This window comes from Mytilus edulis, chromosome 13 (genome assembly GCF_963676685.1).
Source record: "Mytilus edulis chromosome 13, xbMytEdul2.2, whole genome shotgun sequence".
Taxonomy (NCBI): Eukaryota; Metazoa; Mollusca; class Bivalvia; order Mytilida; family Mytilidae; genus Mytilus; species Mytilus edulis.
The window spans coordinates 1,292,176-1,436,354 of NC_092356.1; the positions used below are offsets into that span (position 1 = coordinate 1,292,176).

The 144,179-nt window shown below is 32.1% G+C and overlaps 6 protein-coding genes and 1 long non-coding RNA gene across 10 annotated transcripts; 6 read left to right on the forward strand and 1 right to left on the reverse strand.

The window, feature by feature from the left end:
- The first annotated feature begins 3,857 nt into the window (after positions 1-3,857).
- On the forward strand, positions 3,858-4,523 carry LOC139501902 (slit homolog 2 protein-like). Its single transcript, XM_071291203.1, has one exon. It carries the CDS (start codon positions 3,858-3,860, stop codon positions 4,521-4,523), a length of 666 nt encoding a protein of 221 aa, XP_071147304.1.
- Positions 4,524-20,238: 15,715 nt separating this feature from the next.
- On the forward strand, positions 20,239-28,792 carry LOC139502331 (uncharacterized). 2 transcript variants are annotated; one of them, XR_011658792.1, is made up of 6 exons: positions 20,239-20,964; positions 21,529-22,219; positions 23,978-24,054; positions 24,873-25,959; positions 26,517-27,318; positions 27,368-28,792. XR_011658792.1 is itself a non-coding variant. In XM_071291778.1 (5 exons), exons 3-5 carry the CDS (start codon positions 24,022-24,024, stop codon positions 27,257-27,259), a joined length of 1,863 nt encoding a protein of 620 aa, XP_071147879.1. In that variant the 5' UTR covers positions 20,239-20,964; positions 21,529-22,219; positions 23,978-24,021; the 3' UTR covers positions 27,260-27,883. The 2 variants fall into 2 exon arrangements, 1 of the variants encoding a protein (XP_071147879.1); XM_071291778.1 differs by having other exon boundaries at positions 26,517-27,883.
- On the reverse strand, positions 27,835-31,373 carry LOC139502332 (putative ATP-dependent DNA helicase Q1). The gene is made up of 3 exons (XM_071291780.1): positions 30,301-31,373; positions 29,559-29,700; positions 27,835-28,427 (listed from the first exon to the last, which is right to left on the reverse strand). Exons 1-3 carry the CDS (start codon positions 31,234-31,236, stop codon positions 27,853-27,855), a joined length of 1,653 nt encoding a protein of 550 aa, XP_071147881.1. The 5' UTR covers positions 31,237-31,373; the 3' UTR covers positions 27,835-27,852.
- Positions 31,374-57,175: 25,802 nt separating this feature from the next.
- On the forward strand, positions 57,176-84,340 carry LOC139502333 (uncharacterized). Of its 3 annotated transcripts, none has more exons than XR_011658795.1 (5): positions 57,176-57,288; positions 66,607-66,675; positions 70,765-70,947; positions 83,659-83,766; positions 84,202-84,340. It is a non-coding gene; the product is annotated as an uncharacterized lncRNA (long non-coding RNA). The 3 variants fall into 3 exon arrangements; XR_011658793.1 differs by having other exon boundaries at positions 57,177-57,288; positions 66,607-66,688; XR_011658794.1 differs by lacking the exon at positions 66,607-66,675 and having other exon boundaries at positions 57,179-57,288.
- On the forward strand, positions 76,049-79,546 carry LOC139500891 (uncharacterized). Its single transcript, XM_071289782.1, has one exon. It carries the CDS (start codon positions 76,049-76,051, stop codon positions 79,544-79,546), a length of 3,498 nt encoding a protein of 1,165 aa, XP_071145883.1.
- Positions 84,341-91,151: 6,811 nt separating the features above from the next.
- LOC139501903 (uncharacterized) lies at positions 91,152-93,714 on the forward strand. Its single transcript, XM_071291204.1, has 3 exons — positions 91,152-91,331; positions 91,923-92,110; positions 92,909-93,714. Exons 1-3 carry the CDS (start codon positions 91,204-91,206, stop codon positions 93,712-93,714), a joined length of 1,122 nt encoding a protein of 373 aa, XP_071147305.1. The 5' UTR covers positions 91,152-91,203.
- Positions 93,715-109,528: 15,814 nt separating this feature from the next.
- On the forward strand, positions 109,529-110,002 carry LOC139501904 (toll-like receptor 4). The gene has a single exon (XM_071291205.1). The coding sequence runs from the start codon at positions 109,529-109,531 to the stop codon at positions 110,000-110,002; it is 474 nt and encodes a 157-aa protein (XP_071147306.1).
- The last annotated feature ends 34,177 nt before the right edge of the window (positions 110,003-144,179 follow it).

Genomic DNA, 144,179 nt, shown 5'->3' on the forward strand with positions numbered 1-144,179 from the left:
CAAATTCAAAACCGCAAACACATTAAACATATGGTTATTAATTGTCATATTCCTGAGTTGGTACAGATATTTTCTTATGTAGAAAATGGTGGATTAAAACTAGTTTTATAACATCCTAAATTTGTCACTTTTATGAAAGTTGCACTAAATGACAATATATTGTGAACGATGTGTGTACAAAATATAAGCTGAAAATGTCAGAAATAGGGGAACATCAGTCAACATTATGTTATAATCTGTATTACTGTAAGAACAAACAAACATGTCATCAAAGAAACACAAAAAGGCATATAGGTAAAGCACATCAGCAACAATGAAAAATAAGAATACAAAAATTTACCATAGCACAACGACATCGAATAACACAATGACGGGTAGTATAAGTATCAAACCACCTTACATGGATATTTCTAAAAATAGACTAAACAGTTAAAGTGATATTCACAAATACAAATAAGAGGTGATAACAATGTCAGTATCTAGAATGTATAATTCGAAACCATCGTGTATTATTCAACATGTTCAAAACTCATGAATTTGAAAGAAACAACAATGCAATGACAAAACTGAAAAATCGACACAAACCCCTTCAAAAACTTGATTTTTCTCAGAGTAAGGCCGTGTTCACATTGACCTACACTCGGTGTTGTGTTAGTGTAACTCACAGGTAAACAAAACACAATTACGTTCCCATTGATAAAACTCAATTTTTACATGTAGTGTAAATCAATTTTTGTCTACATGCAGTCGATACTCAATGTAGGCCTTGTGTAGGTTAAATGTACACAAAACAAGGCATTAAAATACTTATTCACCATGTATATGTATAAAAGAAACGATTTTTGATTAAAATTGATATTTATAATAGTAATAATGTATGATAGTAGAACTTAAAAATAAAATTAAATTAAAATGTTTACCTGTCATCCTCTTAGCCTGATTGGTCTAGAACGTGAATTTTCGTAAAATTTGCTTTCTTTCCAATTAAAATAACTTGTACATAAAACACGTACGAAGTATTTTACATTTAAAAATCTTACTTAATTCAACATGGTTGAAATGATAACTAATATTTGATAAGAAATTGTGTACACATGTGGCAAGCTAGATAGTAAAATTATCTAGGGTATGTTTGTTTTACTTCATGTGTTTACATAGACAGCAGTATGTTACAATTTGTATCACATTGTGAATAAGGGTTTCTCTTAGTCTGTTATGGGATTTGATATGAAATCACCACTTCCGTTGTTTAACTTTCATTTTCATTTAAAAGAGGGAGGAAAGATACCAAAGGGACAGTCAAACTCATAAATCTAAGTGATAATGTTAAACGTAGGTACATATATGTGGTCTTAGGGAGGGACAAATGGAACTTTTTAAAACATCGCTTCGTAAATATTCTCTAAAATAAGAAAAACGACAAGAATTTGCAAAAATGTTCAATTTGAAAATTAATGTCTCGTCTGGGCTTCTCACTTTAAAATATCTAATGTTACTAAGTTTGCAAATATTAAAGATTTAAAAGTGCTAAACTCATTAGATAAAGAAGATAAAACTCATCTTTCAAAAAAACAGACCGAATATGGAGTCCAGGTAGTTTTAAAATCATTTATATAATATGTAGCCTTTTGTTAGTCTTGTATGCTTTTAAATTTTAGTTCATTTATATGTTTTTGAGTATAATATGAGGCCTATTTTCACTGAAATAGTACATCTTTTTAATTAGGGGTAAGTTGAAGCCCGACTATAGGTGTTGGGTTGTCTTGCTGTTTTGAAGACCTAATGGTGGTCACTGGCTGTTTTCTGCTTTTTTGTCTCTTAAACATTTTTCCCATTTCCGTTCTAAATTAAATTTTACTTAATCATAAACATGATAAAGGATTGGGGTAAATGAGGCCCTATGTTTGGTCCACAAATCAAACAGTGCAATTTCATATCTTATATTTCTCACTTTAGGACTAAAATGTGCATGCTAGACATAGTCGTTTATTCAACGCAACAACAATTCGACATTCAATTATCTATCAAGGTCTATTTTCTTCTTAAAAAATATTGGCATCCCCCTTCGATCAAAAAAGTTGATAACAAAAACAAATCGTATAAAAGGTCAAATGCGCATCCAAACTAAAAATAACGGTGGTCCATTTTCAAACACTTAAAATGGAGCAAGTATTGACGAAAAAATTGTCAGTTATTTTTTAAGTATTTGAAATATACGTTTACGTGTTTATGAACCGATAATTTTATCCTAAAGGAAAATTACTGTCGATCTTAAGACAGTAGTATACTTATGTGAAAGGGGGCCAAAAGATACCAAAATTACATTTAAACTAGATAGAAAATAAACTGACACTGGCATACCTAAACAAGGATATACAGACACATAGTAGTAAACAGGACACAACATAGAAAACTAATTACTAAGCAAACCAAACCCCTTGCAAATTTGGGGTAATCTCATGTGCTCTAGGAGGGTAAGCAGATCCTGCTCCATATGTGGCTACCGTCGTGTTGCTTATGTTATTACAAACCCTGTAAATAGTATAATTCGGTAAATCACATTTGTGAAAGTGAACGGAATTGCAGTTTCGACATAAGAACATATCCGATATCATCTGTCAATCTGTGAATCTACTCTCATCAATCATCATACACATGCTTACTTGATCATGCCTTTTCCAATCGATTGACTGATTTATTGTTGATAATCTTACATCAATTTTTAACAATCTTATAAATGCCTGTGTTCTGAAGGGGAACGTAAATTGTTGCAATTCCTAGTAAAAATTACACAAACACAATAAACAGTTAGAAAAGAGGGACGAAAGATACCAAAGGTATAGTCAAACTCATAAATCTAAAATAAACTGACAACGCCATGGCTAAAATAAAAAAGACAAACAGACAATCAATAGTACACATGACACAACATAGAAAACTAAAGAATAAATAACACGAACCCCACCAAAAACTAGGGGTGATCTCAGGTGCTCTGGAAGGGTAAACAGATCCTGCTCCACACGTGGCACCCGTCGTGTTGCTTATGTGATGACAATTAAAAAATAGACATGACAATCGCAAACAAAACATGTAACACATTCCTTATCATATGTGTGGTAAATAGGTCATTCAAAGAAAAAGGTAGCGTTATAATTTTTACTGGAGTTCTAAATCATGACCTGAGTAATAAAGACATTAATATATGTATACAACTGTTCACTGATTTGGATATTACACATACAAAAATCAAACCGCGACGTGTTCAATAATATAACTATCAGTTTCAGATCTATGTACTAAATTGTTCTTTTCCAAATATTAAAAAAATCATAATGTGTATATACTGTTTTATATGAATTATTCTATTTGAGGATTACCAAACATGTTTTACTAATAAGGTTTATATTTCAATATGCGTGTTATTAAATTTATTCACAACCTCTGCATACTCTCATTCAACTCATTCATTTCCATTTTGTTCAATATGTTATTACATATTAAATAGATTGTAGGAACATGTACGTCCTGTTGGATAGTCTCATTTGCAATCAAAATATTCATTTGCGATTTTTTTCAATTCCTTTTTGAGACGACCCTCTCATTTCTCATCTGTTCTTGTTGTTCTGCACTGTAGGTGTAGATAATTGTTGAAAAGGTAAGATACAAGTCATTTGTCGTTTTGTTATCAAGGCCGGTATCGACAGGAAGTATTACATATTTATTTTTCGTAGCCTTAAATTTTGTGCACTGTAAATAAGTAGCTTGGGAAATCGTAATTGCATGACTCGTTATATTTTGGTTTAAATACAACTTTGCACTTTTGAAATAACATTATTATTTTTATATTCTTTTGCAAAATGTTGTTTTATCAGCTTTTATTGTTTATTTGGATCATTGTTGTCAGTTCTGATGTGTTACCAAATCACTGTGATATTTCATTAACTAAAAAGGAAGTAAGATGTGACTGCAGCTCAAAGAATTTAACACATATACCAACAGATTGTCCATCTAACACAACACATTTATATTTGTCTAATAATAATCTGGACATTATATCAAGGAAAGCTTTCACTAAATATTCACAGCTTAGATATCTGGATTTAAGTGATTGTTATGTGACATCAATCGATCAATCAGCGTTTGATAATTTAACACATTTAAAAGAATTAAGTTTATTCAATAATCCAATGAAAACTTTCGTAGGGAATGTATTTGCACTAGATGAACTGCAAGTACTTCATATATCACATGACTTACTGTCAACGTATCCAAGTGAATCGTGGTCGGATGTTTTACTTTTAACAAACGTGTTTACTTATGGTGGACCGTCAAATGGATCATTTGCGGGGATATTTTCTGTCATGAAAATTCTAGAGTACTTATATTGTGAGATTACACTTCATGTTGTACGCAACTATTCGTTTGATGCCTTTGCAAAAACTCCATTAAAATATCTAGAGATCAAAGGCAAATTAATGACGATAGAAAAAGATTATTTTTTCATCGTTAGGATTTCTGTCTAGTCTTGTTATTCCAAATGCATGTCGGATAACAACAATCAATGTAATCAAAATAAAGTTAAGAGAGATGGAATAAAATATACACTTGATAATACTGATCTATTTGGTAACAAATCCTTTACCATTGTTCCCTCGTATTATCCTCCAGATATTGTATTATGGTTTTTTCGACACTTAATCCTGCATATATCTTGTATCAACGTAGCAGGTAATCCTAAATATATCTTGTATCGACGTAGTAGATAATCCTGAATATATCTTATATCAACGTAGTAAGGAATCCTGAATATATCTTGTATCAACGTAATAGGGAATCCTGAATATATCTTGTATCAACGTAGTAGGTAATCCTGAATATTTTGTATCAACGTAGTAAAGAATCCTGAATATATATTGTATCAACGTAGTAGGGAATCCTGAATATATCTTGTATTAACGTAGTAGGGAATCCTGAATATATCTTGTATCAACGTAGTAAGGAATCCTGAATATATCTTGTATCAACGTAGCAGGGAACCCAATCAACAGCCTTACATTGAAAGGAATTAAAGACCTGCAAATAATTGATTTAGCATACTCTTCATTGTTTGACTGTAATTACACAATAAATGGTCTTTAAAACGTGGTAATACTTAAAATTTCACATTTCAAATGTGGAATTCTAAATAAAAACTCTTTAATCTGCCGTGAATTTGGAACAGTTGATAATAGAAAGCTCATCACTAAGTATTGGTCTTAAATATGATCACCACAGTAAATTCCTCCATGGACTCAAATGTTTGCGGTATATAGACTTTTCAAAGAATGCATTTGAAGACCGATTCAGAATTTCAACATTTAAAAGTCAATTAGACAGTTTACAAACTTTAATATTTGAAGGAAATTTATTCACAAGTATTCCACTACGTCTAGACGACTTTAATCGAAAAGTTTCCTTAACAACAGAAACAACAATATAGCCTATTTGACAATAAAAGAAATTGACACCATTAAAGTGCTATTTAGAAACTCAAATAGGACAATGACAGTCTTATTAGAGGGAAATCCTCTTCTTTGTACTTATGCTTCTTTAGATTTTGTAGAGTGGTTATCTATCACAAAAGTGAAACTTGACAGCAATGGTAGTTATTCGTGTGTCATCAACGATAGAAATATTACAACGTTTGCGCCAGAGAATAGCAAGTATCAGACCTTACAAATGATACACAGCTACTTTTGCATATGTACTATTTCTTTACATAAAATCTGTACTACTGGAAATCTACTTTTAATTTCAGTTCTTTTTTGTTACTTAGTACCTATGCAAAAGTAGCAGTGTAGAAAAGTTCTAATACTTTGATACATTTTATATCGAGATCTATTTACAAAACAGATTCTTTTCTTGCATTGACAATTACAGTTTTCGTTTTTCTTTTCAAGTTGGTCAATACGATTGAACGGACTGTTGAATTCCTTCGATGAATACGCTTTGCTTTCATTTTGTTTTGTCTAGAAAAAGATATCTATAACCTAAAATATGAAATATGAAATAAGAGCGAATGATAGATAGATATATCGATTTTTTTCTGTTCCTATTACATGTTTTAATTAAACCTTTGTAAAAATAATGTGCTAATGTATTTTCATTTTTCAGCAGCTATTTCATGTTCAATAAAATAAAGGAGCGAAAGGCATTTGTATACCTTATCAGCAACATGCATATCTTTAGCATATTCTCACTAATGTGGTATTGTCTAGTATATATAGTGTAGGTACAAAACTACACAAACATCAGTTTGACAGATCAACAAATGCACAAATAAATAAGTCAATTCAAAGACAAAAGTTTCCATGCGGTAAAATAGTGAGATTCACCGTCGGATAATTTGACAGATTGTAAAAATGCTTGCCGTGCAGATTCCTTGTCGCCATGTAATTCTAAAGCAATCCCTAATGTGTAGGCATCTTCTGTATTCCAATTTGGTATCAAATAACTTTCTGACAAGTTCTAGACCTTCTAAGGAATCCCGACACTGTCTAACATTATCGAGATGATGATGACAAAGAAAACTAAGGAAGTATGTATAAGCTGTGGATTGAACAAAAAATGAGTTATATTCCTTCCCTCCATTCAAAGTTCGTCTGGTGTTAAAGTTGAATCTACCGTTAATCGTATAGAACCTAAGAACATAAATTTCAGCAGATAAGCAATACTCTTCATAACAAATGTTTGCCGTTTTTGTGATTGGTAATGGATATCTGACAGAGTTATTCCTTTATACAGTTTGTCGGGAGTACATTTCGATATAGAATACCTGATTATGTTTAAAGTCTTACTGTATTGTTTTATCTTGTAAAAGGGCGACTCAATAGTTAGCCATCCAGATACAGCATCATGATAGACATTTGTTACCAGAATTCTAAGACAGGATTTAATATGATTGTATTGGTGTTTAGTATTAATGATTACACTATCCAGGGGTAAACACTGGGACTGTTAATGACTCATCATTGACGTGTAATATTCATATAAGTGCTTTTGTGAAGATTGCTGACACGATATTATCTGTATGAGTCTGTATATATTTAACATACTTAACTCAGTAGAATATTTAAAAGTTAAATTTGCAGGAAACATCATCCTGGAGATTAATATTTTCACAACCTCTTTAACATATAATGTAAATGGTTCGATAGCAAAATTCAACATCGACACAACAAAGTTAATTTAAATATTTGATCTTAAAATAATATGCATCGCTAACCATAGCTGTGAAATGTATTTAATTTTTGTAACAGAACGTATATAATTAGCAGGTTTCGATACAGATAGCGGTAGTTATTCAGATATCCAGAAAATAATTGTTTTCAGGAAATAAGAACAGAGTAAATCTTTACATTCAGACAAATTTGCTACAACATCTTTCAAAATAATTTTCAAGAGAACATAGCATAGTAATTGTGTGTGCGTAAAGGTATTGATTAGAAGTTTTTTAGCCACTGACAAAGATACTCGCCGTTCTAAATCTTCTTTAGGCGATCGGTGAACTCCGATCGGTACAAAAAGTACTCCGTGTTTTATAATACTTTGTTTTACATTAAGATTCGGCCATGAGTTACTTGATCTTGTTATCCAATGTACTGAAGGAGATATTCACGTTTTACAATGTAGAGAGAATGCGAATCAAACGTTTTTTTTGTCGTCAGTTATACACGGTTTACAGATGGGTGCAGTCCTAACCTGTACAGCAAGTTAACTTGATAACCAGTCATTTGGACTGGTCAACGTTAACCTGTGACCGGATTTAGGACTGCTCTGACCAGTCCTAGGACCAAAATGTAGTTAACTTGAAAAGCTAGGACTGTTTTTATGTCTGCCAAAACGTTAACTTCGAAACAGGTCCGCTATTGATTAAAATTAACTTCGAACCAGTCCTGCTGTAAAGTTAACATAAGTTAACTTCGAAACCAGTCCTGCCATAAAGTTAACATAAGTTAACTTTTGCTTTGACAAATCCGATCGAAACCATACCTGTTCCCAAGTTAACTTTTGAGTGGTCTGCTCAACACTAAGTTAACTTGTAACCAGGACCGCTCTACATCGATTTAAAAAAATATTTCTTAATATCTTTATTTCGTAGTATAAACATCGAAAATAAAGTAAAATGAATACTCCCGTTATATAAACAAGATTTTATACAAATATTTGAAAATAAAGTACACATAAAATGTTGCTTGTAACACAAATTAACTGTGATCTGCCAATATATAGATTAAAAAACGATCTTGGTTACAATGATAACGGGCACTGAATTATACTCCAATACCTATCAAATTCAACCATATTTGCACTTTATTTATATGTATATCTATGAAAGGACGTATTTTAGATGTTAGTTATATGTATGTCCTTGTTAGTTATATGTTCTTGATCTAAGTAGCCACAATCAGCAATGTTTTAAATTCAGGATAGAATTTGCTATACAAAATGAAAGCATCATTTTAACCATGTTAACACATGACTACGAATTTTTGTTCGCATACATTTAGGGTGCCCGCATGTCCTCCTTTTATTCAAAATGTACGTAACAAAATTTCAGTAGTTTTGATACATCATGCTGACTTGTACAACAAAATTATTTGACCGCATTGACCAAAACTGACCATATGTGCACTTTAACTTTTAAGTCTATATACCGTCATAGTAAATCAGCCATTTTTTTATGTCAGGATTCAATGTATAATACAATGGACAGCAATATTGCAATACAATAACACCATTTTTTTGTTCGCATACATTTAGGGTGCCAGCATGTCCTCCTTTTATTCCAAATTTTGACACGTAACAAAATGTCAGTAGTTTTGATAGCTCATGCTGACATGTACAACACAATTATTTGAAAGCGTTGACCAAAACTGACCATATGTGCACTTTTATTTGTAAATCTATATACCCTCATAGTACATTTGTAATACAGCCTTATTTTTTATGTCAGGATTCAATGTATAATACAATGGACAGCAATTTTGCAATACAATAACAACAAATTTTTGTTCTTATTAATAAAGGGTGCCAGCATGTCCTTATTTTATTCAAAATATTTATACGTAACAAAATTTCAGTAGTTTTAATACCTCATGCTGACATGTACAACACAATTATTTGACCGTGTCCACCAAAACTGACCATATGTGCAACTTAATTTGTAAATCTATATACCATCATAGTATATCAGCCATATTTTTTTTAAGGTCAGAATTCAACATTTGTTCAATGTATAATACAATAGACAGCAATTTTGCAATACAATAACAACAAATTTTTGTTTGCATAAATTTAGAGTTCAAGCATGTACTCCTCTTATTCAAAATATTGATACCTAACAAAATTTCAGTAGTTTGAATATCTCATGCTGACTTGTACAACAAAATTACTTGACTAGTCCACCAAAACTGACCACATGTGTACTTTAATTTGTAAATTTATAAACCCGCATAGGAAATCAGCTATATTTTTTTATGTCAGGACTCAATGTATGATACAATGGAAAGCAATATTGCAATACAATAACAACATTTTTTTGTTCGCATTAATTAAGGGTGCCAGCATGTCCTCCTTTTATTTAAAATATTGATACGTAACAAAGTTTCAGTAGTTTTCATACCTCATGTTGACTTGTACAACAAAATGATTTGACCGCATTGACCAAAACTGACCATATGTGCACTTTAATTTGTTAATCTATATACCATGTATACCCATAAAGTAAAACAGCCATATTTTTGTGTTAGAATTCAATGTACAATACAATGGACAGCAATGTTGCAATACAATAACAACAAATGTTTGTTTGCATAAATTTAGGGTGCCAGCATGTCCTCTTTTTATTCAAAATATTGATACGTAACAAAATTTCAGTAGTTTTGATACCTCAGGCTGACTTGTACAACAAAATATTTTGATCGCATTGACCAAAACTGACCATATGTGCACTTTAATTTGTTAATCTATATACCATGTATACCCGCATAGTAAATCAGCCATATGTTTGTGTTAGAATTCAATGTACAATACAATGGACAGCAATATTGCAATACAATAACAACAAATTTTTGTTCACATAAATTGAGGGTGCCAGCATGTCCTCCTTTTATTCAAAATGTTGATCCGTAACAAAATTTCAGTAGTTTTGATACCTCATGCTGACTTGTACAACAAAATTATTTGACCGCATTGACCAAAACTGACCATATGTGCACTTTAATTTGTTAATCTATATACCATGTATACCCATAAAGTAAATCAGCCATATTTTTGTGTTAGAATTCAATGTACAATACAATGGACAGCAATGTTGCAATACAATAACAACAAATTTTTGTTCGCATAAATTTAGGGTGCCAGCATGTCCTCCTTTTATTCAAAATATTGATACGTAACAACATTTCAGTAGTTTTTATACCTCAGGCTGACTTGTACAACAAAATCATTTTACTGCATTGACCAAAACTGACCATATGTGCACTTTAATTTGTTTATATATATACCATGTATACTAATAAAGTAAATCAGCCATATTTATATGTCAGGATTCAATATATAATACAATTTACATTAATATTGCAATATAATAACAACAAATTTTTGTTCGCATTAATTTAGGATGTCAGCATGTCCTCCTTTTATTCAAAATATTGATACGTAACAAAATTTCAGTAGTTTTGATACCTCATGCTGACTTATATAACAAAATTATTTGACCGCATCGACCAAAAACTTACCTGCATATGTGCACTTTAATTTAAAAATCTATATATATCCGCATAGTAAATCAGCCATATTTTTTATTTCTTGATTCAATGTATAAAATATATGACCACTGTTGTGATGGCGCCTTTATGTCTTCTCCTGGCACTCCTGTGAACATGTTAGTCGGACGGCAAATGTAAGCAATAAGGAAAATATTTTTTTTCCCCGCATCAAATTGAGAATGTCAGCGTTTCATCTCTGTATTCATAATATTAAACAGTCACTACCCTTACTGAAATAAAGACCTCCCTGCAAACATTTGCCGCAAGCTTGCAGCGTATTTGCAGCTAGCTTGCCGCAAACATTTTTTATAAAAATAAGGAGTTTGCAGCAGGTCTGCGGCATATATGCCATAACATGAATAAAATAGATAAATAAACACTTGAGTGAACAAAATCATTACTGGACTATAAACAAAAATCACTATTTCAGCACACTTGGTAAATATTGATACTACAGTCCTATGTTAAATAAATATAATCCAATGCAAAAGAGGATATTTTTAAATGAGATATGAATATTGTGGAAATCATTGATATACAGAAGAATTTCATGTTAAGAAATCACAAGACAAAAAAATATATTTTCATATATCATTTGCAATTACAAAAAAATTGAAATCAGATACTTTCATTTTTTAAACAATACTGCAATGTACATTTTTTTTTTAATTGAAAAGGTTTAACAATTAAGATAAACACGAGGTATAATTGACATAAATTAATAACTTGAAATTATTAAGGCAACTTTAATTTCAAGTATGAAGATGATGATGGTGGCATAGTTTCAGTTTGTCTAGGAAGTGAGTCAAGTACAGACAATGGGGATGAAATGAAAGGTACATACATGTATATATATCAAAATGTGGTTCTTTAAAATAAGTCTTTGTAGGTCCATTTTATAACGTTATCAACTGGCTGATTCTGTGTTGGTCCTGACATAGGGCCAATACAGCTGATCGATAATCTATAACAGGGCCAATACAGAATCAGCTAGTTCATAACACTTTTATTAAATGATTTTAAGAAAATTGAAAACCAGACATGAACGTCCCGTATTAGCATGATTAGCCCATGAACAAATACAGCTTTTTCCATTTTCATGATATTGGCCCTTTTTTTTCTGTCTCAACACATTAAGACGTTACAAAACATTGTACATATATTGTATATATATTTTAAAACCTATTTGTGACAACATGACCAGTCAGGGGCATTATTTTAGACAAGTAACTATTAAAATTACCTATTCAAGTAATGTTGAAAATGTGGCCATTTCAAATACTACTTACATAAGTAACTGTTCTGAATATCATTTTTATAGGTTTCCGATAATACATATTTTACTACATGCAACTTAAACAAATTTTCACAGTCATCGATCTGGTTATTTTTCTAATTTAATATAAAATCTAATCCTACTGAAACACTTATTTTTCTGACACACTTATCTTTCATACTGACGCTTCTGAGTAAAAATTTGTCTCTTGAGACTATAGAATTATCATTTTCATCCAAAATTTTGAATGTAGACTGATATAAATAGATTTGTACTTGTAAATTAGGTCAGAGTTGAAGTTTTTTATTTTAGTATTTGTTATCTAAAAAATTACAGATGTTCCTTAAATAATTGTGATTTCTAGTTCTTTCAAATAAAAATGAAAATTCATAATCATGATAATTTTGTCATTATTTCCAAAGTAACCCTCGTCAATCTCTATACTCCTATCACATCAAATAAGTACTTAATTTTATGATATTAAATGATGAAAAAATTCACGAAAACTACATTTAGTCCATGCTTCTATTTAAATTTAAAGTAACTCTAGAAATAAGTAATTTTATTATTTTTAAAATAAAAAAATACCTATATAAGTAATTAAACAAATTACTTGTTTAAGTAACACCCCTGACCGATGACGGGTACATTTATTTGGTAAATTTTGTATATGCCCCTGTTTGGGTTATGACGAGGGCAAGTCTGCGACTATTACATGTACATGTAAGCAAAACCAATTTGTATGTAACAAATATGTTATAAATATGTTTATAGAGATAAGAAGATGTGGTATGATTAGGAGTGCCAATGAGACGACTCATCAAGGGCCCCAAAAATTACAAGTGTAAAACCATTTAAACACAAAAACCAAAGGTCTTAAATATAAAAAGAAATGTAAACAATTTAAATTCTGTGACTTTCTATACATTTTACATGATTTATGTTGTCATGTTTATAATTCCCTTAATATACCATGTATACCAAAAGGACAATCATGCTCAAACATAAATTGACGAAGCCATAACAAAAAACAAAAGAGTAAAACTACACTGTTGATACACAACATAAAAAAACTAAAGACAGACACAACCCATCAAAAACCTAGGGATGATGTCACTTGCTATTGAAGTGTGAGCAGCTGAGTCATGTTCATTATTTGGATATTATCAAGACTTCCACAGTGAATAAGGTTTAGTACATGTACAGATTGGTGCGGTCCTAACCTTGACAAAAGTTAACTTAGAGTTAACTTGTTGACTGCTTTTTAAGTTAACTTGAGAATTTTTAAGCAGACCAGCAAGTTAACTTCGTCTACGGTGGACCAGACCTACGGTCCGCTTTTTTATGACTGCTGCAGACCTATCGACGGGTCTGTTCCAGACCAGACCTATGGACAAGTCTGCTTTTGACCAGTCCTGAGGACAGGTCTGCCCCAGACCAGACCTGTGGACAGGTCTGCTCCTGACCAGAGCTGTGGACAGGTCTGCTCCTGACCAGACCTGTGGACAGGTCTGCTTCTGACCAGACCTGTGGACAAGTCTGTTATTGACCAGACCTGGGGACATGTCTGCGTATGAAATGTTATCGTTTTTGCGACTTTTCATATCAGACTTGAGCTTTATTAAAATATGTATAAACAACATTCGCATTGTTCTTCCCAAGAAGAGAGAGATTTGTGCACATGAATGAAATAGTTGTCACTTGACGTTTAACTACAAACAAAATCAATCAACCGACATAATAGATTAACAGTGTACTATTACCAGAAGAGAACCTCAAATACAATTTTTATTAAAAATCACAAATGAATTCAGACATGTCAGTGTTAGTACATGTACTTGGATGATGCGGCCTAATAGTTTCGTTTTACACACCCTAGTGACTGTTCAATATTATGAATACAGAGATGAAACACTGACATTCTCAATGAATGCGGGAAAAAAATTGCATTAATTGTTTTCCTTATTGCTTACATTTGCCGTCCTACTAACATGTTCACAGGAGTGCCAGGAGAAGACATAATTAGGCGCCATCCCAACAGCGGTCATTTATTTTAAACATTGAATCCAGACATCAAAAATATGGCTGATTTACTATGCGAATATACATGTATATAGATTTTTAAATTAAAGTGCACATATGCAGGTCAGTTTTTGGTCGATGCAGTCAAATAATTTTGTTGTATAAGTCAGCATGAGGTATCAAATCTACTGAAATTTTGTTACGTATCAATATTTTGAATAAAAGGAGGACATGCTGGCACCCTAAATTTAAACGAACACAAATTTGTTGTTATTGTATTGCAATACTGCTGTCCATTGTATCATACATTGAATCCTGGCATAAAACATATGGCTTATTTACTATGCGGGTATACATGGTATATAGATTTACAAATTAAAGTGCACATATGGTCAGTTTTTGTCAATGCGGTCAAATCATTTTGTTGTACAAGTCAGCATGAGGTATCAAAACTACTGAAATTTTGTTACGTATCAATATTTTGAATAAAAGGAGGACATGCTGGCACCCTAAATTTATGCGATCAAAAATTTGTTGTTTATGTTGTTATTGTATTGCAATATAGCTGTCCGTTGTATTATACATTGAATCGTGACATAAAAAACATGGCTGATTTATTATGCTGGCATATAGATTTACAAATTAGAGTGCACGTATGGTCAGTTTTGGTCTTGGTCAATGCGGTCAAATTATTTCATTGTACAAGTCAGCATGAGGTATCAAAACTATTGAAATTTTGTTACGTATCAATATTTTGAATATAAGGAGGACATCCTGGCACCCTAAATTTAAGCGAAACAAAAAATTGTTGTTATCAGCTGGTTATTGTATTGCCCTATTACAATCCATTGTATTATACATTGAATCCTGACATAAAAAAATATGGCTGAATTACTATGCGGGTATATATGGTATATAGATTTTCAAATTTAAGTGAACATATGGTCAGTTTTGGTGGAAGCGCTCAAAATACTTTGTTGTACAAGTCAGCATGAGGTATCAAAACACTGTAATTTTGATACGTATCAATATTTTGAATAAAAGGAGGACAGTCTAGCACCCTAAATGTATGTGAACACAAATTTGTTGTTATTGTATTGCAATATTGCTGTCCATTGTATTGTACATTGAATCCTAACACAAAAATATGGCTGATTTACTATACAGGTATATAACTTTACAAATTAAAGTGTACATATGGTCAGTTTTAGTTGATGCGGTCAAATAATTTTGTTGTGCAAGTCAGCATGGTCAGCATGAGGTATCAAAACTACTGAAATTTTGTTACGTATCAATATTTTGAATTAAAGGAGGACATGCTGGCACCTTAAATTTATACGAACACAAATTTGTTGTTATTGTATTGCAATATTGCTGTCCATTGTATTATACATTGAATCCTGACATAAAAAAATATGGCTGATTTACTATGCGGGTATATAGATTTACAAATTAAAGTGCACATATGGTCAGTTTAAGTTGATGCGGTCAAATAATTTTGTCGGACAAGTCAGCATGAGGTATCAAAACTACTGTAATTTTGTTATGTATTAATATTTTGAATAAAAGGATGACATGCTGTCACCCTTAATTTATGCGAACAAAAATTTGTTGTTATTGTATTACCATATTGCTGTCCATTGTATTATACATTGAATCCTGACATAAAAATTATGGCTGAATAACTATGCTGGTATATAGATTTAGAAATTAAAGTGCACAAATTGTCAGTTTTAGTTGATGCAGTCAAATAATTTTTTTGTACAAGTCAGCATGAGGTATCAAAACTACTGAAATTTTGTTACGTATCAAAATTTTGAATAAAAGGAGGACATGAAGGCACCCTAAATTTATGCAAACAAAAATTTGAAAAAATTTGCTGATTTAGTATGCTGGTATATAGATTTATGATTAAAAGTGCTCACATGGTCAGTTTTGGTCAACACGGTCAAATAATTTTGTTGCACAAGTCAGCAAGAGGTATCAAAACTACTGAAATTTTGTTACGTATCAATATTTTGAATAAAAGGAGGACATATGCTGGCACCCTAAATTTATGCAAACAAAAAATTGTTGTTATTGTACAGCAATATTGTTGTCCATTGTAATATACAATGTACATTAAATCCTGACATAACAAATATGGCTGATTTACTATGCTGGTATATAGATTTACAAATTAAAGTGCACATATGGTCAGTTTTAGTTGATGCAGTCAAATAATTTTGTTGTACATATAAATATGAGGTATCAAAACTACTGAAATTTTGTTACGTATCAAAGTTTTGAATAAAAGGAGGACATGCTTGCACCCTATTTTTATGCGAACAAAAATTTGAAAAAATATGGCTGATTTACTATGCGGGTATATAGATTTATAAAAATAAGTGCACACATGGTCAGTTTTGGTCAACACGGTCAAATAATTTTGTTGCACAAGTCAGCAAGAGGTATCAAAACTACTGAAATTTTGTTACGTATCAATATTTTGAATAAAAGGAGGACATATGCTGGCACCCTAAATTGATGCAAACAAAAAATTGTTGTTATTGTATAGCAATATTGCTGTCCATTGTAATATACATTGAATCCTGACCTAACAAATATGGCTGATTTACTATGCTGGTATATAGATTTACAAATTAAAGTGCACATATGGTCAGTTTTAGTTGATGCAGTCAAATAATTTTGTTGTACAAGCCAGTATGAGGTATCAAAACTACTGAAATTTTGTTACGTATCAAAATTTTGAATAAAAGGAGGACATGCTGGTACCCTAAATTTATGCCAACAGAAATTTGAAAAAATATGGCTGATTTACTATGCGGGTATATAGATTTATAAAAAAAAGTGCACACATGGTCAGTTTTGGTCAACACGGTCAAATAATTTTGTTGCACAAGTCAGCAAGAGGTATCAAAACTACTGAAATTTTGTTACGTATCAATATTTTGAATAAAAGGAGGACATATGCTGGCACCCTAAATTGATGCAAACAAAAAATTGTTGTTATTGTATAGCAATATTGCTGTACATTGTAATATACATTGAATGCTGACATAACAAATATGGCTGATTTACTTTGCTGGTATATGAATTTACAAATTAAAGTGCACATATGGTCAGTTTTAGTTGATGCAGTCAAATAATTTTGTTGTACAAGTCAGTATGAGGTATCAAAACTACTGAAATTTTTTTACGTATCAAAATTTTGAATAAAAGGAGGACATGCTGGTACCCTAAATTTATGCGAACAAAAATTTGAAAAAATATGGCTGATTTACTATGCAGGTATATAGATTTATAAATAAAAGTGCACATATGGTCAGTTTTGGTCAACGCGGTCAAATAATTGTGTTGTACAAGTCAGCATGAGGTATCTAAATGTAAATAAATTTTTTTATGCATCAATATTTTGAATAAAAGGAGGACATGCTGGCACCCTAAATTTATGCGAAAAAAAATTTGTAGTCATGTGATGCTTTCCTCTAAAATACGTCCTTTCATAGATATACATATAAATAAAGTGCAAATATGGTTGAATTTGATAGGTATTGGAATATATATTCAGTGCCCGTTATCATTGTAAATCAGCCATATTTTTTATGTCAGGATTCAATGTATGATACAATGCATAGCAATATTGCAATATCATAAGAACAAATTCTTGTTCGCATAAATTTAGAGTGCCAGCATGTTCTCTTTTTACTCAAAATACTGATACGTTACAAAATTTCAGTAGTTTTGATACCTCAAGCTTACTTGTACAACAAAATTATTTGATCGCATTGACCAAAACTGACCATATGTGCACTTTAATTTGTAAATCTATATACCCGCATAGTAAATCAGCCATATTTTTTATGTCAGGATTCAATGAATAATACAATGAACAGCAATATTCCAATATAATAAGAACAACTTTTTGTTCACATAAATTTGGGGTGCCAGCATGTCCTCTTTTTACTCAAAATACTGATACGTAACAAATTTTCAGTAGTTTTCATACCTCAAGCTTACTTGTACAACAAAATTATTTGACCGCATTGACCAAAACTGACCATATGTGCACTTTAATTTGTAAATCTATATACCCGCATAGTAAATCAGCCATATTTTTTATGTCAGGATTCAATGTGTAATACAATGGACAGCAATATTCCAATATAATAAGAACAAATTTTTGTTCACATAAATTTAGGGTGCCAGCATGTCCTCTTTTTACTAAAAATACTGATACGTAACAAAATTTCAGTAGTTTTGATACCTCATGCTGACTTGTACAACAACATTTTTTGACCGCATTGTCCAAATGTGCACTTTAATTTGTAAATCTATATACCGTCATAGTAAATCAGCCATATTTTTTATGTCAGGATTCAATGTGTAATACAATGGACAGCAATATTCCAATATAATAAGAACAAATTTTTGTTCACATAAATTTAGGGTGCCAGCATGTCCTCTTTTTACTCAAAATACTGATACGTAACAAAATTTCAGTAGTTTTCATACCTCAAGCTTACTTGAACAACAAAATTATTTGACCGCATTGACCAAAACTGACCATATGTGCACTTTAATTTGTAAATCTATATACCCGCATAGTAAATCAGCCATATTTTTTATGTCAGGATTCAATGAATAATACAATGAACAGCAATATTCCAATATAATAAGAACAACTTTTTGTTCACATAAATTTGGGGTGCCAGCATGTCCTCTTTTTACTCAAAATACTGATACGTAACAAATTTTCAGTAGTTTTCATACCTCAAGCTTACTTGTACAACAAAATTATTTGACCGCATTGACCAAAACTGACCATATGTGCACTTTAATTTGTAATTCTATATACCCGCATAGTAAATCAGCCATATTTTTTATGTCAGGATTCAATGTGTAATACAATGGACAGCAATATTCCAATATAATAAGAACAAATTTTTGTTCACATAAATTTAGGGTGCCAGCATGTCCTCTTTTTACTCAAAATACTGATACGTAACAAAATTTCAGTAGTTTTGATACCTCATGCTGACTTGTACAACAACATTTTTTGACCGCATTGACCAAATGTGCACTTTAATTTGTAATTCTATATACCCGCATAGTAAATCAGCCATATTTTGTATGTCAGGATTCAATGTATAATACAATGAACAGCAATATTCCAATATAATAAGAACAAATTTTTGTTCGCATAAATTTAGGGTGAGGTGCCAGCATGTCAACTTTTTACTCAAAATAAAAATACTGACACGTAACAAATTTTCAGTAGTTTCCATACCTCAAGCTTACTTGTACAACAAAATTATTTGACCGCATTGACCAAAACTGACCATATGTGCACTTTAATTTGTAAATCTATATACCCACATAGTAAATCAGCCATATTTTTTTATGTCAGGAATCAATGTATAATACAATGAACAGCAATATTCCAATATAATAAGAACAACTTTTTGTTCACATAAATTTGGGGTGCCAGCATGTCCTCTTTTTACTCAAAATACTGATACATAACAAATTTTCAGTAGTTTTCATACCTCAAGCTTACTTGTACAACAAAATTATTTGACCGCATTGACCAAAACTGAACATATGTGCACTTTAATTTGTAAATCTATATACCCGCATAGTAAATCAGCCATATTTTTTATGTCAGGATTCAACAGTCAGAGCTCAGACACAAATAAGTCTGAATCTGCTTTTGACTTATAGAGGTCTAGATTTGTAAGTTTTAGGATTTGTCTCCCTTTAATGTAAGACAAAATACGACTTGAATAAGTCCAATATTGTTAAAGAAGAAATAATTGACCAGAATCAAAAAGTTGCAAATATTGACTCCTACAAGTCGATGAGTGATCAAAATTGGTTAACTTCAAGACCCACGCATATTTATAAGGAGGTCATGCATCTAAATCAAATAATGACAACATTGAAAGCCAATGCTTTGTCTTCTAAAGAAAAATATGAATGAGAGTCTAAAAAATCGGAGATAATGTTAATTAATCTTACAATGCAACCACCTGGAATCACACTTAATGAGGTAAAACATCTGTGTTTAGTATGGATGTTCAATTAGATAATTAAATATAGATAGCTCAAGTCCTTGTGTTGACTGGACCCCTGCTGTTGTTTTAATCTTATCTACACAGACAACAGGTCAGCGCTAATATAAGACAGCCACGATTAAGGCTGTACCGTTATCTCTCGTTAATTGCGAGAGTTGATAGTTATAAACATTGAAAATGGCGCCGAACAAGTAATAATGACTCCTCGTAAAATTGGAAAGAATATATGTACTGTATGCAAGATTGTTGATTTACCAAATGGATCGACTTGGAGACACCTAAATTCTGATGCTGGTCTTAAGAAAAATTTGTCAACATTGCTTCTTAAATACGGCGAAATAGATGTTTTAGAAGGTGTCGTTTGTAGAAACTGTGAAAGAAAGCTACTGAGTATAGACAAACAAGTTTCAGAATTTCGTGCAAAATGTAATGAAAAGTTAGATCTAGTAGGTGGTAAACGTTGCATGTCAGAACATTTATCTAAGGCCACAAAAAGACGGAGTGAGTCAATAGAAGTTAGAGCGAAAACTGAACTTTTCCCAAATACTTCAGATAGTGGAACATGCAGCATAAGTACAGAGGATAAAGAAAATGACAGTTATGTGCTGAATGTTATCCCAACAACTCCTAGGCTGAGTTTTTCTAACTCTTCAGATTCTGGATACGTTACATTATTAACTCCTATTCTTCCAAAACCAAGTTTCCAGAGTTATAGTACAACCCCTGACACCATAGCAGACATCAACAAAAGTACAAAATGTACAGTGCAAAGTAAATGGTAAGTTCAATTCTTTAATATTACAGTTTTGCATCTATATTATCCCTCATAAGAAAAGGGGACTGTCCTGCCCCTCAAACTTTAAACCCTTGAATTTCCTGTTCATTTAAATTGGTGCCCTTTTAATCAATGTTTAAAAGTCACCAATACAATGTACACTATGTGTTAATATTAAAGTTCTGAGTCTTATTCCGTCAGTACAAGTGTTATTGGAATAATAATGGTGTAATTCAGTCATTCATGTTAACTTTATACAATGTACATGTAGCTTGCTGTTCGGTGTGAGCAAATTTTTTTAAGGCTCCTCTGTTTTCTGGTACTTATAATTGCTAACTTTTAATACATTGCGTCTTGGATGGAGAGTTGTGTCATTGTTACTCATACCACATTGCATTATTTATGTTATTTGTACCTAATACAGAAAATATTTTTTTTATATACATGTACATTTTTTTAATAACTGCATGACCTGTCATGTCTGAATCATGTGTGTACATGTATCTGAATATTTTAAATTGATATTGTACCTTATTATTTATATGTATTTTTTAATTTAAATTACAGTATAACATCAACTCCAAAACCAGAAAACAGAGGTTCAGAGTTAATTTTAAGCAAAAAACATGATGATGAGTTGCCACTTCAAGAGCACAACTATGCAAGCAGTGCTTCAGAGAAATTCAACAGAAAGAAAGCATGTTCCAGAAAGAAAAAAAAACCTTCTGAATCATCATTGAAAACAACAGAAAATAACGATTTAATACACAAGAAATTATTTCAACAACCAGAAATTTGTGACATTTTGTCTTCTGAGGAATTCTCAACTGTTATTTCTGTTTTGCCTACAAGATCACGGAAAACTTTGGTCAACACCATATTACAATTTGCTGAAATTAAAACTCTTGTGAAAGAAGAACTGTTATCCGAGTTGTCAAAAGAACACAAAATATTGAAAAACAGAAAGCATGGAAAAATAAGCACATTAATGACAAAGGATTTTAAAGACTTAAAACAGTTTACTTGGGACAGTATTGTAAATGAGGCAGTGACAGAATTCCCTCTTCTTGTTGATGTTTTGCTGGCATTTTTAGTCCCTGACAGTTTGGAACAAAAGACTAAAGTAGAACGAGTTGCATCTCTAACTCCAAGAATTGGATTTTTGTATTCCGTTCTTGCACAGGGCAGAAATCATGAACTGAGTAAGGTGCAGAGAGTTATAAGCATCAACCTGTTTGACAACCTGTGTGATCAAAAGGTAATTTTTTTGCTATATACATGATGTATATATAGCTTGTTGATTTTAATTGAATGGTTAAAAAAAAATGTTTGTTTAACAACTCAGTGACTTACATGTACCAAATTCATGTATATATATATGCACAAATGACATGTTCTCAAGTACATTGTACATGTACATTAACATGCAGCAGTCTGACATACTCATGTACATGTATATAATGTGTGATGACTACTCTATTTCAGTAACACACATACATGTATAAAATATCAATCTTACACGAAATCAAAATTCAATAATATTCGAACAAAGTGAGCATGTTGAGTTCTGAAATTTTGAAATACAATTTCTTTCTTTTGTCAAGTCAAAATTGTATGTACATGTAATTTGGACATTAGGTTGGGTAAAAAGCTGATAAACAAACCTTTTTTTCAGTTTTTTTTATATAGTTTTGTATGTGAACCTGCTTGAAAATTTAACCCATTCCCTTTTGAAATGTTTTAACTCTCCTAATTAATAATTTTTATCAGAGGATTACATTCATATATATGTAAAATACATGTATATGTACGTATACATGTATGCTCAACAGTAAGTACTAGTCATGACAGAAAATTAGAATTATCATTTTAAAAATGTACCTACGTACACGTACAAATATATGATGAAGAAAAATAGACAGAAAAAGCTCAATTTTATTTTTAAAAAAATTTCATATAAATAATATTTTTCTTTCTCCCCTTTGGAAAAATGTTTGCATAGTATTCGTGAGTACCTGTGAAAGAAGCAAAATTTCTAATACTACATAATTGTAAACAAGGTTTATAGTTATCATGGTTATGTTATCTAACACATGTAACAGTTTATCTGTTAAGTAATTTATTCATGTATGGCATATATATTTAAAACAAATATCATGTTCCGACACATGTACATGATGTAGCTTGATTCAGGTAACGTTAATTAAAAGACAGCATGAGATCACACCTGGTTTTTGTATGTCTGTCCTTGGCTTAAGACTGATGACTGACACAATGTCTCTTAAAGTTATCAATCTCAGTATCATGAGTATGTACATTTACATGTATGTTATGGCAATATTAAAACATAAGAAGATGTGGTATATGATTGCCAATGCAACAACATTCCTTCAAAGACCTAAGCTAAAGTAGTAAACAATTTAAAATATACAGTCATAAATTGTGGTTTTGGCATTTCAAGGACCAAATTCATTTTTCTCCACATTTTTCTCAAGATTGTATTACAAAATTCACAAAAATCAACAAGACAGAAAGATTTTCACATGCTAGAGGCTGGTGGTCTAATGCTTAATTCGAAGACTTAATATAAAAGCTAAAGCAATTACAGGTCAAGCTATGAAAGGCTCTATTAAAAATTACTATTGTAAAAAATGATATCATATGATATATAAAACTGTAAATTCAGAAATAATTAGGTTTCCTGATAAGAAATTAAATATTACAATGCAGAATAAAAGGTCCAACTTGAAAGCATACATATATTTGTTTTCCCTTCATGTACATCATGTGACATGTTCATGTTGTATCTGACTTTTGAGAGTTCATTTATGTTTGCCAATATTTGTTTGCTTGCACAAATATGTGGAAAGCAGATAACACACAACACAAGCACAAGATTATTTGGTTTGAACCATCGTGCTTACACATTTTTAATAATTTTTCCCGTTGATTTGCACATTAACCATTGTTAACAGCATTGCATGTAACATTCTCCAGTATGCTGATTATTTTTCAGGAACTGAATGCATGTATGAAAATTGAAGTTTTATTCATTCAAGCATGAATCGAAGAAATGCAACAGCAGTCGAAGAAGTATGTATTTTTGTAAATTGAATGCAGTAAAATATTATTTTAGCAATAATTCAAGGTCATGTAGCCATCATTTTTGGGTATATTGTACATAATAGGAGGCATTTTTATGCTGTTTTTTTTATTTACACTAACTAAATGAAACAAGTTGGCAACCATGAATTATATTTTTATTCTGATAGGACAATAAATGTCAAAGGTAATTTGAGTATGTCAATTATTTTTAACTGAAGCTTTACAAACAAAATACATGTAATGTACATCATGTACATAATGGAATTAAACATGTTTTAAAAATGACTATTGTTTTAATGTGGAATGGGTGAACACAAGATTTATACACTGTAATACAGAAGTACATGTAGGTTATGGAAAATAAGAAAAGAGGTGCAACGTATATGACATACAAAGAAACGGTTAAATTGCATTGATATAAAGAGTCAGGCACGGATTCAGGGGGGAGGGGTCTGGAGGTTGGACCCCCCCTTTTTTTCTGGAAAATCAATCTATTTGAATGGGGACATGTAGTTGGAACCCACCCTTTGTCCTGGGTTAGGTTCCCCCTTTTTTAAATGGCTGGATATGCCCCCGAGAGTAAGAAGACTTTGAATAAGTTAAAATAAGTTTAAATATGAAGGAATATTTTCAAATAAAAAATAGTAGACACAAAAAATAAAAACGGGGGAGGTACACTCCACAAGCGCCTGTTGTTAAAACAGCCTATTCACCTGTGCAAATAGAATGAATATAAAAAATGTTGTCAAGTTTAGTTGTTTTCATTGGTACAAAATCATTTTAACTAGTGAATTTCTCATCAACAGGTATTTGACAGATTGCAACCTATAGGTGTCTGTTTGAGCTATGGTCATGGTTTGACCATATTGGACAAATTTTCTGGAAATTTCAACTCCGCTGTCATTGATGCTCTGAAAGATGAGAAAAGGATTCGCTTGGTAGGAGACAACATTAATTGGAAGACAAATGTTCACGACGAGAGGCAAGACAACCATGGTAAAATGCATCATGCTTTTGGATCCGCTGTGATTGTTCAGACCCTATCTTTTGAAAATATAAGCAGAATTAAACCTCAAAAACTTTTCTATGAAGTAGACCATCAGCTTTTTCTTCCTTCGTCGGATGAATGGAAGCATATCAAGGAGGAATATGCCATACATATGCTTCATGTTGCCTTCAAACATATTCCCTACTTTAAGATTTTTGAAAAATTAATTACAAAACAGATTGTTGGTCAATATAGTGAGCAGTTGAAGAAGAAAAACAAGGTTGTTCCTTTACCCGTGCTCCATTTGAATAAACAGAAATATGATGATGTTGTTCAGATTATGGACTATTATGAAAATTTCCTAAGTGACACCTATGAAAAAGCTGGATTGGATTTTAACAACAATACGCACGTTCATTGTGGGGGTGACCAGTTGACGCGTGAGCGGTATTCTGGAGCAAAAAGATTAAGATCAGGAGCTGCCACACCATCCAATAGATTTGAACATCTTTCTCCAATAACTTTTGAATTATTTCATATGCAAATGAACTATGTAAAACTGATCTTCAAACGTTTGTACAGTGAGGAAGGACTGCAGGAACAAGGCACACTAAAATGTGAAGCAAATAGGGTTCTAAGAACCAATTTGAACCCAAATGTGAATGATCATTTTGATGCAGATAAGGACTTTATTGTGTCATTCACAGATGCATATATTGTTGAGGCCATTACACATTTTTTTGATATGGAAAGTCTGTTTTCTGCACCAAGAAAAAATGCATTACCTGACAATGTTTGTACAGAGAACCAAAAGAAGGAATGGGTGATGGATATGTTCCAACAAATTGTTGAAATCTATGTGTGGGATAAAGAGAACAAACAAAACCAAGAGGATAATGTTGAAGGTATGTTAAATCATTAATATACATAAAAAGTTTACAGAAATCGAGAAATTGAGTTTGTTTCCATACTTCTTAATTTGAGCATTTAAGGTTTTATTTGAAATCAATGGTACATTATAAATTTTGTAGCTTCTTATAGTGAAATTCTGATATAATTTTAATATTTAATCACATTAATTTATCAGTCAACAAAATGGGCTAAAGGTTAACATGGTTATCAGAAACAAATATTTTGAGAAATAAAAAAAAATAATTAAATGTTGAATAAAAAGTTAAACAATATTCTGAATAGGAATTATGATTATTTAAAATCAATTTATCATGTTTATTCTCATTCAATTGCAATGTTGTGAAGATAAAAAAAAACTCAGAATAGGAAGAGAAAAACAAAATTCAATGTAAATTGATTATTTTACACTTTTTTTTATAATTTGGATAAATGTTTAACATTGTGTATTATGATTGTTAAAAATCTTATATGATAATTTGTGTCAAATAGGTGAACATGCCCCTTTAATAAATTTCACAAATGTATTTTACAAATAATTTTATCATTTCAGTTGATGGTGTTGTCATTCCAATTCAACTGAGTAATGGAAAGAGACGGTCCTATGTGATTAAAAAGGCACAGAAATCACAAACACCACAAGAAGACAAAGTGAAAAATTATGGACATTTATGTCTTGAACTTGGGTTACAGTTCAAGGCAATACTGGATCTTTGTAAACTGCCAGATAGGGAACGTGGTCTAAGACTATTGAAAGTTTGCATGATACATTTCAAGGCAAACAACAACTTGTCCAAGTATGCATATGAAATTTTAAGATTATTGGTGCATCAGTTGTGCATATTGTCAGAGCAGGAGGCACATGAAGAGTTTTATGGACTCTTCGTTAACACTAAAGGGAAAATAGACAGCCATATACCATGTGATTTACAAATGGAGTACATTGTGAAGTCCGTAAAACGCAACATCAAACACATGTTTTCAAATAAGACCGATAAAAACATAACGACAAGAACAAGTGCTCTTCCAGCAATAAAAGATATTGCTGAAAATTTTGACAAAACTTCAGGAGTAATCATTCGTTGTAAAAAACATTCCAGCATTGATTCCATCAAGGATGAATTGGACATAATATTCGACCTGCAAAATGTAAATCCTTTCACTTTTACAGCAGGCAGATCTCATGACTCATTTAAAACAATATCTAGTAGAATGGACAAGCTTTTGGATGTGCATCATTTTCATTCTTGGATAGAAAGCAATGTATACAAACATGCTACTGAACTCGGAAATTAATTCTCTACTCATCATGCTAACTTTAATATTTTTTAATTTGTTATCAATATGCATGTAATGTACATAGTTGGGTTGATGTTTAGACGAGTTGTATATAAATGTATATAGATATATAGATATAACGATATAAAGAATCGATCTACATGTTTTTTTAAATGTGATAAAATTTCTTTTGTTTATCCAAGATTCTCTCTTTTTCAAATCATTTTTTTCTAAAAAGTTATCTAAATAAATAAGGTTTATTCCTCAGTGTGGGGTTCAGAGTCACGTTTCCGCACTGCAGCTACTGTACATATATATGCTATAGTTTCAATTACAATATTCTTTTTGGTCCCTATAGTTGTATTGGTTGACTTTGTATATTTTGGTTTGGTCGATGACTCTTTGACACATTCCCCAGTTCTATTCTTTATACTATGACTTGACATTTCTTTATTCAATGCAGAAAAAAAACTTTTGATCACCTTAACATTTTTCCGCCCAGCATTAGTGCATGAATTGAAAAGAGATACAAATCAAATTGATTAAGCCTAAAACCATATCTGGTGGTCTGCAAAGAACAATAATATATTTAATGATGATTAATTAAGATTTTAATAATTTGAATTGTTTAGCACAATACTTTGAATAATGATTGAAATATTTTCTACAATTTCTGGACCAATTTTAGGATATTGTTCTAGTATTATGGTACCAGAAAGGTAGGCTTGATAGTTCTCAGATATCCAATTTGCAAGCTCTTTGGTGAGACCTGTATAAATTGCTGCATTTGGCATGTTAAGACATTCGTTTTCGGATTCAAAATAGTCGATAACAGTTGCTAATATTGAACTTTTTAAACCATCATCAGTAGCAGATTGTGGCACATCAATGGTATTGTCTGTTTGTTCCATTTCACTTGGAATTTCACTTTTTGTTTCAGAACACTGATTACATGTGCATTCCATTTCACATAAATCACAACATTCATGCTTGAAATTCATTTCACTGAATTCACAACCAAAATGTTCACATAAATAGGCACGTCGACAAGTTTTTGAATTGCAATAGTCTCGCATTCCATCTGTCATACCAGGAACAGCTTGTGAAATATCAGACTTGTTATAATACAAAATAGCTGTTGATGATTTACCATCTCTTCCAGCTCTACCTATTTCTTGTATGTATACTGAAATGAAAATAAATTAACATGTTTATTGTTTATATCTATCATTGTTTATGTTTGCATACATGTAAAAACATATGTATAACACACATGAACATATATAAAGGTTAATTTCAATTAAGAACATTCCAAATTTTGAAAAGTTAACAAGGGTTTTTACTGGTAGATTTTTGTACAAAACATACAAAATTTGATAAATGGACATTCCAATACTGTATTACAGTATTTAATTTATTTTTTTTGTGTGTATAAATTGATGAATTTAATTGTACATATGTATAGACATTGTATATATATATTTGTTTATTATTTATTGTTTTTTTTTTATACCACTGAATTATGATGTTTTGAAATACATTCATGTATATATATATATATATATTTTGATAAATAAAAAGTCCTTGGTACAGAAACTATAATTTAAAAGTAAAAAACACAAAAAATCACATCATAAATCGAACATTGTTTCTGTTAGCGCTTTCACCGCATCTCCAGCGGTTCATCAGACAGAATTGTCCGTAAGATATATACAACTACCGCATGACGTTACTATAACGTAACGTCACAAGTCGTTACTATAACGTAACGTCACAAGTCGTTACTATTAACGATAACAATTCTGTCTGATGAACCGCTGGAGATGCGGTGAAAGCGCTAACAGAAACAATGTTCGATTTTTGATGTGATTTTTTGTGTTTTTTACTTTTAAATTATATATATATATATATATTAAAAAACTATAATATGCAAGTTACTTGTCTGTTTGTTTTCATTTTTATTGAAGTGTACAGGTCAAAAATGAGGCTTTTTTTGGTTCGGTATGATATCTGAAAGCAATATAGTAAAAGGACAAAATCCAATTTTCAATGAATATACAAAAGAAGATGTAGTATGATTGCCAATGAGACAACTATCCACAAAAGACCAAAATGACATAGACATTAACAACTATAGGTCACAGTACAGCCTTCAACAATGAGCAAAGCCCATACCGCATAGTCAGCTATAAAAGGCCCCGATAAGACAATGTAAAACAATTCAAACGAGAAAACGAACGGCCTCATCCTCAAGTGATCAGTGAAATTTTATATCTTATTATAGACTACTTAATTTGCAATTGTATTTGAAACATACTTTCTAGTGTTTTTGGAACTCCAGCATGAATAACCCTTCTAACATATGGTGAATCTGTTCCCATACTAAAGGCTTCGGTTGCAAAAAGCAGTTTAAGGTCACTTCCAGGACTTGCCATGTCGCTCAAAACTTTGCTCTTCATCTAGAAAATTGAAAAAATAGAAATATTTGAAAATTTATCATATTACAATAACACCAAAAAAAATTATGGGTACATGTACATTGTCAGACCGATGCAATATTATATACCTGTATTTTTATATACCTGTATTTACAATATAAAAACAAAAAAAATAGTATGATTGCTGAAGTGACAACTCTTAATCTCAGACTAAATGAGTAACAGTACAGTTACATGTTTGTTGTAAATGATCTGGTTCAGTTTCAAAATTGTTGATGGTGTGGTACAAAAATGTACACCATACAGACAGGCTTGACAGAGCTGCCGTTCATTTTAAATCTCACAATGTACATGAAACTATAGCCATATAGAATTATACTTTTACGGGTCAGCCTTGAAAGTAATTTTGATTTGTCATATTTGATTTAAAATCTTGTTTTAAAATTAATGGTGTGATACATTGGATGACTGGACAGACCCTGAACATACATGTACATGCATAAATGGAACCTGGAAAAGAAATATATTTTAGCAATTTAAATGTTTTATAACTTCTTATTTCTTATTTTGATGATATGGGACAAAAGAAATTGACACCAAAGAAACGTATAAGACATTTACCTCTGATGTACATGGGCTGTGAAACTGGGCAACACATTTCTCAATATTGTCCTCTTTGTCTCCATTTTTCAACGGCCTGACCACTTCTTCATAACCATAGCCACACCAATTTATTTTTGAATAAACTATTGTCCTTTCAAAACTTGACTTGTCTGCCCGTAGTTCATCAACTAATGGTTGATAGATAAAATCATAAGATTCCTGGACAGTGTTTTTTCCACCACATCCAGCTGGTCTTTTGACTAATGACAATTTTATATTTGGTCGGTTCATTGATGATTGGACAGTCAATGCGCTCTTCATTCCAAGCTGTTTTCTTATTTCATTTTGCATTTTGGTTGTAGCAGTTGCAGTCAAAGCCAAAATTTTTGCATTTGGAAACATTGACCTCAGTTTTACAAGTTCAGTGAATTTTTCCCTGAATCCATGACCCCATTGAACTACACAGTGTGCTTCATCCACAACTATATGAGAGATTTTACTCTGCCATTTCTCTGACTTAAAAAGTCCAAACACAGCTTTGTCAATAAACTGTTCTGGGTGACCCAAGATGTAAGAAAAACTGCAACTTTTCAATTTTTCAATGTCAGCTTGACAAGTCTCAGATAATACACCAGTTTTTAAGCAACGTACAATATCTGAGTTCAAATGTACAGCCTTATCTCCATAGCGAACTAACTGTTCCTCTATGATAGAATTCAGCGGCGAAATTACCAGAATAGATGAATTTCTGAAATACGGCAGTGTCTCAAATATTAATGATTTTCCATATCCTGTTGGTAGAACGGCTAATGTGTCCCGAATCAACGCTTCCCTGATACACAGAAACTGAGCTGGTTTCAAAATTCTAAATTCAGTACCCCTTAATTTGTTAATGGTTGCCAAAACTAACTTTATTTCATTCACGAGTCTAATTTTCTTTTCAAAGTCAGCCATGTTTATCTAGGACGCTACGTATCGGAATATCTCTAGAGTCACTGAAAAATCAATTGACCAATGCGATGGTCTAATCAGCCGATATCAATTTACCACTGACCCGTTGTTTGTGTCGAAGTATCAATCAGCGGGTGGCCAGTTAAGTCCTTGTGAACTCTCATACAGGCTTTTTCTGTCATAGGTGGTGTAGTTTGGCCACAAAGTAACATTAAGTTTTTTCACCAACATAAATAGACCTAAACAAGTCTGTCATTTTCTGACTTAGATAAGTCTAAAATTGAAACTACATTTTTATATAAATACATGTTTCGACTTATTAAAGTCAAAAACAATAATCGACTTGTTTATGTCTGAGCTCTGACTGTTCAATGTGATATACAATGGACAGCAATATTCCAATGTAATAAGAACAAATTTTTGTTCACATAAATTTAGGGTGCCAGCATGTCCTCTTTTTACATGTTTTACTCAAAATACTGATACGTAACAAAATTTCAGTAGTTTTGATACCTCATGCTGACTTGTACAACAACATTTTTTGACCGCATTGTCCAAATGTGCACTTTAATTTGTAAATCTATATACTCGCATAGTAAATCAGCCATATTTTTTATGTCAGGATTCAATGTGTAATACAATGGACAGCAATATTCCATTATAATAAGAACAATTTTTTGTTCACATAAATTTAGGGTGCCAGCATGTCCTCTTTTTACTCAAAATACTGATACGTAACAAAATTTCAGTAGTTTTGATACCTCATGCTGACTTGTACAACAACATTTTTTGACCGCATTGACCAAATGTGCACTTTAATTTGTAAATCTATATACCCGCATAGTAAATCAGCCATATTTTTTATGTCATGATTCAATGTATAATACAATGAACAGCAATATTCCAATATAATAAGAACAAATTTTTGTTCGCATAAATTTAGGGTGAGGTGCCAGCATGTCATCTTTTTACTCAAAATAAAAATACTGACACGTAACAAATTTTCAGTAGTTTCCATACCTCAAGCTTACTTGTACAACAAAATTATTTGACCGCATTGACAAAAACTGACCATATGTGCACTTTAATTTGTAAATCTATATACCCGCATAGTAAATCAGCCATATTTTTTATGTCAGGAATCAATGTATAATACAATGAACAGCAATATTCCAATATAATAAGAAAAAAAATTTATTCGCATAAATTTAGGGTGCCATGTCCTCTTTTTACTCAAAATACTGATACGTAACAAATTTTCAGTAGTTTTCATACCTCAAGCTTACTTGTACAACAAAATTATTTGACCGCATTGACCAAAACTGACCATATGTGAACTTTAAATTGTAAATCTATATACCAGCATAGTTAATCAGCCATATTTTTAATGTTGGGATTCAATGTATAATTATAATCAACAGCAATATTGCAATATAATAACAACAAAGTTTTGTTCGCATAAATTTAAGATACCAGCATGTCCTCCTTTTACTCAAAATATTGAAATATGTTACAAAATTTCAGTAGTTTTGATACCTCCATGCTGATTTAAAACAAAAGTATTTGACTGCATCGACCAAAACTGACCATATGTGAACTTTAAATTGTAAATCTATATACCTGCATAGTTGATCAGCAATGTTTTTGATATCAGGAGTTTTTAGTAGGACCATAAATGTACATGTAATCAATAATATTGGTAAACTATATAAATCCAACAAAAATTCTGCATAACATGAGAAAGTCAGCATTTCATCTCTTTATTCAAAATAACAGTCACTACATATATATTAGTTCATGATGGTGTGTAAAACAAAACTATTATGCCGCATCATCAAAGTACCAACACTGACATGTCTGATTATTGTCCAAATAATTATGACGTCTGGCAAGGCTATTTTTATTTTTTTCTTGGACGCCTTCCTACGTTGAATCATACAACAATCACTTTTCAATTGTGGCGTCAGATATTTTGTTTGATGACATCCAAATTTTACGGGAACCTGTGTGATATCCAGCAATGGCGGACAAATAGCAATATTAAGGTGTATTCATTTGTAAATACTACCCTATAGCTAGTTATAATTACAATGATTTAATAAAAAAAAAGGTTCTCTTCTGGGAATAGTATACTGTTTATCTATTATGTCGGTTGATTGATTTTGCTTATAGTCAAACCTCAAGTGGCAACTATTTCATTAAAGTGTGTATTGAGTATAATTCTGGGACGTCCCATATCTCAATTAATCGGCAAAGACAAATCTCTTGATCAATCTGACGAATTTGACGAGATTGTTGATAGTTTTTAATACCACACCGTATGCTTACGGACACTCTACAATTTCTGTTAGAATATTCTGCGGAAAATAGAATAGTTAATCCAATGCAAACAAGTTGAATAACAATGAAATATCCATGCATGTACAAATTTATGCATAAAGTAAAATTAAGGAAGGGACAGGTAAAATACGGGGAACGAAGCAACGTCGACAATGTTGTTGATATCCCGTGAATATTGCTCCGAAGCGTTGGACAACCTTTCTATCCGCCTTCTAATAAAAAAAACCACTCTATGTGATTGTATAGGCATTTTTTTCTATTCATTTAAGAATACATGTATATCAAATAAAAAAAAGAGAATTTGTATAATATCTAGTAAAGTCTAGCGAGTAAATAATAAATGATATCTGTGGAAAAACAATGCGAATGTTGTTTACGTATTTTAATTAAAGTTCAAGTCTGATATGAAAACTCTTATAACGATAAACTGTCATAAGCAGACCTGTCCTCAGGTCTGGTCAATAGCAGACTTGTCCACAGGTCTGGTCAAAAGCAGACCTGTCCCCAGGTCTGGCCAGGAGCAGACCTGTCCACAGGTCTGGTCTGAGGTAGACCTGTTCTCAGGACTAGTCAAAAGCAGACTTGTCCACAGGTCTGGTCTGGGGCAGACCTATCCTCAGGACTGGTCAAAAGCAGACTTGTCCACAGGTCTGGTTTGGAGCAGACTTGTCGATAGGTCTGCAGCAGTCCTAAAAAAGCAGACCGTAGGTCTGGTCCACCTACGACGAAGTTAACTTGCTTGACTGCTTAAAAATTCTCAAGTTAACTTAGAAAGCAGTCAACAAGTTAACTCTAAGTTAAATTTTGTCAAGGTTAGGACCGCACCCATCTGTAGATGACTACATTTTATATCTCAGTGTAGTATGATGGTACACAGAGTAGTTGACTGTACATTTTATATCTCAGTGTGGTATGAGGGTAAACAGATTAGATGACTACATTTTATGTCTCAGTGTGGTATGAGGGTAAACAGATGAGATGACTACATTTTATATCACGTGTAGTATGAGTGTAAACAGAGTAGATGACTACATTTTATATCTCAGTGTAGTATGATGGTACACAGAGTAGTTGACTGTACATTTTATATCTCAGTGTGGTATGAGGGTAAACAGATTAGATGACTACATTTTATATCTCAGTGTGGTATTAGGGTAAACAGAGCAGATGACTACATTTTATATATCAGTGTAGTATGAGGGTAAACAAAGTAGATGACTGTACATTTTATATCTCAGTGTAGTATGAGGGTAAACAGAGCAGATGACTACATTTTATATCTCAGTGTAGTATGAGTGTAAATAGAGTAGTTGACTACATTTTATATATCAGTGTGGTATGAGGGTAAACAGAGTAGATGACTGAACATTTTATATCGCAGTGTGGTATGAGGGTAAACAGAGTAGATGACTGTACATTTTATATCTCAGTGTAGTATGAGGGTAAACAAAGTAGATGACTGTACATTTTATATCTCAGTGTAGTATGAGGGTAAACAGAGTAGATGACTACATTTTATATCTCAGTGTAGTATGAGTGTAAACAGAGTAGATGACTGTACATTTTATATCTCAGTGTAGTATGAGGGTAAACAGAGTAGATGACTACATTTTATATCTCAGTGTAGTATGAGGGTAAACAGAGTAGTTGACTGTACATTTTATATTGCAGTGTGGTATGAGGGTAAACAGAGTAGATGACTGTACATTTTATATCTCAGTGTAGTATGAGGGTAAACAGAGTAGATGACTGTACATTTTATATCTCAGTGTAGTATGAGGGTAAACAGAGTAGATGACTGTACATTTTATATCTCATTGTAGTATGAGGGTAAACAGAGTAGTTGACTGTACATTTTATATCGCAGTGTGGTATGAGGGTAAATAGAGTAGATGATTGTGCATTTTATATCTCAGTGTGGTATTAGGGTAAACAGAGTAGATGATTGTACATTTTATATCTCAGTGTGGTATTAGGGTAAACAGAGTAGATGATTGTATATTTTATATCTCAGTGTGGTATGAGGGTAAATAGAGTAGATTACTACATTCTATATCTCAGTGTAGTATTAGGGTAAACAGAGTAGTTGACTGTACATTTTATATCTCAGTGTAGTATGAGGGTCTGGATGGGGCTCCTTCATTTCTGTATAATTTAATTTTTTAGGGCAGTTTTCTGTATTCCTCATACCTTTATATGTCCATTATTCTCTATTCTTTACATTTTTTTGTCCCTTATTCTCTAATTGAAAACCTCCATTCACACCTTCTTGTATCGACAACAGACAAACAGAATGCATAATTCCATCGTAAACGATTACAACTGCAAGTCTGTCTTTAGTCAAAGTTAGAGTCACATGGGAATAACCATTTCGTGTTGGGGGGGGAAAGTCGTAATACAAAGTTGATGTTAGAATGGTACCAGAATTAACGGAACTGTGAAGAAACAATCCACTTAGTTGACCATGCAGAGAGGAAGGCAATGCAATAAATCGTATAAAGAGAATTAAACATACAGAGATAGGAACTGACAAATCGGTTTACACTGCAGTGTTAAAGGAAACCCGAATGTTAAAACACTTCTGAAGAAGCGGTAAAAGTCATTACCCTGGGACAGAATATTACAAAAGAAGACAATTGCAGATAAAAAACGGCTCTTTTAGAGTATAAAAAAAATTAAAAAAAAGAATCTAATGTTGAAATAAAAATATATAATCACGAAAGAAGGGGAGTTTATTTTTTCCTTTCCTCTTCTTAAAGTTTGCGCTCATGTTAATTTGTCTTCAGAAAATTAGTAAAACTTACGTAGTACGTGCAAGGACATTTGCGTTATTTTTCGTAAATTGTGTGGGTATTAAATTTTTTGTTGTTCACTTAACACCCCCCCCCCCCCCCAAAAAAAAAAAAACACTATTGAAGCAGGTGCGTTGGTGCGTCTCTAGAAAATTGGTTCTTCCATTATTAAGAAAACACCACAAAAAAGTGTCATAGAAGATTTTCTAAAACAAGAGCTTTAATATGCATGAAGTATTTGCCACGGGACGTTAATCCGAAAACAATACAAATCGACTCTCTAGATTTGATCCAAAGAAAATCTGGTACTGCTATCAGAGTTAAATGATAAAACTTTTTTTATCAGCCATTTTGAGCACACGGAAAATTAAGTGCAGCATAAATAAAAGGAGATATGAGGCATATGTCAATGAGACAGAAACCCAACTACAAAAATAGCAATGTCAATGAGACAGAAATCTAACAACAAAAATAACAATGTCAATGAGACAGAAATCTAACAACAAAAATAACAATGTCAATGAGACAGAACGACAACTACAAAAATAACAATGTCAATGAGACAGAAATCTAAAAACAAAAATAACAATGTCAATGAGACAGAAATCTAAAAACAAAAATAACAATGTCAATGAGACAGAAATCTAACAACAAAAATAACAATGTCAATGAGACAGAAATCTAACAACAAAAATAAAAATGTCAATCGGACAGAAATGTAACAACAAAAATAACAATGTCAATGAGACAGAAATCTAACAACAAAAATAACAATGTCAATGAGACAGATATCTAACAACAAAAATAAAAATGTCAATCGGACAGAAATCTAACAACAAAAATAGCAATGTCAATGAGACAGAAATCTAACAACAAAAATAACAATGTCAATGAGACAGAAATACAACTTCAAAAATAACAATGTCAATGAGACAGAAATCTAAAAACAAAAATAACAATGTCAATGAGACAGAAATCTAACAACAAAAATAACAATGTCAATGAGACAGAAATCTAAAAACAAAAATAAAAATGTCAATCGGACAGAAATGTAACAACAAAAATAACAATTTCAATGAGACAGAAATCTAACAACAAAAATAACAAAGTCCATGAGACAAAAATCCAACTTCAAAAATAACAATGTGAATGAGACAGAAATCCAACTACAAAAATAACAATGTCAATGAGACAGAAATCCAACTACAAAAATAACAATGTCAATGAGACAGAAATCCAACTACAAAAATAACAAAGTCCATGAGACAAAAATCCAACTTCAAAAATAACAATGTGAATGAGACAGAAATCCAACTACAAAAATAAAAATGTCAATGAGACAGAAATGTAACAACAAAAATAACAATGTCAATGAGACAGAAATCTAACAACAAAAATAAAAATGTCAATCGGACAGAAATGTAACAACAAAAATAACAATGTCAATGAGACAGAAATCTAACAACAAAAATAACAATGTCAATAAGACAGAAATCCAACTACAAAAATAACAAAGTCCATGAGACGAAAATCCAACTTCAAAAATAACAATGTGAATGAGACAGAAATCCAACTACAAAAATTAAAATGTCAATGAGACAGAAATCTAACAACAAAAATAACAATGTCAATGAGACAGAAATCTAACAACAAAAATAAAAATGTCAATCGGACAGAAATGTAACAACAAAAATAACAATGTCAATGAGACAGAAATGTAAAATAAAAAAAAATCCCTACCTATCCTATTTTTTCAAAGATGTAATAGCTGAATAGCATGAACACAGATATTATTTTATTTGACCTAATTACAAAAAAAAGAAATTGAAAAAAATCTTTCTATATTTTTTTCTAAAGGTTGTAATTACAATTAAGTTGAATTATAAATACAAAGAGTGCTTGGCAGTGGCAGATCCAAGGGGTCCGGGGGTTGGAACCCCCCCCCTTTTTTTTTGGCCGATCAATGCATTTGAATTGGGACATATAGTTGGACCCCCCCCCTGTTTTTAAAATGGCTGGATCTGCCCCTGCTGGGTGTCTTTCAAACAACCAACTAATCATGCTAATGATGGATGGTTAAATAATTGCCATAAAAGCAGTTAAAACAATATAAAACATCTAACATTTAACCTTATTTGCAATGCTTGAGCAAAAATGACTGTAGTCTATGTATATATTGTACAAGGCTGAATTAAAATTACCTCATACCAGGTTTCACCAATGGCAATAGACCTGACTGTTGTCTAATATACTTGATTGTTGATCATTCTGATTATCTGTCCAAGTACAAAACTATGCTAACAAGAAATTGCACATGAGCATATAGAAAGTACCTGAAAAGTTTCAGATTGTTTAATGTCTGAAGTAGTTTCTACTGTTCAATGAGGATCATAAGTGGCAGGGGGAAGGAAACACTCTTATCATGTTTTAATCACAACAACCAATGCAATAGTCACATGGTGTTCCTTCGTCCCTTATACATTTTGTACCCGCCCTTTAATATATTAAAGCCCTTAGAATGTATATGTTAAAGTAGTCTCAGAATCAATGTATGTAGAATAATGCCGGTAACATTAAAATGTTATCATACATTTATCCTCCTTTGGTGTGGAATAAGAGCAAATTACCTGCTAAGCTTCTATTTTATTGTGGGACTATGGGAAGAAAGGGGTACTATTTAAAGTATTTTTAGGCAAGACAGAAAATTAAAGTACAGGGCCTTTTGCTGTAGGTCTATTGTTAACGATGAAATTGGAAAGAGGATACCAATTACATTAATTTGTAACAAAAAATACAATCAAACGAGATAAGACAGAGAATAAAAGATAAAAATATCAATATTTAAAGTCCCTTTAAACTTACCATTACACATAAACTGACTGATCCAGAATAAACTGACTGATCCAGAAATTTGTATAAAGGGATGGGGGGGGGGGGCACTGACTGTTAAAAAAACAGGCCCCACTAGTCATGCCATGTCCTAGCGAACAGTTCGGAACTTCCCGTGGCTTCTCAAAATTTGGCAACCTACATCTCAATTGCAAATTTAGTAAGTACAATTTTGACTTGATTCGACATATTGACAAACATGATAACATAAGTGACACACTGACGACATTAAAAGATCAATGTAGGATAAAAAAAATTAAATCAAATAGTTTAGGGGTGTGGTGGATGGGTAAACACTGCTGCAAGTTTTGCTTATCTCACATCAATTTTACATGTATATTCAATCATTTTTTTCCAAAATTAAGTAAAGAAGGTGGGGGGGGGGGCAGTGAAAAAACTATGTTAATTAAGTTTTGTTTATTCCACATTGAACTTTTGATGTCGTCCACAAGATCTTGTGAGCTTAACGTTGAATATAGGAGGAGAATTATAAAACAAAATATATTGTCAAGTCCAAAATTTAGCCATTTCAAGGATCTATCAGGCTGATAATGTAGCACTGGCTATTATTAGAATCTTAATTGTATCGAGTAAATCAAGGAGACAGTAGGAAAACTTATAAGATGTTTCCTAATAATCATGATTACAAAAGAGCTTGACACGAATTTTTAACTGAAGGTCTGTCCGATTGGTAAAATTTTGATTGCACTTAAATGAATACATAAGTGACCACCTCTTCCTCCCCCGCCCATAATAAGTGTCCAAGACATTAATTCTTCTCTGATTTAAGCTAGGATGTGTATAGTAAGTAAGTCAGTAATTTTTATTGGTTTGAAATCCAAAATCATAGGATTGATACCTAGACAATACACATTGGTTATACACAAACATGATAAACATACAGACATATATATCATACCAAATTCATAAAGATTGTACTATATATATATACACAGCCATGTATCACCATCATTGCTGGTGATCCGATGGATAAATCTGTTGTAGAGTTGTCACTGACTTAGACGTTCTTATACATATAATAATTTCTGTGACTGTATCTTGCATTAATTTGTACTGAACAATAACATCTCCATGGCTTATATATCATGTAATGTAGTACGACGCTAGATTAAAACTGACGAGGAAAGGTAACACACGGCCACCGAAAACTTTATTCATTGTGAGGCCCAGGTGGTCGTGTGGTCTAGCCGGCGGGACGGCTACAAAAAGGGGGGGTAGGGGGGGGGGGGGGGGGTTCTAACTATGTCCCCCTGCAAATACATTGATCGTCCCAAAAAGGGGGGTCCAACCCCCCTGGATCCGCCACTGATGTATGATAATGTCATGTAGGCCTATGTCTCCGATTCATTTCTTCATAGTTTTATATAAAGCGGCCGTGACTGATTTGTAGACAAATCCTTGTTTATAACAGAGGCCTATTTTAAAATACTCAGTGTACCACTTCTGAACTTTTTTGTATTTATTTTCAAAACTTAAATCCCCATTCTTGATTCCAGACCGGGTTCCGGACTAACTCTCAATCATATACGTAAATGATCGTAAAGTGTATTCTCGAAAGCAAATGGCAGTTAGGTCCGCTGCTGTATGCCCTGAGGTAATCGGTGCCCTCAGGTAATCGTGGCAATAGTGCCCATATGCGTAGTAATAACATGATCTAAAAATAGAATAAACTAAAAATACATCATTGTACTTTCTATTTCGACTGACAGTATATGTGCGAAAAATAGGAGAAAACAGGAACACATACAATTTTTTACAATAAGTTACGACAAATAATTCACGAAAAAAATCCAAATATTTGGTTTATTTGTGATCATTGCAACGTGAAACGTAAATGACTTAAAATAATTAAATAGAAAACACTTTTTGAATGGCGATTTAAACTTTTATAATAATAGTTGTCAAAAACTGGTTTCATAGAGATTTATGTAAATAAATGTATAAATGTATATACAATTATTTAAACTAACTATTAAAGAATAAAAGTTATCCACACATGCCTAAGGCAGCAAACATTTGATTTTCGGGGGGTGGGGGGGGGGGGCATGGATTTTCCTTCGGCGAAAGACAATATTTTTTGGAGACAGGTCGAAAACATTTCTTTTCTTTCATTTCAATTTTAGCATTACATATAGTGGCAGAACAATTAGAAACAAACTTTAAAAAAAACAACCATAGCCCCCCCCCCCCCCCCCCCCCCCTGAAAATGAAATGATTGCTGCCTAAGTTTCGTGAATGTCCTGTTGAAACTTTGACTATCATTGTGTTTGGTAATATATGACACTTACATATGGACAGATTACGCATATATTGATTTTGGTTACTTCTTTTAAAGTAACATAAGTAGAAAATGATAACATTTAATAGATAGGTTATTAAAATCAGTCCATCTTGTTCGACTGCATGACGGGCAATGGCGGATCCATTCATTTTTTTTAAAAATGGGGGAGTCCCCAATCCAGGACACAAGGAGGGGGTTCCAACTATATATTCCCATTCAAATGCATTGATCTCCAAAAAAAAAGGGTTCCTATCCTCAGAACACCCCTGGACCCACCACTGAGCTGTTACAAAAAATATCGCTATAAACTGTCACGGCATTATTTGAATTTAAGTGTACTGCATGCATCTTGCACTGTAAGATTAGCATTAACACTAATGCAAAATTGTTAAATAATTACCACTTTCGTTGGTTTTTTCTTATCTTTATTTGAAATGTATTTTATTTAAAGCTTCTTTGTGTACCATTCTTTGTTTATTCGAAAGGGGTAGTAGATATATATATATATATACAATTAAAATAGAAGAACCTAGATAACGATATGTATGCGTTCAATAATGATACATATAAAAAAGAAGCTGTGGTATAAATCCCAATGAGACAACATGTCCACCAAAGGACACAGAAATTAACAACTGTAGGTCACCGTACGGCCTTCAACAATGAGCAAAGTCCATATCGCATTGTCATCTATAAAAGGTTCAGAAATAACAATGAAATCCAATTCAAACGAGAAAACTAACGGCCTTAATTATATAAAACAAATGAACAAAAACAAATATGCAGCACATACTAGTAAACAAACGACAACCACTAAATTACAGGCTCCTGACTTGGGGCAGGCACATACGTTTTTTTTTTCTTATAAAAGTTGTACAAACAATCGATATGTGAAAAGTATTACATCAATTATATCAAAGTATAAATAATCATAAATCTTTATCATTTAAGCAAAGCATACATTTATAGATCCGTATTTTACTCGATTGGCTTTAAAATAGTTAATAATATATAACACTAACATATGGACAGATTACGCATATATTGATTTTGGTTACTTCTTTTAAAGTAACATAAGTAGAAAATGATAACATTTAATAGATAGGTTATTGAAAATTAGTCCATCTTGTCCGACTGCATGAGGGGCAATGGCGGATCCACCCATTTCAAAAAGGGGGGTTCCCAATCCAGGACACAAGGAGGGGGTTCCAACTATATGTTTCCATTCAAATGCATTGATCTCCAAAAAAAGGGTTCCTATACCCAGAACACCTCTGGACCCGCCACTGTCCATTGTTCAACTACTAAATTGTCTGTTTTACTTACTACACAATGTAGTACACTTGTTACAATAAAAAACCTGATAATAAATTGTTCAAATAAGGCCTTTGAAAATAGTGGAATTAATTACTTTTGGAGTGTCAAAAACTCGTTGGAAGTACTTGATAAATTGCATGCATAAATTGGTGATTTTAAATCTGTTCAACGTTTTGATTTTTCTACCCTATATACCACTTTGCCTCATATTCTTATTAAGAAAGAATTCACATCCCTAATTAACTGGGCATTTAAAAAGTCGGAATGCGAGTTCATATGTTCAAACTCTTTGCGATCATTTTTTAGTAGCAATAAACAAAAGAACTATGTCAATTGGACATGCTTTGATACTATTTATGCGCTTGAATTTTTATTTGATAACATTTTTGTTCGCTTTAGAGATTCCGTATATCGTCAAGTTATTGGAATTCCAATGGGGACTAACTGTGAACCAATTATTGCGGACCTGTTTTTGTATTGTTATGAGTTACAATTTATGACTTAAATTAGCTAAGACCCATCAAAACAATATTTGATACAAAAATTTAACAATACTTTTAGATATTTGGATGATGTATTGGCTCTCAATAATAACGACTTCCGTATGTATACTAAAGAAATTTATCCTGTAGAACTTACTTTAATTAAAGCTAATGATAACAATGACCACTGCCCTTTCCTCGATCTTGATATCTATATCATAAACGGGAAGATTAATACAAAAATTGTTGATAGGAGAGATGTTTTTTTCATTTCCTATTGTTAATTATCCATTTGTAGATGGTGACGTTCCCTTGTCATCATCTTATGGTGTTTTTATATCTCAACTTGTACGATTCTCTCGTGTATGTAACAACGTATTAGATTTTAGCGAGAGAAATTTATGTATTACTAAAAACTTATTACACCAGGGTTTTCGATATCACAAACTGGTCAAAACATTTACTAAATTTTATCATCGGTATAAGGAAATAATTCGTAAATATAACTCAACATGCAGACATCTTATACGTTCAGGTATTTCACATCCAATTTTTTATGGAAGTATTCTATATAAAGAACAAAAATGTCAGTATTCTCCTCAAAAACTAACAAAACCTTTAAATAGACTTATTAAAAAGGGATATAGTTACGAAACTGTTGTCAGGTCATTAAAGATTGCATATTTTGGCTTTAATATTGATTCACTGATAGAATCTTCGAATCGGAACTAAACACATCTATTTCTAAAAAACAGTTGTTGGCATGACACGGGTTATGTTCTTCTCATATATTTTATGATAGTATGATACTAAACCCCTAACGGGAGGGATTGTGCCTGATATTCATATGATGAACACATAATCTTTCAATCAGTTTAATTGAGGTCTGGAACTGGCATGCAAGTTAACTGCTAGTAGTCTGTTGTTATTTATGTACTTTTGTCATTTTATTTATTTTCTTTTGTTACATCTTTTGACATCGGACTCGGACTTCTCTTGAACTGAATTATAATGTGCGTATTGTTATGCTTTTACTTTTCTACACTGGCTAGATGTATAGGGGGAGGGTTGAGATCTCATAAACATGTTTAACCCCGCCGCAATTTTGCGCATGTCCCAAGTCAGGAGCCTCTGGCCTTTGTTAGGCTTGTATGATTTTAAATTTTAGTTTCTTGTGTATAATTCGGAGTTTAGTATGACGTCCATTATCACTGAACTATTATGCATATTTTTAGGGGCCAGCTGAAGGACACACACAACTGCGGGAATTCTCGCTACATTGGAGACCCTTTGGTTGCCTTCGGCTGTTGTCTGCTCTATGGTCGGGGGGTTGTCGCTTTGACATATTCACCATTTCCTTTCTCAATTTCAATAACTATGTTTCTGATCTAATTTTGTATTCTATAAACGGCATCTATATATTTACACTACAAATCTACAACTCTCAGTCTATGGCTACACGTGCTGATCTTATCTATATTCATGCATAATATTCATTAGCTGTGTATGAGTATCAAAATCGTATCATACGCGATGATGACCAGCCAGTACACACTGTAAGGATTTTATTCACCAGTATTAAAAAAGAGAAACATTGCAGTACGAACAGTAATCTATTTTTTTTCCATTTGACATTACTTTGAAAGTAACGTAGTTACAAGCACGCTTTTTTAAAATGTTAATTGTCTTAATCAATCTTATTTGAGAGATGTTGGATATTTTCAAGGAAAAACCTCACTTCTCCAGTGGACTTTTGTACATGTTCTGATAACCTTAGGTCATCTCTAAATTACTGTGTATTTCCTGTATCTCAGATCATATCTATGATTGCTCACATGGTGAGGTTACCTCAGGTCACCTCTGTATGATTGAACATTGTGAGTTACCTAATATTACCTCTGTATTGCTGTACATGGTGAGGTTACTCTGTATTACTGCACATACTCGTATTACCACACTTTGTATAAACTTTACAAAACACTATTTTTTAGTTTTCCTCAGGGCACTTCTGCATTTCTATACATGGCCAAGTGCACATGTTAACTAATGTCATTTCTTAACTACTGTATATAAATATGTAACCTCAGAATACCTCTGTATGTTAGAATATGGTGAGGTTACCTAAGGTCACAACTTCATGGTCATTGTACCAGCTGCATGTTACCACAGATAAACTTTGCAAAACGCTAATTTTCTACAAACCTCAGGTTACCACAATTGAATGTTCATAACTCCCTTCGTCAGCTTAGTCAGTACAGATTACATCTATGTTCTTTTTTTCTCACGGACAGGCTACCTCAGGTCATCTGTAAATTACTGTACATGACCAGATTACCTCAGGTCATCTGTAAATTACTGTACATGACAAGGTTACCTCAGGTCATATGTAAATTACTATACATGACCAGGTTACCTCAGGGAACCATTGTACTACTGTGCATGGTAAAGTTACCTCAGGGAACCATGGTACTACTGTGCATGATCGGGTTACTTCAAGGAACCATTGTTCTACTGTGCATGGTCTGGTTACCTCAGGGATCCATTGTACTACTGTGCATGGTCAGGTTACCGAGGGAACCATTGCACTACTGTGCATGGTCAGGTTACCTCAGGGAACCACTGGACTACTGTGCATGGTCAGGTTACCTCAGGGAACCATTGTACTACTGTGCATTGTCATGTTACCTCAGGGAACCTTTGTACTACTGTGCATGATCAGGTTTCCTCAGGGAACCATTGTACTATTGACATGGTCAGGTTACTTCAGGGAACCATTGTACTACTGTGCATTTCTAGGTTACCTCAGGGAACCATTGTACTTCTGTGCATTGTCATGTCTCCTCAGGGAACCACTCTACTACTGTACATGGTCAGGTTACCTCAGGGAACCATTCTACTACTGTGCATGGTAAGTTACCTCAGGGAATCATTGTACTACTCTGCATTGTCAGGTTTCCTCAGGAAACCATTGTTCTACTGTGCATGGTTATTTCACCTCAGGGAACTATTGTACTACTGTGCATTGTCATGTAACCTCAGGGAACCATTGTACAACTGTGCATGGTTAGGTTACCTCAGGAAACCATTGTAATACTATGCATTGTCAGGTTACTCAGGGAACCACTGTTCAACTATGCATTGTCAGGTTACTCAGGGAACCACTGTTCAACTATGCATGGTCAGGTTACCTCAGGAATAAATTGTACTACTGTGCAATGCTAGGTTACCTCAGGGAACCATTGTACTACTGTGCATGGTAAGTTTATCTCAGGGAACCATTGTACTACTGTGCATGGTCAGGTTACCTCAGGGAACCATTTTACTACTGTGCATGGTCAGGTTACCTCAGGGAACCATTGTACTTCTATGTATGGCCATGTTACCTTAGGAAATCATTGTACTACTGTGCATGGTCATGTTACTACAAGGAACCACTGTACTACTGTGCATGATCATGTTACCTCAAGGAAACACTGTACAACTGGGCATGGTCAGAAAACCTCAGGAAAGCATTGTACTACTGTGCAGGGAACCTTTGTACTATTGTGCATGGTCAAGTCTCCTCAGTGAATCATTGTTCTACTGTGCATGGTCATGGTCCCTCAGGGAATCATTGTACTGCTGTGTATTTTAAGGTTACCTAAGGGAACCATTGAGCTACTGTGCATGATCAGGTTACCTCAGGGAACCATTGTACTACTGTGCATGGTCAGGTTACCTCAGGGAACCATTGTACTACTGTGCATGGTCATGTTACCCCAGGGAACCACTGTACAACTGGGCATGGTCAGGTAACCCCAGGGAACCGTTATACTAATATGCAGGGAACCATTGTACTGTGTATGGTCAGGTTACTTAAGTGAACCATTGTACTACTGTGCATGGTAGGTAACCTCAGGGAATCATTGTACTACTGTGCATGGTCATGTTACAACAGGTAACCACTATACAACTGGGCATTGTCAGGTAACCTCAGGGAACCATTGTACTATTGTGCATGTTCAAGTCTCCTCAGGGAAACGTTGTTCTACTGTTGTATATTGTGAGTTTACCTCAAGGAATCATTATACTACTGTGCATGGTAGGTAACCTCAGGGAATCATTGTACTTCTCTGCATGGTCAGGTTACTTCAGGGAACAATTGTACTACTGTGCATGGTAAGTAATTAGGGAATCATTGCACTACCGTGCATGGTCAGGTTACTTCAGAGAACCCTTGTACTACTGTGCATGATCAGGTTACTTCAGGGAACCATTGAACTACTGTACATGGTCATGTTACCTCAGGGAATCATTGTACTACTGTGCATGGTCAGTTTATCTAAGGGAACCATTGTACTACTGTGCATGGTCAGGTTACCGATGGAACCATTGTGCTTCTGTGCATGGTCAGGTTTCCTCAGGGAACTATTGTACTACTGTACATGGTCATGTTACCTCAGGGAACCATTTTACTACTGTGCATGGTCAGTTTATCTCAGGGAACCATTGTACTACTGTGCATGGTCAGGTTACCGATGGAACCATTGTGCTTCTGTGCATGGTCAGGTTACTTCAGGGAACCATTGTGCTTCTGTGCATTGTCAGGTTTCCTCAGGGAACCATTGTACTACTGTACATGGTCATGTTACCTCAGGGAACCACAGTACTTCTGTGCATGGTCAGGTTACCTCAGGGAACCATTGTACTACTGTGCATTGTCATGTTACCTCAGGTGACCATTGTACTACTGTGCATGGTCAGGTTTCCCAAGGGAATCATTGTACTTCTGTACATGGTCAGGTTACTGCAGGGAACCATTGTACTTCTGTGCATTGCCAGGTTACCTCAGGGAACCAATGTACTACTGTGCATGGTAAGTTTATCTCAGGGAACCATTGTACTACTGTCATGGTCGGATTACCTCAGGGAACCATTGTACTACTGTGCATTGTCAGGTTTCCTCAGGGAACCATTGCACTGCTGTACATGGTCATGTTACCTCAGGGAACCACTGTACTACTGTGCATGGCCAGGTTACCTCAGGGAACCATTGTGATACTGTGCATTGTCATGTTACCTCAGGGAACCATTGTACTACTGTGCATGGTCAGGTTTCCCCAGGGAACCATTGTACTACTGTACATGGTCAGATTACTTCAGGGAACCATTGTACTTCTGTGCATGGTCAAGTTTCCTCAGGGAACCATTGTACTTCTGTGCATGGTCAGGTTACCTCAGGAAACAATTGCACTACTGTGCCTGGTCAGATTACTTCAGGAACCATTGTACTACTGTGCATGGTAGGTTTCCTCAGGGAACCATTGTACTAATGTGCATGGTCAGGTTACCTTAGGGAACCACTGTACAACTGTGCATGGTCAGGTTACCTCAGGGAAACATTGTACTCGTGTGCATGGTCAGGTTACCTCAGTGAACCACTGTACAACTATGCATGGTCAGGTTATTCATAAAGATAGACAAGAATGAGATTTACAGATAATTTAGTAGACTGAATTTTTTTCTGAACTCATTTTTTTCTGTTTGTTTATAGGTTTATGGTGAATGGAAACATAAATATAGACTTAAAAAAAAATCTTGCATCTTTTGGGGATATCATTCCAGGAAAGTGGAAGGATATCATGTTTACTTGAAGTGGTGATGTCTAGTAAAAATAGCAAACAGAAAGTAGAAAAAAATGAGTTGATTTCAGGATTGCGTAACGTTTTATTTTTCGTGGCAAGACCCCCTTTTTTCAATTAAATCACCATTTCGCTTTGGTACATCCATGATATGAACATGATTTTTTTTTCTAAGATCAGCTGTTTTGCATGTAAGCCTATGGAGCAGTCAATAACAAGACTGCAACATTATGTTAATTTGATTTGAATCGATTATATTTGTTGTTATTTTTTGGGTTACCTGAGGTAATCCTGTTATGAAAGAATACTTCGTAGATACTTTGCTGGTATATGCATTTATGCTGTAATTACACAATTTCTTAATTTGAAATGTAGGACTTCATAGATTTGTATTGTTTATGCGATTATATGTAAATGTTAAACGAGTTCACCTGAGTTAAATGGGTTGTATTTGGTGTTATAGTTGGGGTTACATGAGGTAACCCTGTCATGAATGAATACTTCGTAGATACTTTGCTAGTCTTAACATTAACTGTAATAAACCAACTTATTCATTTTGAATGTAGGACGTCATTGAAGTTATATTGTTTATGGGATATATATGTAAAGGTGATCTCAAATAACTTCAGTTAAGTGGGTTATATTTGCAATTATATTTGGGGTTACCTCAGGTACCCCTGTTATGCAAGAATGCTTATTAGATAGTTTGTTAGTGTAAACATTTATGTCGTAATGAAACAATTTCTTTATTTTACATGTAGGACTTCACAGATGTAAATTGCTTACGCGATATTTAGAAAATGCAATCTGTCTTAACTCGATTTAAATGGATTATACTTGTAGCTATTTTATGGGTTACCTGAGGTAACCCTGTCATGACAGAATACTTAGTAGATACTTTATTAGTATATGTATTTATGGTCTAATAAACCAACTTCTTCATTTTCAATGTAGGAATTCATTGAAGTTATATTGTTTATGTGATGTAAATGTAAAGGTGATCTGAATTAACTTGAGTTAAATTGGTTGTAATTGCTGTTATTGCTTGGGTTACCTCAGGTAACCCTGTTATGAAAAAAATATTAGTAGATACTATGCTAGTGTATACATTTGTATTTTAATCACACAATTTCTTAATTTAAAAATGTAGGGCTTCATAGATTTGTATTTTTTATTTGATGTTATTGTTATGGTTACCCGAGGTTATCCTGTCATGTAAGAATACTTTGTAGATAGTTTTCCAGAATATACATTTAAGTTGTAATAAACGATTTACTTTTTTATAAATTTGAACTTCATAGATGTGTATTGTTTATATGATATATAGGAAAGGCGACTTAAGTTAACTTGATATGAATGGATAATACTTGTTACTATTTTATGGGTTACCTGAGGTAACCCTGTTATGACAGAATACTTAGTAGATACTTTATTAGTATATGTATTTATGGTCTAATAAACCAACTTCTTCATTTTCAATGTAGGAATTCATTAAAGTTATATTGTTTATGTGATGTATATGTAAAGGTGATATGATTTTACTTGAGTTAAATAGGTTGTTTTTGTTGTTATTGTATTGGTTACCTCAGGTAACCCTGCTATGAAAGAATTCTTAGTAGATACTTTGCTAGTGTATACATTTGTATTGTAATTCCACAATTTTTTAGTTTGAAATGTAGGACTTCATAGATTTGTATTGTTTATGTGATGCATATATATTAAAAGGTGACCTCAGTGAACTTGAGTTAGATGGGTTATCTTTGTTGTTATTGTTATGGTTACCCGAGGTAACCCTGTAATGAATGAATCCTTCGTAGAAACTTTGCTAGTGTTTACATTAATTGTAATAAACAAACTTCTTTATTTTAAATGTAGGACTTCATGAAAGTTATATTGTTTATGTGATGCACATGTAAAGGTGACCTCGGTTAACTTCAGTTAGGTGGGTAATATTTGTAATTATGTCTGGGGTTACATCAGGTACCCATGTTATGAAGAATGCTTTTGAGATAGTTTGCTAGTGTAAACATTTATGTTGTAATCGGACAATTTCTTTATTTTAAATGTAGGACTTCATAGATGTGTATTGTTTATGTGATATTTCTGAAAGGCGACTTAAGTTAACCTGATGTGAATTGATAATACTTGTTTCTATTTCATGGGTTATCTAAGGCAACCCTGTCATGACAGAATAATTAGTAGATACTTTGCTAGTATATCGATTTATGGTGTAATAAATCATCTTCTTTATTTTTAATTTAGGAATTCATTAAAGTTATATTGTTTATGTCATGTATATGTAAAGGTGATCTAAATTAACTTGAGTTAAATAGTTTGTTTTTGTTGTTTTTGTATTGGTTACCTCAGGTAACCCTGCTATGAAAGAATTCTTAGTATATACTTTGTAAGTGTATACATTTATATTCTAATTACACAATTTCTTAATTTAAAAATGTAGGACTTCATAGATTTGTATTGTTTATGTGATACATATATTTTTTTAAAGGTGATACCTGAGTTAACTTGAGTTATATGGGTTGTATTTGTTGTTATTATTGGGTTACCTGAAGTAACCCTGTAATGAATGAATTCTCTGTAGATACTTTGCTATTGTTTACATTAATTGTAATAAACAAACTTCTTTACTTCAAATGTTGGACTTCATGAAACTTGTATTGTTATGTGATGCACATGTTAAGGTGACCTCAATTAACTTCAGTTAGGTGGGTTATATTTGTAATTATGTCTGGGGTTACCTCAGGTACCCATGTTATGAAGAATGCTTTAGAGATAGTTTGCTAGTGTAAACATTTATGTTGTAATCGGACAATTTCTTTATTTTAAATGTAGGACTTCATAGATGTGTATTGTTTATGTGATATTTCTGAAAGGCGACTTAAGTTAACTTGATATGAATGAATAATATGTTTCTATTTCATGGGTTACCTGAGGTAACCCTGTCATGACCGAATATTTAGTAGATACTTTGCTAGTATATCCATTTATGGTGTAAAAAAACCAACTTCTTCTTTTTAAATGTAGGAATTCATTAAAGTTATATTGTTTATGTGATGTATATGTAAATGTGATTTGAATTAACTTGAGTTAAATAGGTTGTATTGTTGTTATTGTATTGGTTACCTCAGGTAACCCTGCTATGAAAGAATTCTTAGTAGATACTTTGCTAGTGTATACCTTTGTATTGTAACTCCACAATTGTTTAATTTGAAATGTAGGACTTCATAGATTTGTATTGTTTATGTGATGTATATATATTAAAAGGTGACCTCAGTGAACTTGAGTTAGATGGGTTATCTTTGTTGTTATTGTTATGGTTACCCGAGGTAACCCTGTAATGAATGAATCCTTCGTAGAAACTTTGCTAGTGTTTACATTAATTGTAATAAACAAACTTCTTTATTTTAAATGTAGTACTTCATGAAAGTTGTATTGTTTATGTGATGCACATGTAAAGGTGACCTCAGTTTACTTCAGTTAAGTGGGTTATATTTGTAATTATGTCTGGGATTACCTGAGGTACCCATGTTATGAAGAATGCTTTTGAGATAGTTTGCTAGTGTAAACATTTATGTTGTAATCGGACAATTTCTTTATTTTAAATGTAGGACTGCATAGATGTGTATTGTTTATGTGATATTTCTGAAAGGCGACTTAAGTTAACTTGATATGAATGGATAATACTTGTTTATATTTCATGGGTTTCCTGAGGTAACCTGTCATGACAGAATATTTAGTAGATACTTTGCTAGTATATCCATTTATGGTGTAATAAATCAACTTCTTCATTTTTAATGTAGGAATTCATTAAAGTTATATTGTTTATGTGATGTATATGTAAAGGTGATCTGAATTAACTTGAGTTAAATAGGTTGTTTTTTGTTGTTTTGTATTGGTTACCTCAGGTAACCCTGCTATGAAAGAATTCTTAGTATATACTTTGTAAGTGTATACATTTATATTTTAATTACAAAATTTCTTAATTCAAAAATGTAGGACTTCATAGATTTGTATGGTTTATGTGATGCATATATATTTAAAGGTGATACCCGAGTTTACTTGAGTTATATGGGTTGTATTTGTTGTTATTGTTACGGTTACCTGAGGTAACCCTGTAATGAATGAATTCTTTATAGATACTTTGCTATTGTTTACATTAATTGTAATAAACAAACTTCTTTATTTCAAATGTAGGACTTCATGAAAGTTGTATTGTTTATGTGATGTATATATATAAAGGTGACCTCAGTTAACTTGAGTTAGATGGGTTATCTTTGCTATTATTGTTATGGTTACCTGAGGTAACCCTGTAATGAATGAATCCTTCGTAGACACTTTGCTAGTGTTGACATTAATTGTTATAAACAAACTTCTTTATTTTAAATGTAGGACTTGATGAAAGTTGTATTGTTTATGTGATGCACATGTGAAGGTGACCTCAGTTAACTTCAGTTATGTGGGTTATACTTGTAATTATGTCTGGGGTTACCTCAGGTACCCATGTTATAAAGAATGCTTTTTAGATAGTTTGCTAGTGTAAACATTTATGTTGTAATCAAACAATTTCTTTATTTTAAATGAAGGACTTCATAGATGGGTATTGTTTATGTGATATATTGGAAAGGCGACTTAAGTTAACTTGATATGAATGGATAATACTTGTTTCTATTTTATGAGTTACCTGAGGTAACCGTGCATGACAGAATATTTAGTAGATACTTTGCTAGTATATGCATTTATGGTGTAATAAACCAACCTCTTAATTTTGAATGTAGGAATTCTTTGAAGTTATATTGTTTATGTGATGTATATGTAAAGGTGATCTGAATTAACTTGAGTTAAAAAGGTTGTATTTGCTGTTATTGTTTTGGTTACCTCAGGTAACCCAGCTATGAAAGAACTCTTAGTTGATACTTTGCTAGTGTATACATTCATATTGGTATGCCACAATTTTTTAATTTGAAATGTAGGACTTCATAGATTTGTATTGTTTATGTGATGTATATATATTTAAAGGTAACCTGAGTGAACTTGAGTTAGATGGGTTATCTTTGTTGTGATTGTTTTGGTTATCTGAGGTAACCCTGTCACGTAAAAATACGTCGTAGATAGTTTTCCAGAGTATACATTTAACTTCTAATAAACCATTTACTTTATCATTTTGGACTTCATAGATAAGTATTGTTTATATGATATTCAGGAAAGGCGACTTTAGTTAACTTAATTTGAATGGATTATATTTGTTGTTATTTTTGAAATAACATGAGGTATCTCTGTTATGAAAGAATACTTCGTAGATAATTTGTTGGTATATGCATTTATGCTGTAATGACAAAATTTCTTAATCTAAAATGTAGGACTTCATAGATTTGTATTGTGTATGCGAGGTCTATATAAATGTAACCTGAGTTAACTTGGGTTGAATGGGTTGTATTTATTGTAATTATTGGGGTTACCTCATGTAACCCTGTCGTGAATGAATACTTCGTAATACTTTGGTAGTGTTTACATTTATTGTAATAAACAAACTTCTTTATTTCAAATGTAGGACTTCATGAAAGTTGCATTGTTTATTTGATTTACATGTAAAGGTTATCTCAGTTTACTTCAGTTAAGTTAAGTGGGTTTTAATTGTAATTATGTCTGGGGTGTACCTCAGGTACCCATGTTATACAGAATCTTATTAGATGGTTTGCGAGCGAAAACATTTATGTTGTAATCAAACAATTTCTTTATTTTACATGTACGCCTCATAGATGTGTATTGTTAATGTGATATATCGGAAAAGCGACTTTAGTTAATTTGATATCAATGGATAATACTTGTTGCTATTTTATGGGTTACCTGAGGTAACCCTGTCATAACAAAATACTTAGTAGATACTTTGTTAGTATATGCATTAATGCTGTAATAAACCACTTTCTTCTTTTGTTATGTAGGAATTCATTGAAATTATATTGTTTATGTGATGTATATGTAAAGGTGATCTGAATTAACTTGAGTTAAATAGGTTGTATTTGCTGTTATTGTTTGGGTTACCGCAGGTTACCCTGTTATGAAAGAATTTTTAGTACATACTTTGCTAGTGTATACATTTATATTTTAATTACACAATTTCTTAATTTTATAATAGAATGTAGGACTTCATAGATTTGTATTGTTTATGTGATGTATATATAAAGTTACCTCAGTTGACTTGAGTTTAATGGTTGTATTTGTTGTTATAATTGGGGTTACCTCAGGTAACCCTGTCATGAATGAATACTTCAGATCATTAATTGAACTTTTATAAAAATTTTACCAGCCATCCCCACCCTACACGTACATACGAAATGAATGATCGGTGAAAACAAATAATAAAATCATTTGGGAAGTTTGTTGACATCTTTGGTATTTGGTCACATTAAAATTTGGTATAAAGATCTATCTAAATAAGAACTATATTTTCGTGCGTATTTAATCAATGACGCATTACCACGATTACCTCAGGGCACCGATTACCTCAGGGCATACAGCAGCGGACCTAACTGCCACCTGCTTCTCGAAAGCTTGACAAATGGAATACGAAAACCCGGAAAAATGGGTACACGACAACTCGTACTTTCGGCAAGTCGTACTCAACCAACTCGTACCCTATTTTTGCCAACTCGTAACCATGTTTTATTTGATATTATTTATCCAGTTTATATGCATAGTTATTGTAACTTTCTTTCGTATATCATTATATAGCAAAATACAAATAAAAAAACAACTTTCATTGTTAATAAAATTCAATCATAATTGTTTTAAATAAGCTTATAAAATGCTAATCGTTATAATCATTAGTATTCCTTAGAATTGATTGTTTGAAATTGTTTCGGCACGGCAATTTATTTGATATGCACATTAAAATAATTATGAGTACACAATATGCTAATCAGTGGTCATTAGTGGATAACATACCTACAAAAATAGAATGGATTTGTTAAAAGTAGAATAAACAGAGAGAAGTAAATGAAAACAAAAAATCGGTATAAGTGCGGCACTATGATCATCAAAGGCCGTTGAGTTATACTTAAACAATCACCATCCTCACCGAAAAGAAAATGTATGGCTTAAACGTTGTAAAAACCAAGCTTAGAGAAAAAATATATAAACTATGGTGAAATGTATGATCATCTTCAATTGCAATCATGGTTCGTCCACGTTGTAATGTATGCAAGACGATATATAAATTGTGTATCTCAATAATATTTTCCCCTAATCCTGTTATTTGGTCCATGTTTGGGGCCAATAAGAGTATATATTTCAAAAAGCTGTATTTGTAGGACCCTTATTACTATTATTAATAGCAACAAAGCGTTGTAAAAATGTCTTACAATGTGTGTGTAAATAATAGTGATACTAGTGTTTTTTTTTAATACGCCTCTCGTAATTCTTCTAATATTGGCTTAATTTTTATTTTAAGTTACTTTTATCATAATTGAGGTCAATACGTATATAAATGATAGTAGTATTGTGATGAAATATACATTTTAAAATATAGTGCAAACGTACATGCAGAAAGATTAGATCAGGTGTGAAGTTGTTTTGATAACGGTTAAATAATTAATGGCACGCTTCGTGTGTGAATAAGGGCCGATTAACTGGTAATCGACATACTTCAGGTGTGAAGCAATGATCAATCAATTAATCACCGGCACGCGAACTGCAATAAATAATTTGTGTAATAAAATATGAAGCATTATAATGTTAAAAATATTTTCTACTAACACGAAAAAACTAAGACATGTTCAACGCAATGTTCAGTAAAAAATATCCTTTTCATATTCTATGGATCTACCTCAGGGTGCACTGGGATACTTCAGGGAGTTAAAATATCCATATCTACTGATATAAACGTAGAAAACTTATATTATAATGCTAAAAAAATATTGGGTACGACTTAGTAGAAGTACGAGTTGGTAGAAGTACGAGTTGCCGAAAGTACGAGTTGGCAAGTCGTACTCAACCAATCACCGTTGCCGTTTTTTACACTATGACGCAACTCATCCATGGACGCTCGTCGGCTGCTGAATTCATGTTTTACAGTTAAAAAGAATGGAAAGATGTATACTAGTCTGATAGATAATACGAGGACCTCTGTTTTTTCAAAACTGTTGGATCAACAAGTTATTATAAACAGATAAATTGAAATGGTTTGCTTGTCGACTCGATTAACTTGAAGAAACCGGGTTTTAAACAAGAAAGTTGTGTGTCTTTTTGATGGATTATTTACATACCCGCTATTTTGTACTTGGAAAGCGCACCGAAAGGTAAATATTATCATGCAAATATTTAAGAAGATGCTAGTGGTATACTTTTCACGAAAAAACATTTGAATTTATAAATTTCATCGCATGCAAACCCGAAAATCAGTCTGACAAAGATCAGAAGATTGGCAAGAACGGACGCAAGTCAACTCGACCCACTGCCAAAACGGCCTACTTTTTAAACAACACGTCTCCCTTTCTAAAAATGTCCTACTCTTGTTAAGGGAGCTACCATGTGAGTTTTATTGGAGGTGGGGGGGGGTCACCATGTCACAGGCACTTGTCTCAGAAAAAAAATTCCCTATATACCTTAATATACATGTAATACATATTTAATACATATATATAGGATTTTTTTTTCTGAGACAAGTGCCTGTGTGGGGGGTGCTTGGATGTTATTTGAAAAATATGCGGAACTGGAGTTCTGTCAACTTTAAAAAAAAATGCAGGATAACATTTTTATCGTAGCCCCCACCCCATAAAAGTCAAGTGGTGGCTTCCTTACCAACTCGTCCTGCTTTAAAAAAAAATTGCCCTACTTTATATAAAAATGGTTAAAATCTGTAAAATATACTCCTGCAAAGAATGGCCATGCCCAACTTGCATGACTTGGGTAAAATCCAAATGAATATAATTAATATTTAATTTATGGAAGTACACCACTAATTCATGGTCCCATTGCTTTCTATGTTAAATTCCTCCGTTTCAAGCAGGCACACCTCTTTTATTTTAAGTTCAAATAAAGTGGCAATCATTGCATTTCAAAGCAACACTTTATGGTGTCTTGTACTGAAAAAATCAACATACCTTACATTGCATATAAGAAAGAACTGGTTCCCGGAACTTCAGATGTACCAAAACAGGTACAGTACATTTTAAGTCTTGCTCCTATATATGTCCCAATGAGACAAGAAGACAGACAAGTCGGACATCCGCCGGACTGTAATTACCCCTGCATTGATGTACCTGTGTAATACCTTGTTGGAAGGTCGTAAATTAATCTGTAGCTGTGATTGATAAATTTGTAATCTTACCTGTACATTTTATAGATTAATGAACGATAGCATCATGTAACATATTTCACCGTTTTAATGAATGAAATTACGGATAAAAAATATTTCAGTTTTTACTTATTAGCTAAAATATGAACATTGAAATTGTTTATTTCAGCTTAGTTAGATATTTCATCATGCTAGATATAAGTCATGTACAAAACAATTGTTATTCACTGAAAACTTTGGAAATTAATCAGTTTTAAACTATAAACTAATTTTTCTTCCGATTTCATATTCCCCGTAAGAGCCTCTGCGTTTATTTTCTCAAGTCAATCACTGGAATTTGACCTAGATCAGCGGAACCATTTTATGAAAGAATTTACGGCTGAATAAACAGAAAAGGATAATTATTTTTTGTGAATGCATAAAAAATTTCTAAAAAAGAATCATTTTAAATACACATCCAAATTGTTCAATCCTACTAACTGAATCATTTTTCAAAATCGGGGAAATAAATAAGTTGTAAAAAAAATTAATTCCCACATCTCCATACCCGTAAGAGCCTTATCATTTTAGTTTTTCATCAATCAATACACTTATTTGACCCTGGCAATCGGACCCATTGATATAACTAGTGTTTACCGTTAAGTATTTTACCGCCAATATTAGCTCGTGCTGTCGGCAGGATTTTGTAAATTGTTGTCAGCTAGAAAACATCTTTTATAAAATGAATGAGGTCAAGTTCATTTTATGAATTAATAATTATTACTGATTAATTTAATTTAATTATATAATTACGAATTTGTTTGCATCGTGTCAAAAAATTTACGTTTCCGACAATCAAACATTAGATTGTAATGCATGATTAAATTTTGATTTGCACCTGATAAGCCGTAATTCACGGACTTGTTATAGAATACTTATTATATGAAATGTTATTTAATGACAAGAAATAATATTGATTGTATGTTGTCATGTTTATATATGAGTTGTATAAAATTAACAAAATAATTTAAAACTGACAAACGTTATTTAAAATAAAATATTTATCAAATAAACGGCGTTTGTGGAGATTCACAAAATATATTTGTATTTTGAATATGCTTTTTGCATTCATATATTTTGTCAAAAACTTATTGGTGAAAGAGTTTATATGACAATAAATATTTGAATCGAATCAATTGGGTGTGTTCATTAGTCATCCATTTAAAAAAGAATTTATTAGCTATAAAAAATATATTACATCACACTTTTAGCCAAAATTTGTATATTTTATAAAATTAGCCATACATGAGAGAAGTTAACAAGAAGAGAGGTGGAGTAGAGCTAAATTGGTTTTTATTGATTGATGTACAACATTCAGACTCTTTTTGAAAATTTTGTGTAGCCCTTAAAAGGACTGTTTTGTATAGCAATAAAACGTCTTCTTTATTTCAACTTTAAACTTGCAATCTTAACTTGGTATTCTGGTGTCTGGAGTTTTCTGTTGAAATACTGTAGGGACTTGCCACTCGATCTTTCTGGAAAAATTTTCCGGGGTAAATCTCCTGTAGCTCTTCCACCTGTTACAACTGCTACTGGTAGAACCTTATAGATGTGATCAATGAAGTTGTTGCAGATTGGAATTGTTAGATCTTCTCTCCAGAAAGAATTAATGCCGTTGATGAGGTCTTCTTTTGTTTTCGGTTCTTTCTTGGTTAATCTGGATTTCAACATGGACCAAACCATTTCAATGGGGTTGAAATCTGGACTTTCCGCAGGCCAAACATTCCACCAGTTGATATTCTGTTCAGTCATGAATGCTTTAGTTGCATTTGCTGTGTGTTTCGGGTCGTTGTCTTGCTGAAGACGATGACTAGAAGGATATACACGGTTTATGAAAGGTATCAGACCCGATGTCAGTATGGGGTTGATGTAAAACGCTGCAGTCATGATATTTTCGAAGATTAATATTCGTGTTGTACCTTTTCGACTGATACCCGCCCACACATGAACCTTCAGTGGATGTTTAGGTTTTGGTAAAACCGGTGCTACAGAGTCTTTCTCTCGGTAGATAACTATCTTGTTGTTATGCAACTGCACGGAGCACTCGTCTGTAAAAATGACATTGTTAAAATGATCGTCGTTTGAAATGACCTCTCTGGCAAATTGGACCCGTTTCTCCTTGTTAACGTCTCTAACCATTTGACCGTATCTGGGTTTAGAAGCTGTGAATCCGGCTGCATCAATGACTTTTCTCACAGTTGACTTACTGGTGTGAGTGCCTTTGTCTGCTAAGATATGTTTAATATCGGTAGCTGTTCTTGTTGGATTCTCAGTCAGTGCTGTCTTCACAAAGTTGATGTCTTGATCTGTTATGTACTGAAATTTCGGTAGATTTTGGTCTTTATGATTGAAGTTTTCATACCCAATCTTTCCGTATTGGTATCGTTTGATGACATTCTTCACCGTACCCCAGGTTACATCTATACCTATTTCAGCTAACCTCCTAACAATGGCATGAACGGGCCAACTCTGTCTGTAAAGGGCAATAATTTCCAAGTTGTCTCGGTGTGAAAGTTTAAACTTAGGCATGGTTGTTTATTATCGCAATATTGAACTTTACTGATGCAAACATTTTTAGGAGCTTTTTATAAAGTCATTCTAAAATGACATGTTAATTGTAAGGGGTACATGTATGTACTGTAGAAGGGTTAATATCGTGGTCCCACATTTGTATTTTTGAATACACATGTCGACATCACAACTGACAATTGCCTATGGGAGTTTACCTGACACATATAAAATATGTATAATAAAGAAAATAATAATCTTATTGATTTGAATTTACCTTTCATTTATCTATTTTAATTGACTTTAAAAAAAATATTTGGCGTTCATTTATAATTTCATAGTATAACTTTATTATTTTTATTTTCCATTAAATAAACAAATTTATTTTATTGAAATTTACATGCAGAAAAATAACCACACAATATTGTAATTACTATTTTCTTAATTTACTTTTTGTTGAATAAATTAGATAATTACGTATTTTTCTTAAAAAGACAAAAAATTAATAGTAAAAAATATTAAATTTTGAATGAAATATAATTTATGTGGTAATTAATTCAATCAAATTATGTATAACCAATTAAGGAAGAAGCCAGGTTTAATCAAAATCAATGTTTAATCCGTTAATACCATTGTTTGCCCTATTATTTTTTTTTATTCCGAATATCAACTGGTTTAAGCGTAATCACACAAGCTGGGTACATTGTTAAAAATAAATTCAGTTGAAAAGCTGTTTTGATCAATCTTATCTTCAAAGAATGTTGTTTTAACACATGAGTTGATATCATAAATTATCATTTAAGTATAAATATGACCGCTCAAACAATCAGCAGTATTAGTTTAACAATGTCATCCAGAGCCGCTACACGAGAGTATTCTCACTTCTTAGTAAAATATGATGATGGTATTCGTTATACCTGTCCAAGAATTAAGATTATGACCGAAGGTCGTGTAAGAGTAGGCAGTAGATACCCAGTGATGTACGGGAACAGTACCAGTTCCCCTGAATCTGCAGAAGTTATAGATACTGGTGACTATCTCCAGATGAAAACCAGAGAGACAGAAAACTCAGAAGTAACTTCTCCAACTTCTTCATCGCCGCAATCACCAGTAGCATCACCAGTAGCATCACCAGTAGCGTCACCATACGTTATACGCAAAAGAAAAAAAATGCCTAAAACCACTACATCAAAGAAACCCAGACAAGAGGCCGTTTTACTCAGTATGGAAGAAGGCATTCACGATCCATATGCCTATCGTTCACCCTCCATCTCTCCACAACTGCCGTTGCACCTAGAAGCGCCGTCACCAACTTCACCAATTGTACCAACACCTACTCCAACTTCACCAATTGTACCAACACCTACTCCAACAGAAGCAGAACCAACTGCATTTACTATACAGAAAACTCTGGCCGCTATTTATAAACAGTTGGAAATATACAACGCAAGGCAGACAGAGATGGAACGTATTATTCTTTCGCAAAATCAGAAAATCGACTACCTGGTGGCCATGCAAAGACAGCAATCATTCCGTTTGACTGCACCTCCTACTCCAACTACGCCAAGAACTCCAACTTTCCACCAACGCCAGCTCCCAGACTTTGATACTCCTACTAGAGATGAAAGGCCAGATACACCAGTTACTCCTTCTATTCCACCAGTCATGCCTTTATTTCTTGCTACAACTCCAACAGCACCCACAACAGTAAGATCCGTACCCATGCACCTATTCGCGGACATTCCAGAGGGAGTTCGTCTGTCAGAAAATGACCTAAACCAAGCAGCAAGCAGCTCGACCACACCTGGAGCTTTTGCCGTTTCGTTATTAAAGTATTTGTTTCAAGAACTCTTTACTGCAGACAACCTTAGGGTGTATTTTTCCTATAGAGGCGGTGGAAAGTTGAACAAAAGACCACTAGACGACACCAGAAAACAATATCTACGACGATATGTAACTGCATTCTATCCAAGTGTGACTTTAGATTCAGCATACACCGCTATGGTGATTGAGAAAATCAACCAGTTTCTACGTCGTCCCATCCAACAGAAGAAGTAAATGACATTTGTGTATTAATGACAATTGATGATTTTTTATTGTGTTATCTTAATATTTTAATATTGTTGATTAAATATTTGAATTTTTGAGATAAAATAAATTATGATACAACCATACATCGTATTAATCTAGTTGATAAAATATAGACTTTGTTAAATGATAGATGATTGTTTGACGTCCAGTGGCAAGTTTTGTATATTCAGGACAAGTTTTAATCTCTTTAATGTTGGTGTTGACAATTACGGTTTTTCCGTTGGTTTTGATTACGAATTTTGGTGCCCGAAAAAATCATATTCTCATCCATACTCTTACCATTCTACATTTTGAATCAATTGAAACGAAAACCAAAATAAAATTATTCACACAACCTTGTAATTCCGAGAAGAAGAAAAAAAATACAAAAAAGACCAATTAAATTCTGCTTTTTAATCTACAAAGAAAACGATACAAAACATGTACAACTTATCAATATAACTATTATTTTGATCAGAAGCATAATTCCAAAACATTACCGGTACACATTGTATGAAAATAAATTGACCTATTTATTATAGGATTACAATACTACGATGTTTCTGTTCTACATCCGGTCATAAAATTAATTGTGTGGGAATCGACAACTTGAGTCAATTGAACACCTTGGTTTTATTATAATATAAGCATGGTATGCAATCGTAAAATTCAAGGACCAGCAAAAGATTTATAGACAACGAAAGTAATGTTTTTAAATCGTCTTTTTAATTGACATAAATATGTCGAATTCTTAATATATTTATTGCCGTAATTTTCCCACGGTTATAGTTAATAGAGTGTGGCTTATTCATGAATAATAGACTTCATGGACATAATTTATTGTGTTCTTTCCAAAATATTAATAGGCAAAACAAAATCGACTTTATTATTGGTATAAAACGTAAAAAGACATTAAGTACATTTAGTTCATGAAGTTAAAAAGTACAAATTATATATAAAAAAAATCAAGATGGAAAACAATTAAAAGTGTTACCAACAGAAAAAAAGAAAAACAAATTATCTCACACGACAAAACTAAAATATATTGTAATAAAGTTACATTGTACAATACATCTATATCATTTTCCGTCAATTACATCAGAATTAACATAATCATCATGTTTAAAAACCATTACCTGGTTTACACAGGTAGATAAAAAGCGTTCAACCGTAACAGATCGATTAACACGTGCTGGTCTTTAGTGTCGGTTAAGGATGAAAGGGGTCATGTAGGTAGCTGTACCTGACAAATAATTGATTTATGACTGTCGGACATATGTCCGAAATGTCCGAGATGAGATGACGGACATGTAAGAAGTCCGACTATCGTCGTAGTAAGTCTCTAAATGTACTGTACTTCAGATCTGACAAACAGACAAAATGTACCCTCTTTTTAAAATTTGGTGCAGTTTTTTTACTATTCAAAATTAAAAGTCCAAAAGTGTTCTACAATGATCACCAGTCCTTCAGCTTTCATTTGATACCAAAAATACCTAAATATTCTACATATTTTGAAAGTTACACTCATGCGTAGGAACTATTTTGTGTTAAATATGTACTACTTTCTGGTATGTGCTTTCTGGCCGGGCCTGAATTAGTGGTGTTACACCTATAACAGAACCAAACTTGCTATATTGACTTGAGCATTACTTTATTTCATTCTATGATCTATTTCAAGCAATAAAAAACATATAAAGCCTTAGTCCAAATACTATTTTATTAATTTAAAGCTCAAATTGGACTGGTAGTAACATATGGGTTATTCAAAGAAAACTGCATATGTATATTACCATTGGCCAATGTATTTTTTTTATTCTCAATATCATTGTTTTATTTATTAATTTCTATTAGAAAAGCTATGTGCTTACTAATAGTCATATTTTTATCAGAGGTTCTTCATTAAATAACAATACATTAGTCCAAACTTAAGACATAAATGAGAAATTATCCCCCCTTTTTTCTTGAAATTGAAAAAAGGCTTTTTTTTTGCATGAAATATAATTCTGTGGTAAAACATAGATTAATAAGAGCAATTTATATATCCCTCAGCTAGATAACTTGCTAAACTGGTCCAAAATTACATGTACAGTGAGATTTAAGAATTCTTATATGAGTATATACCATTTGCCTAGATTGTAAAAGGCTACCATAAGAAAAACAAAAAAACTTGAAAAATCATGAGATTATTTTGACCAAGAGCTATTTTGTTCCATAAACAAGTCATAAAATACATGTTTTATTGATTTGAATCAGAAAAAATGCAAAAATGAGAACTTGGAGTCAAGTCTTAACTGCATGCATGTTGTATGACCATAAAAGGCTAACATATTTGAGTATGCCAATTTAAGAGCTTAAATTTCCCATAAGCAGGACGGTTGACCCAAAAAAGATGATTAGACATGATTACTAACATCCTATTTGACTTATTTTCATTGGAATAGGTACAACTTCTAAAAATTGGATTTCTGGTGATTCTCTGTAATAGGAAGTACACCACTAATTCATGGTCCCATTGCTTTCTATGTTAAATTCCTCCGTTTCAAGCAGGCACACCTCTTTTATTTTAAGTTCAAATAAAGTGGCAATCATTGCATTTCAAAGCAACACTTTATGGTGTCTTGTACTGAAAAAATCAACATACCTTACATTGCATATAAGAAAGAACTGGTTCCCGGAACTTCAGATGTACCAAAACAGGTACTTCAGATCTGACAAACAGACAAAATGTACCCTCTTTTTAAAATTTGGTGCAGTTTTTTTACTATTCAAAATTAAAAGTCCAAAAGTGTTCTACAATGATCACCAGTCCTTCAGCTTTCATTTGATACCAAAAATACCTAAATATTCTACATATTTTGAAAGTTACACTCATGCGTAGGAACTATTTTGTGTTAAATATGTACTACTTTCTGGTATGTGCTTTCTGGCCGGGCCTGAATTAGTGGTGTTACACCTTATATAAAAAATAAAAGTCTGCAAATTTGCCCTTATTTACATAAATTTGTACTTATCTAGACTACCTAGTTCAAATAATTATGACTTCTTGAAAGGCTATTACATTTTTTTTATTTGACGCCTTACTGTACATTAGAGTAAAGCGTCCAAAAAATAATATTATAATAGCCTTTCAAGACGTCATAATAATTTGGACTACTAGACTACCCAGAAATTAGAAAACACTGATATAAAAATTTAATATATACATAAAATTGATAATGGAAATGGGGAATGTGTCATAGAGACAACAACCCGACCATAAAGCAGACAACAACATAAGGTCACCAACATGTCTTCAATGCAGCAAGAAATTCCGGAGGCGTCCATCAGCTGGCCCCTAAACAAATATATATACTAGTTCAGTGATAATGAACGCCATACATTTTACTAAACATGCTAAACTCCAAATTGTACACAAGAAACTAAAATTAAAAATAGTACAAGACTAACAAAGGCCAGAGGCTCCTGACTTGGGACAGGCGCAAAATTCAAGCGGGGTTAAACATGTTTATGAGATCTTAACCCTCCCCCTATACATGTACAAATGTACCTCTAGCCAATGCAGATGTATGATATCTATTGATTTAAATTGATGTGTCATTTCTGAAACCATGATTGTGGATTCATATTTATTATTAAATTATTATGTGCATGTAATTTATGTATTTATTTAGTGTATCATAATCTATTTGAACTTTTTTTTTAGCTTACTCAAAATCAAGCTGTTTGGGCCTCCTCTTGTACATGGAAAGTGGACTCCTTGAGAAGGTGAAAGGTCTGCTTTACATGTACGTAATGTTAATATAAAAATACAAAAAATGTGGTGATCATGGTGATAGTGAATGAGAAAATAGAGGAATTTTTAAAAGTGTAAATTCACTTTTTTCCACTTATAAATCTGTCATATTGTAATTATGATAATAATGTTTAAATTACATAATTAGGGAGCTACCATTTGATTTTTAGGGGGGGGGGGGGGGGGGGCTAGGATGAAAAATGTTGTCCTGCATTTTTTTTCAGTTGTAATTTCTGTCCTGCCTTTTTATTTTTCACTCTATTCGGTCCTGCATTTTTTTTATTAGTTTATTCCGACTTTTTTTTTACCTAAATTGTCATCCTGCATTTTTTTTGCAAAGTGTCTCATCCTGCCTTTTTTTTACACTCAAAACTCCTGTCCTGCCTATTTTTTTCAAATTTCATCCTAGCCCCCCCCCCCATAAAAATCAAATGGTAGCTCCCTTATTTTCAAAATAAAATATTGTTTAGGTTGCTATAAACAGTTTCGTATAAAAACTAGGGGTTATTCCCCAACTAAAAATAGACATGGAGGGAAGTCCCTTTTTATCAACATAATTGGTGAAAAAGTATCATGTTTTTTGTATTTGGTTGTAAAGATATATTAATTAACTTTAATTAAAGCAGGTTGAATGATTAAAATAATTAAAAAAATTAGATTAAATATACATGTTTTGAGGGGAGACAACACTGTAAACAGTCTGTTTTTTTTGGCAGTGAAAATTGAAAACTTATTTGCAGACACTGTAGCTCTTTTAAAATGGAGCAGGCAAACGTACCCTGAAGCATGAATTTTTTGAAAACCAGGTAAAAATCTATGAAATTCATACAACTTTGATTATGAAAAATGTGCAGGTATCATGTCTTGAGGGGTGTGCACATGACCTGATTTCAGGTTTTTGTGGAGCCTGCAACTTTTGTTGCAGAAAGCTCGACATAGGGATAGTGATCTGGCGGCGGCGGTGTTAGCTCACTTCTTAAAAGCTTTATATTTTAGAAGGTGGAAGACCTGGATGCTTCATACTTTGTATATAGATGCCTCATGTTACGAAGTTTCCGTCAGTCACATGTCCAATGTCCTTGACCTCATTTTCATGGTTCAGTGACCACTTGAAAAAAAGTTTGTATTTTTCGTAATGTTGAATTCTCTCTTATTATAAGTAATAGGATAACTATATTTGATATGTGCGTACCTTGAAAGGTCCTCATGTCTGTCAGACAGGTTTCACTTGACCTCGACCTCATTTCATGGATCAGTGAACAAGGTTAAGTTTTGGTGGTCAAGTCCATATCTCAGATACTACAAGCAATAGGGCTAGTATATTCGGTGTATGGAAGGACTGTAAGGTGTACATGTCCAACTGGCAGGTGTCATCTGACCTTGACCTCATTTTCATGGTTCAGTGGTTATAGTTAATTTTTTAGCTCACCTGACCTGAAAGGTCAAGTGAGCTTTTCTCATCACTTGGCGTCCGTCGTCCGTCGTCCTGCGTCCGTCGTCCGTCGTCTGTAAACTTTTACAAAAATCTTCTCCTCTGAAACTACTGGGCCAAATTCTACCAAACTTGGCCACAATCATCCTTGGGGTATCTAGTTTAAAAAATGTGTGGCGTGACCAGTCAAACCAACCAAGATGGCCGCCATGGCTAAAAATAGAACATAGGGGTAAAATGCAGTTTTTGGCTTATAACTCAAAAACCAAAGCATTTAGAGCAAATCTGACATGGGGTAAAATTGTTTATCAGGTCAAGATCTATCTGCCCTGAAATTTTCAGATGAATCGGACACCCATTGTCGGGTTGCTGCCCCTGAATTGGTAATTTTAGGAAAATTTTGCTGTTTTTGGTTATTATCTTGAATATTATTATAGATAGAGATAAACTGTAAACAGCAATAATGTTCAGCAAGGTAAGACCTACAAATAAGTCAACATGACCAAAATTGTCAGTTGACCCCTTAAGGAGTTATTGCCCTTTATAGTAAATTTTTAACAACTTTTCGTCATTTTTTGTAACTTTTCTAAAAATCTTCTTCTCTAAAACTACTTTGCCAAATTTAACCAAACTTGGCCACAATTATCATTGTGGTTTATAGTTTAAAAAATGTGTCCGATGACCCAGCCTACTAAACAAAATGGCCGACATGGCTAAAATTAGAACATAGTGGTAAAATGCAGTTTTTGCTTTATATCTTTGAAACTGAGACATTTAGGGCAAATCTTTCAACATTTAAATGTCCATCAGAATAAGATATATCCCCTCACAAATTTTGAGTTGAATTGGACAACCGGTTGTTGGGTTGCTGCCCTAAAATTTGTGATTTTAAGGATATTTTGCAGTTTTTGGTTATTATCTTGAATACTATTATAGATAGAGATAAACTGTAAACAGCAATAATGTTCAGCAAAGTAAGATCTACAAAAAAGTCAGCATGATCAAAATTGTTAGAGGACCCCTTAAGGAGTTATTGCCCTTTATAGTCAATATTGAACAACTTTTCGTCATTTTTGTAACTTGTATAAAAATCTTTTCTAAAACGACTTGTCCAAATTTAACCAAACTTCGCTACATTTATAATACATTGTACTAGGGTATCTATTTAAAAAAAAAGTGTCTAATGACCCCGCTTACCAACGAAGATGGCCGACATCAGTAAACACATTAACAGGTGAGCGACACAGGCTCTTGAGAGCCTCTAGTTGTGTTTTGGTCTGTTTTTCTCATACTATATGCAATAGGTCTACTTTATTTGTTGTATGGAATGATTGTAAGGTGTACCTATCTAGCAGGCAGATGTCATGTGACCTTGACCTCATTTTCATGGTTCAGTGGTCAAAGTTAAGTTTTTGAGTTTTGGTCTTTTTATCTAATACTATATGCCATAGGTCATCTATATTTGGTGTATGGAAATATTTTATGATCTTTATGTCAGTCGCGCAGGTTTTATTTGACCGTGACCTCATTTTCACAGTTCATTGCACAGTGTTAAGTTTTTGTGTTTTGGTCTATTTTTCTTAAACAATAAGTAATAGGTCAACTATACATGTTGTATAGAAGCATTGTTAGCTGTACATGTCTGCCTGGCATGGTTCATCTGACCTTGACCTCATTTTTAAGGTTCATTGGTCTTTGTTTAGTTATGTTGGTTAATGTTAAGTTTATGTGACAGTTGTATTAAAGCTTAGCTTTATACTTAGGACTATCAACATAATATCAATGATTAGTATAGAAGGCGAGACATTTCAGCGTGTGCACTCTTGTTTAAGCTTAAATTAGGCAATGTTTTTCCCAGTTTCTCTGGATAAAACTTTTTTATACTATTAAAAGTACACTTTTTTTTATTCCATTATAAACTAGAGAACATTCTGATTCCAGTGATATCTAGTTTTATACAAGTATCTTTATTAATCAGTCCACCACTAAGGGTCACTTATACATGGTCCCTCAAAATATGACGTCATAGAAAAAAACTGTTGATTGCACCCTTAACAAGAAAAGAAAACTCTCCACCAGAAATCAAGTGACATCGAAGTTAACTGTTAACATGTACAACAATAGGTCACTTTACATCCTTCAACAATGACTATGAGCAAAGCCAATACTGCATGTTCAGTTTTTAAGGACCCTATATGAGAATCACAAATTTGTAAATCAATTCAAACAAGAAAACTAAGAGACTGATTTATACAATGTAAAATATAAAAAACAGAAAAAAAAAAAATATGATAAACAGCAAGATAAGACAAATTGAACCACTAAATTACACTTATTTAGTTAGAAATATGTGTCGGATAACTAACATGCCAACATGACTAAAAATAGAACATAGGGGTAAAATGCAGTTTTTGGCTTATACATGTATCTCTGAAAGCAGAAACTAAAGCATTCAGAGCAAATTTGACCTGGAGTTAAAATGTTTACCAGGTTAAGAAGAGCTATCCTTTTTTTTCAGGGAAAGTTTGTTGGTCTAGTTTAAAAGATCAAAACTAAGCCAATTTTGCAAGATCAAATATTAAATGCAATTTTGGCAGATATTATAACTTCATTTCATTAAACATTATTTCTTTTAGCATTTTCAAAGAATGTACAAGTACAAGTACTTTGAGAAGTAGGAGAAGATAAGCAACAGAACAGAATTCATTTGGGTCATTGCTGTCTAGATTATATAGTGGATTCATAGATTGTCATTATATTGATTTATGTGCATATGAGCACAGAGGAGCAGTAGTCAATGAATAATTTTGTGATGAGAGGTATGTTTATATTAAAATGATGCCTAGTTTATTTGATAATTTTGCTCTCTTGTCAAACTCGGTAAATCATGGACATGTAGTTTCCAAGATTTATTTTAAAATTTGAGGTCATATATATAGAGTTCCAAGTTTTGATTCTTGTTGTGGGCAAGTTTGAAAATTATCCATGTTAACAGTTAGAAGTGACAAATTATTTTTTTTACAAAACCATAAACAATTTAACTAAGATTTAACCCTTTCCTCCATGGAATTTTTTTTTACAAACTTGATTCGCATAGGATTTTTTCAATAAAAAAAAAATCATCAGGTTTAAAGTATTAATGCATTGTAAAAACGAACATTTCATCAATGAAATTCAAGTCGGATATTCTCCTGAATATTCTTTTCATATTGGATACAATTTTTTTAAAGTCTTTTTTAATATGCAGACATTTTGTAGTCAATGCGTTTCAACTGAGGTACTACACAGGCGTCAAAAGGCGTCATTATGGAGTAAAGGGGTGGGGTCAAAAAGCGTCATTATGGAGGAAACGGTGAACCTCAAACTAATTAAAACAGAAAATGTTTTAGTTATAATCTATAGCGTTATGCCCTTTATATACACAGAAAAAAGTCCCATAAAATCTAACTTGAGGAAAACTCAAAAGTGGCATTTTATATTTCCTTTGGAAATTAACATTGGAAGGGGAGATAACTCCGCAAAAATGAGTCCTTTTTTGGTCAGTTTTTGGTTGATTTTCTTGAAATTTATGTAAAGGCTTAAGCACGATACTTTTATGGAGTTATACGTTTGTATTTGACTAAATTATATAATCATGATAATCTCCTGCTCATGAAATGTACAAAACCGAAGTGTTACAGGTATTATTTTTTTTTGGTGCATTTTTCATTAAAGAAATTGCAAATTTGAAGCTTTGAGACCATTTTGAAAAAATAATGTGAATATTTGGTATTGTTTATATCTGTATATTATATTCTTTCAGCATCTTACTTGTCTAAAGAAACTTTAAACCACAAAATGAAGAATACGTGCTTAATTATTTTTATCAAATTTGAGATTCTTAATTACCTTGACACCAAGCAATAGGTATGGGCTTTGCTCATTGTTGAAGGCCATACAGTGACCTATAGTTGTTAATGTCTGTGTCATTTTGGTCTTTTGTGGATAGTTGTCTCATTGGCAATCATACCACATCTTCTTTTTTATAATAACTTATGGTAAAGTGATTAATATTGTGCAATTGTAGTTATAATATAGGGATATTGCATGAATATTGTCATGAGTAAAATTTATATTGCACGAGCTTCGAGTGCAATTTTTGTTCTACAAGGGACAATATTTCCCAATATTCATGCAATAATTTTGAAGATGTATTGCACTGGTGCAATATTATAGGGTTATTGCATGAATATTGGGGAATATTGTCCTGAGTTGAATTTTATATTGCATAAGCTTGCGAGTGCAATATATGTTCTACGAGGGACAATATACCCCAATATTCATGCAATAACCCTTTTATTGTATAGCAATATAATATTTGAAAGTAAAAATTGGTTTAAACTAAGAGTTTGTCATTGATAACGTCATGATTTTTTGAAGATTTTTGCACTTGTGCAATATTATCAGATTATTACATGGCATTTTTCATATCGCATACATGTATTATCAGCCCTAGGTTCAATATCAGCCCAAGAGCCGCATGGCTCAAGGGCTGATATTGACCGAGGGCTGATAATACATGCGATATGAAAAATGACATGTTATGATCTTTTTATCATATGCTTCAACAGTAGAGAAAAATAACAGATTCATATATTGATCCTTCTACGTGGTTCCCGAAAAGATCTTGAAAGAGTAAAAATTTCACGGACGTCGGACCCCAAATTTGATACATTCAATAAGAAATCTTTCTATCACATGCCTCAACAGAGAGGAAAAAAAAACCAACATTTTAATATGGACGAATCGACAAAAAAATAATTCAACAATATACATGATGAAAATTGTTTGGAAAAGTCAACTTTTTTTAAAGTAACTTTCTAAATTATGTTTCAGAAAAACTTGAAAAATGCATTTATTTAATATTTTTTTTTAATTTAATTTAATTATTTTACACAATATACTTTCCAGTATTCATATAATTGTTTTGTACACTACTTTGTAATGTTTTTCACTGAAAACGTAGCATTAAGGTGTATTTTCCGGAATTTGCCGAGTATCACCGGAATGCCATGTGATAACGTTACGGAAAGGCATGTGATAACAATCGAAGCATGTGATAAACTTTTCATATCAGCCCGCTAAGCACCAATTCGAAAAATATAGAAAAGACTTTAATTTAATGCTATTATCATACGGTAAAAATCATATGTTATTAAGTCTAAGTATATGATAATAGAATTTATTGCACGCTAACTTTTAGTTATTTTCTGTGGGAAATATTATATTGCTATGCAATAATAGAATTTATTGCACACTAACTTTTGGTTACTTTCTGTAGGAAATATTATATTGCTACATGTATGCAAAAATTCTTATAATTAGTGCTTCACTTAAATGTTGACAAGTTTCTTACTCCTTGATACAGGTCCTAATTTGGATTGTAAATAAATATTTGACATATTATATGTTTCTGAATAAATGTAGTCAAAGAACTTGAAATTGGTTACACAGCTACTTATGCATCTATGTACTATTTCTGAACCAAAAAATATGTAGTACTGTAGCTTCGGAGGCGACGGCATCAACAATGTATTAGTTTGTGATTAGGTCTAGTTTATGGTGAACCACATGTGATAGGATAATCATATTTGGTATGCAGTTGTATAAGCATTGGCACATCTCATTTCCATGGAGATTATTTGGCCCTGCCTTCTCAGTCATGGTCTATTGACTTCGAAACTTTTGCTCATACATGTATTAGTTTGTGATTAGGTCAGTTTTTGGGGAACCACAAGTGGTAAGTCAATGATATTTGGTATGCAGTTGTATAAGCATTGGTATATCTCATTTCCATGGATAGAGATGCCAGTTTAGCGTTATTTGGCCGCCATTTTGTTTTCCGGTGACTGATTTCACTGGAAAATGACCATTGCTGTTGTCAGATTTCCCCCTTTTACTAATCTTTTATCTTTCTATGTACCATTTCATTTTGTAATAAATTATTTGCCTTTCTATTACTATCTTTGTTTTTACTGAACATAGTTTCGTTTTTATTTAATCGAGTCGGAAGAAAACCTACGTAACGGACTTTTGAACTACGCGGCACGGTTTTTTTTCTGGGGATGTCTTGTTTGGAATCAAAAATAAATATGTTCCTGACGTCATACATTTATATAATTATTATCCAATGAAAGCGGAGATTCCCATCTACTGCGAAATCGAGGTCGCCTTCCGGTTCCTGTTTACGCTCACCAGCAAAAACATTTGACAAATCTTCAAAGATAATTTTCAAGTAGAAATATTGATATTTTTTTTAAACGACTACGATTTTTAAATTCCTCGATGGTATTTTAGTCTACTTAAAGTTATTTTAAAACGATTTATGACCAGGAACATATTTATTTTCAGGCATTTTTAACTACCCCTCACCATGACAGAGCAGCGTCAACAGACATCTTTCGAAATCAGCAATCGTGTAAATATCGGTTAGTATAAATATTATTACCGTATATCGGGGATTATTTTAATTGAAATTTTTGCTTATTTTAAATGTTTTCAGTGTTTCTCTTGCATACAATTGTAGATGTACATGAGATTCATGAATTGTAAGAACCCCCACACTTACAAGTTTTATAAACACCCTTTTATTTTATAAAAGCAGGTCAAAATTGTCATAGACTACATAAATAAGAAATAGTAAATGTGGCCCAATTGTTGCCGTTGTATGTACAGATTTGAAACATAAATATCAACTTCTTTTAAAGACTGTTTTAATTTTAATTTAGGATCCCCATCTCCTGTGCCTGTGGCCCAACTTATAGAAGAGACTGATGTTTGGAAGTACCTATCCTGCATGGGAGTTGACAGACAGATGATACATTCTCTTCTCATCAATTGCATGTATACCGGTTAGTATTTTATATAGTAAGATAAGCTGCATTTCATTATAAAAATTAAATATTTTTTCATAATTTTGTAATCAGATTTATTAGTTGGTAAACATAAATGACAGCATTTTACTGAAAACATTATCGGCTTCAAATATATTAATTAAATAAGTTTTTGTATTTATAACCAATCACTTTTTTCACGTGTTTGCACCACGAAAAACATTTTTATATATATGTATGCAAAATTTAACTCCATAAAAAATAAGTAAAGACTGTTTTTATGAAAAGACAAGAGAAATAAATGCTGTACTTTTCAACATCTTTTTAATTTTTAGTATTTTCCAGTATTTAGTAATAGGTAGATTCATTACGTCATATATAAATGTGTAAATATATATACACAACATTTCAACATGTAAACTAGAACTGTTTCTTTGTGGTCCCTCTGTTTTTTTTTCAGTATATGATCTATGCACATTGCTGGTCAGTGGTGAGATGAATTGAAGACATCGCTGGACGATTGTGGTCTCTATGGAACAATACTTTGATGCCTAATCCTACATGTTTATGGTGTTTAAAAATAAAACAAGTAACTTTCATTTTAAGTTTTATCTTGACAACTATAAAGGCATTTTAAAAATAAGTGTAAACTAATCTGTGACTCTTGGGATTGTTGCATATAATGATATGTAATTTAAAAAACTTTATCAGAAATGCAATAAACTCAAAGGTCCCTAGTTATTTGTTATTTTAAAAATGTTGCTGGTCAACATTTCAAACAATTAATAGCATGACTAAGAAGCACACCAATATTACATTTGTACATTTGAAACTCATGAAATGTTGGTGCTTTTTTTTTTTAGATGATTGGAGTTTAGACAAGTTAAAGCAGAATGTATGGCAAGAATATCTGTTTTGGCATTGTGTGATAGCGGTAGTTGAAGATAGTGTAGAACTCTCTTTTAAGGAAAACATACCTATTATTTTAGAAAACCTTAATTATAGTAGTGTAAATGTGTCTGTATTTGTAAGGAAAATTCGAAACAAAATGAAATCGGTTTTTAAGAAAAAAGATATTTCTGTTGGTAAAGAGCAAGCCATAGGGATTGCTTTTAAAGATGTTGGTCCCATATGTGAAAAAGAGGGTATCAGTTTGGATTGGTTGAAAAATCCATCTCCGATACCATATAAAATCAATGTTACAAATGGTCTTATTGTTGAATTGAGAAAAGTAAGAATGCAACATAGCATATTACTCAAAACAGTTGCATTGTGGGTTCAATTTATATGTCACTTAAATTACACCCCTGACTCTGATGGGTTAAAACGCAATATTGAGTTGGTTTATAAAAAATTGTCAAAGATTTCTTTACGTGATAGGCAAAATGTCAGTGGCTTCTTGACACAACAATATACCCCCCCTCAGAAAAGAAATACCTTGTGTAATCTAGACTCAAATGAAAAAAGGACTAGCTCAGAAAAGGTTGAAAATAAAAGGTTTCAAGACTACATCACTAACGCTTCTCATAAGTTTGCCGAACAAAAAAATATTATTATTGACCTGGAAAAAAAACTGGAAAAAACAAGACAACAGAAATGTAGTGCAAACTTGAAATTATTTAAAATCAGAAAAGAACATAAAAAAGTAACAGCTAAATACACTGATAGTCTATCAAAAATGTCTGAATTATCTACAAGAAATGTAAACAAAAGACTGAAACGTAAGCAAACACGTATTTCACAACTAACATCTGAAAAAAACAAACATGAAAAAGAAATGAAATATTTAAGACAAAGAAATAAGAACATAAAAAGAAAGTATAAAGGACAATCAGCACTTCTGAGATATTACCGGAACAAAAACCTCAAAAAAGAAAATAGGAATGAAACTGTTGACTCAATAAAAAAATCCGACTCAGATATAGTAAACAGAATGAAATATTTGGAAAATGAAAACGAAATATTAAAAGAAGACATTGAAAACTTGATGAAATCACAAATAGTACAAACATTTCATGGGGGGAAATATAATGACACCATAAGGGAGGTATATGCTTCACTTCTGTCCATGAATGTTGGAGTATGTAACGTTGAAAAAATTGTTCGTACTGTATTAGAAAAAATGGGGGGGTTAAAGGTTGATCGATTACCAAAAAAAACATTTGCAGAAACTATGCTTATAGAAGCCAAAATCCTAGCACAATTGCAGGCAACAGAAGCAATGCTTAGTAGCAACAATAACACTTTACATACAGATGGCACAAAAAGGGATGGTCGTGAATTTGGGGGGCTGCAAATAGGGACTGATAGTGGTCAGTACAGCATCGGTTTAGTTGAAATGTTGCGTGGGGATACAGAAAATTTCTTACAAATTATTGACTTAGTTATAACAGATATGGCAAAACTTTTACAGGAAAATTACACTGAAAAAAAAAAGGAATTATTGTTGTCAATAAAAAATACAATGACAGACAGACACATAGTAAATACATGTCTTAAAACATCACTCGAAAAAATAAAACTAGAATGTATACCACACAGCTCAGACAATTCTGAAGAAATTTGTAAAAAAATATCAAAATTAAATGGCTTTAAATGTAACCTGCACATTCTAGTGAATTTAGCCTCACAGGCAGAATCAGGGTTAAAGTTATGGGAACAAAGTGTACTTGAATCTGAAAGTTTTCATCAATTTACATACAACCAAAACACATCTGATTTCATTCGTGCTAGTACAAAACTGTGTGTGCCAGGTGCTGACGAAAAATCTGGGTACGGTCAGCTTTTTTTAACCTTTTTAAAACAGCTTGATATTCCAGTTGATTTAAAAATGAGTACTTTTCACGGTCACAGAATAAATTTATTATTTTCCATGGGAGCAGCAGTTTTTTTTCATAGAGAACACATCAAAGAATTTATTGATTCATTTTTCAGCATAACAGAAAGGAATTCATTAATAACTTCAGTCTATCACTATGTAGATAATCCAGTCTATCTTGCTGGTTGTAGGGCATTTGGAATAGTTGATAAAATTTTAACCGGTCCTATTTGGCGTATTATTGAAAGCACCTCGCATATTTTAGATTTGAATAAAGTTTGGTTTGATTTTAAAAAGATTTTAGAAAAATACTCAGTAGATGCAACAGAACTGGTTGAAGGGAAAGTCTTATATCCTGAATATACTGTTCAGGATAAAGTTTTTGAAAGTTTATTTTTAATTGATAATGAAGAATTAAATATTTTAACTACCGAAGCTTTACAAATTGTTTTGTTAAATTTTTGTATTATAATAGAAAGACAATTGTTTGATAATTTGCCAGGTGGCATTTTAAATGAAGAAACAGAAGGGGTTAATGGCAAAGAACTTAGAGATGAATCGACAACTGTAAAACCAACAAATATAGTTTCAGAGCGTGATTTCGCAAATTTAGACAGATTAAAAAGGGAAAAACCCAATGCTAACATAATAGCATTGGAAGGTTTAATTTTATTTACCAACAACAAAACATTACATTGGCTTGATCAAATGGAGACAGAAAAGAAAACACAAATTTTTAAAATAGCAAGAGAAAGGGCACCTGCAATGTTAAAACAATTTAAACTAAGAAAAGAACATATTAAAAATCAACACATTTTATTATTGAAAAACAAAAGAGAGGAAAAACTCAGAAAAGAAAATTCAAAGCAACAAGAACTTCAATCTTTAACCAAGGACATTGAAAAAATAGGAGGTTTATGGGTAACTTCACAAGACATAAATAAAAACATAAAAAAACTTAATGAAACTGAAAAAATGGAAGCAGTAAAATTACAGTTAAAATTTAGAAAAAAAGTATTAAAATGCAATCCAGAAGACAAATTTTTATTGCAATTTTCTGCCAATGGTATTCAGTTTCCCTTGCATGAACTTGTTTCCCATCTTAAAGTTGTATTGGCAGCTGACTATACACAAACAGTCCCCTCTAACAGTATTGTGTCTTTTGTTATCAAATCCAAAAATGAAAGAGATGAAATTATGCAAAAACAGAGGGAAATTGTATTGAAAAAAATAGAAAATATTAAATTAAAAAAATGTACTGAAGCTAACAAAGTTTTCAAAGAACCTGTTCCTAAAAGGAAGAAAACTGTGTCTGTAGTTGAAAACGCTTCATTGAATACTGTTGAAAATAACTCTGAGTCTGATATTATTATGAATGTTGAAAGTTCTTCTCAGTCTTTTGATCATGATATGATAATAACTGGATTGAATGAATGTCCAGTTGGTAAAAATGTTGTTGTGGCCTATATGGATACATGGTATCCTGGACAAGTTATAGCCCAGGAAAACAATATTTTTAAAGTAAAATTTTTGCATCCTGCAAAAGCTGTACAGAATCTTTTCAAATGGCCTGAAAAAGAGGATATTAGTGAAATTGATGAAATGTTTATTTTTTATTTAGATTTTGAAATTTTATCAAAGGACTCTGGTGGTAGAACTTGGTATTTAACCAATTATCACAAAATTCAATATGAGTACGAACAATACTGTAGAAAATATTTTGACTAATTACTAAATAAATTAGTCTAAAAGCAGCATAGCAGCATTTAACAATGCATGTATAAACATCTAAATCTTCACTTGGCATTCGTCGTTTCGTGCAAGAATAAGTTATCCAGACCAAGAATCAACCAGACTTTTCAAGTTCATATTTTATTAAATATTGGTAAAAATGTTCGCATGAACATGTGCTTTACAAATTGAAATTAAAAAAAAAGATGCTCATAATTTGTATAAATCTTTAATGATGTCCTCTATAAATTTCATAACTCTGTAGCTGAGCGATACAAATAATGCTTTTTGCATGGTGTTTTTTTGTGGTGATCGTACCCATAACTTCATATCTACTTGTTGCACTTTCTATGTGGTGATGGTACTCATTTGCATTTACTTGCTATATGTTTTTTGTGGTGATGGTACTCATAACTTTTTATTTTATTGTTGCAGTTTTATGTGGTATGGTACTCATAACTTTGTATTTACTTGTTTTATGTGGTTGTATGGTACTCATAACTTTGTATTTACTTGTTGCATGTTTTATGAGGTGAAGGTACTCATAACTTTGGATTTGCTTGGTATTATTATGTGGTGGTATGGTACTCGTAACTTTTTATTTACTTGTTGTATGGTTTATGTGGTGATGATACTCATAACTTTGTATTTACTTGTTTTATGTGGTTGTATGATACTCATAACTTTGTATTTACTTGTTTTATGTGGTTGTATGATACTCATAACTTTGTATTTACTTGTTTTATGTGGTTGTATGGTACTCTTAACCTTGTATTTACTTGTTGCATGTTTTATGTGTTGATGGTACTCATAACTTTGGATTTGCTTGGTTTTTTTTATGTGGTGGTATGGTACTAGAAGCTTTGTATTTTCTTGTTGCATGATTTGTGGTGATGGTACTCATGACTTTGTATCTATTTGTTGCAAGTTTTATGTGGTAATTGTACTCTACTTTGTATATAATGTGGTTGCATGTTATGAAGTACATGTATTGTGTAAAGGTCTTACTTGGTGATAGTTTCTTGTTAATAAAAATATGAAGCAAGATTCAGGAATTAGTTTTATTTTTTGTTTATTTGTGAATACAAATATTCACAAATAAGGTGTCTGTCTTGGAAGTCTCATTGATTGTGCTTATCACAAATGCAAGAGGTCTTTGGTTGTATCAAAAAGACAGTAAAATCTTAGACTTGAAAATTGGTATTAGTTTTTCTACAATAAGATTTATTTTCGAACACTGTATTGAATATTAAGAACAAAGGATTTTTGAGCCAGTCAGATACTGATGTACTGTCAGAGAAGAGTGTTTAAAAGTTGTGTGAAGTGTTATCTTGTGAATTAACATATTAATAAGATCAGGTTATTATGTCTTGGTACAACATATACTCATATCGCAACAAAATGATCTATTTCAACAAATGTACCCGAAAAATTTAAATACACTGCTGTAAATCACTATCCTTGCTACAAATAAATCAGAAAGAGCTGTAAACTTACAGAATACAATAAATAAAATAAAAGGTGGCTACAAGACAAACATTTTGGTACCAAGATTTGAAAAATCGGTTGAGAAATGAGCGAGCAGTGAGTGAAAATGTGATTTTACGAGGAAAAAAATGTCAAAATGTCGGCCATTTTAATTCAAAATGGCGGCCATTTTCCCTATTATACATATACATTTATCAAAATCATATCTAGTGATATTTCACAATGTTGTATCTCAATTTTCAATTGGATACCTTGCACAATTTCAAAGAAATAACAGATTTTGTTGTTTTTTGGTACAAAAAAAGCTAATTCAGGTCTTAGTTAATTGGTGCCATTCAGATTTATTAGCAAAAATTAGTGCGACAGCATATTTAGAGACCAAGACATTGATTTTTTTTCTACTTTGTTATACCAAGATTTCAGATTTAAACAGACCAGGCAAAATAATATAGTGAATTTAGTACAATTCTGTAATTGTGTGGGTCATTTAGTAGAAAATTATGCTTCAACATGGCTACCAATACCTTTCAGTTATATCAGAATGGACGATTCAAGGTTGTTTGACGCTGATAAAAAATCTTTTAAAAACATATGTTGCTGAATATTAATGGTTTTCCCTAAAGAGTGAAGTGTGTTCTGCTAGATTAGAGTATTTCAGGGCACAGTGCTTGTTACTTGCTTCAAAATATGCCTATAAAATCTCAAATCAACACAATTTTAGTGGCGGCCATCTTGGAGAAAAAAGGGGGACCGAAAGCCAACCTTAAATCGTTCATAACTTCGTAACCCTACATTGGATTTTAAAAAACAAGGGCTTAAAATGTTCGTCTTGACAAGATCTTTCAACAAAATGCAAATAATACAATATATTCCCTATAATAATATAGGCCTGGCATCTCTACCATGGAGATAATTTGGCTCCGCACCCTTAGTCATGGTCTATTGACTTTGAAATTTTTTCTAAGTTATCATGTATTAGTTTGTGATTAGGTCAGTTCAAGGGGAACCATTAGTGGTTGGGCAATGTTAATTGGTATTCAGTTGTATAAGCATTGGCACATCTCATTTCCATGGAGAATATTTGGCCTCGCCCCCTCAGTCACAGTCTTATGACTTTGAAACTTATCTTAGTTTACATGTATTAGTTTGTGATTAGATCAGTTTAAGATAAACTGCTTATGTTTAGTCAATAATATTTGGTATGCAAATTTATTGGCATTTGCATGTATTGTTTCCATGGAGATTATATAGCCCCACCCCCTCATCATGGTTCATTGACTGTGAAACTTTTACATAGTTTACACATTAATGTTTGTAATTAGGTTTGGGAACGACTTATACATGTACCGTACCTAAATGTTACAATAATTTTTAAGTAAAGAAAGTTATGATACTAAATATCAAAAGTAAATGTCCAGTACTACAGATTTTAAATACAGAAATATTACCTATGCAAAAGTAGCAGTTTATATGAATTCAAGAATTGAATCTACATGTATATTCAATTAAAGATTTCTTGCTGTTGTGCAATACACTGGGCTGTTGCGCAATAATTGGTTAATCTGTTGTCAGACTGCAAACAAACAATAATTTCTCAATGTCACATGTATATCAGAAATTTATAAAAAGAAAACTAAAAGGAGGTTTTCTTAATAGCTATAAATCGGTTATCAAAGTTTAACGAAATTTTAAGGATACATGTATTTCCAAAAACTTGAAAGTCACCCCTTTTCTTATGACATGTATGAAGAAAATCTTATAACTCAGAAACTGACAAACTTAAATTTATAAAAATCAAATGGGAGCTTACAACAAAAAATATGAACAATTTAACTAAGTTTCATGATATTCAGCATTTTTATGTCCCACTCAACGAAGTTTTGGGGGTATAATGTTTTTGACCTGTCTGTCTGACGTCAAGTCCTGTTTCTTGTCATCACAACTGTTCTCAAACCACACAACAGAATTTCATGAAATCTTTTTAGATAATAAGGACATACAATGTAGATGTGCATATCGACAGGAAATTAAGATTCAATTTTTTTTTTTAGGAGTTAAGCCCCTTTGAACTTATTTGCTTTAATGCACTACTTCAACAGTTTGTTATTGCAACTCTCCTGAATCCACACAACAGAATTTCATGAAACTTTGTAGATAATAAGGACATACTATGTAGATGTGCATATCAACAGGAAATTACAATTCATTTTTTTTCTAGGAGTTATGCCCCTTTGAACTTATTTGCTTTATTACTACTTCAACAGTTTGTCATTGCAACTCCTCTGAATCCACACAACAGAATTTCATGAAACTTAGTAGATAATAAGGACATACTATGTAGATGTGCATATTGACAGGAAATTATGATTCAATTGAAGTTTATCAATTGCCAAGGTACATTGAAAGGTTGTTCTTTTATTAAAATCTGCACATACATGTATATAGGATTTTTTTATAAGCTTAAACTTGATCTTCCTTCTGTTGTTAGCTTACATTTTGTTTCAATTTACTTAAAAGTAAAAGTATATAGGAAAGGTATAAATTAGTGAGCATCGGTTCATACTACATATAGTTTTTGTCTGGACTTCTTGATTAATTTATATATATATATACAATTTTAGCTTGTTACCAAATGAAAGGAAAGGACATTATTGGCAAGGATTGATATTACTGGTGAACATGTATGTCATGTAGGTGTGAATGCCCTGCAAAACAGACCTGATATCAAAGTAAGTTCATCTGTAGAATTGCAGTTCATTTAAATAATTTTATGTTATCTACCTAAAACTGTTTCAAGTTTAATTGTACATGTACAGTGTTGCTTATTTTTCTCACTTTCTGATTCAATGCATGCATTAAGCCTTACTCTGCTCGCCTCCTTCTGCTCCATACACACACACTTGAGATGTCAGAAATTCAGACTATCATAGCATTTACATTACAAACTTACCTAGTCAGACTGGCCAATATTATGTTTTGATAAGTTAACGTTGTTATTTAGAAAACATAAAATATTTGCCACTGGACATTCAAATAAGCAAAAAAAAAAAAAAACGACCAGTTAATGATTTTGCATTAACAGAATGAATTTGCAAACATATAACAATTAGCTTATGTAATTCATGGAAGTTAGATTTATATTCTTTATGAATATTTTATTTCAGTTACCATCACAGTGAACATGGTGAAGAATAACCAATACCATGAATACAGGACACAGAAGACTACCTCACAAACTTGGGAATTTTACAAAAAATAGAACGTTTAAATTTACAAAGAAGACATTAATTTTGACATTCATAGACTTGGAAAGTAGAGAAATTATAATGTGAATATAAATCCTTGGAAATAAAATTTTGAACTTTGAAGAAGATTATGTTTGTTCTAAGAAAGTTTGAAGAAAAAGGATACATTCAAAACTGTAAAAAGGAAACATTACAGTATTCTCAATTTATACTCTTGAGATCAATTACTCTTGATATATAATTAAAAGGACTTATAAAAGTAAGGACATTTGGTTGAATTGCCAATGAGAAAAATATCCACCAGAGTTCACATGATGTGATATTGAGCTATTATAGGTATCCATATGTCCTCCAACAATGAAACAAATGAACTATATAGTGTGTTGTGAAAGGGTTTGGACATGACAAATAGAGAAAACTAAGAGCCTTATTTTATCAAGTTAATACATGAAAGCAAAATATGAACCAAAGACCACCACTGAAATACTTCTGATTATTGTTGATTTACTCTTGAAATATCATGTAAAATGTTTAAAAAGATATCATCAATATTCAACTTGTTAAACAACAAGTCACTGTATGACAGAAAGTTCTTTGACAAAATCCTTGTATGTGTATTGCATCAGAATATTTTTTTTAGATAGAACACTAGGAGACTATATACATGATATAAGGAAATGCAAATAAAAAGTATCATCACCTTAAAAAAAAGTATAGCATTTTATCATTGACAGTTCCATCAAAAGTTTCAGCAATACAATGCAACTGTTACATAAAAATCAAACTATACTATACACTATAATAAGTGTGTTATATATACTACAATAAGTGTGTTATATACTATAATATATATATATATTATAATGCATAATTATAATAGACGTTATACGTCCGTGGTACAAAACATCCGTATTACGTCCGTGGTACTAAACGTCCGTAATACGGACGTGGTACTAAATATCCGTAATACGGACGTGGTACTAAATGTCCGTATTACGGACGTTTTACGGATGGGAAGCAACGGACGTTTTACGTCCGTGGTACTATTCGTCCGTAGACGTGCCGTATAATACGGACGTTTTACGGATTTTTTACGGACGTTTTACGTCCGTAGCTATTTTACCTGTTTCACGGCCGTGGTAATAAACGTCCGTAAAACATCCGTAATACGGATGTATTACGGATGAAACGGTTACGTCCGTAAAACGTCTGTAAAAATACATCCGTAAAACGTACGTGTAAAGACTGACGTAAAACGGATTGTCCGTTTCACGGACGTATCGTAAACATACGTATTACGGACGTTTCTACAACATCCGTATTACGGCTGTATCATATTCAAAGATGTAAAAGTACCATGCATGATATACGCACGACTGCTTATACATGTATAAAGTAAAATTCTTAACTTGCTTTCAACATTCTGCATGCCAGACATACATATGTATAGTGAATCTCTGCTTCAAGGCTATAACTTTAAATATTTGCATAATATGAGTAAATAAATGACATACATGTACTAATATAATTTTTTATTATTAAAATAATTAACTTTTGTTCATTATGAACATCCATTCGCAACTACCCTATATTTTAAGCCTAGAAATAGCGTACCAATTATCAATAAGCACTGTTAATGTCAGAATTTCTCTCCCATCAGCCCAAAGAGTCAATGAAAAATATGTAAAATGTAAAATGTCAATGAGACAGAAATCTAACAACAAAAATAACAATGTCAATGAGACAGAAATCTAACAACAAAAATAACAATGTCAATGAGACAGAAATCTAACAACAAAAATAAAAATGTCAATCGGACAGAAATGTAACAACAAAAATAACAATGTCAATGAGACAGAAATCTAACAACAAAAATAACAATGTCAATAAGACAGAAATCCAACTACAGAAATAACAAAGTCCATGAGACAAAAATCCAACTTCAAAAATAACAATGTGAATGAGACACAAATCCAACTACAAAAATAAAAATGTCAATGAGACAGAAATCTAACAACAAAAATAACAATGTCAATAAGACAGAAATCTAACAACAAAAATAACAATGTCAATGAGACAGAAATCTAACAACAAAAATAACAATGTCAATGAGACAGAAATACAACTACAAAAATAACAATGTCAATAAGACAGAAATCTAACAACAAAAATAAAAATGTCAATCGGACAGAAATCTAACAACAAAAATAACAATGTCAATAAGACAGAAATCCAACTACAAAAATAAAAATGTCAATCGGACAGAAATGTAACAACAAAAATAACAATGTCAATGGCACAGAAATCTAACAACAAAAATAACAATGTCAATGAGACAGAAATCTAACAACAAAAATAAAAATGTCAATCGGACAGAAATGTAACAACAAAAATAACAATGTCAATGAGACAGAAATCTAACAACAAAAATAACAATGTCAATCAGACAATGAGACAGAAATCCAACTACAAAAATTAAAATGTCAATGAGACAGAAATCTAACAACAAAAATAACAATGTCAATGAGACAGAAATCTAACAACAAAAATAACAATGTCAATGAGACAGAAATCTAACAACAAAAATAAAAATGTCAATCGGACAGAAATGTAACAACAAAAATAACAATGTCAATGAGACAGAAATCTAACAACAAAAATAACAATGTCAATAAGACAGAAATCCAACTACAAAAATAACAAAGTCCATGAGACAAAAATCCAACTTCAAAAATAACAATGTGAATGAGACACAAATCCAACTACAAAAATAAAAATGTCAATGAGACAGAAATGTAACAACAAAAATAACAATGTCAATGAGACAGAAATCTAACAACAAAAATAACAATGTCAATAAGACAGAAATCCAACTACAAAAATAACAAAGTCCATGAGACAAAAATCCAACTTCAAAAATAACAATGTGAATGAGACAGAAATCCAACTACAAAAAAAAATGTCAATGAGACAGAAATCTAACAACAAAAATAACAATGTCAATGAGACAGAAATCTAACAACAAAAATAAAAATGTCAATCGGACAGAAATGTAACAACAAAAATAACAATGTCAATGAGACAGAAATCTAACAACAAAAATAACAATGTCAATGAGACAGAAATCTAACTACAAAAATAACAATGTGAATGAGACACAAATCCAACTACAAAAATAAAAATGTCAATGAGACAGAAATCTAACAACAAAAATAACAATGTCAATAAGACAGAAATCTAACAACAAAAATAACAATGTCAATGAGACAGAAATCTAACAACAAAAATAACAATGTCAATGAGACAGAAATACAACTACAAAAATAACAATGTCAATGGCACAGAAATCTAAAAACAAAAATAACAATGTCAATGAGACAGAAATCTAACAACAAAAATAACAATGTCAATGAGACAGAAATCTAACAACAAAAACAAAAATGTCAATCGGACAGAAATGTAACAACAAAAATAACAATGTCAATGAGACAGAAATCTTACTACAAAAATAACAATGTGAATGAGACACAAATCCAACTACAAAAATAAAAATGTCAATGAGACAGAAATCTAACAACAAAAATAACAATGTCAATAAGACAGAAATCTAACAACAAAAATAACAATGTCAATGAGACAGAAATCTAACAACAAAAATAACAATGTCAATGAGACAGAAATACAACTACAAAAATAACAATGTCAATGGCACAGAAATCTAAAAACAAAAATAACAATGTCAATGAGACAGAAATCTAACAACAAAAATAACAATGTCAATGAGACAGAAATCTAACAACAAAAACAAAAATGTCAATCGGACAGAAATGTAACAACAAAAATAACAATGTCAATGAGACAGAAATCTAACAACAAAAATAACAATGTCAATGAGACAGAAATCTAACAACAAAAACAAAAATGTCAATCGGACAGAAATGTAACAACAAAAATAACAATGTCAATGAGACAGAAATCTAACAACAAAAATAACAATGTCAATAAGACAGAAATCCAACTACAAAAATAACAAAGTCCATGAGACAAAAATCCAACTTCAAAAATAACAATGTGAGTGAGACACAAATCCAACTACAAAAATAAAAATGTCAATGAGACAGAAATCTAGCAACAAAAATAACAATGTCAATAAGACAGAAATCTAACAACAAAAATAAAAATGTCAATCGGACAGAAATGTAACAACAAAAATAACAATGTCAATGAGACAGAAATCTAACAACAAAAATAACAATGTCAATAAGACAGAAATCTAACAACAAAAATAAAAATGTCAATCGGACAGAAATGTAACAACAAAAATAACAATGTCAATGAGACAGAAATGTAACAACAAAAATAACAATGTCAATGAGACAGAAATCTAACAACAAAAATAACAATGTCAATAAGACAGAAATCTAACAACAAAAATAAAAATGTCAATCGGACAGAAATGTAACAACAAAAATAACAATGTCAATGAGACAGAAATCTAACAACAAAAATAACAATGTCAATAAGACAGAAACCCAACTACAAAAATAACAAAGTCAATGAGACAGAAATCCAACTTCAAAAATAACAATGTCAATGAGACAAAAATCCAACTACAAAAATAACAATGTCAATGAGACAGAAATCCAACTACAAAAATAACAATGTCAATGAGACAGAAATCCAACTACAAAAATAACAATGTCAATGAGACAGAAATCCAACTACAAAAATAACAATGTCAATGAGACAGAAATCCAACTACAAAAATAAGAGAAAGACATCTAGAGGTAGACGTGTATAGTCTTCAACAATACTAAGACAGGTGTCATATAAATATGTCATGTAAGTGCTATCAGATTTATATATATATAATTTTTAACCAGCAGTGTACACGGAAAATTAAGTGTGAAATAGAAGGAGATTCAGATGTGGATCATACGTCAGTGAAACAGCAGCCCAACGACAGAAATAACAAAACAAATTCGTGATGCATGTATGCATACAGTCTTCGATAAATAGACTGGTGACCAAACATTGTCTATATCTCTCGCTCTTAATTGTCTCGATTCCATGAAAGACAAAAATAAATACGTCGTTGGACGTTATGCATTTAAGACCGTGTATATGTACGCCAAACATTTGTCATTTTTATCTGAAAAAATAGATTTTGCAAAATGCTCTACAATATTGAAAGTTAATTGGTTTGAAAAATGTAACAAAAATCTTTTGATGTCACTCTCGAAAAATCATTTTCTTAAAGAGATTTGAAATTTGTTATTTTCATGAACTACATATTTTGTTTTCACGAGGATTTAAAAAAAATAATGATAAATTTGTGTTAAATATTGTTTAATTTATCAACAGTTTGAATAAATTAAAACATTAACATTTGCTTGTTTTAGGTAAAAAACATATTCCAATCTCATTCTAAAAAGCAAATGTTGAAATTGCTGACCTTAAGCATATTTCCATTTGATTTTAAATATTAAAAAATGAAAAATGCTTTAACGTTGAGCATTTTTCATTTTCACTTAAGATATTGAAAAAGGAAAAATGCTCCAACGTGGAGCATTTTTCAATTTTATTTTTAAAATTGAAAAATGAAAAATGCTCCAACATTGAGTATTTTTCATTAATTAATAAATTTGAAAATGAAAAATGCAGCATTTTTTCATTTTACTTAGCAAAATTAAAATTTGAAAATAATCCAATCTGCATCATTTTTTTTAATTAAGAACAAAATGAAATTTGTTTCAATATAGGTGTTTTATATTTTCAACTTGTCGACACTATTTTTGAATGTTTCACTGTATCTTATTTTCCTTTTGCTTGTTTTAAGCAAATTATCTTCAAGAAGATGTGCACTGTGTGTGGTATCAACTAATTCCGAACATAAGTAGTATACTGAAAAGTACGATAATGACCAAAACGATGTGAATTTTTATCAAGTATTTTACCTGCAGAACACACGACTGTATGCTTACATGTGTGTGGAACATGCCAAACACCCGTATATTTCTGTATAGATCTAACATTGTTGGGCTGTTATTTAGATAATTTATATGTACAGAATGTGTTTTTCAGCCTGGTATTGCATTCACTAGTGATCCGATGGATAGAGTAGAGTTGTCACTGGTTCAGAATTACTTATTAGATATACGAAGATGTGGTATGAGTGCAAATGAGACAACTCTCCATCCAAGTCACAATTTATAAAAGTAAACCATTATAGGTCAAAGTACGGTCTTCAACACGGAGCCGTGGCTCACACCGAACAACAAGCAAACATTACTAGTTTAAAACAGTTCAAACGGGAATACCAGCGGTCTAATCTATAAAAACGAGAAACACTTTTGAACCTCATCAACAAACGACAACTACTGAACATCCCATTCCTAAATAAAGACAGGTGCAAACAATTGCAGCAGCTTTAAACGATTAAATGGTACCAAACCTTCACACTTATCTAAAACAATAGTGTAACATCACAAAAAAGAAAGACACACTATAAAATATTAATAGAAATGGCTTAACTCAATCAAAAGACATATTAACACTGAACAAATAAATTTAATCTATGATACAATGTAAATACAAAATAAATAAAATAAGGGTTGAATAATATTTATAAGACGGGTTTATCTATAATTGACCTAGAAAACATAGGCGCATCTATTAACCTCTCATGTGACCGACCCGCCATTACAACCGTGAAAAATAACGCACGTGTATTAATCAAAACAGTATTTTCTGTTTACATAAATTTGTATTTTCTTTATTTTCTCATTTATTTCGCTATGGATCCTGTCGATAGTTATAAAAAAAGGTGGAGGCATTTCTTGTGCAGTTAATACATGTAATAACATGAATAGTAATGATTATTTATAATGTGATATTTCTCTATTTCAGGTTAACAAGAACATGTCAGTATCTCCAGGATATTTTACTCTACGTCTGGCAGTCCTTAGAGATATTCAACACCGAAAAAGAAAGGCAATAGCAAATACCTACAGGTTCAAACAAAGACGAAGAAATTTAAAGTCTACAAGGTACCTAAATTTTTAACGCTTTTTGAAATTAGCGGAATGTTCTCCTAAAAAATGCCTATCTTTTGGGGGATTATTTCTGTGGTGCTTTTTTTGAATTATGAGGGTCAGATTACCAATGAGCTGACTATCAAATAAATTTATTTGATTGAATAATGTCACAATAAACACACAAACACAGTGCACTTGTGACAATAATTTCCTGCAACCAATTGGAAAAATATGTATACATTGGCTGCATACAATAATGATAAAGCATGCTTTAAAAAAAAACACCAAAATGTCAGGACTGTATTCCATTTGTGAGTAAAAGTCCTCCTACAGTTCATTATCATATGTGAAATAATATAGATAATAAGGACATACCCTTATTGCTCTATACATGTAGTAACTACTCTATCCATATGTCTGTCCTTCACAAATACCTATGTTGTATGATAACTCAATGTATTTTGACTGATTGATATACAATGTATTCACAATGCACATGTAAAGCATCATTTGATTTTGAAGTGTTTGTGATTTAATTGACTAAGGCTGAAGAGACCCTTTATGATGCCTCATTTTGTTAGTTATTCATTTGGATTATTTCAGACATCAAAAGCTTGCCACAAGAGAAGTTAGGGAAGGTGTAACTTATTCTTCTGGCATTGGTTTGGAAGACCACCTTTCAGATGACATTGAAGAAATTCCAAGTCCTTCACTGCAACCTGCATACCAAACCATTGAATGGTCCACTACAGTTAATAAAATTTTCTTCGACATTGAAGCAACAGGCTTAGGTATGATTGCAGTAAAAAGATCTATCTCTCCTATAGAAATTTTGATCTGACATAGGTTTTCAGAATTGCATTGATATGGTCATCTGTTGAAATTTTAACCCTATTTTTCATAAAAATAATTGAAACTTTATACTTGTGTCTAAATTATCAGACAAATTCAGTATAAAATTGATCAACTACAAAAGCAATGAACCACACTAAAAACATAAATAATATTCAGGTACTTTAAAAGGGTGAGCCGTTTGTGCTATATATTATAATTGTATGCCTCCAAGATATAGTGTATATATAAAAAAGATGTGGTATGATTGCCACTGAAACAACTCTCCACCAGAGACCAAATAGCATTGAAATTAACAACTATAAGTCACTGTATTCCCTTCAACAATGAGCAAAGCCCATACTTCATAGTAAGCTATAAAAAGATCAAAATATGTATGGCTACTATATATATATATGCTCAAACAACAATGTATGGTCAAATATTAGGTCTCAAATTTACAAAACAAATTTATTCTCAAAATGGACTGTTCAGTACCCAGGGTAAGTTAAAGTCCCTGCTTTGACAAGTTTAGCTTCAGTTTACTACTATCTTGAAAACAAAAACGGAGATCAATGAGCATTCAAATAGTATAGATAATATGAATGACAGGCTTCAAAAGCTTGGGCTTGTAAAATTTAAAAAATTTCTAGTTAATGCATTTTTCAATTTTTATTGGCATGATTCTGTTGGCTAGTGCTTGTTCAACATGCCTATCATGAAAGTGATTTACCAATGTTATGCCTTTTATATTTCAGCAAGAAACTCTCACATAACACAGATTTCTGCAACATCTGACAAAGGTTCCATCAACACATATGTACTTCCAAAGAAACCAATAACACCTAAGGCACAGGAAATAACAGGGATCAAAGTTGAAGGGAGCAAGATGTTTTGCCATGACAAGGAAGTGAAATCTGTTGGCATCAAAGAGGCTTCAAAGATGTTTATATTATTTTTAGCGCAATACAAGAAAAACATAATTATTGGTCATAACATCAAATCATATGACATTCCAGTGCTATTGTGTGCTTTAAATAATTGTTCAATTATGAATGAATTTTCATGTTCCATTCTTGGATTTTTAGATACGCTACAACTATTCAAATCTTTATTACCTGGATTAACCTCATATTCACAATCAAATTTGAACAATACAATATTAAATGAAACATATGACGGTCATGATTCAATGGAGGACGTTGTTGCTTTGAGTCGTCTTTTCCATCACTTGGCTCCATCAACAGAAGCAAAACAATTGTCATCTTTTTCCTTTGATTCAGCTGCAAGGAGATATGACCACAACCAGAAAACGAAACTACTTCTCCCTACTTTGACACCTCTTACAGAGAAGAAAGTAATCACACTAAGAACTGCAAATGTAATAGCAGCGAGTGGCATGTCTTTTTCTCATTTACGCATTTCATATGCGAGAGATGGCCGCCAAGGAATAGAAGATGTTCTGAAAGAGGAGGATGTAAATGGAAAAGTGCGTGTCACCAAATCAAAGAAGATAGTGGATGCCATATCTGACTTTTTCAAAAGTTTAAAACCAGAAGCTTGATGTACCTATCATATATTTATACCCGAATTAGAACTACATTCCAATCTTGCATGGAATTGATATCATAATCCAAAAGATCTAAATTTGCTACCCATTTGATTTCTTTCGGATTGGGGCTTTTAAGACAATTCTTGTGTATACATACTTAAGGTTATTTCATATTCAAAATTTATAATAAATGTCTATAGATTAGGGTCTTCAGAGGATAAATTTGTTTTCTTAAAAAAACTAATTGGCATGTAAAATAATGTTCCGGTATTTTTTTCTTATTTAGAATGTTTATTTTTCTATCCATTTATTATCTGAAGCATGCAATTCTGGTCAAAGCAAAAGTGGAGAGTCATCTGATGATATTTTGGAAAATACTTTATTTCAAATTGTGAAATTGACTGTATTGAGCAAGAATTTATGTGATAATTAAAAAGTATTTCAGCTATTACAAATGATTGATTCTGAAAAAAATAAAGGGGATGATTTTGAGTATTGTCATGGTTTTACCTACTGCTGCACTTGTCGATGTTTACATTGTAAGGGAACTTTGGTATCTGAATGGTGCATTAATTGTTTTTACCCCCTTTCAATTTCAAGTTATAGTTTCAATTATACCATATTATGGTATGCAGGTAAAGTTGGTTAATTTTTCCAGTTATGATAAGGGTTAAAGTTTTTGAACGTGGCTATTTTCCAGCAAATTCCTGTGATGGTCAACAAATATGACTGTGTGTTACAGATTGAAAAAAAATCTAAATTAAAAAGTTGGAAAACTATGTTTACTAGTTAACATCACATGATCATTTGCTCTATAATGGCATATCTAAATTTTTGTTTATGAAGTTTTTAAAGTAAAATGAGGCAGTAATACTACTGGAAATGAACAGAATATGGGCAAAACCACAGTTTTTTGAAAATTCAAATTCAGTTTTATTTTTAATTCCAACATGGATTTTTTTCTTGTATCAGTTTTCAAGAACATGTTACCTTCCTTATTAACTATTATTTATTGAAATATGGTTCTGATAACAATTTTCTATTTTTTACCTCCAAAAAGGTTGTAAAAAGTGTGGATTTGAGTAAAATCTAGTTTTTGAAAATCTCAATTATGCTTATAAATTTTTGAATTCCAACATGGATTTTTTTCTTGTATAAGTTTTTAAGATCATTAGACCTTTCTTTTTAACCTTCAACTTTGAAATGTGGTTTTGATTACAATTTCCTATTTTATAAGCCCTAAAAGGTTGTAAAAAGTGTAGATTTTGGGTAAAATACAGATTTTGAAAATTTCAAATGAAGATTTTTTTTCAAATTCCAACATGGATTTTTTTCTTGTATCAGTTTCTAAGATCATTAGACCTTCCTATTTAAGTATTAATTTTTTAATTGTGGTTCTGATTACAATTTCTTATTTTTTAAGCCTCAAAAGGTCGTAAAAAGAGAAGATTTTGGGCAAAATCCAGTTTTTGAAAATTCAAATGAAGATTTTTTTCTAATTCCAACATGGATTTTTTTCTAGTATCAGTTTTTAAGAACATAAGACCTTCCTTTTTAATTAATAATTATTGAAATATGGTTCTAATTACAATTTCTTAATTTTTTACTACCTAAAAGGTTGTAGAAAGTGTGGATTTTTGGAAAAATCCATGTTATAGGTGGTGCTGAAATTTATCCTCATTCTGCAAAACAAGTATTAAATTCTTTGCAATTTGACAAGTATTTATACTAAATATTATGAATTGTAATTGATTTATTGTTTTATATTTTATATATATGAGATTTTTTTATTTAAAGGTAAAGGTATTTTTTCTATTGAAAATGGGAAGAATTACCTCCTTTTACTGATTGTATGATAAAAAAAATTTTTTAACATGGATTTCTTAATTAAACATGAAAACATGTTGAAAAGTGTTATATCTTTATTTTCTATGCCATTTTGAAGCATTCTAATTACATCAACCTGAGCAGCGTACTCCCTTAAAAACTCAGGTTCATTACACATTGTGACAAACTAACATATCAATAAAATATGTGTACACACGGGGTGAATTAGGTTGTATATAGATCTTGTTTACAGATCTGGTTGATAGATCGGATTTGTGTCGTTTTTCTCCTCTTATAGTTGGTGTGTTTCCCTCAGTTCTAGTTTGTAACCCGGATTTGTTTTTCTCAATCGATTTATGAACTTCGGGCAGCGTTTTTTTTATTTATGTTACTGTTGATATTTAAGTTATGCAATATTTTGTAACATAGGCAGCAGTTCATATTTATTAATAGTATATTAAGGATTGAAATGCCTTAATAGTTACCAGGATTATAAATTAGTCCGCCAGACGCGCGTTTCGTCTACAAAAGACTCATCAGTGACGCTCATATCAAAATAGTTATAAAGCCAAACAAGTACAAAATTGAAGAGCATTGAGGATCTAAAATTCCAAAAAGTTGTTGTGCCAAATACATCTAAGGTAAAACCTCTCTAAGAATGTGAATAAATACATTTAGAGTTGGATTTACACATCTGCCTTGTATTGATTCTATATAGGTTCCTTATAAGTAATTACAGTTTAGAGAAGAAAGTGGGTAAATAAGAACAGATCATTAATTATTTTGTCAAACCATTGATAACACGACAAGATATATAAGTGATAATGTCAAACATAGGTGCACACATAATGTTTCTAGTGGGATAAATGGAACTTTTTTAAAACATCACTTCGTTAATATTCTCTAATATAAGATAAACGATGACAATATGTGCATTTCGACTATAAATATCTCGTCTAGGATGCTCAGTTAAAATATTTGAATATCACTAAGTTTGCAAAGATTTAAGATTTAATAGTGCCCAACTCATCAGATCACTTTAATGAAAAAAAAAATTTAACAAAAGCGCAAGCTGGTAGAGGAGTCCGGGCAGTTTTAATGATTTTTATAGATTAATATACGCAAAAATAAACATGTTGAACACAACATTAAGGGTGACACATACCGAAAAGGGAGAAAATAAAAAAAACCATTTAACAATCGACACAAATATGTATAATACAACATAAAGGATGTTAATATCGAAGAACGGAAAAACTGAAAACCTGCTACTTTTTTCAGTGACCGCCTTCAACACGTTGAACATTGACCAAAAAAAAAAACCAAGCAAAAACAGTCTTCAAAGTATAAAATAGAATAAAACGATGAAGCAAAACGGACTAGTTACTCGGTACTCAAATCTGACTTTACATGTCCAATCACTTCTGAATACACATACTTGATATTGACCAAAGTTAAAATTGATTGCACAATAACGAAAACCGTGTTTGTTTAAATTATATACTTGAAATCTGCAGCTGGCATTTCAGCAACTGCTAGTAGTTTTTGTTGATTTATGTATTATCATCAATTTGATTAGCTTCTTTTGTTACCTTTTCTGACATCGGACTCGATCTCCCTTAAAACTGAGTTATACTGTGCGTATTGTTGTGTGTATGATTAGTATAAATTGACTAGAGGAATAGGGAGTTTAGATCTTACAAAACATGTTTAATCCCGCCGCGTTATTGCGCCTATCCAAAGTCATGATCCTCTATCTCTTGTTAGTCTTGTATGTTCTTTAGTTATAGTTCATTTATTGTTTGAGTTTAGTATGACGTCCATTTTCACTGAAGTAGAAATTTTTTTTATTTAGAAGGCAGCTAAATCCCGCCTTAAGGTGCAGAATTTTTTTCGCTGTGTTGAAGACCCATTGGTGGACTTCGGATGTTGTCTGATCTTTGGTCGGGTTGTTGTCTCTTTGACATATTCCTCATTTCCATTATCAATTATATTTTACCTAATCATACAGAATTAGGGTAAATGACGCCTTACGTTTGGTCCACAAATTAAACAATTTTATATATATTTTACTAACTACTACTAACTACTAATTAAATATATCTTATGTTTCACATAAGAATGTGCAAAAAACTGAAACTTACACGTTTAATAATTTCTTGCGTCCGAAGACACTGTCGTTTATTCAACGCAACAAATCTGCAAAAGTTCAATGTACAATTATATATCATGGTCCATTTCCTGCTTAAAAATATTGGCATTTCCCTTCTATGAAAATAGGTTTAGAATTAAAAAACCAAATTGTATATGGGTCAGATGAGCATCCTAACAAAAAAAACGGGGGTCCATGATCAAAAGCAGTAACAAATAGCAACAGTTTAATTCATAATTGTCAGTTATTTTAAAGTATTTGAGATATACAATAACGTGTTTTTTGAATTAATAAAACTATCTTTAAGGAAAAAGTAAAATCACAAAAATACTGAACTTAGAGGAAAATATAATCGGAAAGTTCATAATCACATGGCAAAATTAAAAAAACAAAAAAAACTACTATTGATTTTAAGGCAGTATTATTCCTATGTAAAAGGAGAGGCAAAAATTACCAGAGGGTCATTCAAACGTATAGACCGAGAAAAAAAATGACAACACCAAGCCTTAAACAAAAGACAAACAGACAACTAATAGTACACAAGACACAACATAGAAAAATTAAGACTAAGCAAATGAACCCCATCACAATTAGGGGTAAAATCCGGTGCTCCGGACGGGAAAGCAGATTCTGCTTTAAACGTAGCTACTGTTGTGTTCAAATGCACACATTAAGTCTCATTATAATGTGTTATAGAGTAAAACATAAGTTTTAATGCAATTTTTATGTAACAATTGGTTTCATTGGCTAAAAATTGTCGTCGAATCGACAGTTGACCACGCGTTACTAAAGAGGGACCAACCATTTTGAATTGATTTGAACAACAAATGTTCGATTACTACAATATTATCGAAAATAAAACAACACCTACCTCGAAATAGCCGTTTTAATGTGATTTAACCGAATTTGAACCGTAGAGGTAACGTAAAAACCTCCAGTTTGTAAGTTTTCATTTGCATGACGTCACGTTTAACTATGAAGTCTTGGCGCCAAAATCATTCATAATGTTTTGCGGAATTATTTTGTTTGTCAAATTTATACATTTTTTCAAGCTCTAATTGATTATTTCTTTTTGTTATGCATTAAAATCGGAATAACACTACTGCAACTGAAGTGTCGCATCTTCAAATCGACAATTGATGGTGGCAACTTTTCAACTACAGTTCTGTTATTCCTTAAATATAAGCCTAACAAATTTTGATTTAGTGTTCCAAAATATTCACACAAATACAAAACAATGCAGTTTCAAGTAAATTTTCAAATAAAAACACTAAACATTTACAAAATATGAATGATGAACACAAAATAGAACATGTAAAACATTCCTTATCATGTTTGTGGTATATAGGTCATGCCAAAAACCACAACACAATAATAGGTAGCAGTACATGTATAAGGTCTACTGGAAATCCATAGCATTTGGTTGATAATTATGTCCACTGATTTTGAGATTACTCTTACAAAAATCAAAACACAATGTGTTCAATAAGATTATTATTAGCTTCAGATTTCTGTACTTATATGTTTTTTTTAATACAAGGAAAAACATAATGTGTATCTACAGTTTAATATGAGTAATACTATCTGACGATAACCAAATATGTTTTAGCAATAAGGTTTATAAATGCATATGCGTGTAAATAAATTTAATCACTTCCTCTGCATACTCCAATACAGGTAAGTAACAATACTCTGTAGTATCGAGCTGTTTGAAAAAGCCATTAGTAGTACCGAAGCAAAATGAAGAATTTTGCAAACTTAGATCATTGATGTCTTCCGTAATCATAAAAGCACGTTCGACTTCTTATCGTCAATGTGGTTCATTATTAGTCATACTGTCTTGAATAAAAAACGCCGTTGCGAAACCGGAAAGGCAGAAAGAACCCGATCAGTTCGTAACCATTTTACAAAGTATTGAAACTCATAATTCATGTAATTCGAAAATAAACACCATTGCAAAACAAATAAATGCAAAAACACTGACAAACCGAGCATATCAAAAACAGAAATCTCACGAGATGCTGCTCAATATGACGCACCGTAGTATTGGTCATGTAGGTAATATTAATCCACAACGCAAATTTGTTTTTGACGACTCCTAACTGCAGTTCATACATAAGAAGCTATAAATATCAAAAAAAAAATATATCAAGTATGTTATATCTCAAAATGAAATAACATTCATGAATAGTATTACGTTTATGTTTACGCATCGTTGTAAATATAACGGAATTTGATGAGACTGTCGTACAAGTGAGAGATTTAATCCATCATGTTCTACATTTGAAAATGCCTGTACCAAGTCAGGAATATGATATTTGTTGTCCATGCGTTTGATGTGTTTTGTCATTTAATTTTGCCATGTGATTATGGTCTTTTCGATTGAATTTTCCTCGGGGTTCAGTTTTATGTGATTTGATTTTTTTACACCTTCAATTTATCGTTGTTCACTACTTTGACGAAAGACCATATTTCAAACGAATATGAATAACATCTTTTTTTTATAGCATTCTTATTACATTTATCTATACGACATTTTACATTGAATTTATCAAACCTTCAATTAAGTTTATAATTAATGCAATATATTCAGACGTTAATCTGCCTTGTATTCTTTTTAAATTTGATGATTGTTTGAGTATTTAGATTTAATCATGTCTGTCAACCCAGATTGTTCCACATACCAATAGCGATTAATTTGTTTTTGATATGCTTTTTATGGAATTTGCCAAGGAACGTTTTAACAAGACTTTCGTTCGTCTTCTTGAATTTGCGTTTCTCAACCGATCGTCAGGTCACATGCTGTAAGCATTTAATTTTTGGAGGAATAAAATCCAAATAGATTTAAGGTAAAGAGCAAATATCACATCGGTAATGTTGTTACGAAAGGGATAATTCGCTTTAAGACAGCATGATAAAATTGAGATGCATCCTTAATGACATAGAAACATTCACGGCACCATTTTTTCTGCGCCGCATGCGCCTTTTCTTATTTTTTCTTGCATTTTTATATTTTCCATGCAGAATGGTTTATAATTTCATCTCTAACTATAGCAAGTAAAGGTTTTATATCCAATAATACTTGTAAAACCCCGACGTATGTTTTGTGTGCTTAAAACAATTCCTACACAAGTTGGTCATTACAATTCGTATGTTTCTGTCCAAATATAACTTCTTTTAATTTACTTAGTAATATTTGACACTATGATTCGCTCTCTCAATTTTTACCTTTTTATTCGATCAAAGACAGTATATTTATTTCCTATTATTTCCTTTTTTAGGGTTTGGTATTGTGGTCTTCAACCAGGATGAGACCATGCAATGATCCTGAATGTCTGTTTTATATGTTGCATTGTGTTATATTGTTTAGCAACAACATGAAAAACAAAACATCAACATAAGATTTAATCTATATCAGAATCAGAAGAGACACCAAGTGCCTTTCAAATGTTTTATTTACTTGTTTGCACTAATTTGAATCGAGTTTGTTTTGGCAGAGCAACAAATAGGGCGAGGCCATTCACCAGCTTCTTCATCTTTCTGCTCAGATAAGACATCTTATTTTCAGATCCTGTCCAGTGACGGCTTAATAAGGCGGACATTTAATACAAGATAGTAGAATTTTAAATTAAATTGTCGCTGAAGTTAGAATTAACAGACATTGTAGAAAAATGTCTCATTGGCAATCAAAATATTCATATGCGATCAAGACTATTTTTTTCTATTCTATTTTTTTCTCACCTGTTGTATTCGTTCTGACCGTTAAGTGTACACAATCGTATGGACAGGAAGTATTTCATGCTTGTTTTTCGTAATCTTAAATTTTGTAAAATATAAATAAAACAAGTAGCTCGGGAAATTGTAATTGTTATCTTTACCATGTTTACCTTGTTTCTTTTAAGTGTATTATTTTTTTGTACAGCAGTTGTGTTTTATTGTTTTCTTCATCAATAAGAAACTTGAGTGCTACGGATATGTTAAAGGAATCTATTTGTTTCGTAATGTTTTGTGACTCGTTATTTTTATGTTCGCTTATATACAACTTTAAACTTTTGAAAAAAACATTATCATTTTTATAAACTAACAGTGATAATCAGTATTTTCCATCAAAGATTTTTGCGAAATGATTTCTATCAATTTTCAGTGTTTCTTTGGATTATGGTTGTCAGTGCTTACGTGTTATCGAATCATTGCGATATTACATTAACAAAAAAAAAAGACGTAATATGTGACTGCAGCTCAAAGAACTTAACACATATACCAACAGATTGTCCATCAAACACAATAGATTTATATGTGTATAATAATAATATAGAAAGTATATCTATGAAAGCTTTCATTAAATATACACAGCTCAGATATCTAGATATCAGTGATTGTCATGTGACAGCAATTGACCAATCAGCGTTGATAATTTACCACATTTAAAATAACTGACTTTATTTGATAATCCAATGAAAACTTTTCAAGGGAATATTTTCGCACCACTAGATGAACTCCAAGTACTTCATATATCACATGATTTGCTGTCAACGTATCCAAGAGAGTCATGGTCGGATGTTTTACATGTAAAAAAGGTGTTTACTTATGGTGGACTGTCAAATGGATTATTTGCGAAGATATTTTCTGTGATGAATGATCTGAAATATTTACATAGTGATATACAAATTCATGTTCACGCCATTTAAATATCTAGAGATAAAAGGTAAATTAATGAAGATAGAAAAAGATACTTTTTCACCATTACGATTTCTGTCTAGTCTTGTTATTCCAAATGTACGTTTCCTTAAACTATCAAAAACTTTGCCGGCGTTGCACGTGTTTAATAATCAAGAAATGGATGAACTAAATTTAAACAATACTTTTAGAGTACATGATTTATTCATTATAACTATCGGTAACATTTGTGTAAAGAAGTTATCTTCGACCATCAATGGCATAAAAATGATAAATGCCGACGCCACTCAGAAGATGAACTACAAACATGCCTTTAAAGTTTTGTATTTTAATTTTGCCATGTCATTATGGACTTTCCGTATTGATTTTCCTCTAAGTTAAGTCATTTTGGGATTTTACTTTTAACCAACTTAGTCGCCTTAACCTGAGAAACAAGATGGCTTATTTAACTGCACAGGAAATTGACGCAATTGACGTGTTTTTTGAAGAGAGACGAAATTATAAACTTCTTTTGCCTTAAACAATTCAATTCCAAAATGCAAAAAGATAATCTTAGTGATTTCAAAGGAGTTTGTTAACAATGATTGGGCACACTATGAAGCTACTGTTGGAATTGAACATTTCCTGGGATAACAAGCAAGAATAATTGTTATAAACCTGGAAATTATAACCAAAACAGAAATAACGCAATGTGTTCTTCAAATGATGTCATTGAACGCCAACGACTACATTCGTTAAACAGACATGTTAAATGAAAATAACATTTTCTGGAAATGTCTAGATCAAGCAATGAAGCGTTAATGAAGGACAGTGTCGTCATTTGATTTCTTTCAATTGGAACAATTCAAACATTTTAAAACTAAAATTTTGCATCACGCAATTGCTTTGTCAGTCAGAGCATATGCAGTTATAGTAAAATATTAAACACCTACACGGTCGTAATCTTATCATATATGCATCAAAGGAATATTCGAAACTACATTCTTTTGTAAGGCTTTCGACTGTGTTCTATTGGACACCTATTGTTATAGATCAGACTCATATAAATGCTAGTTATACTTGTAACTCACGGGTCTTTAAAAATTGATTTAAGCTCTACTACTGTAGTCGGTGATGGTGATGTTTTTTCAGTCCGTTTGTCGCATGTCAAAAATAATTCATTCATTTCATCAGAATTATTGTAACATATATCTCTGTCTGTAAAAGAGATAAAAAATTAAACTTTCGAAAGCAAAAGTGTAAATAACATCATGAAAAAAAGAAGTAAAAAGACCCCCCCCCCTAAAAAAAAAAACAAAAAAAAACAACCAAAAACACACAACAACATCCTTATAAAAACGGGGTTGATCTTATGTTCTCCTGTCGTGTTGCTGATGTAAGTAAAAACCACGTGATGATTAAAAAAATGAATTTGAATCTATTTTATCTATTTTATCTATTTCATCATATAATTAGATATTAATTAAGCAACTGACGACATCATATGGATGTATTGTTATATGTAGTGGGGATTTACATTCAATTTGGACGCAGTAGTGCGAAACTTCCTGTTTTGATTGTGAACCTTTTGTTAAACAATTAAACAATAAAAATATTGGTAACAATAGCTCTTTAGCACAATGAACTGAAGGTATAAGTTTTACAGATCTATATTTAAATGTTTACGTATTGCATGACTGGCTTCATTTGAAATGATAAAAAACCGATCAGAAGATATTTAATGATACTGTGTTTTATTCATCTCGTGGTGATATATTCAGGAATCAGATTAAATTTTAAAGATCTGCACAATAATTTTACCAAAATGTTGACAATTCTATGTTTATTCTTTCTTTGTGTAAATTGTACTTTTTCGTTTTATTCTGGACATTGTAATATTTCATTAAGTATGAACGGAATGAGATGTGATTGTAGTTCGAGGGATCTAACATTTATACCAACAGAATGTCCACGAAATACATCAGAGTTATATCTGGCTAACAATGACCTTGACCTTTTAGGTAAGGAAACATTTACTAGATATACACAACTCAGCTTTCTAGATATACAGTTGGGTGCAGACCAAGCATTACATAAAGTAAACGCAAGTTAACGCCGCGTGCACATATTTCGTTAGTTAACTTCAAATCTCCCGTTTACTAGTAAACGCACGTTTACTATAATTACGTTAACGTGGCTGAAATGGAAATTTCTAATGTCTACCTTAGTAAACGGGCGTTTACTATGTGTCCGTTTAGTCAGTAGTAAACGGGCGTTTACTTCAGAATTCTTCAAATTTATTTTTACGTGATCTTAAAAGTAAACGGGCGTTTAGTACAGATTTTACAAGTATATTTTTACGTGCACTTGAAAGTAAACGTACGTTTACTTTTCGCGTTAACTGATTGGGTAAATTTAGAAATAAACTTCAAGTTCATTTGCACATTTATTTTATAAAAACGACCTTTAGTCTTAATATTTTACGTATATGTGTTTCAAACCAGAACAATTCAAAAACTCTTTTAATTCGAAATATTAAATTACACAAAATCACTTTCATTAAGTCCATTAACTTTACTGATAGGCAGATTTTCTATATTTTTCTTCCAAAGGTTACATGTGCAAATATCGATACGAAAAGAAAGGTTATCCGAGACATCGGGAGAATATTTCAATATGATGGGATATAAACATCATGGTTTTTATTGTTTCGTTCCCCATTCATAATTGTCTCTTCGAATTCCTACTATAACTCGGGGTATTTAAAACCATTATTTTTAATCGAAATTCAACTTGTTTGCCTTGGATTTACATGATAAGATTCTGTTTTGACAAATGATATAAAAAGACGTAAATTGTACAGTGTATTGAAAGGGATATCGATAAAGGATAATATAAGTATGTACATTTGTACCGGTCATCTCGTCAATTTAAATGTTCAAATATTGCTATCTTTACATGGATATAATAAACTAATTTACTATGCAGCTATATATAGTGCTAATATTGTCTGTTTTGGTTAAAATTCGAGTCAGTCTGAGGTTAGAAAACTACTAAAATTTGTTTCAATATTCAATATTTTGAATAAAAAAGTACATGCTGGCACTTTAAATTGATGCGAACAAAATTTTTTAGTCATAATATTCAAATATTGCTACCTATTTTCTTATACAATCAATCCTTACATAAAAATATAACTCATTTACTATGCGGCTATATAGATTTACATAATTAAATGCTTATATGGTCAGTGTTTGTTGTTGCGACAAATAATTTTATTATATGAGTCAGTCTGAGGTATGAAAACTACTGAATTTTGTTCATGATTCAATATTTTGAATAAAAAAAGGACATGCTGGCCCTCTAAATTGATGCGAACAAAATTTTTTAGTCATAATATTCAAATATTGCTACCTATTTTCTTATACAATCAATCCTTACATGAAAATATAACTCATTTACTATGCAGCTACATAGATTTACATAATAGAATGCTTATATGGTCAGTTTGGTTGTTGCGGAAAATTTTTTTTATTATATGAGTCAGTCTGAGGTATGAAAACTACTGAAGTTTGCTTATGATTCAATATTTTGAATAAAAAAAGGACATGCTGGCCCTTAAAATTGATGCGAACAAAATTTTTTCATTCATAATATTCAAATATTGCTACCTATTTTATTATACAATCAATCATTACATGAAAATATAACTCATTTACTATGCGGCTATATATATTTACATAATTAAATGCTTATATAGTCAGTTTTGGTTGTTGCGGACAAATAATTTTATTATATGAGTCAGTCTGAGGTATGAAAACTACTGAATTTTGTTTACGATTCAATATTTTGAATAAAAAAAGGACATGCTGGCCCTCTAAATTGATGCGAACAAAATTTTTTATTCATAATATTCAAATATTGCTACCTATTTTATTATACAATCAATCATTACATGAAAATATAACTCATTTACTATGCGGCTATATAGATTTAAATACTAGAATGCTGATATGGTCAGTTTTGGTTGTTGCAGACAAATAATTTTATTATATGAGTCAGTCTGAGGTATGAAAACTACTGAATTTGGTTTACGATTCAATAATTTGAAAAAAAAGACATGCTAACACTCTAAATGGATGCGAGTAAATTTTTTTTAGTCATAATACTCAAATACTGCTATCTCTTTCAGTATACAATCAATTCTTACATGAAAATATAACTCATTTACTATGCAGCTATATAGATTTGAATACTAGAATGCTTATATGGTCAGTTTTGGTTGTTGCGGACAAATAATTTTATTATATGAGTCAGTCTGAGGTATGAAAACTACTGAATTTTGTTTACGATTCAATATTTTGAATAAAAAAGTACATGCTGGCACTCTAAATTGATGCGAACAAAATTTTTTAGTCATAATATTCAAATATTGCTACCTATTTTCTTATACAATCAATTCTTACATGAAAATATATCTCATTTACTGTTCGGCTATATAGATTTACATAATGAAATGCTTATATGGTCAGTTTTGAGTGTTGCGGACAAATAATTTTATTATACGAGTCAGTCTAAGGTAAGAAAACTATTGAATTTTGTTTGTGATTCAATATTTTGAATGAAAAAGGACATGTTGTCACTCTAAATTGATGCAAAAAAAAAAATTTTGTCATAATATTTAAATATTGCTTCCTTTTTTCTTATACAATCAATCTTTATATCAAAATATAACTCATTTACTATGCCGGCTATATAGATTTACATAATAAATTGCTTATATGGTCAGTTTTGGTGTTGCAAACAAATAATTATATATTACGAGTTAGTCTGATGTATGAAAACTACTGAATTTTGTTTACTATTCAATATTTTAAATAAAAAGAGGTCATGTCCGTCAGGCTGGTACAAAAATTGCTGTCAATTGTTACGTATTATATGGTCAATTATGGCATGAAAATATAACTGAATTACTTCTATATAGAATAAGATAACTTGTTAAGAGGTAAATATTGTCAGTTTTGGTTAATGATATAAAATAATTTTGTTTTTCGAGTCAGTCTGTCTAAGATGAACAAGAAATTTACTATAATTATTGTTCAATTTAATACAAATGTGTGACATTTTTAAATAACTTTTATCGTCAATATGTCAAGTAGAAATGACCGGTTGGTCAATTAATTTTGATGTTCCTTATCATTTCATATTTTATGTCAGTGTATCCAGGTTACGATGACAATCTGCGTTAACGGCCGTTTACTACAAACAGTAAACGCGCGTTTATACTTTTTAGGAAAATAGAAGACGCGCATTTTTCCACGTTAACGCGGAGGTAAACGGGAAAGTAAACGCCCGTTTACTCTTTACAAAATTAGAAGACGCGCCGTTTTTGCGTTAACGCGGAGGTAAACGCGAAAGTAAACGCCCGTTTACTTTTAATGTCTACTGCAATTTCGGAGTTAACGCACAGTTAACGCGGCGTTTACATGAAGTGCACGCGAGTAAACGCCGCGTTAACTTTTTCGGCCCGTCTACATGTAATGCTTGGTCTGCACCCAACTGTAAGTGACTGTAATATAACGTCAATCGACCAATCAGCTTTCAATAATTTGACACAGTTAAAAAACCTGAAATTTTTAAATAATCCATTGAAAAAATTTGAAAGTAACGTTCTTGCACCATTAACTGAGCTAAGAGTTCTTTCCATTTCATATATTTTGCTGTCAACGTATCCAAGAGAGTCCTGGTCTGATGTTTGCAGAATTACTGCATTGGTTTGTGATAATGGCCCATCAAATGGAACATTTTCTGAGATATTTTCTGCCATGAAAAATCTAAACTACTTCGAAGTTGATTATCAGAGTGTTGTTATACATAACTTTACATTTCAATCATTCAAAAGGACGCCATTAAAGCAATTAAATATCAATGGTCATTTACGAGTGATAGAAATCGATGCTTTTGCACCGTTAGAATTACTTTCTAGTCTTATTATTCCAAATCAAAATTTTCTTAAATTATCAAAAACATTACCAGCTTTGCACGTGTTTCAAAATCGACAAATGAATGAATTAGATTTGAGCAATAATTTTAAAAATTATGGTGAATATGTTATTTCGGCTGATCTATTTGCATATATCGGTAACATTTGCGTAAAAAGATTATCTTTGGGTTGGAATGGCATTAGGAGGATAGATGCAAATGCCTTTCAGAAAATGAAATACAAACATTGTCTTGAATCTTTGAACTTAAATCACAATGACTTTGATTATCATCAGGATTTTTTTGTATTATATTTCAATTTCTTTATTAATATCAAAAGAATAGACATTTCTGAGATATCTAGTCGATCTATTGAAAACATTTATAATCGGACGAAATGATCCGATAAACAGTATAACTTTCAAGGGTATAAAACGATTGGAAATCGTTGACCTGTCATACACATCACTTGTAGACTGCAATTACACAGTGAGGGGATTTCAGAACGTGTTAATACTTAATGTTTCACATTTCAAATGTGGTGTTTTAAATCCATACCTTCTACAATCTGCCGTCAATTTGGAACAGTTGATAATGCAAAGTTCTTCACTAAGTATTGGCCTAAAATTTGATCATCACAGTAAATTCATCCATGGACTCAAACGTTTGCAGTATATAGACTTTTCAAGAAATGCATTTGAAGACCAATTCAGAACCTCAACATTTAAAAGTCAATTAGACAGTGGGCAATCTGTGATACTTGAAGGAAATTTATTCACAAGTGTTCCCTTGAATTTAGAAGACTTCAACCGTCTAAGTTTCCTTAACATCAGAAATAACAAGATAGCCTACTTGACAACAAAAGAAACCGACGCCATTGAAGTGCTTTTCAGAAAATCAAATAGAACAATGACAGTCTTATTAGATGGCAACCCTCTTGTTTGTACTTGTGATTCATTAGATTTTGTAGAATGGTTATTTACTACTAAAGTGAAACTTGACAGCAATGGTAGTTATTCGTGTGTCGGAAACGATGGAAATATTACAACAACAAATGCTGTCTACAATCACTTGCGAGTTTTTAGAATAAGATGTATAACGACAGTATGGGTTATTTTTTCAGTAACATTGTTCGGTGTGCTTCTTTTCTTCATTCTAGTTGGATATCGTTACAAATTGCACCTACAATACTTTTGTTTATTTATCGGAATGGCCAATCCACTTTTCCTGAAGTCAAAAGAAGAAAAACTTGAATATGATGCATATGTAGCTTATTGCGATGGGGACTATGAATGGGTGTATGGACCTTTGCGCATATTTCTCGAAGAGAGACGAAATTTCAAACTTCTTTTGTTAGATAGAGGAGATGTCCTTGCGGGAGAACATAGACTTTTTGCTTTAAACAATTCTATTCCAAAATGCAAAAAGATAATCTTAGTGATTTCAAAAGAGTTTGTTAACAATGATTGGGCATACTACGAAGCAACTGTAGGAATTGAACATTTCCTGGGATTACAAGCGAGAATAATTGTTATAAACCTGGAAAATGTAACCAAAACAGAAATACCGCAATGTGTTCTTCAAATGATGTCATTGGACGCCAACGATCATATTCGCAAAACAGACATATTAAATGAAAATAACATTTTCTGGAAATGTTTAGATCAAGCAATGAAACGTTAATGAAGGACAGTGTCGTTATTGCTTTTTTAATTGATGCTATTCAACAATTGTTGTTTCATTGTACAAATGCATTGTCAGTCTAAAGCGTATGCAAATAAAGTAAACATTAAAAACCTGCACGGTGGTACTATAGATATTATGACCACTATATTAACGAAAGGAATATAGAAACCAATGACATTTAAATACGACTAGATGTGCTTACAGGTATGAGCAACAATTTTACCTTAACAAAAATGTATTTAAAAATCTTATTACAGACGATCATATGACTGTGTAAAATATCATTATCGGTAAACGCTTATATATATACATGTATTTTTATAAAAAAAAACTATAAAATTGAAATGGCGTTTTAGGTCAAAAATATGAGTTTGGCATTTTATGAGGTGACATCCCACAAGAGTTTATGAACAAATTATCGAGATTATTTAACCTGTTTACTCAAATTAGCACAAAAGTCATAATTTTGAAATAGTTATCAAAGGTACCAGGATTATAATTTAGTATGCCATACGCGCGTTTCGTCTACATAAGACTCATCAGTGACGCACATATCAAAATATTTATAAAGCCAAACCAGTATCAAGTTGAAGAGCACTGAGGATCCAAAATTCCAAAAGTTGTGCCAAATACGGGTAAGGTAATCTATGCCTGGGATAAGAAAATCCTTAGTTTTTCGAAAAATTCAAAGTTTTGTATACAGGAAATTTATAAAAATGACCACATCCTTGAAAACACTTACTATTTGTTCAATACAAAAGACCATTTCATTGCTCTAATCTTATGTCTTTCTTTTTTGAAATTGGTGTTTATGGTGCAGGAAACTCCAGAAAAGTGCTTCGGCCGAAACCCATTTTTGAAGTTTTACTTTCATTTAGACAAATTCTAGATTACAAGTTACCACCGGTTGTTATTAAAAAACAATGTCACATCATTTTGTCAAACAGACATGCTTGATTGTATGCTAATTATGTGTTTTAAACAACCCATATCTGTTTATTTAAAGCTTTAATATTTTTATATTTTAACAGGACGAAGTTATATTGCATACAATACAAGGTCAGGAAATTATGTGAAGTAAAACGATGGTCTTTGTTTTCTTCCCATTTAAATACAATTAGAAGTAAAGGTTAAAATGAATGACACCATTTTAATACACGCATCAAAGGAAATCCATCCGTTATAAGAGCTCCTATTTTCATCTTTTCTGTATTACAAAAACGTATCTGAAATGTCTCATTTTAACAGTATAATTGTTTTTGTGCAGTGCGATAGATACAACATCTCGAAAGAACGACTCGAATATCATTTTGTTTATTTAATCTTCTATAGCCAAATGTTGTTATTTCATACTTATAGATACCGACTAAAATTATATCATATGCTATAGAAGAATAAAAAACCTGATCTGACCTGAACACCACAAAAAGTCTTTCTGTTCATATATAGCATGTATAGGCCCTCCAAATTCTTCTAACTCGCATGTTGAAAATTGTTGGAAACCTTGACAAAAAGTTTCGTCATTCAAAATTTACTCAATTATTGTTGCATTTCAACTGAGTCAACCACTTAAGATTTTAAGTGTCCTCGGTTGCATCTCACCTTTCAGTTATTGCTTTGTAATATGAATTTCGATTTTTCTTGTTCTCGTCAATAAATGTACGAAATAGTCCTAAGAACAAGGTAAAAAAGACGTTACATTCTTATTTTAACAAAAAAAAAGAGTATGAGTGTAAGTGAAATATCTTAATACTGTCTTAGACTAAGTTCATGTTAGTAAGTAAAGATGCCAGTACTCTCCCAAGGAAAGGGGTAAATAATACAGAAGATGAAAAAAAGCAATATACAAAATGTATAAGAATATTTTAGGTTACATATAAATTGTATTTGATTTCTCTCTCTCTCTCTCTATCTCTCTCTCTCTCTCTCTCTCTCTCTCTCTCTGTGTGTGTGTGTGTGTGAATTACTCACATACAACACTAATACTTTCACGCATCTGATTTTCTACAATATGTAGCATGACTTACTTTTTAATAGAATTTTTTTTTAAGAAATAAATTTGCTCATAGTTTATTTATTATCTCTTTTCTCTTAACTAAACATAGATAAAATGAAGAAAAAAAAAACACTTATATAAATAATTCTTTGTAATTATGATTAGCAGATTATATAACAAACTTTCATGTTTGCAACCAAGAAACACAGTCTCTTTGTTGAGATCAAAGTTTACAAAAAAAGTTTCACAATATTGGAAAAAGACTGCCACAATTGAAATGTTATTGGGCATTCAAAAACAGGTGTTCAATGGTTTCTTCTCCAAGTTTACAAAATGTACATAACCTGGTATTTTTTAATTTGATTTTGAAAAAAGGTATTAGTTGCTATACTCCTATGCAAAAAATTATAATTTAAAGGTTCTTAAATAAGCATCTCTACAACACTTTTTTGTTTTCATGAAATATTCTGACCATTCTGTAGTATCAATAAGTAACAGTTTTGATTGTTGGAAGTTGAATAACTGCATCTACTCAGTTTACATATACACATTTGGCTTTCGCTTTCACATGTTACGCATCTGGTGCAGGAAAACTGGTATCGTTAATGTTATTACACCTGATTTTTAAAAGAAAGTATCACCAGTGTTAGACTTATCTAAATCTTGATTTAGACAGTTTTCTTTAAGGCATTTTTTCATAGTGTTAGAGATTTTTGATATCAGACCATAATATTTTATAAAATTGTTGGTTTGTACTTTTTCTTGAAATTGCTCAAATTTATAAAAAAATCATATTTTCACGAATAATAAGGTCACTTACTGACTGCACCGACCCCTTTTCCCATTGTATGTAATATGGGAAATCATCCAAAGAAGAAAAGTTCAAAATATCTAAGAATAAAATGTCATTGACAGAAATCTCAGTGACACGAAGCCTTGGCTCACACCGAACCACACGCTAAAAAAAGATCCCAAAAGTTACTAGATAAGTGTAAAACTATTCAAACGGGAAAACCAACGGTCTAATCTAAAAAAAAAACAACCAAGAAACGAAAAACACTTATGAACCACATCAACAAACGACATTTACAACATCAAACTCATGACAGGAAAATGTAAACCAACTTATCAAAAACCTCGATATGCGACAATGAATGAAAACAAATAGAGAACTGCTCTAGGTGTGATACATTGGGAAATTGAAATAAATTATAACAAGTTGTGAATATCTTAACGCCAAGTTATAATTTGATTTTGAGTAGTTCAAGTTATATCCAAATTAATTGTACCTAAAACAGGGAACACACAGCATTGCTAGTGTATTCAACGAACGATCCTTTTGATAAACATATCAAACTTTCTGATGTAGAACTGTTTGCTTATTAGAACTCTCATTTGTCTTCTGAATTTTTAAAATACTAAGTCTTTTCTACCTCGGACATAGTTTACCTTAGCTGCATTTGGCACAACTTTTAGGAATTTTGGATTTAATGCTCTTCAACAATGTTCAACTTCGAACTTTATTTGACCTTTTTATTTTTTTTGGGGAATCCAGTGTCACTGATGAGTCTTTGGCAGACGAAATGTGCGTTTTGCGTTAATACAAAATTTAATTTTTGTATCTATGATGAGTTTATTGTCAGAAAGATAGTCAATTAAAAAATAGTATCTCAAGCATAATTTGATCTTAAACTTACCAGAGAGGCAAAAGACACCAAGAACATATTGAGGCAAATAAGTCAAAAAACATACTGATATTCTAATGGCATAGAAAAACGACAATTCACCAAAAACAAAGAGCTGTACAACAGTACGAACCCAAATGGCCAGGCTACACACACGTCATCAATTAAAGTGGGAAATAGTTATCCAGTGGAAACTTTCACGAATAACCAATTATGTTTAAACAGTAGGACAACAAAACAACACTCAAGTATTTCACAAACGTAACCATGTATATAATATGTGTTAATGTAATGCCATCTTTAACTGTATAGGATAGCTAAATTTTGGAACATTAAAAACATCTTAAAATACCACTAAACAGATAGTCATTATATATAAGAAAACGAAAATTATGTGTATTTCATTTCTTGGTGAAAACTGTCTCATTGATCATGTTGATGTATACTCCTTATTATACAATTACTCAATCTTGTATAAGTATCAAGCAAACTGATTTAATTTTTTTCTACATATACATATCATACATCACAGTAACAGAATTCGGGTCTTGGCCTTTAATGGTTTCCTTTTTACAAAAAACAAATACTGAAAACAACATGTTTAATTATTTAATGAGTCCTAAGCGCATTTCTAGATTTACTTTTATCAGTGACGTTCAGAGCCAAATATTTGAAAGCCGATGATGTATAAATACCAAAACAGTTGAAGAAGTATATAACAAAAAATACCTAAATAAAGCCTTATCCATCTAAGATAAACTTTGCCGGAGAGAGTTGAAACCTTAGTTTCTTTATTATTTCAAAATTTATCAACGGCCAATTTTAGAAAGGTTTGTTATAATCATGTCAGTACCGTACGTAGTACTGACTACTGAGCTGATGCAACCCTCGGGGACTGATTTTCCACCAGTAGAGGTACATTGTATCGACCAAGTGCTGTAAAAATTAAAAACAACACGTTTAATAATTTAGTGCGTCCGAGGCGCTTTTCTGGGTTCACCTTCAATTGGGAACTGGTTAAAGAGTTGTTACTGACTACTGAGCTGATGCTACCCTCGGGGACTGATTGTCCATCAGCAGAGGTATCGACCCAGTGCTGTACTTAAAAAAAAAAAAAACACGTTTAATAATTTAGTGCGTCCGAGGCGCTTTCTAGGTTCATCTTCAATTGTGAACTGAATAAAGAGTAGTTTCATTAGCACTCATACCTCATTTTTTATCTGTGACTTTTATAGAAATAAAGTCAATAACCGATCTCTTTAAAATCTGTTCAATTTTGTATTTAAGATATTAATTTCAAATATTAGTGAACACTTTAGTAGCAATTCACTTTCTTCTTATAGCATCTCTGTTGTTACTTTTGTATACTCTTGTAACTAAAGATAAGCGCAATGCAAGTGCATACGGGCATCTTTGGTTACTTATATGCATTTCATTTGGTCTCTAGTGGTCTTCAGTGGTTTTAATGGCAATCATACTTCCCTTTGTTTAATTGTTAGTGCATATAATTTTTAAAGATGCGGCTCATTCATCGCCAAAAAGTAAGTTCTTCTATAATAATCATGTTTATCATGTGTATTGAACTAAGGCCATGCTAACGCTATTTATTTATACTCGATGTATTGAGATCCATAAATTCAATACTTTTTTTTTCGGAATGGAAATTAAGCAATTCACAAGGCATGCAATTAATAATATGTAGCTTGGTTTTGTGTGTATTTTAGTCTAGTCGCCATCTAAATAACTATCGAGATGACTAATAAAACAACCGACGTTCACATAACACGATATAAACATAAATATAACTAGATATATGGACCTAATGCAAATGGATATTTCTATGTCATTGTGATTTCAATTTTGAGGTTAAAAGGATGTACATTTTCGATTTTACCTGTATTAGAACGGTTTTTAGTTGATTGAATCAGACACATCAAATTATTTACCTCGGTTTCACTTTCAATGAATGCTGACATTCTTTTCCTTTATATATCATAACAATCATTAGTCATGTATAATCCATCTCTAGCTAAAGGGTTTAATTAAAGTTCAATTGGATACGAATTCAATGAGGTCTTATTATTCTCTTGCAAGTGAATAATTCATCATCGATGTTTTTCTAGCTTATTTTGACAAAATATAAGCATTCTGACTGCTAATAGCGAATTGTATTTATTTCAATTTAATAAATGATTGAACAAAAGTTTGTATGTATCTCGTAGCTTGTGTCCTCAGAACAATGCACTATCATTATATATATATACGTATAAAAACAGTAATGGCTATTTAAAAATATCACTTTAGATTTTCCAAATGATATTTGGTGGAAGTGTTAAGTATGTTATCTTGAATCTAATAAAAGGACACAAACAGTTACATTTTTAAATAAAAGAAATTTTACTATTTCAAACCTTTATTTCAATTTGTTCGAATTCTATTACCTGTTAAAATAGGTAATTTTATACAAAATAGATTTAGGTATAAGGAAGTGGTATTTAAAATGAAAGAAATACGTTACCGTTTAAAAACATGAAACTTTACTATTGCATGCAACGTTGTCACATCCTGTTAGAATATGTAATTTTCATTGAACAAAATACACATGGTTTGTATGCGTCACGTTTACAAGGAACTTATATCAAACACATATTGTACAAAATAATTACACATTTTTCAATGACAGTCACGTGATCTTTGTTTATTTTTTTCGTTGGGTACTTCAATATTGGTGATTGATGCGCTGAATTTTGGTACCTCCTTTTTTTTCTTTTTTCGTTAGGTACTTGGATGTTGTTGATTGGTGCGTTGAATTTTGGTACTTCCTCTTTTTCTTTTTTGTTCGGTGCTTGGATGTTGGTGATTGATGCGTTGAATTTTGGTACTTCCTCTTTTCCTTTTTCGTTGGGTACTTGGATGTTGGTGATTGATGCGTTGAATTTTGTACTTCCTCTTTTCTTTTTAGTGTGAAGACTTTGATAAACAACAGTTATACTTCCAAATAAATGTAAAATTTAAACTCTACATGATTTAACAAATATTCGACATTTTTTTTCTAAGGGGATGGTGTTCCCCATTAAACAAAAAAGTATGATAAATGTAATATATTGATGTCTTTCTCTTATTCTTTTCTAATACAAAGCTCACGCATTTAGATATCCCAGAATATTCAATGGAACAAGTTTAAATGTGAAAATTGTTTGATATTATAATTTTATCATTTATCATTTATAAATGACAAAGTTGTTATCACTAACGTTCCATGGCTTTATCCAAACATTTCCAGAAAATGTTATTTTCATTTAATGAGTCTGTTTTACGAATGTGGTCATTGGCATCCAATGCCATCATTTGAAGAACACATTGCGGTATTTCTGTTTTGGTTATATTTTCCAGGTTTATAACAATTATTCTTGCTTGTAATCCCAGGAAATGTTCAATTCCAACAGTAGCTTCATAGTATGCCCAATCATTGTTCACAAACTCTTTTGAAATCACTAAGATTATCTTTTTGCATTTTGGAATTGAATTGTTTAAAGCAAAAAGTCTATGCTCCCCAGCAAGGACATCTCCTCTATCTAACAAAAGAAGTTTATAATTCCGTCTCTCTTCGAGAAATAAGCGCAAAGGTCCATAAACCCATTTATAGTCGCCATCGCAATAAGCTACATATGCATCATATTCAAGTGATTCTTCTTTTGACTTCCGGAAAAGAGGATTGGCCATTCCGATAAATAAACAAAAGTATTGTAGGTGCAATTTGTAACGATATCCAATTAGAATAAATAATAGAAGAACACCGAATAAAGTTGCAGAGAAAATTAACCATACTGTCGTAATACATCGTATTCTCATAATTCGCAGCTGATCGTAGACAGCATTTGTTGATGTAATATTTCCATCGTTTCCGACACAAGAATAACTACCATTGCTGTCAAGTTTCACTTTAGTAGTTAATAACCATTCTACAAAATCTAACGAAGCGCAAGTACAAACAAGAGGGTTGCCCTCTAATAAGATTGTCATTGTTCTATTTGAATCAATTTAAATAGCACTTCAATCGCGTCAGTTTCTTTAGTTGTCAAATACCCTATTTTGTTGTTTCTGATGTTTAGGAAACTAAGAAGGTTCAAGTCTTTTAGATTTAAAGGAATACTTGTGAAAAAATTTCCTTCAAGTATCAAACATTGTAAACTGTCTAATTGACTTTTAAATGTTGAAGTTCTGAATTGGTCTTCGAATGCATTTCTTGAAAAGTCTATATACTGCAAATGTTTGAGTCCGTCAAGGAATTTACCTTTGTGATCCTCTTTAAGACCAACACTTAGTGAAGAACTTTGAATTATTAACTGTTCCAAGTTGATGGCAGATCGCAGAAGGTTGTGATTTAAAAGTCCGCATTTGAAATGTGAAACATTAAGTATTACAACGTTCTGAAGTCCATTGAATGTGTAATTGCAGTCTGCAGGTGATGTGTATGTAATATCAATGATTTTCAATCGTGTGATACCCTTGAATGTTATACTGTTGATCCTGCCAATATCATGGCCAATTATAAAGGAGGCGTTTAAGAATTCGAGAGAAGAAGGAAGTCTTATTGAGTAATATTTTTGCTTATCAGTTTTAAGACCATAGTCTCTCGTTCGTCTAGAACTATCACTCTTTTGTTTTTGAATATTTTGTATAAAGTTACCACTAATTAAAGACATGTCTATTCTCTTGATATTGATAAATAAATTGAAATATAAAAAGATATATTCCTGGTGAAAATCAAATTTATTCTTACTTAAGTCTAAAGTCTCAAGACAGTTTCTGTATTTCATTTTCTGGAAGGCGGATGCATCTATAAGCCTGATATCGTTGTCTCTTAAAGATAATCTTTTTACGCATATGTTTCCGATATATGCAAATAGATCAGCAGAAATAACGTATTCGCCGTAACTTTTGAAATTATCTTTCGGTTTTCAAACACACGTAAAGCTTGTAAAGTATTTGATAATTTCGAGAATCTTTGACCTAGCGTACTTAGACTAGAAAGTACTTCTAACGGTGCAAAAGTATCGATTTCTATTTCTCGTATACCGCCATTGATACATAAATACTTTAATGGCGTCGTTTTAAATGAATCAAATGTATAGTTATGTATAACATAACCTTCATAATCGCAATGGAAATAAAGAAGATTTTTCATGACAGAAAATATCTCCGCGAATGATCCGTTTGACGGTCCACCATAAGTAAACACCTTTGTTAAATTTAAAACATCCAACCACGCTTCCTTGGATACGTTGACAACAAGTCATGTGTTATATGAAGTACTTGTCAATTTTTCAAAAGCTGATTAATCTATTGCACTTATGTTACAGCTGCTTATATCCAGATATCTCAGCTGTGTATATCTAGTAAATATTTTCTTACCTAGACTATTAAGGTTTTTTTTTCATCAGAAGTAAATCTGTTGTGTTTGATGGACATTCTGCCGGTATGAATGTTACATTCCTTGAACTGCAGTCACATAATAATTCTTTCACACGTATTGTAATATAACAATGTCTTGAATAAACAAATGAAAAAATACAGTTAACACAAATAAAGAATAAACGTTGTAGTATCACCATTTTTCAAATCAATTGTAAATCTTTTACTTTTAATATCCTTATTTTTTAGTACATAACCACAAAATTTAGTAATATTCTTTCATTAAACATTTAAATATCTAAATATATATATAGTATTCAAAAACGGAGCCACTCAAGCAATAATCAAAATAATTAAATATATATACAACGGTAAATTTCATATCTAAAGTTTATTGTTGATATGTTACCAAGGTGATAATTGTTTGACGGAAGGTAACCATGAAGTGAGGGCAATTACATGAAATAGAAACCGACTGTCTGATACATTCCCATCAAATCACGTGATAATTGTTTGACGGAAGGTAACCATGAAGTGCGTGCAATTACATGAAATAGAAACCGACTGTCTGATACATCCCCATCAAATCACGTGATAATTGTTTGACCGAAGGTAACCATGAAGTGAGGGCGATTACATGAAAAAGAAACCGACTGTCTGATACATCCCCATTTTATCGTCGGTCCATTTAACAAACTTAAAAGAAATTAATATATCATAAAACGGATTTTAATCAAATCACGTGACACGATTTTTAAAGATTCACTAAAACGTCGATTCATTTAACATGCTTCAAAGAAATTAATATATCATAAAACGGATTTTAATCAAATCACGTGACACGACTTTTAAAGATTCACTTAAACGTCGGTTCATTTAACATGCTTAAAAAAAATTAATATATCATAAAACGGATTTTAATCAAATCACGTGACACGATTTTTAAAGATTCACGGGTTTCGAAGATGCACTCAAACAGTGCAACACCCCATTACCTGACACAATTATTTTTATCAAAACGTCTTTTCATTTAACATGTTTAAAATTAATTTAACAGACCACGAAACGAATGTTCAAAAACGTCCGTGGTGCATATTATTGGAGACTCAATCCACTCAGAATATTTATTTTTTTTGGCAGTATTTCACTTAAATAGCAAGAAATTTTAACACATGAGATTACTCACAAAGTCAAAGGTGCATGTTCAGCTTCCCATATTAGATGTAATACCACCATTGATTTTCCCCTATTTGTCTTTTTTAAATTTGCACTTTTCAAAAAAAATATGCAGAATTTATCTTTGTTTCAAATAAAGAAATACTTGGCATACATTTTAATATTATATTCACATGGCCATAAAAGAGGGAGGTTTTGCATGCCACAAAACCAATTTCAACCCACCATTTTTTCCTTTAAAAATTCCTGTACCAAGTCAGGAATATGACCATTGTTATATTATAGTTCGTTTCTGTGGGTGTGTTACATTTTAACGTTATGATTCCGTTGTGTCGTTTTTTTTTCTCTTATTATTGAGTGCGAATTCACATTACTATAAGACGTGTCACGGTACTTATCTATCCCAAATTCATATATTTGAGTTTGATGTTATATTTTTTTATTCTCATAGGATTTTGTCTAATGCTAAGTCCCTTTCTGTGTGTGTTACATTTTAATGGTGTGTCGTTGTTCTCCTCTTATATTTACCTCAGTTTTGTTTTGTTACCCCGATTTTGTTTTTTTTGTCCATGGATTTATGAGTTTTGAACAGCTGTATACTACTGTTGCCTTTATTTGGCATGAGTAAAGTTTTATCCTGTCCAGTTCTAAAGAAATAATTCACATAACATTTCATTGCATATAGCCATCAAGGTTTACAAAATATTCTATAGAAATCCTAAATAAAAAATAATCGTGTTTTGAAATATCTAAGACATATGTTTATGACACAGAAATGTTTTAAATGCAATAAAATGTAGGATTAATTACACTGTCAAATTCATTAGAATATTTTTTTCGACAATAAATATTACGGGGCGATAGATTAAATAATTATGATACAGTATACTTCAAAATATGATAAATATTAAGTCTAAAAGGGTACACATCACCATAAAAATAACTTTAGAATGAACAAATATTAGATATTTTGGATAACATATATTCTTCTTCGGTAATATCACGATTTAAAATAAATCATGTCAATATGTTCAAATTAAAACACTATCAAAACCTTTAAGTTTATCCAATTTAAGCGAACATCACAGACGCGGGTACAATTTTAAAATTTTAAAATACGGCGCAAAGACTACAAAGATATGCGAAAATAAAAAAAAAAGTGTTTTGCGATGTGTACTGGCACAACTCTAATTTTTTCAAAGATTGTGACATTTGAGATGTTACATCTGCATGGACAGCAGTCCCCCCCCCCCCCAACAAAAAAATTGTTTTTGTTCTTCCATCGACGGGGTTCGAATCCATGCTACTGCAATATCGTGACACCAACTCGCCTGCACTGTATCCGGTGCGCTAGACCACACGACCACCTTGACTTCACAATAATAAATCTTTCCGGGCCGGGTGTTACCTTTTCTCGTCAGTTTTAATCTAGCGTCGTATTACAGTACATGATATATAAGACATGAAGATGTTATTGTTACAGATCAGCTCAATTATCTATAGTAAAGGATCCTACAAATTAATGCAAGATACAGTCACAGAAAATAATTATACTTATAAGTACGTCTGAACCAGTGACAACTCTACAACAGATTTATCCATCGGATCACCAGCAATGATGGTGATACATGGCTGTGTACATTCTGTATATAAATTGTCGAAACATCAACCCAACAATGTTGGATCTGTAAATTTTCTTTCGCAAATTTTTTGTTCTTCCCTCGCCGGGATTCGGACCCATGCTCTAGCGCGCCGGTTACAGTGCAATTATAAAAGTTAAACACACATTGTCAGAACATTGCACATAACATATACATGTATACAAACACTGTACATTTTAAAAGCATTTTAAGTTCCTCACAATATATATTCTTTGTACATTTTACTTCAATCAAACGAAATTTGAATATGCAAATTATGTGATAAATCAAAAATATTGGTTAAACTAAGTTCAAAATATTTGAATTTGAGTTAAGAAAAGCTCCTGAAATACATAATTATAATTTGACTATTGAGAGTTGAAAAATATCGTAATACACAGACCAGATATTTCAGTATTGATGAGAAATTTGTTTCTTACACAGATCAAGACATGTGATAATAGCACCCTGTGATAACTCAACAATCAACCCATGTTTAATAATGAGCTATTTATTTTCATTCTACAGCAGCAATGACATGTAGGTTGCAAGTTATAGTGTATACAATAAGCGATCTACGCATCTCAATATGAATTCCGTATGCTCCATCTTTCATCTCTTTTATCACCAACATAGTTCTAATAACTTTTATTTTACTTAAAGGTACAAAAATGCACAAATATAAGTTCAACAGAATGCACAAATATTCAATTCAATAATAAAAGTCTCCTTGCAGCAAATTTGCGCAATGCATTTTGAAAAATTTCAACAGACCGATGCAATTCTTTCCGCATAGATTTTCTTGTCGCTAAATAATTTGATAGCAATTTCTTCCAATAAAGTGAAGGCCTCCCATGCATTCCAAATTGGTATAAAATACTTTTCTTCTGTAACAAGTTGTAGACCATCAAGCCTATGCTGTGGGAGGAAATTGACATGTAAAATTCCATCCCTCCATTAAAAGTTCATCTGGTGTTAATGTTGAATCTCCGGTAAATCGTATACAATCACAAGCATTATTTTCAACAGATTAACAACACTCTTCTTGTGGAATGATAGTAGTTTAAAAGATTGATGATGGAGTCCTGACAAGGTCATCTCGATGAACAGTTTGTCGGAAGTACATTTCAATAAAGAGTACCGTATAATGTGTAAAGCTTTTCTGTATTGTTTTCTCTTGTTAAAAAACGAATCTATCAATAGCCATCCAGATACAGCGTCATGACAGATATTTGTTAGCAGATTACTTAGACACGGTTTGTACTGTTTGTATTGGTATATATTATTGACAATTGGGCCATCAAGTGGTAAACGTTGATCTTGATTTTTGCACCAATGTGATATGCAATATGTGTTTAAATGAAGATTGTTGACACAATATTGTGTTTAATAATCCTGTATTGAATATATCAGATTCAAAATAAAGTTCTGAATTATATGCATAAAACAACATTTAGGATTGTACTATTTTCTGAACATCATTTACATATGAGGTAAATGGCTCGATAGGGAAATTCCACATCAACACATCAAAGTTAAATATTTGATCTGAAAACAAAGATGCATCGCCAATACAACCATAGCTATGTATCATATATAATTTATCTAAAAGTACGCCTCGAGCACATCCCTCTATTTTGTTCTCGAACATGTTGTTCTCTGGAATGAAGAAATGGAAGCAAACTGAATTCTCGACACAATATACTAAAAGAGGGACGAAAGATATCAAAGGGACAGTCAAACTCATAAATCTAAAATAAACAGACAACGCCAAGGCTAAAAATGAAAAAGACAAACAGACAGACAATAGTACAGATGACACATCATAGAAAACTAAAGAATAAACAACACGAACCCCACCAAAAACTAGGGGTGATCTCAGGTGCTTCGGAAGGGTAAGCAGATCCTGCTCCACATTTGGCACCCGTCGTGTTGTTTATGTGATAACAAATCCGGTAAATAGTCTAAATCGGTAGGTCACATTCATGAAAGGGAAAGGGATTGTAGTTACGACGTAAGGAACATATCCGATATCATTTGTGAAACGGTTATTCTATAACAGTCAACCAACTCGTGATGGCGTCCGTAAAATTTACGAAGGGATGATTTTAACTTCACCATTTGGAACTCTTGGTTTAATAGCTTCCTTGTGAGCAGTAACCCTTTATAAAGAAAATCATGATAGGAAATGCAAGCAAGGGAATATCGTATCATTTGGGAGATAAATACCCCGTATGCAGGTGCTGTTGGAATGTTGCTATTTAGAAATGAAAAGTTCACAATTGATATGAGGCCGACTTATCTGTATCTGTATTATCCTTTATCTCTAGTTCGATGTGATAAATGCGTTCCACATAGTCACCAAATTTTGAATTATTTAGTGAAAGAACATCATCTATATAGCGGAAAGTAAAGTTAAAGGATATTACTAACTTCTTTCTTCCTAAGAATTTACTGCATGAAGTCTGCCTAATAATAATAAAGAAACAAGTCGGCAAGTAGAGAGGCACAGTTTGTTCCCATTGGAATGCCGACACGTCCTCCGAACGTCACACATATGTTGTCAATTAAGAAATCAAGCATCTTGATAATATCAGTGTCAGAATTTTTTTTGTTTGAATCAGAGTGATCCTTTACACAGTAGGATTTATCCCTCCCTAAGACAGATACTTGTATCAACGTTGGACATTCTTTTTTGTGAAGCAAAGCAATACCAACTCTTTCAATTTTTCTTGTAGTTGGAATGTGGAATACTTGTGATAAAAAGTAGAAAAGTCAAATATTTTAGTACTGTTACAACATGAAAGAGAGTTAGATTGTATGTACTCTAAAAGATCTTTGGATTTTTTAAGTATCCACATCTGATTCACGCCACCTCTAGAATAGGCAGTTTCACAATAACTTTGAAGCCCGTCTTTCATTGCTGATGAAATATATGTTAATAATTAAGAAAGAGGTTTAATGGATCACTTGGAAGACCCAGCAATATACCGTTGTTTGTAAAGGACACTTGTAGTTTAGGTATCCAATACAGTGATGGAAGATCCAGTTCTTCATCTTTGGTGGAAATTCCAAAGGAACATAAAACAGACCTATGATTATCAAGGATTTCCTCTTTGGTAAGTGTCGGGAGGGTATATGTTGAGTTTCCAAGTGAATTGTCAATACCTAATTCGTTTATCAAGCAGTTAATGTAATGAGTTTTACACACAAAAACGATGTTGTTTGGGGCTATATCAGCGGGGACAACAACATATTTGTCATGGAGGAAGGATAGGTCTTTTGCAACATTTGGGTCTTTAAAGAGTTACGTAGCATGGGCATTGATAGACCCATTCAGTTTCTTAATTCTGATTTATATCAACGACCACACTGCCTTAATCTATTCGAAAAAATGTCTACGTCTTCCTTCTCGCGCTTACCCATTGCCTGGCATAATCCTCGACTAAATCCATCACAATTTTAAAGTTGTATTTCCAATTGATGGATGTAGGCTCACGATATTTCGAAACTTTCGATAACACATTTAGTAGAGAAGTGTTATTAACAATGTTGATGACACCGGTAATAACGTGGCCAGCAGGATTATATGTGAATTGGGAACTAGCACAAGTGCAATCAGGAGGTTTAGACTTGAAGTCGTCAATATCGAGATCCTGCAAAACGTGTTTGTAATTGAAAATTTTAGTTGCAATAAGTTTGGTATAGGTATAAGAAATGATTGATACAGACTGGTCTTTGAAATAAGAAGCTATTTTCGATTGAACTAATTTATGATGAAGGATATTGCCTATGTTGACGCCATCGAAATCTTTGTTGGCAAAGGAAAGATTAAGGCATTTTTTTTCTCTTTTTCATCTTTTCCAATGCGGACTGGCTTGAAAAGTCTGTGAATTGCACTATTCGAAATTATAACTTAAAGTTTGAATTGGTTTGAATGAGGGTTTTTAACAGTGGAATCAAAACATAAATTGAATAGAGAATGAAGTTTTGAAAGGAGTAATGAATTAAGTTTGGTGCGAATGTGATGAATACCTAACGGCTTTTGTATAAATGGCAGCAAGTCATTAATAGAGACATCATGCAGAGAAGGTGATGTATAATGACGATGACCATGACTGCGTTTTCGTTGAGGAGTCGAGTTGAAAATATTCATCACATTCACCGAGTTACACGAAGGACTTGATAGAATACCTGTACCATCAATTTTGTCATTGCAACCATAAGGTGTCGCAGTTCCCAATTGTCTAATCCAGTAGTCCTCTTTTTGTCTACGGAGAGTCGTCGAAAGATTAGGATTGTTAGAGCTATGGTATATCTTTTCGAGAATGCGAACTGTCATAGAAACGATGGAATGATTGGGCTGATTGAAATGCTGGTATAGAATGTCGTTAGCATTGAGGTTAATGTCTGATCTATGACCGCACATAAGTTTGTTCAGCCTTCCTTTCGTTTCACCGACGTATACCAATCTGCAAAGGTTGAACTCTAATCCGTAGACGACATTTATCGATTTACAATTCAGATCACCGTAACTTCTGATAAAATACGAGTTCTTGGTCAAATTGCTATTGAATTCAGCATCTGTAATGAAAATTGCACAAGTTTTGCAGCCTTTGGTCCAACATTTCGAGATGCGACAGTGTTGTACTGTGTCATCAAAAAACCAGAATGTCTTCAAGGAAAACTGAACATGGTTGTATATGTGTAATATTGCTATTGTCACTAGGACGATGATCTGAATGAGTCATGTTTGCGATATTTGTCATGTCTGGTGATGAGAGGACACCTGCCGTATCAGACGACACCTTGTCCATGGTGACGTCTGTTTCGGACCTTTTAATACTGGGCGATGTCCGAGCCAATTTCCTGTTTGATCTTCGTAAATTCATGCAATTGTAGTATTGCTACTGGGCGGATGATGTCCTCGGGACAAAATGTCCACCAGCAGAGACATCGACCCAGTGGTAATAAAAGAGGGACAAAAGATACCAAAGGGACAGTCAAACTCATAAATCTAAAACAAACTGACAACGCCAAGGCTAAAAATGAAAAAGACAAACAGACAAACAATAGTACACATGACACAACATAGAAAACTAAAGAATAAACAACACGAACCCCACCAAAAACTAGGAGTGATCTCAAGTGCTTCGGAAGGGTAAGCAGATCCTGCTCAACATATGGCACCCGTCGTGTTGTTTATGTGATAACAAAGGCGGTAAATAGTCTACATTACATTCAGAGAAATGTTCTATAACATCTTTTAAAATAATTTTTAAGAGAGAATAAAAGAGTAATTGAGTGTGAGTAAATGTATTAATTAGAAATTTCTCAGCCACTGAAACAGATATTCGCCATTTTTAACCTTGTTTAGACGATACGTTAACTCCATTGAAGCTAGGATTTTGAGGGCTTTAGTCACTTTTGCGCGATATGAAAATCAACCTTTGTTTTTGTGTAACATCAAGGGACCAAGGATATATATTACTAGCCTCATCTTTGACTTTGCCAGATTTTAAAGGACTTAGGCATGATTTGCAGTCAGTATTGTATGATTTGACTGTATTGGCCCAGTGGCGGATCCAGAAATGTTCATGAGTGGGGGATCACTAACTGCCTAAGAGGGGGCACGCTCCAGTCACGTTTCAGTGATTCCCTATTTAAGAGGGTCTGGAATGGGGGGGGTCTGTTATCTGTAAACATTTAATTTTCAATCCTTTTTTTCTCTAATCTTTAAAAAATTAGACCACTCATTTCTCTAATCTTCATTTTTTAAGGGCATTATTTTTTAATCATTTAACCCAATCAAAACCCTCATATAAGCAACCAATTTTTTTCCCAAAAAGGGGAGAGGTCCCCCCTTAATCCGCCTCTGTGGCCCTTATTATGAAATATTCTGACATGCGATATGGAAACTTAGTTCACAATTTCTCTTCAGTTTGTTCCAGAGGACATTCCTGATCAACAAAAGTTGGATTCAAGGAATAACAGCAGAAATTAATTTGGAATGATTATATCACTGCATAATCCGTATTCTTATAAAACGTCTGAATCGATATTTGGAAATCATTTCTAATAAGTTGGAACTATATACAATCCTTTTTGGAACGAGTATAACTACTGACAGGAGGTTATAAAAAATCAAGAATAGATCACATATAATATTTTCGGTTATAAAAAGAAACGAAAACGGAGTGTGACACGTGGTTGATAAATTCAAAACGGGTCAGGATTTATCAGAAAATTATCATTGTTCGGTTTATTTCTTTTAGTAAGAGATATATATTTGTATCCCTCGTTTAATTGATTCTAAATGATTTCGTATTTTACAATTTTAATCAGGGTCTATAAATAGTCATACATACTTACACGCATGTGTAGCGCTCAATACAGGAAGTACCTGTTTAACTCGTGAATACTTCTCTAAAAACGTTTGAATAAATTTCTATATTAAAAATGGAAATTGTCGAAAGTTTTTGATGACAATTTATATCAATTATGACGCAAATGCATTCGAATAAAGAATCTACGACAAACGAACTTCAAATTGTGATCGTTTGAGAAATATTGAAATTCAAATGCGAACTGTCCCGGGTAACAATTTCGATCAAATGACGCAAACTATAGTATACTCCTGGTTGTTGAAATTCCAACTGACTGATTTTCCTGGAATAATAATTATGATGGTCAATTATGAGGTTTATTAATAATTAACGGATTAGTGACCCATCTGATGGCGATAACTGGATTGGTTGTAATCACAACTTGTAATACCTGTTGCAGTTGTTAATTACCTGGGGTCATAAACTCGTCAAAAACATGAAGACAGGTAAATTTATTGTTTTTTAATGCGAAATTATTTTTACACTTTTAAAATTTTAGTGATGAAATTTATTTAAAATACTTTCGTCAATCCGAAAACCCTTTCGTAAATTACGAAATGGACGAGCGCTAGCATTCGGTACAAAAAGTACCCTGTGTTTTACTATACTTTGTTTGACATTATGACTTGCCCATGAGTTATTTGATCGTGTTATCTAATATACTGAAGGAAATATCTACGTTGTATAATGCAGAGAGCAGACAAATCATAATTTCTTTTGTCGTCAGTTATACACGGTCTATGAATTGTCATGTGCATATCATTTACAAACAAGAATATTATTTTTTTGTAGATAATGCATTCGAACAATAGTGTTTATCATTATCGTCTTCACATCATTACAAAAGTCTCTTTGCGGCAGAATTGTCAATTCATCCGAGGATATTTCCAAACAAGGTCTTTGAATTGCCATGCGCATTTCATTTCCAAACAAGAATATATTTTTTTTATATAATGCACTCGAAAATTATGTGTTCATCTTCACAATATTACAAAAGTCTCATTGCGGCAGAATTGTTCGATTCATTCGGGTAGATTTCCAAAGACTGTAAGAAAGCTTGTCGTGCGGATTCCTTGTCGCCAAATAATTGTAAAGCAATTCCCAATAAAGTGTAGGCTTCCGCTGTAATCCTCCCATTTGCCATCAAATATCTTTCTCCTATAACAATTTTTAAATCTTGAATAGAATTTTGACAATGTCTAACATCATTGAGGTGATAATGACAAAGAACACTAAGGAAATAAGCATACGCTGTGGATGGAATATAATATTCGTTATTACATCCCTCCATTAAAAGTTCTTCTGGTGTTAACGTTGAATTCTCTGTTAATTGTATATGACCTACGAATAGTATTTTCATAAGACAAACCACATTCGTCTTGTTGAATGAATGCAGTTTAAGTGACTGGCAATGGATGTGTGACAGAGTCAATTTCAAAAACAGTTTATCGGAAGAACATTTTGATAAAGAATACCTAATGATGTGTAAAGCTTTTCTGTATTGCTTTGTTTTGTAAAAAAATGAAGCTACCATAAGCCATCCAGAAACAGCGTCATGATAGACATTCATTAACAGAGTACTCAAACAGGATTTGTACTGTTTGTATTGGTATTTATTATTGATAATTGCACCATCAAGGGGTAAACTCTGAGCAAGTCTACTGCACTTCTGTGATATGTAGTACGCATACAAGTGTTTTAATGAAAATTTATGACACCATATGTTGTATAATAATCCTGTGTTGAAAACATGTATCTCTAACTCAGGATGAGTTCCGAAGACACCATTAGCAATATGCAAACTACTGGATTGCATTATTTTCTCAACGTCATTCACATATAATGTAAATGGTTCAATTGGAAAACTCCACATCGATACATCAAAGTTAGATATTTGATCTGAAAATAAAATGCATCGCCAACCATAGCTGTGTAACGTGTTTATTATTTTTAAAAGTACATCACGAGCACGTCCCTCTATTTTGTTCTCGAACATGTTGTTTTCTGGAATGAAGTAATGCAAGCAAACTGAATGCTCGACACAATATACTAGTCGGCTGAAACATCGCATAAAACAAGGTATAAGATTATCAGGCTTCCATACAGATGATGGTAGTTCTTCAGATATCCAGAAAATAATTGTTTTAAGGAAATAAGAACAGAGTAAATCTTTACATTCAGAATCATTTGCTATAACATCTTTCAAAATTATTTTCAGGAGAGCATAGCACAGTAATTGGGTTTGAGTAAAGGTATTAATTAGAAGTTTTTCAGCAACTGAAAAAGATACTCGCCATTCTAGATCTTCTTTTGGTGATCCGTGAACTCCGATCGGTACAAAAAGTACTCCGTGTTTTATAATACTTTGTTTGACGTTTTGACTAGGCCATGAGCTACCTGATCTTGTTATCCAATTTACAGCAGAAGATATCCACGTTTTACAATGTAAAGATGAGGCAAAATCTAAACTTCCTTCTTTGTTAGTTATACACGGTCCATGAATTGTTTCGGCGTTAGCACCCCCAATCAATAATAGTTTTCCCTTCCATAATGCACTTGAAAAATAAATTTTACCATTATGTTCTTCACAGCATTCCAAAGCATACTGAATTCTGCTATATTCTAGCCTTAATTGAGTAAAACCAGGTTTTACATCGTCTGTATCCATTAACAGATAAGTAATACTTGGATTAAAGTCGGGTTGTTTATCCGCATTCACCTGAATAGATTTGTCTACATGCATTAAATCTAAATCACTTCCTCGCATGTCAAGTCCTTCCCCAAAGCTTCCACTAGTTATAAATGTATACAACTTGTCACTTGACAAATTATCTCTCATCGCGTTCATTAATCTGATTGTGTTAACATGTTCTTCTGTTCCTACGATGTTATGACACAGATAGTTATACAGAGCTAGTGATATATTTGATGTTATAATATCTGTAATTAGAAAATTAAAACAAACATGGTATGAACATTGTTCAAGGTATATATCATCCAAAACTGTACATTTAAAATGCCTTCACTAATTCTGTTGACAGTTAAGATCTCCACAGTACATTTGTTTTGAACATTAAACTTAATTCAAACGAGATTTGAATATGCAGATGATGTGATATAATAAAAATATTAGAAGAGTAAAGTTCAAAATAAATGAATTTGCGTCAGGAAAAAGCTCTTAAATACATAAGTGTACTTACAAATCAAAACAAAGAAATAAGAGACACAAATAAAACGTAACGTTGGGGAAAATGTATTTCCTTCAAACTCTTCCATAATATCGATTTTCTTTTTCTTCAAAACCCTATTAAAGTATGGGTGACCGTACTATTTTTCATACTCAACTGTAAAAGTCGCGCAAAATGTTCCTATTTTGTTTGAATTACTTGAATTATATTTTCTATTAAGAGTAATCTCTCCCTGAATATATTAGACTAGTTTTTTATTGTTAAATAAAATCCCAGGTATCTGGTATTTTTTTTCCAAAACAGTCTTAACAAGGCATCGATTACTTGTAGTACCTCCCCTTGCTTCAGGTTTATGCTCTTATAATGTACTAGATTATGGAGTGTGTGTCCGAGCAAGAACTTCTCTAGTTCATTACTTTGGGAACTTTTTTTCTAAACGTAGTTCTTCAATATTCAGCCCCATTCTACTGTTTAGTCAGACGTCAGTCGCTACCCTGATATACCCTATCTTTTTCGGGTAATTAATACGGATAGCGTTTGACATTTTTAGCCGAACCATCTTTAGCCGAACAGATTTATCATTTTTACATAATTTAATTCATTGTATGCTGGTTCATATTCTGGACCCCAGTCTTTGCTCCTTTCTAATATAATTCACAAAAACAAAAAACAAATATGAAGCTTAGAAATGGAAAAATACTACAACTCGTTCAAAGGGTATCTGCACGTCTCAATCTTCAAATCGCTTATCTAAAAATACTACCATCGCTAACATTTTCAACAATAAAAATCGTGGTTACCCTTCTTTCGATAAGTGTCATGCCAAAAAATGACTTACATGTACCCGTCTTTCCACCAACAATACGGTAAAGTCCGTGTTTAATGGTCGCACATTTTCTTTAAAATTTGAAATTGATATAACTTGAAAAACAAACAGTATTATGTATTTACTCACATGAAACAAATCGGGATGCGGTATTCAGTACGTAGGTGAAACTGGACGATATTTATCTAAACGCACCCAAGAACATCTGTATCGTTTAAAAAGACCCAAAAAATTCAAAAGTATCATTTATCAACACCTTAAAAAGCACAATCATCCTATTAAATATTTAGTAGTTCAACCTTTGGAAGTAGTAAATAGTAAAGCCTGGTGAATCTCATTTAAAGTTTGTACGATCACGGAAAATAATTGAATTAAATTGGATTAAAAAATTACAGACAGTCTACCCTCTCGGTCTTAATGATAATATCATGGGAATTGGCAATATATCAAGAACCGATTCTGTTAACATTTTGGATATAGTTTCTAAAACTGTTCGAAAAAAAACTGTTCTCATGGTCGTACACAGCTACTTTTGCATAGGTACTATTTCTGTACCAAAAATATGTAGAACTGGAAATTTACTTTTAATATTTAGTACTATTTCTTTACTTTAAAATTATTGTAACATTAAGGTACTTGTATTTTACAGTACTTGATTTGTACTAAATATTTTGGTTAAAAAATAATACAATATTCCATATTTGAAAATCCTAATTTTAAGAGATTCTAAATAGAAAAACTTTCAAAATGCTGAAAATGTAACGGTGTTAACCAAAAATCTGTAGTAAATATTACAAATTGAGTACTGTAAAATACAGGTACCTAAATATTACAATGATTTTAAAGTAACAAAATAGTACTGAATATTAAAAGTAAATTTCCATTACTACATATTTTTAGTACAGAAATAGTACCTATGCAAAAGTAGCTGTGTAGACAAAATTGCAATCAAAGAAAATTTCGGCCTAATCATACCAATATTTCGGACCTAGTTTCTATTTCAAAAAACAACGGCAGACATTATCTGTTAACAAAGCTTTGTTCATTACCGATTAATAGGTTAAATAAAATTTTAGAGGATTGCAACACAATTTCATATAGCAGTCATAAGTATGAAATCGTTCAAATTATAATGGCAAATTGTTACTCTCAACTGTTTCACAAAATTGATCACCCTGAAGATCATAAAAACATTTTATTAAAAAATAGTAATAAAGTTTTGATTTTGTAAATATTGCCTGTATTTTAAACGATCAATCTGTTAAAGAACAAAAGCCTGGATATTTTGATAATACTGAGCTCCCTCTCATTGTTATACTTACAAGAAATCTATTCGGACTTTCAATAATAGCCAATTTTTTAAAGATGTTGATATGTTAATATCAGTGAAAATACACCTACTTCGTGTAATTGCAGTAATTCCGAATACATTTATTGACCCATTTCCCATGTTATAATAGGAGATCTTAACATCGTTCAAGACCGAGAGTTAAAATCATTCCTCAGTAAAGGACATAAATATCGTCCTCCGTCAATTATTAATTGGAATGAGTGTCGTAATATCATTCACGACTCACTCAGTACTTACTGTTTGAAATGGATAAAACGGGAAAAAGCTGACAAAAAATCTGTGGGCTCTTTTTCAGTAATGAACATAGTTGATATGCGTATTCAACATTTTAACGAACATTTTACTCTTAACAATAACCGCAATAAACCTATTTCGCGTATCAAGCATAAACTAAAAGAACTAGTCAAGGAATTTGTTTTTGTCCCGGCCGATAAAGCTGCTAATAATATTATAATTGTTTGACGTAAATTTTACATTGAGGTTCTACAAAAAGACATCACCAATTCACCAACATTCAAACTGACTACATTTTCCAAAAAACTACATCTGTAACAAACATTTCTCGTTTTTTTTAATATAGATTAGACCGTTGGTTTTCTCGTTTGAATGGTTTTACACTAGTAATTTTGGGGACCTTTATAGCTTGTTGTTCGGTGTGAGCCAAGGCTCCATGTTGAAGGCCGTACATTGACCTATAATGGTTTACCTTTTTTAAATTGTTATTTGGATGGAGAGTTGTCTCATTGGCACTCACACCACATCTTCCTATATCTATAAACTTTTAGCTACCGCTTTACAAGCAGAACTAAAAACAATGAAAGTCCCAACTATGTAATGGCTTCCGAAGCTACATAAAACACCTTACAAATATAGATTTATTTCGTCTTCAAGCCATTGTTCCACTCCTAAATTATCTATTCTTCTTACCAGTACACTTGGTACAATAAAAAAACCTGATAATAAATTGTTCAAATAAGGCCTTCGAAAAAAGTGGAATTAATTACTTTTGGAGTGTCAAAAACTCGATAAAAGTACTTGATAAATTGCATGCTTATAATGGTGATTTTGAATCTGTTCAAAGTTTTGATGTTTCTATCCTATATACCACATTGCCTCACATTCTCATTGAGAAAAAATTCAAACAACTTATTAAATGGGCATTTAAAAAGACAGAATGTGAATATATATGTTCAAACTCTATTATAATTATGTCATTTGTTAGTAGCAATAACAAAAAACTATGTCAATTGGACATGCTTTGATACTATATCTGAATTTTTACTATAAAACATATTTTGTTCCCTTTGGAGATTCCGTATATCTCCAGGTTATCAGAGTTCCAATGGGGACTAGCTGTGCACCACTGATTGCGGACCTGTTTTTGTATTGCTATGAGTTACAATTGATGACAAAAATCAGCAAACACTCATCGAAACAACATATGATACACAAATTTAATAATACCTTTGGATATTTGGATGATATTTTGGCTCTCAATAATGACGACTTCAGTGTGTAAACTAAAAAAATTTATCCTGTTGAACCAACTTCAGATAAAGCTAATACTAACAATGACCACTGCCCTTTCCTCGATCTTGATATATATATCATTAACGGAAAGCTTAATACTAAAATTTATGATAAAAAAGAGATAATTTCTCATTTCCTATTGTTAATTATCCATTTTTAGAAGGTGACGTTCCCTTGTCATCATCTTACGGTTAATATATATCTCAACTTGTGCGATTCGCTCGTGTATGTAACAATGTTTTAGATTTTAACGAGAGAAATTTATGTATTACTGAAAAATTATTACACCAGGATTTTCGATATCCCAAACTAGTCAAAACATTTACTAAATTTTATCATCGGTATCAGGACATCATTCGTAAAGATAGCTCAACATGCAGACTTCTTTTACGTTCAGGTATATCACATTCAATATTTTATGGAAATATTCTTTACAAAGTACAAAAATGTCAGTATTCACCTCAGAAGCTTACACAACCTTTAAATAGACTTATTAAGAAGGGATATAGTTACGATACTGTAGTCAGGTCATTAAAGATTGCATATTTTTGCGTTAATATTGATTCACTTATAGGGTCTTTGCATTTGAACTAAACACAATTATTTAAAGACTAGTTGTTGGCATGACACGGGTTAGGTTCTTCTCGTATATGATATGATGGTATAATACTAAACCCCTCACGGGAAGGATTGTGCCTGATATTCATATGAAGACGACATAATCTTTCAATCATTTTAATTGAAGTCTGGAGCTGGTATGTCAGTTAACTGCTAGTAGTCTGATGTTATTTATGTATTATTGTCATTTTGTTTATTTTCTTTGCTTGCATCTTCTGACATCAGACTCGGACTTCTCTTGAACTGAATTTTATTGTGCGTATTGTTATGCGTTTACTTTTCTGCATTGGCTAGAGGTATAGGGGGAGGGTTGAGATCTTATAGACATGTTTAACCCCGCCGCATATTTGCGCCTGTCCCAAGTCAGGAGCCTCTGGCCTTTGTTAGTCTTGTTTTATTTTTAATCTTAGTTTCTTGTGTACAATTTGGAGTTTTCTATGGCGTTCATTATCAATGAACTAGTATATATATTTGTTTAGGGGCCAGTTGAAGGACGCCTCCGGGTCCGGGAATTTATCGCTGCATTGAATACCTGTTGGTGACCTTCTGTTGTTGTCTTCTTTATGTTCGGGTTGTTGTCTCTTTGATACATTCCCCATTTCCATTCTCAATTTTATTGTTTGTAAACAAATTGACAGTTTTCAAAATTGCATATTTAGGCAAAACCCTAGACCTTCTTGTGTAATCCTACCTTTCAACCCAATAAAAATGATTCGCAAGCAGCCCCTGCAAGAACTGTATAGACAGTTAAGGTCGTTGAAAACTTCCTTCATCGTTATCTATCTCAACATAATCTGCTTATCTGTGAATTTTTTGTTTTCAATATAAATAAGTCATTTGTTCAGCTATGTTGATGCGATTTCATTAAAATTGCATTTTCCATGTGAAATCAGAATAATTTAAAATAGATCTTTGCTCGTACTCATTTAACAATTTGAAGGATATACAAATTAAGGTTGTTGCTTACCTACCTTGTCTCGTAAACCTGCAGTGTTCTGACGTACTAAAAATACCCACTACGCAATATACTTTTTACTTTGTAATTCGGTTATAAATGGCAAGAAACATTGCAATTGGGATATTTTTCGAAATATCTCGAGATAAAAACAGAAAAATTAACACGAACCCTTCCATAACTTGGTTTATCTCAGGGTAAGTAGAACATATTACACCAGTCGGTATGTTGATAATTTTTAGTTCGGGGATAAGTCTTATTAGCTGATATCACAATCAAAGAAAGATAAAATTGGGAATGGAAATGACGGGTTGTGATAATCATTGATAATGATGTATTCGAGATTGTTTATGTGTATAAATTTATTCGTGATTTTATGATAAAAAGATAATATGATTGTTTTATATGAAATAAATTTAAATTGTATACCTTTCATCCTGTTGGTCTGTTATATAAATTTAGGGCTGAACCGTGAATTTTCGTAATATATGCTTTCGTTTCCAATTTAAAAAACATGTACATGTACATACAACACGACAAGATTTACATTTAAAAAAAGCAGTTGGTTACTATTCTATCACATTATAAATAAGATTGTCTATGCTTATTTATATCAATATGGCGAAAAGGACAACTAAGATATAATAAATTGAAACACCAGGTCTACTTATCTCATAATCTGGGCTGCTCGAAGATGTTGATTTAGTTTGTAGTTGTTACATTTATATTTGTAGGGCTTTAGATATTGATGGATAAGTATTAATTTTTTTACAATAATTTGGTTTTATTTATGATTAATTCAATAACAAAAAGATTTCCCGTTTTAAATTCTACATTTTAGTAGATATAAAAGATATTCAATCAGTTGATAATCATAAAGCACATAAAAGAATTAACAATTGACATTCAACTTATCAATATATGCTTCGTATTATTTAAAAAGTTATCTCTCATCGCGTTCATCGATCTGATTGTTCTAACATGATCTTCTGTTTCTACTATATTTTGAAACAGATATCGATAGAGAGCTAGTGATATGTTTAATGTTATAGTGTAATTAGAAATTAAAAAAAAGTGTGTGAATAAACTTGATAAAATTAAGCATAGAAAGCATAAAAAACCCTGTAAATTTAAAACGCATTCAATGATGATTTTGTTGACGTGTACATCCTTCACAGTATATGTTTATGTACCGATATCGAATAATTGACTTCCAAGAAACTAATTCGGCGACATTTTTCAGTATGCATTGACTTTAACAACGAGAGCTCTCGTTAAAATTGTGGACACCGCACAGTTTAAAAAGAAAATCACAAAAATACTGAACTCCTAGGGAACTTCAAAAGAAAAGTCCTTAATCAAATGCCAAAATCAAAGGCTCAAACACATCAAACGAATGATTAACAATTGTCATATTCCTCACTTGGAACAGGCCGTTTCTTATGTAGAAATTGGTGGATTTAACCTGGTTTTTAAATGCGAGGAGAAAACCGTAATGAAAGGATGTAAACACACGTACTTTTGAAGGTTAATACAAGTAAGATATTCCTAGAGAACGTTTGTAATACTAGTAAAACAAATTACAACAATTGTCACAGAATAGTTAGATTAAAAAACGAGAACACATGGAAAATATAAAAACAAATAGCATGGCTCTTTCCATTCACTTATCTGTAAGGTTTTCCACGTGCTCTATTTTCGTTAATAAGCTTGCGATAGAAAACCCCTGAATGAAATATAAGTAGTCAATAATACGTTATAGATGTGTACAAATATATGAAAAAGTGCATGCAAGACTTAGATTTTAGTATATATATTCATTGATTTGTTCAATAATTTTAATTTGATGAAAATTTCAAGAAACTCGTTTCATTTGTCTTAAAAGAGGGACGAAAGATACCAAAGGGACAGTCAAACTCATAAATCTAAAACAAACTGACAACGCCATGGCTAAAAATAAAAAAGACAAACAGAAAAACAATAGTACACACGACACAACATAGAAAACCAAAGAATAAACAACTCGAACCCCACCAAAAACTAGGGGTGATCTCAGGTGCTCCGGAAGGGTAAGCAGATCCTGCTCCACATGTGGCACCCGTCGTGTTGCTTAAGTGATTACAAATCCGGTAAATAGTCTAATTCGGTAGGTCATATTCATGAAAGGGAAGGGGATTGTAGTTACGACGTAAGGAACATATCCGATATCATTTGTGAAACGGTAATTCCATAACGGTCAACCAACTCGTGATGGCGTCCGTAAAATTTACGAAGGGATGAATTCAACTTCACCATTTGGAACTCTTGGTTTAATAGCTTCCTTGTGAGCAGCAAACCTCTATCAAGAAAATCATGATAGGAAATGCAAGCACGGGAATATCGTATCAATTGGGAGATATATACCCGTATGCAGGTGCTGCTGGAATGTTGCTACTTAGAAATGGAAAGTTCACAATTGGAAAGCTGAAATCATCTCTTTTGTCGTAAAGTTTTGTTTTCAACCGACCCTCATTGTCAATTTCTAGATGTAAGTCAAGATATGAAGCCGACTTAACTGTATCTGTAGTATCCTTTATCTCTAAAATTGAGAAAGGAAATGGTGAATATGTCAAAGCGACAACCACCCGACCATAAAGCAAACAACAGCCGAAGGCAACCAATGGGTCTTCAATGTAGCGAGAATTCCCGCACCCGTAGGTGTCCTTCAGCTGGCCCCTAAAATATGCATAATAGTACAGTGATAATGGACGTCATACTAAACTCCGAATTATTCACAAGAAACTAAAATTTAAAATCATACAAGACTAACAAAGGCCAGAGGCTCCTGACTTGGGACAGGCGCAAAATTGCGGCGGGGTTAAACATGTTTATGAGATCTCAACCCTCCCCCTATAGCTCTAGCCAATGTAGAAAAGTACAAGAATAACAATACGCACATTAAAATTCAATTCAAGAGAAGTCCGAGTCTGATGTCAAAAGATGTAACAAAAGAAAATAAATAAAATGACAATAATACATAAATAACAACAGACTACTAGCAGTTAACTGACATGCCAGCTCCAGACCTCAATTAAACTGATTGACAGATTATGTCTTCATCATATGAATATCAGGTACAATCCCTCCCGTTAGGGGTTTAGTATCATACTATCATAAAATATATGAGAAGAACATAACCCGTGTCATGCCAACAACTGTTTTTTTAGAAATAAATGTGTTTAGTTCCGATGCAAAGACCCTATCAGTGAATCAATGTTAAAGCCAAAATATGCAATCTTTAATGACCTGACAACAGTATCGTAACTATATCCCCTTTTAATAAGTCTATTTAAAAGTTTTGTTAGTTTCTGAGGAGAATACTGACATTTTTGTGCTTTATAAAGAATATTTCCATAAAATTTTGGATGTGAAATACCTGAACGTATAAGATGTCTGCATGTTGAGTTATATTTACGAATTATTTCCTTATACCAATGATAAAATTTAGTAAATGTTTTGACCAGTTTGTGATATCGAAAACCCTGGTGTAATAATTTTTCAGTAAAACATAAATTTCTCTCGCTAAAATCTAATACATTGTTACATACACGAGCGAATCGTACAAGTTGAGATATATAAACACCATAAGATGGTGACAAGGGAACGTCACCATCTAAAAATGGATAATTAACAATAGGAAATGAAAAATCATCTCTTTTATCATAAATTTTTGTATTAAGCTTCCCGTTTATGATATAGATATCAAGATCGAGGAAAGGGCAGTGGTCATTGTTATCATTAGCTTTATTTAAAGTAAGTTCTACAGGATAAATTTCTTTAGTATACATACTGAAGTCGTCATTATTTAGAGCCAATATATCATCGAAATATCTAAAAGTATTGTTAAATTTTTGTATCAAATGTTGTTTTGATGGGTCTTTGCTAATTTTAGTCATACATTGTAACTCATAACAATACAAAAACAGGTCTAGTTCGATTGGATAGATGCGGTCCACATAGTCACCAAATTTTGAATTGTTTAGTGAAAGAACATCATCTATATAGCGGAAAGTAGAGTTAAAGGATATTGCTAACTTCTTATCTTTCTTCCGAAGAAGTTCCTGCATGAAGTCAGCCTCATAATAATAAAGAAACAAGTCGGCGAGTAGAGGGGCACAGTTTGTTCCCTTTGGAATGCCGACAGTCTGTTGAAAAACACGTCCTCCGAACGTAACAAATATGTTGTCAATCAAGAAATCAAGCATCTTGATAATATCAGTTTCAGAGAATTTTTTGTTTGAATCAGAGTGATTCTTTACAAAGTAGGATTTATCCCTCCCTAAGACAAGATACTTGTATCTTAAACTGCATGGAAAAGGGCTTACCTATCATTTGAACAATTTTAGGGCTACCTTTTTCATGCAAAAAAAGACTGATTACCGACATAAATAATGACAAATTTCATTAACATTAGTATGTCCTATAGATTTTGATTTTCTAATGATTTCTTATGATTTATTTTTGTAATAGAATGCATATAATGTTAAGATTTTTAATTGCAAGGATGCATAGCGCTATTTTGCCTTAAATTTAAGTGAAATGCCAGCCACTTTACTATTGTACTGAAAAAAATCAATATGCATCTAAATGCATAAATGTATAAGAGCGCAATGTGTCCGGTTCACTGTAATTTGGTTGTACGAAAACAGGTTCTTCAGATATGAGAAACCGAAAATATAAGCCATGATTTTTTAGATTTCAATCAATGTTTTTATAGAATAAATTAAGTTAAAAAGTATTTTTTAATGATAGCAGGTCACATACTTTCATTTGAAATTATTCTGCACATTTTAGAAAAAAAAATGATAATTATTCTTTAGGACGATTTTGTTTTAAAAATGTACTACTTTCTGCTTTGCTCTTTCTATCCGATCTTGTATAAGTCGTTTTTGCCTTGACTGAAAATTGTAAATCGGGGGTAGACATTACTTTTATTGTCATTTGTAAACGCATCAAAACGAGCTTAAATATTTCATCTTCGTTCGTTAAATTGCATGTATTACATCAATGTTATATACAGTGAATAATTTTCGTTATTGCTGTTTCATTCAAGTTTCAAATCATGCAAAATTGACCTAGTTTAATTTGCGTAGGTCATGAATTAAAAAAAAAACGTTTTTGTGGAAAAAAAAGAAATCTATGAGATCGATCTTTAAAATAAAACATGCGAAAAAAGGTTTTAAAATATGCTTTAAGAAAATAAAATTTGAGAAAAGAGGCTTTACAAAAAGCTTTCAGAAATAAAAATAAACTGTGAAGGGATGTATAAGTACAGAGCCACACCAAATGAATATCATCAAAAACAGACGAAACAGTAAAAGTAATATTCATAAATACAAATAAACGAATACGGTAACACGTTATTAAGATGATAAACAGCGTCAGTACACAAAATCAATACCTCAAGACCATCGTGTATTATTTGTGAAGTTGAAAGAGAATATGTATCAACTTTCTACGAAGACACTGGTGACGTTACAATACCTGAGTACTTCAAGCTCTCGACTACAGGATAAGTTGGGAAATATATATCCCATATGCAGGTGAAGTTGATATATTGCTAATAAAGCGGGGGAAAATGATAATTTCAAAATTAAAACCGTCTCGTTTGTCATAAATTATTCAAATATTTTTAACATAGATGGCATTTTATATCTATTTGATCACATTATGTTTATCTAAACATAAATTGTTTACCTGCCATCTTCTTAGCCTGTAGTCTGAATCAGATTTTCCCGTTCTATCGTTTCACTATAATTAAACGTACCTATTACATCTATGCACTGCCTTGCAAAATGCATTTAAAAACAAAGGTTCATTAAACAAAGTGAAAACTAAAACTAAGGTACAAAAGAAAATTATGTACACACGAATAAGGTTGTAATAAGATCTTGTCGTTGTTTCAAATAAAACTTTAATTCTATACAAATGTTTTTACATGGACAGTAATTCACGACAATTCGCTTTCTAATATGTATTTAAATGAATGAAACTAACTTAAGTGGTTTTTGAACTACGTTAAATTCTTAATAATTTTTTGTCTTTTGTGTTTATTTATCTGCTCTGTCAATATCCCATTTCTGTTTTATTTTGTTGATATATTGATATGTTTTCATATTGATTATAATATTAGTACACATTATTTAAGAATTTTATGACAAATATTTTACCCCTGAGCGATAGCGAGGGGTAAAATATCGGCATAAAGGGACAACCCGTGGTAAAATCTAGATATATTCAAGCCCCCATGAAATATTTCGATTCTTATAGGACACATACGGCAATTCTTTTGGATCGAAGCGCTCTATGTGTAGGCAAATATTCGCCGTTCCCATAAATAAACGCACTAATAAACTAGCGTAAAAGAACGGAGCAAACTGCATTAGTGACATGCTTAAACTATTTAAAATAATGTATTTAGACATTTTTGGATGAATTTGAATGATAATTTATTTATATGTCTTATATGATGTACAATAAAGGGCTTTTGCCACATTTTAGCATCATTTGTGTATGTTTCCTTGTGATGATTTTCGGATTCACAAGCGTGTATTTTCCCGTAAAATGCTTACATTCTAAAGTCATTGTTTTATGACGTCGGGTATCTCATTCATAAAAAAACATATGACGTGGGAGTACAATCGGAACAGCACTGGCAATATATTCATATTTTACCACGGGTGTGTACTCAAAGCGTTTGAAGGACGTCATGTTAGAATGACTGCTATACCCCATTTGTTTACATTTTGTACCTGTAAGTTCTGTTTGTTTTGGTGACACATCGTTATCAATATGATCGATTTTTTTGCAACTGTCATACAAATGAGAGGTTTCGATAGCTATTTAACTAAGGCTTAATCCACCCTTTTCTACATAAGAAAATACCTGTACCAAATCAGGAATATGACATTTGTTATCTATTCCTTTGATGTTTTGATTTTGTCATTTGGTTAGAGACTTTCCGTTTTGAATTTTCGTCGAAGTTTTGTATTTTTGTTATTTAAGTATTTGAGCATTCACCTGAATTTCAGCCAATTTTGAAGTGTTGAAATGTTGATGATATGCCTGTCAACATTTGGGATTTTTCAAAAAAATCTAATGAATATATAAAATGTAGATAAAAATGTATAATAAATCGTACATGTACTTTGTAAAATTCATCACCTCGTTTGAAACAAAAAAAATCTCTAATAATCAATAGATAACAATTATTCTACTGCAAATGCACATTTCGACAATGAATGTCTCTTCATTGATACTCGAGTTTATAAAATTTAGATTTTCAAAACTTATTAGAAAATGAAGAGCTTGTAAACCAAACCGGACATAACGTGAAACCAAAACAAGACCAGGAATCAGATATTTGTAT

Excerpts from the sequence above, each read along its gene's own strand:
- LOC139502332 (XM_071291780.1), bottom strand. The coding sequence starts at position 31,236 with ATGGCTGACTTTGAAAAGAAAATTAGACTCGTGAATGAAATAAAGTTA. Across the intron at positions 29,701-30,300 it reads ACAGCCCATGTACATCAGAG|ATGAAGAGCAAAGTTTTGAG; the intron begins GTAAATGTCTTA and ends TCAATTTTCTAG. Across the intron at positions 28,428-29,558 it reads AGTTCCAAAAACACTAGAAA|TATACATACAAGAAATAGGT; the intron begins GTATGTTTCAAA and ends TTTTCATTTCAG.
- LOC139501903 (XM_071291204.1), top strand. The coding sequence starts at position 91,204 with ATGTCAGTATCTCCAGGATATTTTACTCTACGTCTGGCAGTCCTTAGA. Across the intron at positions 91,332-91,922 it reads AGAAATTTAAAGTCTACAAG|ACATCAAAAGCTTGCCACAA; the intron begins GTACCTAAATTT and ends GGATTATTTCAG. Across the intron at positions 92,111-92,908 it reads CATTGAAGCAACAGGCTTAG|CAAGAAACTCTCACATAACA; the intron begins GTATGATTGCAG and ends TTTATATTTCAG.
- LOC139502331 (XM_071291778.1), top strand. The coding sequence starts at position 24,022 with ATGAATCGAAGAAATGCAACAGCAGTCGAAGAA. Across the intron at positions 24,055-24,872 it reads ATGCAACAGCAGTCGAAGAA|GTATTTGACAGATTGCAACC; the intron begins GTATGTATTTTT and ends TCTCATCAACAG. Across the intron at positions 25,960-26,516 it reads CCAAGAGGATAATGTTGAAG|TTGATGGTGTTGTCATTCCA; the intron begins GTATGTTAAATC and ends TTATCATTTCAG.
- LOC139500891 (XM_071289782.1), top strand. The coding sequence starts at position 76,049 with ATGAAATCGGTTTTTAAGAAAAAAGATATTTCTGTTGGTAAAGAGCAA.
- LOC139501904 (XM_071291205.1), top strand. The coding sequence starts at position 109,529 with ATGGCCAATCCACTTTTCCTGAAGTCAAAAGAAGAAAAACTTGAATAT.
- LOC139501902 (XM_071291203.1), top strand. The coding sequence starts at position 3,858 with ATGTTGTTTTATCAGCTTTTATTGTTTATTTGGATCATTGTTGTCAGT.